Genomic DNA, 118,652 nt, shown 5'->3' with positions numbered 1-118,652 from the left:
CATTGTGAAACGCAGTGAATGGGTTAATGGGACTGTGGTGCGTCACTGTGATCCTAATCTATAGATCTGTATCAGCTATTTGTGTTTTGGTTATAGAAAAACGGTATGTTGTTACCTCATTCTCCAATCAGGAATCAAGTTATCAATCCGTCTCCGTCTCGCTGCACGCATTCAGGAAGCTGAAGAATGTTGAACACATTCATGTTTGGAAAATTCAAAAACATCTGGAAAACCCCCCTTTTTTTAAAGTCAGTGACATATCCCCTTTCATATGTTACTGTGCCATTTTGTGTCTTAAGCAACTTCTCCTTGAAGAACTAGCGTCTGAAATGTTCTCTCCAAAACAAAGAACAAAGCATAGGCTAAGTTAAGTATTTTTTGTACATTAACATTATCACAAAAAGTGAGAATTTTGTTGTGGTATCTTTACGGAAAGAAACACAACAACACAGTTTTAGTAAAAGTCTTAATTTTGTACATCCCAGTGGTTTCAGTCTCATGCTCTTTATGATCTAAGACTGGCATCATAGCTTTCACGTGCATCCACTCGCTGAATCTGTGCAACAGAGACAGCGGTAATTAAAAGGTCATTTATGCAACAGTAATTAAAGTGAGACAACAAAGGGGCCATAGAAACTCAACACAGAGGAACTGCTGTGAATATACAGTAGGTTACGGTATGAGCAGCACCCAAAATAACAATGCTTTCAATAGCTTACATCAATATTTTAACATCTGTTGATTTTATTTTTATTCTTTTTAAAGTGCAGTAAGATGAATATTTCATCTTGGTGCCTCATGCAATCTTCCTCTGTACTACACTGGGACGTCTCCTGAGGTCAAATATACTGGATAACAAATGAAATATGTTAAAATTATAAAATGAGTGTGATTTGTCAAAATAAAGTATAAAAAAGTCTCCAAAAATTGCAACTCTATTTGTATATTATATATATTTTTTATTCATACTTCCAATCTCTACTTCACATGAACCAGAAAGCCACTTTTATCTTCAGTCTCTATGAGGCAAAGTCATCAGCAAGTCAAAACCTACGCGCAGCGCAGGTTGGATTCTTTTGTCAGTGTGTGTGAGTGTGCGTGTGCATGTGTCTGTGTGTGTGTGTGTGTGTGTGTGTGTGCACACTGCAGATATACACAACATATACTTACAGTATATTCCATCTCATGTAGAAATTTCACTAACAGTCTCTCTGGAGATCAGAACATTTTCTAAAAAAACCCCAAAAACTGAACAAAACAAAAAAAACAACATACAGTAGAATTCTTTTTGAACAGAACTACACCAGTACATATTTTTTCAAGACACACTCGAAGAGGAGCGTTTGCTATGAGTTTGATCAGTGGTCATTTTCAGCAGGTTGTGTGTGCGATTCCAATCGTGGAGTGTTAACCGATGCCGTTAGCTATAATGCTGTGCTGTATGGGTGGCACCGATGTCTCGCCGGCTCTGTCACAAGCAAGGCAAATGCCAATTAATACAGTCAATGAAGCACACAATTCATTAGTTGTCAGTGACTAAACACGGTGGCATCCAGAACTCTCAGGTCACCTTGGGTCCACAGCTGAGCAGCAATAGCAATCATACAATCATTCGTGTAACGCAGACAACTGTGAAGACAGGTGTTACCTGTGAGTGGTTGTAGCTCAGATTACTTAAAGCCAAATTTGTTGGATTCAATAAGAAACAAGGGAATGATGAAGGTAAGCAAAGTATTTAATTTGCATAATTGTTACGATTGAAGAAATAAAATACAGCTTTGCTGTGACGGTTCTTTGGAGGCTCGAGTGAAGATCTAAATTGGACTGAGGAGGATGAGCGTTTTACCGCAGTTCATTATTAAAATGCGTCGGTCCATATAAACGATTTCATTCCAGTGTCCTAAGATTGAAATCAAGTCAATAAAACCAGAACTGGAGAGCACAACCAACTTAATCAAGTATTTACCATGTCTCATTCAAAACAGTATGAGAATGTTTGCCATTTTTAAAACCAAAAAACATAATTCAAGCATCTGGAAAAAAAAATTAAAAATCCATTTCATCATACACTTTGAAAAACAAACACTTTAAAGCATTTCAATCACACCTTCATATTTATATATGACATTTCTGTACCTTCACATACATAAAGCATAGCTTCAATATAATCTTTCAGTGTCATCAGGGTTGTAAAAGTGATTTCTATAAAACAGAAAACATTTCCACTCACATTCAGGTCTCAAGGTTCCCAAGTGTTATCATTACTCAGTGCCTTCTTCAAATGTAATATTCACACACACACACACACACACACACACACACACACACACACACACACACACACACACACACACACACACACACACACACACACACACACACACAGCAGGGGTCCAGTCCTGAAGCTTTTCTGCTGCTCTCATTAAGTCAGTCAGTAACACGCCATGCAGGCACAAAGTAAAGATACAATTCCCTCATACAAATCACTTATTTTGCCTTGCACTGAAATAGACAAGTAAGTGTGTCGGCCTCAGATTGGGCTTTGGGATGTGACATTGAAAGAGATTTGCATGTTGGATAGAATTACGCACAACTATTCTAATCGGGCATAAGTAATCTGTGGGCAATGACAAACCAGCAGGGTTAAAATCAAGCCGGACTTTCTCATGAGTTTGGAAGTTGTCGATGCCCAGTGTGATTGTCAAATTAACTAAAACAGAAAGTTTCCTCAGCCATGCAATCACTTCCAAACTAAACGGCTGCCATTTCTTCCTTTCATTCTTTACCTGAAAAAGGCCTTAAAGTGCTTCACTTTCACTCTCTCTTTTTTTTTTTTTTTTTTTTTTAAAACAATTTATTTATTTTTTCTTATTTGGAAGTGTTTTCATCACTAAAGTCTGTCAGCTATCAGTGGCCTCTGTTGACAAACTCTTAAGAGATGCTCTTTGCCGCACCAAACCCAGTTAAAACAACATGATAATTCGTGGAGTTACATTTCTACTTCTTTCTTTTGGTTCAATTGAGTTGCGTAAAGTTCATTTTCATGCTTCAAAGACAGACAGAGTATAATATGGGATGAAGTAGGTGCTTCTATAGGAATAGTTTGACAGTTTGGGAAAAACGCTTATTTGCTTTTTTGCCGAGAGTTATACGAGAAGATTAATACCACTCTAGCATATGCATGCTACATATAAAGCTACAGCTCGGAGATGGATAGCTTATCTTAAACAATGAAAACGGGAAACAGCTAGCCTGGCTGGTCTGGACCATAACTCAGCTGTTAGCTAAGCTAACTGGCGGCTAGACAGTAGAGCCAGGAGAAGGTTGGTTTAGCATGAAGACTGGAAACAGGAGGAAACCGCTTGCTTTGCTAAGCTAAGCTAAGCTAAGCTAAGCTAAGCTAATCGGCTTCTGGCTGTAGCTTCATATTTAGCGTATAGACATGAGAGTGGTATCAATCTTCACCTAACCTTGGCAAGGAAGTGAATTTGAAAACTTGAAAACTATTCCTTTCAGGAAAGAGTCGTCAAGCCACCAATGTGGTGATGGGAACAAAGAGTTGCTCATAGAGGGCAAATGAAGGGTTCATCTCCAAAATGTTATATATCCATTTACAAGAAAAAAATAATCAAGTTCATCTCAAAATTTAGGTGATCAATTCTGTCTCCTTCCTTTTGTAAACCGTGGATTTAAGCTACTTAGTATGTGTCAAACACTGACATGAATTGTCTAAGCAATCCATCATTTTGTAAAAGTAGGTGCGACTTTATCTTCAAATGCTGGATATGTCATTTTGGAACAAAACTCTTCAATTGTAAACGGTACCCTGGTGGGGCTAATGCAAGGCAGCATCCAAACGCATTAGCATTAAAAAAGGCAGTCTGGCTGCAGGAGCCAGAAAAGAAAAAATAAGAAACATACAAGTGTGGAATGGTAAAAATGTCACACTTTACACCAACACACTTGTGCACGCACGCATGCACTCACACACACACACACACACACACACACACTCTCTCGCACTCACACACACACGCGCGCGAATATAATCGCGCAAATGCAGAATCATACTTGCACACTCGACATGTCACAGACATATCTGGCATGCATTTTTAGAAGAAAACACTTTTTGTTAGAAATTCTTTAACTGGTCTAGAGCTCTGATAATTTCTTTATTTACATAAATTAACAATAAATATAGGTAATGTTTATATATTTTGAAATATATATATATTAAATAATGAAATATTCTTATATATTTCAAATATATTCTTAGAATTCTTTCTAATTTGAAATATTTTTAAAGAGATATAGTCACAGTTTAGTAATAAAACATGTAAGAACACAGATCTCCCTATTGGTCTGGCTGCAGCACCCCCTTTTTCAAAAATGATTGTGATCAAAGTCTGGCCTTTTTGTCCAGGCTGATACATTCTAACTCCATTAGAAGGATGAGGAACAATGCAATACAAGGTAGCTAACAATGTGGCTGGGGCAACTGATTAAATGAATTGTGTGTAAGTTTAAAAGTACTGGCTTAGGTCTCATCTGTCTTTAGATTCTACTTATAAATATTTCAACGCAACAGTCTGACAGGGAACCAGCCCTGACAGAGACCACACAGGCCAGGTTCAAACAAGGCAATAGGGACTTATCGGTGAAGCTGAGCTCCCAGCTGCAACACCTCTTTTCCTTTTTGGTTGTGGAAGGATTCTGTACTTTGATCACATGGAGGTTCACTAAAGGGACGCTGCAGCGCGGACCTCTAGAGGGACGATTGGTTTGGAACAGTCTAGAGAGTGTAGACAGCCATTAAGACTCGAAAGGACCGCCCTTTCTTCGACTCAATCTCTCCTCGTCTTCTGTTCTTCTTTTTTTTTTGTGACACACATAGACTTGAACTGGACCACATTAACACTGACTGAGGGGAGCTAGGTTGTCTAAATGCATGCAGTAGTTTTCCTCCTTCCTCTCTGCGACTCTCTGGTCGACATGGCTTACAGTAGGATGCACTTGGAAATAAGAGAGTAGAAGAAAACGGTTCATCCCACAGGTGTAGAGAAGGAGCACCTTCCCACAATGCCTCAGTGATGTTGGGGACACCTCAGTCCTGTGTGTGAAAGGGGCACTTTCTGTCCGTGATTTCCTCCTCCCAGGGGTTTCAACCTCTGTGCGCTGGAGACAAGGACTGCCCTCTTTGTGTCCATCAGACCAGCTCACCGTTGGTCTCGCTTCCCCCTCTGTCCTCTCTTTCTGTCTTGCTGCTGCCCCCATACTGGTTCACAAACAAAACCGGTCCTACAGTATATTGCACAGCATGCCCTCATGGCCTTGTTGGCGGTGTGTCAGTGATAGCGACTTCTCTTCTCCTCAGCCTCGGAGCTGTAGTCCCTTAAACCAATGCCTCGCTGGAGGTTCAATAACGAGTCTTTCATCTAAAGAAGAGTAATAAGAGTTAGCTGGTTTATCAACGACACTGACAATTTCTCTCTCTTCCTTTAAAATAATTAAATGAACAATTTTCCCATGGTGCTGCAGACTTTGTTACCATTGGGCAACTATTGGAAGTGGTGGTCATTCATTTGTGGATGCAAGGTAGGAAGCTTATTCAGTGGCTTCCCTAAAGTTAATTTCTATACAGGTTATATTCAATCATTGGCTGCTTTTGAAAACGTAGCATCAGGTCAGCATATATGCAAAAGATTCCTGGAATTTGTCTCAGATATGGAATTAAAATCCACTCATGCTCTCCAGGGTGGAGACGCTCCTACCTGAGCTTGACTGATATACTGTATATATATATATATATATATATATATATATATATTTTTATTATTAGCTCTTGATGACATACCTCCATCATTTGAAAACTCTGGGATCCTCAAGGAATAACTTCAAGGGGTTGCAAAAATGACTCTCATTCATGGTGCTATTTCATTGATTTTTATGATTCTTGAGGATAACCAGAAGAGTCTACACAATGTTGTATCATAGCGAGACTTTTCAAGCACAATGGACTTAAATGGTAGGAAAAAAAAAAATCAGCAACCTCAAAAATGAACAGTAAATGTTTTTGCCGTCTCAGAATCTCAGCTTCTTTCTAGACTCACTATTTTGCATATAAATTCCATTATATTGCACTAGTTTCTCAACTGAATGTAGTGGCAATGGTCCAATAGACTAATATACGTGATTCTCTTTTCAACCTCTGCTTTTACTATGTGTAACAGCCTTTGTATGGCGTGAGATTCCATGTGCCATATATCCAGTAGTTCAAGTTTACTGGCTCACCGGCGCCCTCTCTCAGTGGTGGATGTAACAACTTTTTCAGTGCCAAACTGGTCCTACTGTATACAGTATCATGAAACAGTGCACTTGGCAAAAAGGCTAAAATAACCTGTTGTGTCACTGTATGACTGACCAGTAAATACAGTATGTTCTGTTTCTAGTCACCCATTACCCTACTCAAAAGCAGCCACTCTCTGGGAGTTGGTTTACTATTTAACATCACATCACAGTTCTGACAGGATTTTGAAAGTGTGTCTTTGTGTCCGAGTACCTGGTCTAGCAGCACAACCGACGACTTGATAATCTCCCTCCACTTCTGCAGCTCGGCGTCATGGAAACGCTGCTGCGCCTCCAGGAGCTGGGCCCACTCCATCTGTGTCTGAGGCAGTTTACTGGGAAACACACATGCACACACACATTAGCAACATCAGGGTGCAGCCACTCGAGCGTGACTTCCATTTGGAGGGACTTGCCAGCAAACAATTTGGTAAATTGTTTCAGTAGGCCCAGAGCTATTCAGGGGTAATTTTAGAAGCTCCATGTTTTCCTGTCACACACGTCAACGGCCATATGGATTTAGTTTAGTGTGTGTGTGTGTGTGTGTGTGTGTGTGTGTGTGTGTGTGTGCATATCTGTAACTGTATGTGTATAGTAGTGACTGCCTTTTGGGCAAACAGCCAAACAGACCTCCATTCAGTCTTATCGCTACAGCAAACGTTTTCTTTGTATTCTAAAATGCCCAAACTATAAATCAACCAGATTGTATCTCTTTGATAAATTAGTTCTGTATTAATGATGGGTTCTAAAATGTTAGCTTTGTGTGTTTGTGTGTGTGTGTACCTTTCATGAAGCCGCAGACCTTGCCAGGTTGTTAAGGACTGTGCGGAGTACTCCAGCATCCACAGCTTGTAGAAGAGCATCATGTTGAGGAACACCAGCAGGACCAGGCTGAAGGAGGGCAAGAAGGAAAACTAATGAGTCCTCCCCTTTGCATTGTGATTCATTCATGGTGCCTTTAAGTAGCTCGTCTGTACATGGCAATGACAATCTATGCTGGGAATACTTTTCAACATATTCATCTGGCTATGCTGGCTAATCACATTATGTACCTTAGACAGATCCTATGGATGGCAATGAGAGGAGAGGAGAGAGAGGTTACACTCAAGACACCAACAATGAGATATTTAGAAGAAAACAAAAGTTGAACTGTAAATCAGACAAAAAACAGAGCACAGAGCTTACTGGAGGAAAAAAAAGATGAAATCATGAAACGTGACTCAGAGAGAACTCTGTTTTAACATATGTGAGATGAGCATGTGTTGGATGTATTTGCATCCCTGTGGCCAGAGAAACGAGCATCCCAGGGATCGTGCGTGTGTTTTTTTGAGTTGCGTACACAAAGCTGATGATGAGCAGCAATTTGGAGACGCTGTACAGAGCAAGGCCTCCTGGCAGGTGATGGTGTTCTGGACTCTGGTGTCTGGTTTGCGTGGAGCCGGCCACTTGTTTGATCCTCTGAATCACTTCCTCATCCGTCGGCGTGGTAACGGGGCTGAGCGCCTCGTCCAGATGCTGGCTGCGCATGTGAGGGAGGGGTCTCTTCTTCCGCCTCACCGTGGAGTTTTTCACCGCTTTGGCCTTCGGAGACAGCTGGTGGGACTCGGTCAGTAAGTCCTCCAGCTTGGACAGCTCCAACTCTGAGAGGGAAGAAGACAGCTGTTACACCTAGGTTGATTCACTTTGAGAGTGCTTGACCTGTTGAAAACATTTACATACTACATCTTTGTGAGGTATAGTTTAGTTTATTATCCTCATTCCCATTTTCTCTCTCTTTAATAATAGCCCAAACAACTTTCAATGTGTGATACAAAACATACAACAAATTATCAGAGCAGACAAACAAACAACACTCAGGTTTACCTAGATGGCGGAAGTTCTCTTCGAGTCCGCTCCAGAAGTTTTTCTCGATGAAGCCTTTCACCAGCCCCCACGGCTGCTTCCTGTAGCGCAGCTCTGTCGATACCCTGAGAGGCAGACAGAAACGCATTCATACACATGGATGGACTCTTTCAATCAGGTATGAAACTGGAATTGTAAATATTAGATTGAGTAAAATCAAAAGTTAAGTTGTCACTAAGAATTGAACATAACGCGACGTCTCGTTCGAGCGTCTTACTCACCGTAACCGACACTTGTTCTTGGCCACCCTGGTGAGCATGTAGCGGTTGAGGGTGTAGAAGTAATCGTGGTAGGGCACGTCATGCGTGATGACCTCAGCGTCGATGATGTAACACTCACTTTCCTGGCTGGCTTTGTACAGAGTCTGATCAAAAGAAAGGAAACATGGTTTGATTGATTGTCATTCTGAAAGCCGTCTCAAACTCGAGTATGAAAAATAAGCGACGTTTCTGAGATGCAAGAGTTGACCGTACCTGTGTCTCTGTGACTGTGGCCGTTTTGGGGGCCAGGGGGTTGGACAGCGAGATGGTGTACATGATCTCTCTCGTCTGGTTCCCAGCCTCCTCTTTCTTCCACGGGTGGTACACCACATCTAAACAGCAACGCGATGAGAGAGATAATTAGCGATGCCTGCAGTGACCGCATTTTTTGGGTCTGCCTTTACTCCAGAGAGATCAGGGGTCGGGCGTAGAAGCATCAGAAACACTCACCTGAGAATCGCCTCTGATCCATGAAGTCACTCATGAACTCCGACTCTGTGAAGAGGATCCCGTAGAGCTTGTCCACACTCAACTTGTAGATCTCATTGATGTGCTGCCTGCCATTCAGATCCTCATGAAAGGCCTGCACTTCACCTGTGTGTCCAAGATGAGATGGCAAATCAATTCAGAGGTGTCTTCACAAGTCTGTTCTCAAATCTTGTTACGTCATCGACATCATCATACTGTTATGAGAGGTAAAAATCAGTAAAAGAGTTTCCACTAGATTATGCATTCATGTCTGATCTGTGCAGTTACCCTCGTCGTGTGTTTCCGAGGAGTCACTGAGCTCAGTCGGGATGTCTTCGTTGTCGTTGAAGTCCAGAGACGGTGAGGGGACAGGACCACCAGGCCCGCTGGTATCAATGTTCCTCTCTTCCACCAAAAGGGGCAGCGCAAGCAGCTCGCCGTCCGGTAGGCAGTCTGCATACTCTTCTGCTGGGAGGTCAAACTGGAGAAAAGAAGAACATGAGCATCAATCACATCAATAATGTTTCCCTGTCAAGGAAATGTCCTATAGTTCTTCTGACGTGTTGCAGTTGATTCAACATGTATTAATGGATATGTGTGTGTGTGTGTGTAACTTACAGTGATGGGTGCGTCATGGTTGCCTGGGCTGGGCATGGTGCTGTTTGGAACCATCTTCTTATGTATGGGAGGAGGGCTCCCCTCAGGCTTGGCGTCAGCGCTGCTCTTAGACAAGTTGTCATTGTTGATCTCATTCTCTTCGTTGGGAATCTCTTCACTGAACCTGAAGGGGACCAAAGACCAGCGAAGGGAGGGAACTTCGCTCAGTTATACTCATCTCATCTCACACTGTGAATGAGGTTCTTGTAAAACCTGTGTTAAGCAGGGTTTGGCTAACACAGTTGATATTAGGATGTTTGGACACTCACAGCACAGTTGGCTTTGTATACTTGTGTGCATATGAATCTGTGTTCAAATTAAATATTTTTTTGAACTAGTCTATACGTGTGAGGAACAAGTAAAAACGACCTACACTTCCCTTTACTAATAGCTATGTAGACAGTTCTCTCTCGTTAACAAAGTCACAATCCCTTCAGGGCCATCTCGTTTGACCTCAGTTCAGCCTTTGAAGTAAATCTTTCCTCTCACACTGAGTTCACCCGGGTTCCGTCCAATCGCTCAGCTCACATACAGAGCCCACGTTTCGTCAAAGGCGAGTCGACAGTAAAACTTCAGACACTGTGAGTGCTCTGTGTATACCAAATAGAGTCAAACCACGGCTCTCTATTTATTTCACCTCGTGAATCCACTTCAGACATTGAAGGGAAAACTGAAATGACGGAAGAGACGGAGCAGGGAAAGGATCTGTAAAGCCTTCAGAAGAATGCAGTGTTTGATGTGTTGCATCTTTTGCAGCTTTAAAGTTAAAATCAAATGCTATAAATTGCGGTATGAATTAGCAGAGAAGCTCAGAAGGATGTTAAATGTTGTTTCTCAGTTGAGAGAGAGCTGCAGAGAGTGTACATGCTTGTATGCGACTGAGCGTGCGAGTGTTGCTTCTTACAGCTCGTATTGGGCTCTCTTAACTCATTTGTAATTTGGGGCAATTAGGTAATTGACTGAAAGGTGTTTGCAATGTAGTAACCGTGGTAACTGATGATGCAGCATCAATAGACTCACCCCATGGTGTTGAAGTCATCATCAGGGGGAACATAGTCCTCATCGTCGCTCGTTAGGCCCAGCTCGTTGCCATAGCACTGATGAACAAAGTGCCACAGTTCTTTGGGGCACAGAGGCTGCAAGAGGCAACAGCATATCAAAGTGAGAAGAAGAACAATTATGAACATTAACTCTCTCTAATATGAACAGGATCACAAACTAGCGGATCAGATTCATGCTCACCTTGTCCAGCAGCGCATTCTGCCACAGTCTGAACATCATCATGTAAGTCCTGTCCCTGGCTCCAAAGGAGCTGAAAAAGTGCTGTGGAACATATATTGTAATTATGTAAGAGTCTGGTGAGCACTTGAATGAAATAAACCGTCTATTCCAGATGACTTTAATTCCTGGCAGTGGTGTTGGGCATTAATATCTTGCCAACCGCTCTCCAGTATCCGCCGTTAACGGCCAAACTTTGTACCTCAAGACTTCCCAACTGTCTCTTTAGGCGAAGATGATTATACTTAAAACATATTTACTGCTACCGCTCAGGTGTAGCATCATTATTTTCTCATACAAGCACCTGTTTTTAGTCGTTCTGTGTTGTTTACCTTCTCATTGTCCGTGCAGACCTGGATGGCATTGGGAATGAGGCGGGCAGTCTTCTCTTTTGTCATTGAGCAGATGTCCTTTAGCCGCACTGTCAGCTACACACACACACACACACACACACACACACACACACACACACACACACACACACACACACACACACACACACACACACACATACACACACACACACACACACACACAAAAATGCACACAATTAGACATTCACACAGACACATTATAGTTCCAGGTGTGACCCAATACTGCCAGTATAAGAAGCATGGGAATGCACAGAGGTCCTGAGCATTAACCAGCATACCAGCGTTTCCCAGCGGAAGATGTTGCTATAGAAACAGATCCAGTTCTCGGAGAGGTAGAGTCGTCCCTGCAGGAGGATGTCCCGTTGAAGAGCACAGGAGTAGTCTGCAGCATGATCAGAAAAAATTATAAAAAAATACCACCACATTCTTAAGTTTGATGCAAAATTACATCACTAAAACAGAAAATTGCTCAATAACAGATATTAGAACATGCTGATGTCCAATCAGATTCATTGAATCAGAGTCACAAAGAATCCTCACTGCAGAGCACTTCAGCATTCCCCTTGTGTGTGTGTGTGTGTGTGTGTGTGTGTGTGTGTGTGTGTGTGTGTGTGTCTTATTTTATTAGCTGTGAAATCATCACGACCAAATCATGAAGCTCAACTCATAAACCATGAGCTCAGTTTTACCCTAGAGTTGTATGATTCAAAGAATTTCAGACAATCACTGTATTCATTAGAGTTGGGAAAATCATGCAAGAACTCATCAACAACACTTGTGATATTATTATTGTTCATGGCAGAGCAGCTTCGACTGCTGGAGAAGTTCATTACCAGATTAGAAGTTCCTCTAAAATAAGTAGAGGAGGTGTTCAGTACTTGGAATGTCCAAGTTTGTGTCTCCTCTCTGCTTTGTAAGGATTAATCATGTTCTTAATGACTAATAACTTAGCAGCACCCTAAGACTAGCGTCACACTTACCCACAATGAGTCTCTCTGTGTCAGGGAGCTGCTTGAAGAGTTTCCTAAAGTCCTCATTGCGCTGCTTGTATGTCGGGCTCAGCACCTGCAGTGAGAGGCGGAGTCAGACAAACAACCACCATGCACGTATGCTTCTAAAACTCCAATGCTCTTCATGCTCTCTGACTCTCGCTCACTCACAAGAGTAGTATCCGTCGCACAGACCACCCCCCCCCCCCCCCCCCGAGTTAATCGTTTCCGTGAGCATGTGAGATAACCTCGTAAAACCGCCCACAGGTTTGATCGGGATGTCTGGTTTACTCTCTTCATACCATGGATTTCGCTCTGTGGGTGGCTTTGACAGGCTCTGGAAATGGATGTGTAGTGAAAGGCAAGCACAGGTATGTGGCCTGAACGGGCATCTTGCCGATACTCAATAACAAAGCGCAATTCCAAAAACATCAGCCCGCTGCAGATCATTCAATACACATGCTGCCACGACTATGAGCGATTGCAATATGAGTCACATTCTCAGAATTGCATTATTGTGTCTGACAATGAGGCTTTTGTCTAATGACAAGGGGCAGGACAACTGATGGAACCTCAAATTAAAATGTGCATAGTGGTTTGAATAACCTGGTCATGAACAAAAAGGGTTTCAGCACTGGGGAAAAAAACCTCCCATTCAACATGATCACACTTTTCTTTGCTTGGCTTCGGCCGACTTGATTATTTTCAGAGAGAGCCTGTGATGAATGAATTCTCCAAATGTGTGCCAAAATGAGGGCTCTCTGTCTCTGCCAGATGCTTTCCTTCAACAAGAAAGCAGGAAACAATAGCTGCCAATACGGTAACAAGATGTATGCCGAAACAAAAGAAAAACTCTCCTCTCTCTCTTTGAAAAAAACCCATCTTGTTCACATTAAAAAATCAGACATGTGCCTTTCTTGCAAAAAAAAAACACATTAGGAATACTGAAACACTGTTTGGGAGTATCAGTTTCTACTTCAATTCACCTTTGAGAAAAGTGTGGCGATGAGAAACTCTGCTCTGTAAACGCGTGAGGGACTTCTCTGAAAAACACTTAATAATTGATTGGAATTTAACGTAAACAACATCATGTTGATGTTTTATAAAACCGTCATCCATGACCAAAAACAGCCAAACCACACCTATGCTGTTGACATCAGGTCAAACACACGCAGTAACCTCGATGAACACTCCAAACAACAGGCCTCTATGAGCTCTGGGAGAATTCAAATAGCTATGAGTCATAACCAAACCAGTTGTTTTCTTTAGTAGTAGGAAAATACCACAGAATGCTTTCAGCAGCATACAATAAAAAGTGCTACAAAGCCTTATAACTGACCCCTCTCTTGTGACTTTACGTCGCCCAAAAAGAGCTCAATAAGTCTGCCCAAATGCTCCTTGTGGTTTTTCCGCTTACAAGCGGAGGTCAACTTACAGCAGGGATCTCCTCAGTGTCCCACTCAGGGTCCTGGAGGTCGGAGGCAGCCCAGCCCCACTCCCAACCCCACTCCCCTCTAGCTGGACCCTGCAAGAGCCACCCTGCCAACGCCTCATCCAGCTCCAGCACGGCCTCCCAGTCTGACATCGTACAATCCTCATCCAATTCCATATTCACCGCCCCAGATCCGGTTTGGTGCCTGGATGGCAGCGTATTTTCCAAAACGGGGGCCCAGTGGGCTCTTCTGACGTCGGAGGACTTGTCACTTGCAGTGGGCTTGGTAAATAAGAGCAGACAGAGCTCGAGATTCCAGGCGTTAGCAAGCTGCAGTATCCGCCCCCTGTTTTGGGTGCTGCTCCCTTTCAGTGTTGAGCGGTGGACACGGCACACTCCAGCCACATGATCCTTGTCTCTCTCTGTCGTTCTCTGGCTCTCTCTCTCTCTCTCTCTCTCTTGCTCTTCCTTTCACACACAGGGAGAGGAGTTACGGCCGTTGCCCTCTAGTAACCCCGGCCAACAAGTCCTTTATTATCATGCCAGTAGCTTTTTTCTTTTTTCCAGCTTACTCCTCTTGGTAAGTGTGTGAGCAGAGTGTGTGTTTGCGGGATGCTTTCCAGGTCCGAGTGCCTTGTAATTACCCAGTTTTACGAGCAGGAAAGAATGAAGCGACTTTGTTTGTATTAGCCCAAAGTAAAGATGTAGCTGGGAAGAAAGAGGCCAAAAGGAAAGAAAACAGGACTGAATAAAAGAGAGAAATGAACGCTTCCAGTTCCTGAAGCATGCGCTGAGTCCTTCTTGCTGTCCGTCCAAGTGATTAAGTTACAGAGAACAGATGTGAGCATAACCTCCAGTTACCTCCGTCTGCAAAATAACACCATCAATCTTGACAGGGTCTGCACTGGTTTGCAGTCCAGAGCTTACATAGCAGGGTGAAGTGGCCCGACCGACATACTTGTAAATATTTCTTTGTTTATCCATTTCATGCGATCATTCAGTTCATGTGAGAATAGCTGCTGGAATCCAAACTAAAAAGGTATAAAAAAAGGACAGATCGGTGCTGTTTTGATGGTATTGAAGGTCTGACACGTCCCCCTCCTTTCTCCCCGCCTTGGTATTGGGGTCATTCGTGTGCTTGTGATACTTGATCACCCTCTGTTACTCTTAGCAGGCTCGAAAGATGCAGAGCTTGCAGTTCTTATTTTAGCAGTGCTTAAAAAACAATCGGTGTGCACGTCCTCCCACTATTCTTAACTGAACATATTTCAAGGGTCAAGAAGGTGGGCATTGTGATGGAGGTCCCAGCAGCAATAACAACAAAAAAAAAAATAGATGTTACTCCAGCTTTTATTTCATTGACTCCTGTTGGATGAAGCCAATGTGTAGCCCACATATGAGCGCTGGAATTCAGCCACGACTTCCACCTTTCTTCTTCTGCAGTTTATTTCCCAGGCCTTGCGTTAACCAGTCACTGAGGAGATGCAGGAAAAATAATCTTCAGCAGTGGGCCTCTTGGAAAACAGTGCTGGTCATTCACGCACAGCTCTTTAAAAAAAATGAAGAAAGAAAACGCCTTCCCCCGGTTCAGAATGCCTTTACATCATGTGGATGACATTTCGGCAAAATGAGGGTTCATTACTTGTGCCGTCCGTGCTGACAGAAGTCCTTTATTTCCTGCTCAATCCGTTCATTTTCTCCAATAAATCAAGCAAAGAAAGAGGCCATTGTGACCGACGCAGCCCCCAGTGTTTAGGTGACAGTGTGAGGCGTGGGATGAGGTGAGACTGCAGATACGCAGTGTTTATGGATTTGGTTAACTATTAACAGTGTACAAACATTAGGAGATGGAAGAGACTGGCACTGTACAGCAGGGTGGGGTTTTAGTGTTTTGAGGGGGATGGGGGCTCGAGGTGTGTGAGTCTATCCTGTTAATAACACTCCCATCCTATTAATGCGGTGGTTTTTCCACTTGAAAGGCAAGGTACATGGGCGCGTATCGATCTGAGTGGAGCAATGTGAAAGGCCTGACGTACAAATTCAATTCACTCACTGTCGAAAGTTCTAATCTCGCAGCGCCACTGTTTGTCAAGTGTTTTCCCTTTTGTTGCTAACTTCCCGGAGTCAGCTGATACGGTTGCTAGGAAAGCACTGCGACAAACTCGTGTAGATGCAAAGCGAATGATCGGGCGCTATCAGAGGGCTGTGGGAGAAAGATGGCCACTGTGCGTATCTCTAACAGGCTCAGAACTCACATTAGGACGGATGGGTTTTTGTAATCACTGTGGATTCAGTGCCATGGGAGGTCATCATTGCCATGTAGAGGTGCACATACACACATGCGCACGCCTTCCTACATGCAGGTGCATGATGGGTACAACAGCCACACATACAGTCACAGCCAACTGATTTAAAGGTACCGATTGGACACTCTATTGATTGAGTAAGGACGAGTGAACAAGATGTCAGGAACACAGCCCTACTGAGATTCACCACCGTGAATACATTGTGATGGAAGATTCACACTGCAAAAAAATAATCACATCCATCTGTACAAGACATGTTGTCTTATGTTCAGCTTTAGAGTGAAATACTCTAAAGCTGACATACTAGTTGGTATTTTTGTTGTTTTAAAGGATAAGTCTGGTGTTGCTCTATATTTTTCTTACTGTCAAGAACTCCCATTGAAAGACCAAAATCAATGATGCTTTGGTCCGTCTCTTGATCTTTCATCCTACTCTATTAATGGAACCCAGCCATAAGCCCACTGGCTCCAACTGAAGACATACATCTTCATAAGTAGGCCGCACATTCACTTGTATAAAGGCTAAGTACATTTCTAAAACAGCTGGGCACTGTAGTTTTGAGCAAATGTTACTCAAAAAGATGCAAACAGTGGATTTTTCGGGGACTATTTTCAGTTGCGGATTAATACACAGACTGCACTTGTGAGCATTTCCGGGAGCAGGGTGGGGTATGTGGGATTGAGTCAAGATAAGCGGCAGCGCCCATGTGCATGGTAGTGAGGGTAAAGTCACACAGGGCAACAGAGTGGCTCACTAGTTTTTTGGACACCATCAGAGATCTATGCCATGGAGGAATAAACTATTTCAGGTGTTTTACTACACACACACAATACTTGTGAGCAGGATAAACTCATTTCTGGTTTTGGTCTTTTCATGGGACTTGTTGATAATAAAACATATGATATCACCAGATTTATCCGTTAAGAAAAAAAAGATTTGGGGACTTAATGGTAGGCGATGTCAGTTGTGGGTATACAAAAAGGGGGATTTGCAGTCTCGCAGTGTATTTGAGGACAAGAGCAGGTGGTCCTGGTACCTTGTACACTTGATGTATACTGTGCTGGTTGCCAGCTGACAGTAAATATTTGCATCCGTTAGTCAGAGCAACGTCAACTCTAGCTTGTTACTTGTGATGCCCCTTTCTAGGTAGCGGGTCAGTAGAGGAAATGTGAGTGGCTCAAATTAGCTGGGTGCATGACAGAAGTTCTTAAAGTGTCTGGACGTTTTGGACCAAGCCTCTTTTCATCTCAACAGCAGTTCTCCATTTTAGTTATCTGCAGGAAGGTCCCTGCATCTTCTGTTGACTGTCAAACCCGAGTCTAAATGTCCTAGTGTCCACGGTTATTTTTTTAGGACATGAACACATAAACAGAAGTCGGGCAGAAGGGAAACATGCCACGACTAATAGCACCATGCTCCATTCCCCTGTTGCTCAAAGGCATTCGAAGCTCGTCCAGAGGCCCATGACGGTTTGTTGATTCGTTTAGTACAGTGAGAAACTCAGTGGGCTTGTTACCACCTGTTGCGTACCAGAATTAGAAGTTAAGAGTGGTGACAGGCCTTTGATCACCATCTAAGGGATTGGCGAAACACAAATCCAGAACGCATATTGTCAATGCAAATTTGGTGAATTAGATCAGACCACTAGAAGAAAATCACGTTGTAATTGAAACGATAGTGCTTTAGTTGGACAATTATTTAATACGTGTCTAGTTCAACATGTCTAATCACCTCCTCCAAGGTGTGGCTTTGCTATTAGGTGGTAACAACACTGATTAAAGTCAATGGAATGAGAGACAGGCAAGAGGGATGTCATCATTCCAGCGGTCTGACAACCAAGATACAGAGCGCGAGAGAAAGAAAGTTATTCCGGGTTGCACAAGAATACAAGTCATGCTTACTCTCAAGATGTGTTGTCTTTCATGCTGGGGAGAAAGGGGAAGAGTGTACACACAGGGAATAAATAAAAAAAACAACTAAGAAATAAATAAAACAACATAAAATGGGAAAAAAGTCCAATAAACACACTTCAGGAGAAAGTGGGGTTTGACACTGAGTGGCGTCAAAGTCCAACACTCTCGTTCTTGCTCCCTCTGTGGGCTTAACTAACACAACAGGCAGCTTTTCGATGTAAAAGTTGGTTGAACATAATCATTCAGGGGTTGTTCAGCAACTCAACCACAACTATTCTGGAGCCAGAAATAGAGCGAGCACGCCATCTTGTGGTGCAAAATAAAACCGCAGCACCCTGGCTTTGTTGTCTCTAAAGAAACTTTGGTAAAACTATGCTGCAGTCTTCCCGTTCCCTGGATTCCCTGCATCAGAAAGAGCCACCTGTTGCCCTTTTAAGCCCTTGCTATTAATCCCCGCCTGGAGGACCAGCAACCCACACTAATAATCCGGTGCTCCAGTAAACAAGGTCAAGGATGACAACTTTCATCTCGTAAGCAGCACCTGCCACTGAAAACAACTCGAGGAGACTTCCAGGAGTCATCCGCATGACGTGAACTCACACCAGCACACATATACATCCATAAAAGACTTCACATATGTTGATAATGATAATAAAAACAAGGTCTGACTTACGTTGTACCAGCTTTGGCTCTTCTGCGGAGAGAGAGAGAGAGAGAGAGAGAGAGAGAGAGATAAAGAGAGAGAGAGAGAAAGAGAGACAGGTATATTTAACTGTGTGAAATGTGCACATGCTGCAGCAGGGTTTTGGGCTCATACAGACATACAGAGGGTGAAATATGATCGACCTGATAGTAACAAGTTACGGCAGGCCGTGAAGCTGAAACTGTACCTCACACTCTTTCCTGCCAGGAATTACAGAATGTTATCAACACTATTTAAAAAAAGCCAAAGAGCGACTGTTCATATTAACTGTGCTTGATTTTGAACCTCAAAGTGCTGAGGTTGATGCAGGGTGAAATTCTCTTTCAGTTCGCTCACCTTGCCACTAAAAATAAAGCTGATATTTACAGAATGTTCTTTGAATTAAACATTTATTGATTGATCAAATACAGGATACTTTCAAAATAAAAGCATTTCTGAGGAAAAGTTGCGTCCTGTTTTGGCAGAACTGAAAGTAATTTCACTCAAAACATATAATGCATTAGTACATTAGATATATTGTTAAAATATAAAAAAATTTAAAAATCTATTTTATTTAACAGTCATGTGCTACAATATGTCCATCTCTGTCTTAACAAAAATCACCTATAATTTATCCAAAAGTTGTTCCATCAAAGATTGAAACTATCCCAAGAATATTCTAGGAATCTGATATTTGAATGTTGTTAAACGTTTTACAACCAGCTGATTTAATTCTTCATGAACAACCAATTGATTCTGTTGCAGGTTCCGTAACAGCAGAGGGCAGCAGAGATGTATCTTAACCATGACTATGACGTTACAACATTTTCCAGCAACATAAACACTCTTTCCGTTCCAACAGCCTGAGAGCAAAAGTCTCAGGGGGGAAACATGCAGGTGATCATTCAGATGGTGAAAGAAGGAAGAGGGTATTCAGGGGGAGAAGAGGGAAGAGAGAAGGTAGAAAAGTGATATCCAGTGTCTGATTCCAGGAGTACAATAACTAAAAGCACCACATTTTAAGTAAAATCAAAAAAAAAAGAAAAAATGAGCAGGCAACATAATCTAACTGTCCTATTTTGAGAGCTTTTCATGAGTTATACACTTTCCTAGCAAGACCACTATTAAACATTACTGCAATTTTGTGAAGTCGATTATAGCGATTATCATAATATAACTGAGGATTGAGTGAGGATGTGTTTGACTCAACGGCTACATGTAGCAGAGTTCATCGTACATTTATTTTTCAAGAGCCCTGAACACATTCAATTCCTCTTTTGTGCCGAGGGCCGTCTGAGTGTCTGACAGGGTCTGCTGGTTATCTGGTGTGTGCGGGGTAAGCGGGCAGTGAGCTGCAGTAGCAGGCCTGGCTGTGACGATAGCTGGGCTAATGTGGGCTAATCTGATTTGAAGGTGACAGAGACACGAGAGAAGAATTACTCTGAGACCACTGTCTGGATAAGTTGTGTGTGTGTGTGTGTGTGTGTGTGTGTGTGTGTGTGTGCCATTGTCTTTGACGTGGTGTGGCTGCACGCTAGTGCGTTTGTGAGATTTATGACAGCATTGTTTAGACGGAGAGAGACTATTTATTGTGACTGTATCTGTGGGGGGGAGAGAGAGAGAGAGAGAGGGGGGGAGAGAGAGAGGGGAGAGAGAGAGAGAGCGAGAGACACAGAGAGAGAGAGAGAGAGAGAGAGAGCGAGAAAGAGAGAGCGAAAGAGAGAGAGAGAGAGAGAAAGAGCTAAAGAGAGCGAGAAAGAGAGAGAGAGAGGGGAGAGAGAGAGAGAGCGAGAGACACAGAGAGAGAGAGAGCGAGAGAGAGAGAGAGCGAAAGAGAGAGAGAGAGAGAGAGAGAGAGAGAGAGAGAGAGAGAGAAAGAGCTAAAGAGAGCGAGAGAGAGAGAGAGAGAGAGAGAGAGAGAGAGAGAGAGAGAGACTATCCAACAGTTGAATAGATTAGTTCTGGGACTCCTCTGTGATTTACAGTGGTTTGGGTCTGTCTGAACTATATCACTTGGTTTAAATGTCATCACATATGGGGCTGTGAAATACAAAAATGGGATGTAGAGCTTCAAAAGAAGTAGCGTCTTTGTTTTGGACATTTGTCACATCTAAATTGTCTCTGCCACGATGGCAAGCAGGCCCTATAAAACAGTGCAAGTGACGGTTTTAAACCCCACCGACCAGGGTGGCATCAGTTTTTATATTGAAATAAGACTGGGAGTTCCAGATTACAACAGGCTTTAAATAAAGCAGAATCTTCACTATGAAGACATTTTGGAATAAATTATATTTCACACAGCTCACAAATCACTGTCCTTCCACATTAATTCAGGGGATGGAAAGCATGGGAAAGGACACGAGGGACTGAAACCATCAAAGGGGATCCTGCAGTCGCACAGCTACAGAGGATGTGGGGGGGGGGGGGCCGGGGGATTTAATGGGGGCCAGCAGGGATTGTCAATGGGTCAAATGAAAACAAGAAGAAATGCTTACTTTAATCAGGTTTAGTCTGTCATACTGAAAGAAAATTAAAAGAGAAAACAAAACGTTAACCAAAGCAGTGAGCAACATGATCACAGAAAGGAATAGGAAATGAGAAAGAAGATGCTGCGGTCCAATGGGTTTGTGGCTAAAAGCAACTCTGAAGTACACGACTGCCATTACCACGCGATAGTTTCAGAGGTCTGACGTCGCTACTAAATCTGACTCTCCACCTAGATTGCATGTTCCATGAGAAGCCTGAGTGATTATTGCTGAGCCAACATAACTATTGTCGTCACAGAGGCATGGAACCCCTTTCACTGAATGCACGCTTGTATTTGGATTGCATTAGGGTTAGGGTGATCAACCTCACGTTGCTAGGACGACCTCACGCCATGTCTGGGGTCATGTGACCGCTGCTGACCACAGAGGCTGACGTGGGGGGGGGGGTTGGACCGTGGCACAGAAATGAAAAGGGATGTAATCAATTGGGATACGGGTGTGTGTGTGTGTGTGTGTGTGTGAGAGAGTGTGTGAGTGTGTGTGTTGTATTTATTGTCTCTTCGGGTTTCTCATTTCGGCCTGTGTCGATAAAATGAGACCCTATATACTGAATCCCTATATACTCTGCAATATATTTAATGAGCAAAAAAATAAAAATAAATAAATAACGGGATGAGGTCTGACAAGTAGCAAATCTAATGGATGAAGCAACAACATGGGTGATGCACTGAAAACGTGGCACCAGCCTGCGTCCATGGACAGGAAGGGGGGGGGGGGGGGGGGTTGTTTTTGGGCCTGTGGTGCGAGAAGAAGGAGGGATGCTCTCATTATAGGGCGGCTCAAATGGTCCTGGAGCTCTGGACTGGGATGCTGGGTGCCGAGTTTATCCCTCCGAAGCCTGGCCGTTACACAGCATGACGGATGTGAAGCTCTCATTACCAAAATGTTAACGACGGGATAAGTTTGTAAAGAGAGGGACAGGGCACAATCCAAAGTGGAAAAGGGAAGAGGGAAAGAGAGAGGAACTTAGACAATTATTTGCAGTATTGTTTATTAGTTATTTGCGCCAAAAATCTCAACAATAAGGCCCCATTTCTCCATCAAAAATTATTTTTTTTATTCTTTTATTTATCTGAATTGCAAAAAAAAGAGCATATCCTGATCCTGACTATATTCACATACAGTCCGCTAAGCTTAACACAAATATCTGAAATCGGTATTAGGAATTTGCTACATTGCATATCACCAGAAGGGAAGAGAAAGGACAGGAAAGAAGAGGAGAGGGAGTGAGTGGGGCTGTGTGGGGTTGACTGTTTTCAGAAATGTCCATCTGCTATGATTGTGGGTGCAGATGGGGCTTGTAACGGTTGCACAGGAACAAGCTGGGTTCAGGGTGAAGCGTTGCAAACGGGGGTTTGGACATTTCCACAGAGCAGCTCACAAGACAGGAGGTGGGGCAGAGGGAGGGTGGGCACAGAGATATTTGAGGAACAGAAAAAAGAGTAATGCTTACTTTGGAAAGTCGCTTGTGAGACTAGCATGCAATCAGGAGAAGAACAAAGAAAAATCAGAAAGAAGAATGAAAAGAAAAAGAAATCAACCGCAAGAAGAAAACAGCTGAAAGTACCAACAGAAGAGCTGGACAGTCATTATCAGATGGCACACATTTTCATATGGCATGTAGCAGTAGCAACAGAAAGAGAGAGAGAGAGCAAGAGAGAGGGAGAGAGAGAGAGAGAGAGGGGGAGAGAGAGAGAGAGAGAGAGAGAGAGAGCGAGAGAGAAGGCGTGCACACTGTGTTGTGGAGACAAAAAAATTATCAAAGAAAAAGAGACAAAAACAACAAGTGATTCAAAACAGCAGAGACAGATGAGACGGTACATGTAGACGCACGTGACATGGCTTACTTCTAACATTTTGCTGAGCGTACAAAACATTAGAGCCACATGCTCCTTCTGTGAAACAACCTGCGAGATTCAATCCATCACTGAGTTCAGTTGTGAAGGGGGGAGATGCAGATGAGGGGGGAGGACGGCAAATACAAACACCTGCACTCTTCTGTTTTTCACCTCTTTCTCTCTGCGTCTATCGTTTCAATCAGAGCTTGGGACGTCAACAGATACGAGGGCTCTATTCCTGTTCTTAAGTCTTTAGTCTGAAAAGCATCAATCAATGCTGCCTGTGTTCAGTAACCAGGAAACCCTTACAACAAAGCAAGCCTTCAACTTGCTGTTACCGGATGGGTTCATACATATTTTCCTCTGCAAGTCTGCCTTAAAACAATACTTACATTCCCATTATGCATAATAGAAGAGTTTATGTTTGCTGTAATCATTCCTGGCCTTCAAGAGATCCTTTCCTAATGCACTTTCAATGTAGTGAAGGGGGAAAAAAAAGATCTAAATGGACTGTTGAATAGTCCCCCATCACTTACATTAGGTTCAAATGAAGAAATGATCTCTTCATGGTCAGTATTAGTCGGAGGATAAAAGATACAGCGCAAAACCCGTTTCATTGTTCATACGTGGAACCTACTAGTTTTAAGACAGACTTGAACAAATTGTGAACCTGTCCGTTAAACCCAAACACACCATACTTGTCAACTGAATATTTGGCAGAACTTATTTATTGAATGTCCAAACACACTTAGACTCGGGAGAAAAATGCTAAAGGGTTTGAAACATCACACCTGTGCTATCATGACCTGTCTATGCTTCAAGTGTTGTTGTGGAAATCTGTTCACATCCATCTAACAGATAAACAACCTAAAAGGGTCCACAACAAAACTAGCTCTACTGAGGCAACAAATACACAAGTACTTTAGGAAGTATACGGTGTGAAGCACATGGTTTTTAGTTAGTATGTCAGCAAGTTTTTTATAAGCCAAGATCAACTAACTCAACTAAAAACAACTCCTTTAAATCACAGCTTTAGAAGAGGAGAGAGTAAAAGATTAGGGAGTATGTGGGATGTCAAAATGAAAGGCTGGAATGGAGTGGAGGTGTGCAATCTCTCCTGAGGAGGGAGAGTGATAGTTGCAGCTCACTAGTTACATATCAGTGTGTACAAGTCAATAACCAATCAGATCGCTCTCAATATTAATGAAAACACACAGAGGAATTCACAAATGTATTTTGTGATTTATATATGAATGAGTCTGACCCCAAAAATGTGCTTCAATGCACACATAAAGAGTCATCAATTATATATTAATGTAAAGAAATCCAATTCTAATGCACACACATTTATTGTTTTAAATGAATGTAATAGAAATCCACAAATATATGTAGTTAAAAGGATTTGAAAATGTAATCAAAACCATATTTGGATGTTGTACTAAATACAATTTGATATTTATATACAAACTGTTGAACTTTTATTTAACAAATACAAAAAAAACATGTATTTGTGGATATTTATTACATTTAGTTAAACAAAAATATGTGTGTGTGCATTAGAAGCATACTTGAGAATCTTAGACAAAAATACGTGGATTTTGTTTACATTTATATATAATGACGACTGTTTTTTCCGTGCATTGAAAAACGTTTTTGTGGAGACAATCATTTATATACGAATCACAAATTGTGAATCCTTCTGTGTGCATGCATTCATATTAAGAGTGATCTGACCCCATAGTGTGTCGCTACACTGGTAAAATAAAGGTGGGCCGACTCTGACGTGTTCATGCCGTCACAGTTTATGAATGAATGCACATGTGACAGCCAGAGTTGTCACATCATCTCCAGTATCATAAAGTCACTACGATCTCTACAAAATCCAGACAAGCACTCAGCTAATAACCTTATTTCACTATTGTCTATCTGATGTGACATGTCATAGTAAACATGCTGTGTTACTGTTTCATATGCACGCTCATATTCATGGTTTCCTATTACTTCAAAGTGAATGTAACACGTTCTTTAACAAACAAATACTGGTGAGAGTCTGAGGGTCAAGTATTAGCATTTGATGTTGAAGTGTACTGCGCAAACTACACTGGGCAGAGCAAGCAGTAAAAAGCTGTTTTTATAAATCAAATATGTCAGCGTATTCATCACATTAACAAGTATGAGGAGTCCTAATGTGTGCTGTTTATGCCTTTGGTCAGAGATAACTCATAGTTTCAAAGAAGTGATTTAAGCCCTTATCTGGACCGGTTTAACTTTAATCCACGTGTGTGAAAATTGGCTCCTTGTGTCCAACAGTGAAGCCGTTCACAACCTCTACTCTGTGAAAATGTTAAGAACAGCTTTGTGAGGCTGTTTGTGAAACACGTACCGAGGAAATGTGTCAAACCAGGTAAACAGGAGCATCTCCTGGTCGCTCACCTTTGAGTTCTTCCCCCCGCTTCTTGCCGACTGCAGCGAGTATGTTCTCTGGACGACCTGCTCGGGCGTGGAGGGGGATTTGTCAGAGGAGTGGTCTGAACCCTTCTCCACCATGTTCTCACCCTCCTGGCTCTGTGGTGTGGGAGAGCGCGAGCGTTTACGCAGGACTGGTGAGCAGGCGGGTGTGCTCTTGTTTGAGTTACTGGCAGTGCTGAAAGAGGAGAGACAGAAAGAGGGATGAGAAAATCAGGAAATCACACAAATACTCCTTGAATGTGTCAATGTAAACGCCACCATCAGTTTAGAGATCAGTGTGGACAGCAGCACAGCACATCCTCTATTCCTCATGGTGACATCATGTGAGGCTTAACGGGCTTGAAGCACCATGTGCTAACCTGGCTAATGACGGCTAAGCTTATACGAGAAGCAAACGACAACATCAACAGCAGTAGCGACGGGAAACGCATTTTCTCACTGATGTCACACTTCAAAAGTGTTGAGCCCATCGCCAATTTAATTAAGATACGTAGAGGCTTGAAAAAAAAGTCTCAACATCGACGTTTATTTATACGAGGCCTTAAAAAAAAAATTAAGGATGATTTCCCTTAAAGATTGAACTGTTTCCATGGCTGCAGAAATGCCCCTTGGGAGGACATGACAAGGATCAAATGATCAGAGATACGATGCCAACCACTCTGCCTATTAAAGTGGTCCCGAAACACATAATTATATTATCTCAAACTGAGCTGCATGCTGACTTTCACATGGGGATTTGCTTTTATTCATCCACTAACAGCTCTCCAGTCGAGTGGAGGGACTGTTGTCTCGAGACAGGTAGTCCCTTTCCTTCCATCGTACGTTGCTATCAGGTAGCCTCTGTGATCCAGCACTAGACACCCTCTTTTCTTACACACACACACACACACACACACACACACACACACACACACACACACACACACACACACACACACACACACACACACACACACACACACACACACACACACACACACACACACACACACACACACATCAATGGCTCAGCAAGAAGCCTCCTCCTCACAATGACAGAAGCGAACAAAAGGCCCTGAAAGTGATCTGAGTGGCGGCGCGCCCGCCAGGCACAGTTACTTGACATGGCGTTATGCAAGCCATTACGTCACTGCCAGCCAATGGCCGCTGTTAGTGCCCATGAATTACTGATCTACTGTTACATTCGGGACTGCGGTGCAGCTAAGAGCACTGCATCATAGTGGCCGGCGTTGACAGCTCCTGTCTGACTGTCAGGGTCTGCTGTACCAGTGGCTGGTTGACTTTAAAAGGCAAGGACAACAAAGAGCCTTCACATCTGTTTAATGCATCGGGATAGATAATGCACGCCTGGTGTATTACGGCACCTCTGACATCGATTTATATGATTCCCAATGGCTGCTGTTCAGTGGATGATCATGTTGACTGCTGATTAGTCCCTACTGACCTGATTAGGAGTACAGTTTCAGGGAAATCTCCCTTTGAAAGACGTTTGTTGTTGAACATTAATTATTTGAAGTAGACATCTACTGCTGCCACAGCTCAGTGAATGGCAGGTGATTGCCGGATGATTCAAATTGTAACCTCAAGGTTCTTATTCTGCCTTTAACATTGTTTTCATCTAAAAAAAAATCTCTGGTTTATCTGGTTTATCAGGAGGTGTACGTCATCCATCAGGGCGTGAAGTCTGAGTACAAATGTTCACTACGGCGGTAGAAAGCAGAGTACATCGATATTCAGAATGCATGATAATCTTTGTCTGAGGCAGCAGACTGCCTGGGTCACACACACACACACACACACACACACACACACACACACACACACACACACACACACACACACACACACACACACAAGCAAGTACATATGCAAGTTGTTGTAGATGGTGCTTGTAAAAAATTTCCAATATCCTGCACCTTTCATGGGTTTGACAAATGAACCAGGGTTTCCCCATCAAATAATTTAACCGTTGGTGATCAATCAATTAATCGTTAATAGATGCTGTCCTAAACAACATCCACATGAAGCATTAAATATGTGGCGTTTGTTGTGTGAAATACTACCTGGGCCTGTTCCTCGAAGGTTAATGTTTAATTTCACAAGCGTATTATTTTATTTTTTTATGATGTAAGCAGAGGCGGTGGCTTCCTCAATCAGAAAACACTGCTGGGAAACCCTACTAATGGCTGTTTCCATAGCAACACGTATGATAGAGACCTGGAACTAAGTTGGAGCGCTTTAAAATCTATACATATAAAAACCATACATATAAGGGACGTTCTTTAAATGAATAAACCAGTTTCATTGATATTCCCTTCAGTGCACAATAAAAAAAACATGATTTGTGACAATTAAAAAAAATCTTTGAGATATCTTGTTTGAGTGATATTCCCTGAAGGGCAACAAAAATTAATACATTTGGAAAATAATAAAAAAAACAGATATCTGTTTTTGCCAATTCACTTTTCACTGATCTTTGGAAACATGCACACTAAGAGAGGTACATAAACTCAAACTAAATCAAGCCACAAAGAATACTGTCTGCACTGCGACTCACGTTATCAGGGTCTTACCTGCTGATTTGACACAGTGGAGCAGGGCAGTAGGGTGGGTGTGGTGCGAGTGTATTTTGGAGACTTTAAATTTGACCGTACTGATGTGGGACAAAAGGTGTTTTGTCAGTAACAATCGAGCAGAACAATTCCTCCACTTTGTCTTTGGCTATAATGTGAATGACTTATCTTCAGCTGTCATCTGTACGTAGCACAAAGTAAGAGAGGGAGTCATGGCCACATCTACCTGTCAGGCACTGACCGGTAGAAGCCCTCCGGTTCCGTTCGTCTAACATCACTGAACCATTTCTTACACCCGGCCACAGTTCTCCTCGATCAGAGCAACACGTCAATAAAATGTGCATCTCCTCTGAGGATGATTTCATTATTATATGCTGTGGGCTTCCTATTATTATTGTATATTTGCTTGTGGTCATTCTGAATATCTTGTTCAACATCATCCGCTTACTCTTGGGAGCAGCTTTTTGGCCTGTTCTGTTCTCGTCCATCTAAAGTGAATGAAGTACTAAAAAGCACATACTAGGGGGGGATATTTTGTGTGGTTCTTTTTTGTGTGTGTGTGTGTGTGTGTGCATTTTTCACAAGTGTAACAGGCACAGATAGCATGCCAGTGAAAATGCCCAGGATATGAATCAGAATGGGAACGTAAAGTAGTCATTTTATTTAGGAGTGAAACCAGGTACAACACTAACCAGACTATCCTGCACCAGTTGGGTCAAACAGCTATATTTATTGCTACTACCTGATTGGGAGTTGAATACTGATGATGTGGTAATTAGGCTCAAAGCTGATCATCAGTAAGTGTCTGCATGTTGTTGACAATTGGCACTGTTTACCAGGAAAGGTAGAGCCTAACAAGAGGATCACCATTTCTCACTGTCCCAAATCAAGGTAGGAGTAAAAATACAACAGATGGAAGTATCAATAATATATTACTAAAACTATTATGGATTCCAGCTTTAAGAAATGAGCAGCAAAGGATCTATTTAGAGGATACTGCCTTTGCATTGGAACTCGTTGGATCCCAGAGCGAATGGATAAGGTCTTCCACAACCGCCCATCCATCCCGAGAGCGGACCGCCCACCAATGATCCGGCGCTAATGGCGTCATTGACAGACACATTTGGCAGATAACAGACATAATGGACACACGGTGTTCCCAAATGTCACGTAACTGCATCCACCACCACTGCATGTTCTCCTGCAAACAAGCGTACGAGACATATCCAGGTTTGGGTGATCCTGTCTCAGTTGGCACACACACACATTCACGCTCCCTCACACACTGTCGGTCGGGGTGAAGAGGTGCTAGGAGGGGTTGAGGTTTAGTGTGAGGTTAAGTTCAAGCCCCATTAAGTCATTAATTACACAACTAAAGAGCTAAAGTCTTTCAAAGTACTCTTACGTGTCCACAGAGGTTTAACCAGTGGCTTGGCCTCTTCTGGAAAAAGGGCTTCGGGTTGAACAAAATATTAGATACATAAAAAATAATAGCTATAATGAGGTAACTAAAGCTCTTTAAAGGTTGCCTGAGATTAAAAAAAAACGTGATTGTGTAACAAAGCCTAGATAAAAAAAATAAAACAGAGGATCATCACTCAGTACTTTCCCTCCGCTCAGAAAGAGACAGTTTGTTTTTTTGATACAGGAACCTCCACTTGTTGTTTTGAAGAGACGAGGAATTCACTGATCACCTCGCCTTTCCAGAGACACAGCAGTAAACAATGGCAACGCGGCTCCATCATCAGCATGTGAATGACTAAGCCCGATATATCTGTCATTCACACACCACTTTGCTCTTTGAACCAGAATGGTGGTGTGGATAGAGCGAACATGCAGCTGATGCTGGGCTGCAGAGGAGCAGACAAAAGCTTCCATCGCTGACGCTTTGTTCGGAACTGCTACGTGAAACAGAACACTGAGGGTTTGACATGATGCTCGGGGAATTACATGGAAAAGCACAATGAGTTCTTCAGCTGTGGAATAATAGACACAGCTGTTCACAGCTGTATTACTTCTAAACATATGACATTCTATCATGAAGGCTGTCTTGGAGTGTAACGATGAAAAACAACAACAGGACTCTAAATCAATTTAAAAAGGCTTACTGGAATCAAAGTGACGAAACCAAGCATGAGTGCTTCACTTATGAAAACTGCTGTTTTCAGCACCACTCACATGAGCTTTTTGGTTGCATTGATTAAGTGATCCGAACGCCGTGGTCTACATTTACCTTCAATGGCTCACTGCAGCGAGAGCGCTGACAAACAATTTAACAATTAAAAAGACATATCTCTCCGAGCACCGCCCACGCATTTACAAAGCTCAAACAAAACTAAGCTTAGGATGAATATCGCTATAGCAACAGTGAACAGAGAGAGTGGTTTAAATATTCAGAGTGTGCGACTAAATATACTTCACCAGCTCTGCCGGTTAGAGATGCTGTCTGAGCGGGAAATAGAGCAGGGAGGCAGCGTGACAGACATTATGGCCCATCGCGACGTTTTTGCACTTTTCATGATTGATTTCTGGACTTATCTCTACTGTGAGATCCATAACTATAATTTATGAATATTAGGATCCTATAATACCTTTCTGCAGCTGTCTGCAATATTTCTTTTGTTAATTTGTACATGCAATACATTTTGCTTAACTAAATTAAGGCCACATTGATTGAAGTTGTTATAACAAATTCTATGAATAATAATAAATACATAGTTAAAGAAAACTTGATATTGCATATTCCAGAATACTAATAATGCTTTGTGGTATATAGCAGTATATAGCTAGAAAACTATTTAACAGAGAAGCTCCTTGTTACTCAGTGTTGTAATTCAGTAAAATGAAAATGAATGTTAAAATGCAGTTATTGACAATAAATCAAAGCTTATTTTGATCCAAACTAACTGCATCTTGCATTTTAACATCCTACTTGATTATTAAAAGACTAAAATTTTAAGATTTTGCTCAGCACAGTATGTTATCTGCATTATGTGTGAGAGGGATTCGTCCCTGAGGCTCAAGCACAGAAGTCATCAGCATTTCAGAGCTCTGCACAGACAGACAGACAGACAGACAGACTTCAAGGTGTTGATCAGACAAGACCCCGACATGTCACTCAAAGTAGGTCAAGTTGTTACATATGGAGTGAAACAAAAAATAAAAGAGAAACAAGCATGCTGCTTGCACCACTTTGTTACAGTCTTTTCTTTAAATAAGCTCTAAAGCTCTAAATCCAACCGGCTCAAGCTGTCCGATCGTTCAGCTTCACAATAGAACAGAGTTCCGGGCCTTTCTGAGCGCCCCCGCTTGTTTTCACAGTTTTGCTGACCCTGGAAAATACCCATCTGGCAGCGGCCCTTCAGCTCCGCTGTGTTTGAAAAGACGAGTGAGGAACACCGCGCTCACCAGCAACCACTGCGCATGCACACACAGAAGCATGCATGTACGCCCATGTGTTGCAAAAATACATGTGGCAACATCACACATCTAATCTACCAAATACGACACACTCAATCACCTCCACATTTAAACGCACCCAAGAGCCGCACAAGTTAGATAACCAAACCCATCTTACCCCACCCATCCCCTCTCTCTGTTACTAACACACACACACACACACACACACACACACACACACACACACACACACACACACACAGTGTACGTGCACCACAGAGCCCGCCATACCCCTGGTGAAAGACACAGTCCCTCAACACCTCGCCGTAGCAGCCCTCAAGGCAGTGGCAGCCCTCGTTGGCCACCGTCACGCACTCAAACACCACCATGTCCTCGTAGGCAGCCCCAAGTAATGAGCTGTTCATCCAGCGGATCATCCCGACAACGGCGCGCTGCACTTTCCTTTCTCTCTCAGTGGATGAAAGGTAGCGGGACAGATAAACGGAGAGAGACAGAAGGGGAGAGAAGAGATGGAAGAGGCAGGCAGGGAGATTTTCTTTTTCGCAGGCTTAGGGCCACTGATCTTCCCCGGCCAGCTCTGATCTCCTAATAACCAGCTTACAATCGCCCTTAACACCACCTGCCAAAGCGGAGGCATTGGTGGTCCGGGCTTCCTTTCTAAACGATACATGTTGATCTCGCCAAGCAGGGATGCTAATCATTATGCAGGCTCCATGTACGTCCGTATGAATGCAGCCAGGTAAGCAGGCTGTTGTTCCCAGCACTAACCTGGTCGTAGCCATGTAGAGAGCTGCTCCGCAGCGATCAGCCCTTTTCAAATGGAGTCATTCAAGCAGCGGGAGCCGTGGATGAGGCATAGGAGAAAGGAGATGGAGGAGGAGGAGGAGGAGGAGGAGGAGGGGGGGGGGGGGGGGGGGAGAGAGGAGAGAGGGATGAGGGATATAGGTAAGGAGGGTGAACGAGTTCTGGAGCATGCCGGGAGGAAAAAGGAGGAGGAAGCAGACGCAGCCAAGGGAGATAAAAAAAAGAATGTATTTCCCCGGCAGACGGTGAGAACAGTTTCTCTCTCTGGAGAGAGGGCTCCGTCTTTTTTCTTCCTCTTCCTATCGTTCACTCTTCTTCTCCTTTGTCTAATTGAGGCCGATAAGCTTCTTCTCTCTCCAGCAGCCTGCACTTTTCCATTCCCCCCTTTTTCTTCCGTTGGACCATCAGCGCTATTAATGCATCCGCTAGAATCCAAGCAAGGCTCTCCTCTCTGCTCCCTGTTTCATGGAATTTCACGGCTACAGACTGACAATAGTTATGAAGAATGTGCAAGCGGATAGAAAGAGATAGAGAGAGTGTGTGTGTGTGTGTGTGTGTGTGTGGGGGGGGGGGGGGGGGGGCACAACAAATGAGGAAAGAGATGGCTTTCACTTTGCATTCCACCTCTACTTGGTGCTGGTGCACTGAGCCTGCTGCTCCCTCAATTATTCATGTGTTTCATGAATGGACGGGCTGACATCACCGCCATTCAGGTCACTTTACATCCATAGCTCCCTCTAAATCACACAATAAGCTAGAGTGGGGTTTCTGGTAAACACAGATCATGGTTTCACATAGATGCAGAGCGGCACTCGCTTTCCTTTGAAAATCAATTAGAAGTCTATAATCAGCTAAAGTAAAAGCGAAGGACAACCTTCTTAGTGTTGGAGACATGCGAGTGTGACGTACTTAACAATATTTTCAATGTGGCAATGCATTGCCTACAGGGTGTCAAGAAATGGGTTCTCTCTAAATTCAAATATTGCAAAGCTTTGTTGTATCTTGTTATCTAAACCTGATATTCTATAGCAGTTCAACTTGGCCTTTTTGCACCGAAGACATTTTGTAGTGCCACAGAAGGAAGAGCACATGTGTAAATAATAAAATCAATGATGGCTGCATTCCATTTAGCTGCTTCAGTTTCAGGGTTCTGGTTTTGTGCCTGCTGGCTCAATCCCAAACAAATCAGGTTTCCATCCAAATGTAGCGCAACGTTTAACCACACGTCCAGAAAATGTGCACTTTGTTGCACATTGTTTTTATCGATACATCAACTTTTCCTCCTCAGCCAAACTTTGCACCCTGTTTCTTTTTTTTTTATGCCATGCTTTAATATAAGAAAGCTGAGTACCATTTGGAACATTATATTAGTCTTCGGGTGTATTGGTACAGGGTGTGTCCTCTTTTATACATAATGTGATAGTATATGTACATAATGTAAATGTTCAGTATTAACTTTCTTGGTTGATTCAGTAATCTAAAGCCTATAAGGAAGTTGAATGAGGCCTATTTTCAAACATACACACAAGTCAATCAGCTCTTGCAAAAAGAGAATGGTCACCCATACACTGAAAGGCTTTATCCACATGGCTGCAACTTGGTGTCCAACAAGTGTTTCAGTGCATTAAACACTCACTGCTAACTAACTGTGCACTCAGGAAACACACTTCTTATCAAACGATGCTACAGTACTATTTACACGTTAACTATCACGCAAACTGTATCACTAAAATAAATAAATAAGGGAGGTGATGTTAAGGGGACCCATTCACACGTTCATACATAAAGATGACCACAGTCACCTCTGGATCTCTATTAAGAAGCAAACGGAGCCCTGAGCTGTGCTGCTGGAAAGACTTGACCCCGGGGCTGCAGCAATGCTGGCGGCCTCTGTGGGAGCGCCGAGCGGAGCCGTGCTGTGGAACAAAGGGAGCTGGTCCACTGAGCCGGACCACTGTGTGCTCAGATAAGCCCGCCCGGCCTCGCACCAACAACTGACCTACTTAGAGGGACCTCTGCTCTCTTTGTTGTTGCGCCCAGGGGACACGCAGATGGTCAAATTGACCACACACACACACACACTCAGAGAAATGGTACGTAATGAACTTTGCTGTTGATTCACTCATAGTATTCACTCATGACTGACAGACTTGACAGGCTTGAGCAGTTTCAATTTCCCCTCCGATTCATTCTGGTGTAAAGCCGAACACCCCCCCCCCAATGTTAAACACTCCAACTAATTTCTCCATCTTTTTGAGAGGAAAGGCGTGCTGTTTACCGAGTTGTCACGGCAACATCAAACGCGGTGACGCCTGGCTGGGTCGGAAATGTCTGTCAAGACCGACTGCGTCTCGGCCGTGCAGTTGCCATGACAGCCCGTCAAGCCATTCATGTGCACTGCTACTTGAAGTGTTCCCGACTAGAGGGAGAACGAGAGAGCTGTAGGAAGGTGTGTGTTTGTGTGTGTAAAGGGGTGATGCTGCAGCATAAAGCATTAACACACGCCATTAGTTATCGACAAAGACCCGGAGTTTAAGGGCACTTTGCTGTGAACATGTTCGGAGTGAAAGGAGCCATCGGCGGGTCCCTGACAGCTGATGTCTCCATTTCGCTCGGGAAGATAGTTTGAAAGATCCCGACACAAACTTTTTGAGTTGATAGCTGTGTGTCAGTATCGTTCAAAAACAATCAAATACGGAGCAAAACCACTTTATGTCATTACCTTTCCTAAAAACTATTTAAAACCAATCCCACAAGCATAATTTAAGCATTTAGTCCAGGCTTAATTAAGCTGCCTAATTATCCTCAACAATTTTTGGGTTCTCATTGAAACTGTGACCTACTGTACCTCTGGGTCCAAGAGCCTGTTTTAAAAGCAGCTATAATTAAACATCACCGATTTAAATTCAAACGGCACCACTCGGCCCTGTGAGGTAATTCAAGGATTCAGTGGAGATGTCAGGGACAGGAGGGGATAGGAAACTGGCAACCGGATTAAGCCCCCATGGGCCACGTCGTCCCAGCGGGACGGGCGCAGCCGCTGCCATCTGCAGGGGATACATAGGCGGAAGGAAGCAGGCCGGGGGGACGAAGAGCGGTAGGCAGAGAGAAGGTGAGGGATGGGGAGAAAGAGAGTGTGTGTGTGTGTGTGTGTGTGTGTGTGTGTGATCGTTGTGTAATGGTAACAATGTGAAGTGCAGAGCTGTATACCTGAATATAATAAAAAAAAATGTGCATGAAGAAAAGTTTCTGAACATGCTTTTGGTTTTCTTTCTAAATAGTGCAGTGTTCGTTCAAAACGAGCCTGTTCGGAAGGAGCCCATTGTTCGGCCTCCGGAATATCATCTGGAGAAACGCTTGTCCAAACAACTTCACACTAGTCGCTGCAGTTCCTGAAGAACAGACATACAAACAGACCCTCCTTCCATTTTAGTTAGTTAGATATAAGTTGGTGAAAGAACAGATTGAATTCCCACCATCACCATCATCACAGTTTTTATTAGAGGCAACCTACCCTGTACTATATTCTACAGTGAATTTCCAGCGGTTTAGCATCTTAACAAAGCCCTGTACTTCCTAAATATCTAAATTTGAATTTAAGCTGGTTTTGTATACTTACCTAAAATGCATAAATGAATGACTGATCCACCTTCTCTGGACGCAAGATCAGAAACTCCACCATTTTTAGATTTCTGTCATCTCTGATCTTTTTAGTCTCTACCAGAATGTTTGCCACATAGGACGCTTTGATGCTTTCAAGTTCTATGCATCACCTCCACATCTTTCCTTGTGTCTGTGTGTGAGATATACAGAAACTATTTCTGTTTGATAAAAAGTTTCATCTTTAAGTCTCTGTATGGGCTTCATTTGTGCACTTAATATCACCAATAAACACAGTGTTGACAGTGTGAAGGAATTCAACCTTTTCTTTTACATCATTTCAATTCCCTGTCTAGCAGGTGTGTATTACATAACACTTAGTTTTACATCTACTATACAAATAGCTTTTACATATACTGGCCATTCTCACTATTTCCTGATGTTATGCAGACAAAAACATTGTTGATTAATCAAATGATAAAGGAAAGAATCTGCAGATTAATTGATAAAGAGAATAATTATTAGTTGCAGCCTTATTTAAGAAATGGCATACATTTACAAGTTATTTGTTAGGAACTAAAAGGGAGAAGTTCATTCCCAGCTCTTATGATGTCACATTTAGTGGTCTGTGCAGGTACAATGATTAAGTTTGGGTTCCTCAAGTGTTGTGGGCAGAGAGCGAAGAAAAACAAATAATTAATATATCAAATGAAAACAATTACTTCTATGTACACATAAACACAAGTTTATAAGACATGAGGGAGGGAAGCAGGTTCTGGTTGTGCTTTTAAAAAGCTTCATTGAAAATGACCTCATTTTTTGGACAAGCTATATTTGAGAAACCATTGTATGGAACGCAAACGTGAAGCCTTTTCAGCAGACGTCCATCAGGGAGGGGTACACATGATAGAATGACTGATACTCTAAAAGTAACCTGGAAGCAAATGCACCCGTCATAATATTAAGATTAATGCAACCAGCCTCCCGTCTCCTTGTTAATGCCAACACAAAATACCACTTTAGACACAAATCCTTTCTCATTAAGTGCTATGCAAGCGAAGCAAAAATTTATCCAACGACTTTATCAATCATTGAAAACCAATCACTGCATCATCAATCATATTCCCTCACAGCCCAAAGATAGAAAAAAAAAAGAAAAAAAAAAGCCGGTTGTATTGGGAGCAGGCAGAAGAGTGTGCCGGGGAATAGAGCATAATCAGCGATGACAAATGGCTTGTGGGAAGGATGCAGTATAAAAAAAAGGGGAAAAGGGGACAGGGGCAGAGAGAGAGAGAGTGTTAATATGCTGTGGCCAGAAGGGAAACAATTCTGCGGTTTCTCTTCACTGCAGGGCCCCTGCTGTGAACTCGGAAGTCCATTGGGGGCCAGTCTGATGGTGCAGTGCTTTATCTGTAAGGCTGCTGTTGGTCCCAAGCCTCCCAGTACATTCCTAACAAACTCTTAGGTGTGGGCAATAATGTTTTCCGAGCAAGTAGAACTAGTTTTGCTGAAGCGAAGGGGCTTAATCATGACTTCTGATTACCATTTTAAATCTAGGAGGAGCAGCTGATCGACCAGCAGCTCACCTACGGTTAACGCAGCAGAACCTCTCCCTCTCTAATACTTCACATATTGAAATGATCCTTCTTGGTGCAGAGGCCTGGGAGCTACAATTTTCAAGTCAGTTTTAAAATAGCCCAGAGAGACACGAGTGGCTCGGCACTGGATAGTACACGCCCGGGGGGGGGGGGGGGGTGGCGTGCATGTGCGTATGTGAGGATCTGAAGCATCCGTGAATATGTTGGTGGATGTTGCAAGTTTCCAAAAGTCTTTGATGTTCTGTTTGTCTGCATGACAGCATGCATGAGCTAAAAAGCTGCAGTCTAAAAAAGGGACGTAAAAGCAGAAATCGCAGACGGAAGGCTACTCCACAGAGCTCCGGCAAAGACATTAAGCAGAGAAAACACGACAGTCGCCTGCTCTGACTGGCAACGATCGATACGTTCAAGGAGCTGATCAATTGACCAGACGACTCGGGGGTAAAGATACACACGGCCGTTTATGTATGCGAGTCGGCCCTCGCTCTGTCCGACTGTCAGGCAGCAACAACAGGCTTGTCCACGGTGCCACGTGCAGAGAGTGAGCTCCGGCTCAAGCTTGCTGTCTGTGCCTTCGCTGTTGCTACAGCTGCTGCTGTTGGCTGTGTGTGCACATCTGTGTGCAGATTTTTTTGCGTGTGCAGATTTAAGTCACACCAAATGTCGTATCGAGAGCAAACATCCCCACATCGGGGCCGCTGCCAAATCCTGAGCAATCTCGCACGCAGACGCACACACTCCCTTTCTCTCTTCTTATCTCTGCCTGGTCTTCTGACAAGTAATGCTGCAAAAATACCCTCCCCCCCCCCCCCCACCCTGGCTCTCAATCACAGCATGCAATGTGACAAACAAACAAAAACTCTTTGACACTCGCTTCACCTGACATCAACTTTCAGCACATCATGAGATTCTTTCTTATCACTATGACAAATAATTCTTTTACACTCCCGTCGTTTCCATCGGATCACAATGATCATCTCAACTATTCTATATTGGCTTTCATTTCATGCAATTTCAGTACATGTTAAGATAACGTCTGAGTAATATGCCTCAAAAACCCAATAAATATTAACGGCAAAGCATGATGCAAAAATCAGAGCTTCATCCTAATCTTTAGGTGTCTCATTTGAAATACTTTTGCACTAATAAAAACAGTTCAATCGAGTACCTGGAGAGCGCCACACCAGCGCGGGTAAATCACTGCATCCTGTGTAGATAAATAAGCTGCTTTATCAGGTCGCAGCTACTGGTTTATAACACAGGACAACAAGTGCACTGATTGAGGTATTGAGTGATGGGATGACTTTACAAGGGGAACCGATACCCATCACTTCTTCCTTTATTGACTTTTTCCCCCTTCAAGGTGGACTGAAACATTTTGAAAACTTCCTTTTACAAACACATTCTTGATTTAATGAGAAAAAGCATATTAAGACACTTTTTGGGATGCATCCTATTGGATAAAGTAAAGCTACATACGTTTGTGCTGTTATATAACATGATACATGACAACGTGGCATGCAAACTATACCCAGCCAGCTAGCCAGACAGTTTCATCTCCGGGTAGAAGAGACTATGGAATGCTAACAGATGGCTGATCAGTGGTAAAGTAACCTGTGTGTATGTACCAAACAGGAAGACACATACAGTATGCACTCTATCTAATTAATCTCATGAAGCCCTCAGAGGAAATGTTCAAAGCTACAGTCGACACAGTCTGAAGTAAAAAAAACAAAAAAAACGACGAATCAAGTAATAGATTTGAGTGGTATAGAAAAGCCGAGCCGAGAGGAGAGAGGGTTGTAAATGATAGAAGGACACAGATAAATATAGAGTGGGAAAAAAAAGAGGTCCTATAGGGAAAAGAAGAGATCCTCATGAAAGTGAGAAGGAAGGAAGCGGGACGCACGTTGCCGAAACTGCTCCCCCTCTGGGTTTTTTTCTCTCCTGCAGTGCTCTGTAATTCGCCCCTAAAAATATCAGGCAAGAGGAGGAGGAGGAGCATAAACAAACACAGGGGGAGGAGAGGATGGAAGAAGGGACGGCGGAAAAAGTGCACACACTGTGGCGAAACAGGTTGAAAAGAAAAAGCGAGAGCAGGGCCACCTGGATGTGGATCCGTTGGTCCCTGTGAGACACCGAGGGGAACGGGGGGGGGGGGGGGGGGGACAAGCGAGGAGGACAGCGACAGTGAGGAGCGGGGGAAGACGGAGGGAGCATGTGCCTGCTCTTTTGCAGGCAGCCACGTGAGCGCCTCTCCTCAGCTGCTCTGCTCACACTGAGCCCGCCAGAGGGGAGCAGAGCAGGGTCGCCACAGCGGGAAAAAAAAGAAAGAGAAAAAACACACTCTGGTGCACTGGATACACACACTCTGGTCACAGTTTAGTGGGGTCCTAAACTAGCCCTTGTTACTTTCTGATACATATTTCCTGTAGATTTACATAACCATGTAGAAATGCACCTGACAGACAAACATAAGTATATCCCATGTGCCCTCTTTAAAAAGCACAGATATATTTGACAGTGCATCCGGCCTTGTGAACAGTTGTCTCAGAGTGACATATAGACGATTCAGCCACATAACACCAGAAAATAGTCACAGACATCCGGCACCTGGCCGGGTTGTGCTTTGCATACACGACAGCTGTACAGCTGCTATACAGAAAAAAAAAAAAACTGGATTACATTTCAAATACACAATCGCACACACAAAGAGAAAAACCTCCGCTCTCTGTTCAGCCTTACCAGGCGAGCTTGAAGCCTTTCATTAGTACAGCGAGGAGTGTCTGACGTCCATAGCGTGTTGTGGGCACTGGGCTGCCCGTTCACACCGCCGCATGCTGACTGACAGCCTGCCAAAGCCTCACCTCCCATACACAGAGATGCACGGAGGGCACGAAGGGAGCAGTGGCCGCAGAGACGGATGAACGGTCGGGCACCAAAGTCTGGAAGGACGATCCTCGGCTTTGCCCACCTTTCTGCTACATTCCGTCGCTTGTGCCGAGGTGCCGCAGTGCTGAGCACTTGTGCCAGAAATTCACACCTCCCTGAGGTTCTTCAGTTTTTTCCCAAAACAGAAGGAGGTGACCTGCTCCGCAGCATTCAATGCACAACCGCAGCACGCAGCAGATGGGCTAGCGACTGCAGATGAATGCCAACATGGCCGGTCGCGCTCCCTTTCTAACTCTGTGTCTTTTCTATCATGCTCTGCCTCTGTCCCCCCCTCTCACAGCGTCCGCTCGCTCAAACTCTCTCTGTCTCTCCCTCGGTCTCCGCTGCGGATGAAAGCTGCACTTGCTGTGCTCATAGTGAGCAGGCGCAGGCTCTCTACCCTCCCCCTCCGTCCCTCCTGTTCTCTTCCCTTCTCTTCCCTAGATGGCTCCCTTTCTCTGTTTCTCTCCAATATAAGCCTTCCTGGCCCAGTGTGGAGGATTCAAGCATGCAGGATAGTAGCCTCTGGCCATAACATCCCCTGGGCAATGACCACCACCCCCACCTCCACTCTCCACGCTATGTATGAGAAGGGTATTAAGTGTGTGGGGGGGACCTGCTGCATTTCTTTCCTCTTGTATTGGACTCCGGCCCTGATCAGTGTCAGCAGCTAACCCTGTTAATCTCTTAAAGCATGGAGAGCACTGGGGTACTCCCCATGTTTATAGCCGCGCGCTGTGTACCTGCTCTGCATACATGATGAATCAGATGGACATCATGGTGACTCAGCTTGCTTAGTTGACTACTGAATGTTTTATCACTGCAATAACCTGAGTTTAAATCCGAACCGAGGCCTTTTGTAAGTCATCTTTATTCGTCCCATTGACCGACACAGCAGTGCCAGTCAAGCTCTGGATTAACAGCGATGCTCTGCATGTCAACAGTTAGAACTGTGGTGTCTTTAGTTTCATGCTTTCCAAAACCCAGAACACAAGAGCAAACGCGTTGGGAAGGGATTGATCTGTGTGCTTATCCGTTTGAATGTGAGCCGCAAATGTTTGCATGCACAGCTAACTAGTTTACAGACAGTAGTACGTTAATTGCGTTAATTCCAAGCTAGCTGACTATGTTATTTATTGGAGTTACAGGTTATGTAAAATATTACCTTGCCAGAAATAAGAGTAACAATAGCAACTCTGTCTCTTTGGTTTGTGGAAGTTTATACTCCAAACCTGACAAACATAGCGTTATGTTTTCCTAACTTTTTGCCTTCAGATTCAATTCCTAGCATCATATCAAACAGTTTTCAACCTACTCATGGGACTTCTAGCTTTAGAATTAGCATATGCAAGCCAGCTACAGCTGATAACATCTGCTGGTGGCAGTTGTCATGTCAGTTGACAAAGTCCAAGGCTAGAAATGAGAGGAACACTTTGTTTAACTAGTTACTTTTCATTTGGAGCGGTGAATCTGCAACCCTTATCATTGTCGACAGCATTATGTGCTGTGTGAGAACGGACAGCTTGTCAGTGATGTATACAAAAATACTAATAACAATGAGAAACACCATGTAAAACCATCTCAAATGTGTAATGGATTAACCTTTTATGGTGTTGCAGTAAGTACACCACCAGTAAACAGTCCACTTTATGCGTGCGCATAAATCTTCCACATGCTACCCACACAAATTAAATATTTTCTTCAATATGGAGACCTGCACCTGCATAGGAATTTCCATCCCCCTATACCAGTCCCTGTAAATAAATTATGTAAATTATGCATTGTAGGGATGTATGAGTCTTTCCTTTAATGATCCACTTTAATAATTAAAGAGGCTGCTTTCAGTAATTGTAAACATTTCCACGTGCGCAGTAATGTCACAACGGCAAATATCGTGGGACAATTAAGCAGCAAAAATAACTGCAGTTATAAACTTGACAGAGGAAAGATAACTAAACGTTAATCTTCTGAAATAATATTAAAAAAAAAAAAGTTATGCTGCTGTTCCTCGAGCGGAAATAAGCTCAGCATCTGTACCCTCAGCAAAAAAAGCAAGTTCTACATAACCAGGGTACGTTTCCGTTAACAACTGAGCGATCCTACGACAGGTGGTTATTGAACATATCAATCTGGAGCGTGTTAACATATTAACGCAGCCACACATGGGATCGAATTCTACAAAGGCTTCTGAAGGAGCATCGGCAGGAGAACCGTGTTTGTTTGGGTTGTGAGTTTAAATAACACGTCCTTCTCCAGAATCACAGACTCAGCCTCTCTTCCCTTGACCGCCTCAGGCCACAGGGGTCAGAGAGCAACCGAGCGTTCACTTTAATAGAAGCTGTCATCAAAAGGAAATGACCACAGGCACTGGGTCAGGAGGCAGCACATTCTTCCTGTTTAATCCTTTTAAAGCCCTGCACATTACAAATTACACCTCATTAAGGATGGCTAACACTGTGGCTGATACAAACCACTCTCCACCATCAGAACTGACATTCTGGTTGACCTGCCCAGAAATAGACACAGACACAGACACACACACACACACACACACACACACCCCGACACACACACACACACACACACACACACACACACACACACACACACACACACACACACACACACCCACGCTTTAATGATTTGATATCATTAGTTTCGTGACGAGTAAAGCACGTAGTAATGTGTTTTGAGTATAGCATAATATAAAGTGGTTATTATCGTTATTGAGCTTAGCCTGCTGAGTCACTGAGCTTCATTCATTCATTCAACCTGCTTTTTTTTTTTTTCAGATGTCGATGATGCCAGGAGAGAGTGAGTGCATGAATGACTTGGAGGCAAGCAACTAAAAAAAAAAAGATAATGGCAGGCAGATGATGCAGTTGCACTTGGGCTCTTGGTCTGGGAGGACAAGCGTTCCCGTCTCAGACCGCGGGTCCCGCGCCAGCTTCAGGACGTGCTCAGAGCTGAGATCAGTACACTTAACTTTGGTGATGTGTACAGTGACATACGCTTGCGTATTGCATCCATTTTTTTAATCATAACTTTGTGAATGTCTTAGTTGGCATTGGTCCACTATTCAAAAGTTAATACAATACAACATCTCTGCACCTTTTTTTCTTTTCTTTTGCATATTTGCACATGTGCATCTCGGGCTGTAGATGGCTCCAGAAGACTTTTATTATGAAAAACCCTTAGAGGGAAGAGGATCAGCGAGTGAGTCTTTCATTCTGCACCATGGAACAGGCAAGAGCAGTCAGGATGACACGCTCTCTCTCCCTGTGTGTTATTTGCCAGAATTGTTTCTCCCCATTGCAGATGTAAAGGTAAGACTGCAGGGAGAGACACGTGAGGAGAGGGACAAGAGGCAAAGCTCTGAGAGCTCTAATCCCCTCCCAGGTCAAGTAGTGAGTGATGGAGCCTGAGCTTCAGTCAAGCAAGAGGACGGAAAGTCATCTCACACATCTGGTGCCCACCTTGTCATGGCTTGCGAACGTCACAGAAAACAATACCCATACCCATAGACAGACGCAGAGTTCAGGCAGTATGATGTCACCTGCTCCCCCCCCCCCCCCCCCCGACTGCTGAGAATTTATGTAATGGACGAGCGGTTCATCTCGACCCCGGCGCTTCCTCTACTAATGTGGCTGATGCACTGAGGAGCATGCATTGTTAATATCCATCCCTGTTATTTTATAAAAAGAATGCATCAAAGCAACCAGAGGGGTCAATGTGACATTTCATTACTTCCGCATCTCCAAAAAAAAAAATACTGTTACACAACATGAGCGTATTGTATACTGTGGCTGTATCTATCAAAAGCAATTATTGATAAATAAATGTGTTATACATTAGAGGAGACATTGGCCTGTTATGTCCAATAATGCAACAGGAGGTTGTTTACCTCAGCTTTAACACAGAGGCTTAGTTAATTTAATTTCAACCCATTAGGAAGATGATGTCAGCATAACGCAAATAATACCAAGCCTGATTATTGAAAGATGGACTTTATACATCAGGCCATACTTTTGGTTCCATTCGAGTGTTTTTGGGGCCTTTGAAGCCTGTCCTGCCGTGTTTTGTGTCATCTTTCTTGCCGTGTGTGATTGTAGTTTGACTCTTGGTTAGCACACTGTCCAGCCTGCTGAGAAGAAGCGTCTACAGAGGGGTGCTGAATGGACAGCTCCTCTAGAGAAGAGTCGACCGCTGGATCGGAGACGTGTTCCTCTCACTGACGCCCCCTGCTGGCCAGACAGCAGCTGAGTTCTGCTAAAGTAAAACACCTGTCACGATCAAATAATAAAACAAAGGTGTCTCCACTGGCATCAGGCTAAAACAGGAATTGATTTACTTTCATGTAAAAGTAAATTGATTTACACTCAATTTCCCTGAATACATGTTTGATGTTCCCTTTATGGGAAGGTTTCTAAAATAAATGCAACGAATAGAGGTTCCAACTCATATTTCATTGACTGAGTTACACCTTAACAGATAGTTAACTATTAGTCAGCAAACCAGCTGTCATGGGATTTCAGCATTAGCTTCTTTTTTAACATTCCTTGAACCCTAATCTGGCCCAGAGACTTTTTAATTTAACTCTAAGAATAGCATTGGCAGATAATCTGGATTAATCCCTCTACACTGCTTTGTGGGATTGGATGGCGGGGTGATTTTGACTCTCCATTTGCCTGGTGGGCGTTCCTTTCCCTGTAACACACTATGGATTACGCTTGGACCGCTTTCCTACTCATGTCGCCCAAACCCCCATAGATTGATCTCTACTATCTGATCAGAGAGGGAAAGGGGTGACCGCGTGACTGGATGGCTGCTTGTTTATTGTTGAACTGAACACGTCGGTCAATCTGAGCGCTCGAGGCCACAGTGTGCATTTGTTTTTTGATGTTTGTGAATGAGAAGAAGGTGTGGATTCAAAACAGACGGCGTAGTAGTAAAGGTTTACATGACCGATCAACGGAGTCACAGGGAACAGATGAGAATAAGGTTAAACAGATGCAAACATGGGACAGAAATGCACAACAGAAAGCGGCTCAGTAGGAAGCCCGAGTCAATTTAATATGATGCAGAAAACAAAGCAGCAGCAGACATCCCACTGAGGACAGAACAGACACTTTGCAGACAGCCAACATTGACTAAAACATAAAAGCCCAGAGAGGGAGGGTGAACGGCAGAACGATGGCAGTGAGGAAGAACGGCAGTATACGTTCGATTGCAAAAAAATAAATAAAAGAACATCACTGCGAATGATAGATATCATGTTTAATATCAGGTCAACCCAAAAAGTGATGAAGTGAAATACAGATGGCCTTCTGCAAGGCTGTCACGTGCCCCATGAATAAAAGAACAAAGCACGGCACATGCTGACATTAAAGCACTCATTTAAAAAAGCCTTCCATTTCCTGTTTCTGCTGCAGCAAGCAGGATGAAAATAGGCCGAGGTTTCTTTTTCAACAAACCCCAAACACACGCACACACACACACACACACACACACACACACACACACACACACACACACACAATTATTAAACAAAGCGGAGCAAGAGAGAGGAGAAGAGGTGGTGGAAAATGGAGTTTGGGATTATCTCTATTAAACTAAACAATGGGTTTAGGCTTGACAGAGAATAGACGTCACTGATGAAAATAAAGTCAGTGAGTAACTCCGCCCACCCCTATGCATAGCGATGCACCATTATGAAACGGCCCACAACCGACCGACCGACATCTGGGTCGGCCAGATGTGACCAATCCACCAATCTGTTCTTTGTAACTGTCATCATACAATTTCTGGGATTCCAGTTGCATTTAGCCACAGCACCACTTGTGCATCATAACTTTTTTTTTTTAACTCAGACTCAGCCAGCAGTTATTATTCTATCACTTAAACTGCATTTTTGTTACACTGATCTGCTCTGTTCATTTGATGCAGTGGGTTACTATCACTACACAAATATGAACTCATAGCTTCTGCTAGAAGTCACCTTAAAGGAGCAGTGTGTAGGATCTAGTGCCATCTAGTGGTGAGGTAACAGATTGAAACCGACTGGATACTCCTCCACTCACCGCTCCCTTTCCAAGTGTGTCGGAGAACTACAGTAACGTGAAAAGGTTAGAATGCCCTCTCAAGAGCCATCTATGAACAAACGTGTTTTTGAAGTAACACCAGTGTCTGTTGACCAAGTACTACTGAAAAATGATGAAGCCCAAAAACTGACAGTTCTTGTCAGAGATTATTGAACAAGTACAACAATAAATAGAACTGTTACAGCAACATAATTAAAGGGACAGGTCCAAAATGTTTATTTGACTGTTTAAATGTCATTAAAGAACCTTATAATTATGAATAAGATTCGACACTAACAATAACCCCGTCACTGTGTTTGTGTTATCAGTGTTCAAATGACAAATTAAGATTCATGAGAAGTTGAGCAACATTAATAAATTGATCAGTACAGTATATCTCTATTGGCAACCAGCAAAAAGACACAACACGTCTTTGTATATTTCTTCAGCATGAACTGTAGCTATTATGCAGTACATCAATAAGTCATCACATTCATAACCCTGAGCTCCTCAAATACACAGTCGCTCTGTTCAGAAAGATGATGTCACGACACAGAGAGATCGGGTTCTGCTGATCTCCCCAGATCTAGTCCACATTCAGTAGTGGAGGGAACATTTTAGCTGCTGCTGTATCACTGCACTGCTGACACTCTTGTCTAGGGACAGAAAGAAGAGTCACTTGGAGGAAGCTCTTTAACCGTAAATATTTAAAATGCATTAGGGCTTTTTAGTCATATTTTTGTACAATTTAAGTTTAACGGAAAAAAAGAGAAAAATCTATATTAAAACCTTCGTATCACTAAATTGGATCTTTAGGAGATTCCTGTGCTGTTTTTTTTTCCTCATTTCATCATCGACATCATTGTTCGTAATTACATAACTACCCAACGGCAGCTCAGTCGTCACACAATTATGGAATAGCTCCACATGACCTCATAATCAGTGAGCAAGAAGATACTGTGGTGTGGAAAGCCAACGTGGTCAGACGCGCTGTCGCTGAGGGGCTGTTCACTGTTCGTAAAACTCAAACACAAACACAAACCGCCGCGGGTGAAAGAATAACCCCATCTGTGTCCCAGTGCTCTGTCCTCAGAGAAACCTTTGTTTAACCTTTATTTAAACAGACAAGTTGATTAAAAACACAGCAGCTGCATGGATGACACGCTCTAAATTAAGTCCATGTTCATCCCGTACCAGTTCGACTTTTTTGACACTGACATACACTCACTTTTGAGCTCTGGAGCAAAGACAAATGCTTGAAGGCATAGCTTGAGGAAAGATATATATATCTATATCTATATAGATATAGATATATATATTAAAGGACTCTGCCTGTAGAGTCGTGATGGGATAAGGGATTGGGGTGGAGAGATATTGACTGACCCCTCCCAGACAATCCTTCCATCTAGTCATTCAGGGCTGTTGCCACAGAGACAACCCTGCCATCGTTTTAACCGGGAGCGGTCCAGCCTGCTGCTTCAGGGCCACATGTGGACCTTGCCTGATGTTTTCAGTCAGAAATACAGAAAGGGAAAACACAATGCTAAGCCACACGGAGGCTGCGCGCACACACACAGACACGCCGACTTTACATTTGCTTACCACTGCTATGCCGCTATCGCCCAAAAGGCCTTCAAGGACGGCACTTGAGCTATTTCGAGCTTCACAAATGATCACCGTCATTCATGGTGACAAAGCAACAATCACCCAGCAAGGCCTCAGCCTTTCAAAACGCCTCAACTTTGCAGGGATTGAATCTGCAAAGCTAATGCCATGAATCACAACCAAGACCCACTGCTTTTTCCGCATCAAGCCTTCACGGTGGATGGAAACCTAAAACCCTGGATAACATCAACAAGGTCAAATATTGCAGAGAGGGAAATTGTTCTCTCAGATAACAGCAAAGTTCTGTCTTACAAAACCCCTAAATCCAAAAGATAGTATTCAAGTGTATCATATTTACCAACCTGGCACTAACAGGACACAAATGCACAACTTTGGAACAGATCTTTAGTAGTCATACTAAATATAGTCATAAAATAGCATGGCCAGTGACTAAAATGCTGTGGGACTGGTTGATTGATTTTCTGTCACGAAGATTTAAAAGGATGCATAAACCTCTGAACTGGACACTTCTCAGAATCCACCACCACCACACTAACGTGCCTTTGAGTAAGAGACTGAAAAAGATTTATATATTTTATGGATTCCTTGCAGGAAGTCTCTCCATTCTCAAACCAACAAGTCACATCTGTCAGAGGGAAGCATAAGTTAATATGAAACATGTCTAAAGCATTTTTGATCAACTGCTCCATTTCCAGCCACACACCATACTTTTCTCAGTCATGTTTTACAGCCACTCACAGTGGCCCTCTTACTGTCCAGCCAAGACAAAGTTGATGTGAATACTCCAAGTTCAAACAATGCAGACACACCTTTCAGTCTCTTCCATGATACTACTTTTGTTTTGTGGTAGTCCTCGCACATTATTAATACACAAATGAACACAAGTAACTCAATGATGTCTCAAAATGCAAGAACTGTCAATGAAATGCCTTTCTCTGTGTCACTCATCTGTACTTTGAAAACAGAAGCACGCTCCTAAAACCCTTGAAACACTGAAATGTAATATGAGAGGACTGTTTCTACAGACATATTCTACAATAGCAATAAGTCTACAGACATATTGATATTGAGAAAATGATTTTGAAAGTGTATGTTTAAGTAATAAACAACAGTAAAAAGACAACAAAATAATATAATCCAATTCAATGTTTAAGAGGTACTCCAGCAATATAATATTACAGTTTAAATAATTTGGAGGACTCACTAGATATGTGAAAGTTTAAAATCCATTCGATGGAGTCCAAGAAAATCGGACTTTTCGTCCCAAGTATGTGCCAAGCTTCAAAAATATCTTTCATTTCCCATAATGCAACTAGGTAGTGGAGAACGTGTGCGTCTTTCAAATTCCAAAAATCCAGTTTGTAACACAGGCTTTTATGTAATACATGTGTCATCTATGGGCCGATCATCACGACATCGTCAGGGTTATTTTCTCAGACATGACGAAGCTCCTCCAGGGCAACAGAAGACAATATATGACTGTTTTCACAGGCTCAGTAGAACTCCTCCGAACTAGTGATCTAATCCTGTGAAATCGGTGGCGTGCCCATTTATTGAAGACTTTTACAGTTTCTCTACAGTCTTGCCCTTCGCAGCAATGCAGTGAGTAGTCATATTTTAGCCACAACCTGGCCATATTGGAATCAAAAGGACTACAGTGTCCCAACCTCTAACCCTGCGGTGCTCCTGCAGAGGACAACGCTGACAATGTCTCAGTAAATGTTGCTACAGCAGTTTTGTTCCTGGATCTCACACACTGTGAAATCTGAGGACCAGAAGAACTAGTCGTAGATGCAGTTATGGGATGTATATAAAGTATGCCACAATGAAACAGCTCCCTCTTTTGGTATATGCAAGTGTGACATTCTACGACGAGATAATCACATGACTTGAAGACTGAGAACATAGGTTAATTAAAAGAAAAGGGGGAGAATATACAGATATAGAATACACATTCATTATCTTTGAAGCGGCCATATAATGTTAATGCTCATGTGTGGAGTGTCTTTTGCTTGGTGAGTCATATCCTACCTTTGGGGTTTCCATATCAGTTTCTTCCACTTCTTTTGCTTGGCCTATCAGTGAGGGTAGAGAAGAGTGAATGAGAGGTTTTGGTAGAGTAGCTTTTCTTTTTCATGACGTGATTGTCCTGATGGCAGTTGGCGCAATAGTTTAAAATTCACTGATATTGATGTCTCACGTCTGCTACAGTTTCCAGAAGTCCCTAGACTAAATAAACAGAAAACTGTCTCTGGTCTTCACAAAAGGTAAGGAACCCGTTATTTTTGCGTTTCCTGGTAAGAAAACAAAACACACTTTACTTTCAAGAGGACCAGAAACCACCTCGGTACGCTGATTTGGCGAGCGCTCGAGTTCAAATGGCGAGCCCTGAGCGTGGTCGTAAATATAAGCTCTGACATTTACTTTTAGTCTTATTGCAATCCAGACGATTTAAAGCAAACGAGAATTGTTTCCGTCTAACATTTCACACAAAAGAACATGCGTGCGCATTTTGTGTGTCTTTGTGCGCGCGCGTATTAAAGTAAAGCAATGTGTTATTGGGCTTGCAGAGTGCTGTCGCTGCTGTGACTCAATACAGAGCGCCCACATGTACCATGAATCACTGTGATCAGAGGCCCTCAACCACTCCTCCATCTATTCAATCAATTCATTTCTGCTGTGGCACCTGATAATACATTTGCCTCTCCAGTCAAAGCAATTTCTTCCCACTCCTTTACCCCTGACCGAGCTTCCCAGCACCTATTGAGAAGTTCCCTTCGGCTGTGCAACAACAACCACAGATCTTATGCCTGTCAGTGAGGGAGTGAAGTTTAACATTTTCTCAATGAGAGGAAATGTATTAACTGAGGAATTTCCTTTTTGAGATCAAACACCCAAGCATTAACATTTTTAGCCAAATGCTGTGTTGCTGCTTGATAGACTCACAATAAATGCACAGTGGATGTTGAAAATGTTGGCTGTGAGTGCCTGTTCTCTTACAAACGTAGGAAGCAGAGGAACAGAAGAAGCCCTGAGTTAGAACACTCCATGGCCCCTGTTGTAAAACAGCTAGAGGGGAAATCAATCATGTCTGCTACGGTGGAAGGCAATGCAGAGGAGACAGATTACACCGCTGATTAATGAAACCAGAAAAACGGACCTCCCATTAAAGACGGATATGTTTCAGGACGGCAATCTGCCACGAAGAACTGAATTTGACAGTTGATGTCTTTAGAGTTTAGCGTTAATCCTCCACAGCTCTGCATTGTGTTATTAATTTTAACAAGACAGATTGATCTCCACCTACAAAATATCTAAATGTCTTCCCTGTGGATATGCATCTGGAGAAGAGTGCCTATTTGCAGATTAAATGTTGGCCTGCTGGGGCAGAGATGTATACATTTAGCATGATCAGCTGGATTGATTTGCTGATGAACATATGTGAATTACAGCGCGAATCACCGGAGGCCCTGTGATTAGTCAGCGGTAAAGTCCTGTTGGATGCAGACACACGGCCCACTTCAGATTGACACAGGGGGAGCTAGATGTGCATTACGACTGGCTCTACCCTGCTCCGTATAGTCTCCTCACCATTGCCCACATACTGTTACTATTTTGAGTGGTACAATGGATTGAATGAACTCCAGCTTCACTACCTCACAGACCACAAATTCCCCATGCAACCAATACTACATTAATTAAGACAGTGCATTAAGTGGGCTTAATGACGAATGGATTGGTATCAATTTGAGCTCCAACTGAGGACGGAAACGCGCAGATTTGTTTCAAAAAGACAAAACGCGGGTCTAAATTTAGTTTAGTTCATGCCATTAAATGACATATGTGCATGACATATCTCCCGTAACTCTCCAGTGAGGCAGATGTCCACCTAGCATGAAAACAAGACCTTTCACAACAAGCAGTGAGTGGCTGTGCCAGTGACAGACAGACAAGCTACTTAATGAATCACCTACAGTGAGGGACGTCAACAGCTGGCCCAAAATACAGGCTGTGATATGATAAAGACTCCGGTTCAGACTTGTGAAAATATTATTGGAAGTTTTTTAGAGGACATTTTTTTGGGAAACGGAGAATGGCTTGAAGACTCCCTTTTGAAATAGTTCTAATCAACCCATGCCAAAACTTTAGAGTCTGCAGACAAAGAACCATATGTTCTGTTTTTATCTAAAATCCTGCATCTAAAGCAGCATCCCTTCATTTATTTGATTACTTCGAAATAATGTTTAATCACCTCAACACTGTCAGAAAAATTATAATAATCAACCTTAAATGAAACTCACATTTTAGAGCTATAAATAGGAAAGCCCACAGATTGTCACACAATGTGTGTTTTAATTCAGTGGTTACATGGACAGTGTTGTCAGAGGCGTTCATCTCACTGACCATCAGCACAAGAGACTGGACCAGAGTTAAGTTCATTTTCTTTTGGTTTTAAATGATGTAAAATTGACTTGTATAGACAGACAAATGTTGATAACAAAGAAAAAAATAGATACACATTATGGCTGACTGTATGAATGACGTGCCACTATTAGAATCACCATTTTAAAAAAGGTGAGTCCATTTTATGGAACGAATCTGACACAGACTCTTAAGCCAGCAATCTCTCTCTTTTTTTTTTTTTTTTTTTTTCTTTTTCCCACAGAAGCAAATTAGCTATTTTTTTTTCTGGTCTCATAATAGAAATAATGAATCAAAGTGTGCTTGAGCTACTAGCACTTCCCTCGCTTCTTAATGACTATCATTCGTGATTCATGACAGGGCTGCAGAGATAGTTATGCGAGTGTAACACAGTAATGCCTGCCAGGAGTATTCATCACAGAGTGGTAACCTAAAGCAGCTCTAGGACTGCCCCGCATCCCCATCGACAGGCACAGTAAATCTAACCAAATTGCCCCTAATGGACCTGGGGAGCAGAGATCACAGCGGAGATTTAGGAGGCCTTGAAGCCAGCCGGAAAATCCCTTCTACTCAAAACGTGTGTGTGTGTGTGTGGGGGGTGTATATTGCAGGGAACACTGACATAAGGTGATTTCTTCCACCACGCCCTGCATTCATCAGGTTAAGGTTTTATATTAATACTTTCTGACACATTTCTTCTATTTGAAGGAATTGCTGGAGAAATGAAAAGCTGACAGAGAATATTTGTAACACTGAATTTGCAGAGCCAGTCAGAAACTAACATAAAACCTGCCGTACCTACAAGAATAAATATATGGAACACTCATAGAGTCACAGCTTTATGTATTGAATGTATGAAACAGCTAAACATGCACCTTTACATTATTCTTGTTGTAAAAGGCTTGTTGAATTTCTTAGACAAGTCAGAATAATGTACTTGGTATTCAAAAGTCTGCTGTGGACGGAGAGAAAGCGGGTGCATTTTGGCAGCAAAGGTCAAACAGAAAAGGGTACAGCTGCAGAACAATAGCAGGGTTGTTCAAGTCATGTGATTTGGGCAGTGGAAACTACATCAGCACTTAATTCAGTGGATTATCACAGAGCGGTTGTCAGAGAGTCAATTCTGGATTACATAGTACGTATAGTAGTACAGGTGAAAATAAACCAGGGTGGGGTTTCTTTTAACTGTGCAAATCAGATTTCAGATGTTAAGATGTGCCTGTATTTAAATCTTTGGAATCTATTTTATCTCTTGTATAAAAATGTAAATCTTGACATTGTTATTGTAACTGTTTTTTTTCAAATATCAAAAGGTCTGCCATGAATAACACATTCATTTCACTTAGATTTCATGCATCTCATCCGTTATGCATGTCCGCTAATGTGCTGAAACTCAAGACCACAGAATAAGAAAGTGCCACGGCTAAAAGAAAGGTAACAGAAATCAGACCTGACCTTATGTTTGTGCATGGTGAACAGGCAGACACCATCCTGGCCTCTCTCCTGGCTCTCATGGCCTCTCTTCAACCTCTGTCCCGCTGTTTCCTTGTCAGATTGTCATTTGTCCGGCATGCTTTGTCATCATCGCCAAGCCTCATAAAATCCCCCTTGTCCTCCTCTCTTATGCGGCACATCCAAAATCAATCAGGGGAAAAGTAATGTCACCGGCTCAGTAACTGAAAGTTGCAAACAGAGGTGATACAGATAACACTTGTTAAGCTAGAACGCCTGTTCAAGAAGCCGCAGGATGTCCAGACTGACTGAACGCCGCTACCCTGACACCAACATATCAAAACCAGTGTTCTCCTCCTTGCCCACAATTCCTCACAGCTGTTATCAAACCGCCGTCTCCCCCCCACCCCCCCCCACCCCCCCCATATATCAAAAACACAGTGACTTTCAATTTTCCGTCCAGGTGGTTCGCAGCCTCGCTTCCTACCGCATCTCCTCACATCTGCTTCGCTGAGCCATAGATGAGCAGTTGTACGAGGGAGGATGGGTCAGGGATGCGAGCTCTCTGATTGGCCGACGGGCCATGGTGTGTGTGTGGGAAGGTCCCTTTGGTAGGCTCCGTGCGAGCGCCTATGCTCGATAAGGGTGGTCCTTCACCTCCTTTCCTCCTCTCCCTGCTTTATCAGCCTCCCTCCCCTGCTTTGCTCCCCCTCACTTTCTCCGTCTCTCCTCCTCCTCCTCCGTCTGCGCTACAAGCTGCACGCATGCACTCGCGGTGCTCGACCACAGCGCCGCGGCGACGTCTTTTGTGAGGAGCACAATCAGTGATGCGGTGGCTGCACGCGCACAAACGCACACATGAATATGGAGAAGGGATCGCAACTACGTCATGAATACATAGCATCTTGCAGACATAACTACCCCGCAGAGCCCATGACCCAAATTCAGCAAAAAAAAACAAAACACACTTGCATCATTGTCAGCATCATAATAACCATTTGGATGCATCTTGTTTGCAGCTGAAGCTTGACAGGTGTGAAACTACGGGCATCATTAGGGAGGATTGCCAAGAGGAATCAGATATCTCCAAAAAAAAGAAAGAGAATAAGATGAGACCAAAAACAACAATGCAGCAGATGTATCCATGTCAGGCCAATAAAGAGAAATGAATGAAGAATATTTGATGAAGAGATTAGCACCGAACTGACAACAAAAGTAAAGAAAAATAAATACACTATTACAGGAAGTATACTAGATTAGAACAATTATGAGGACAATTTTTTGACGATTTTAGTGAAGTTTCTGACCTGGATGATAATTAAACATGTTATCTCGGCTTGGGTGAATTATGCTCGACTGTACGGATTTATCATTTCCGTTTTTTGAAAGTCATTGGGAACGAGAAACCTGTTCCACCCCGTCTATTTGTGAGTATCATTTTCTCAATATGTTGGATCCTTGCTTTTCTGAGGCTCATGCACAAAGTAAAGAGGAAGATCGGATTATGCTGACCTCCATCACTGGAAGCAAATGTCTCAAACCACAGACGATGATCGATAAATCGGCAATTGAGACGGCGGAAGAGCAACGCGGACATCAGAACAAAGGCAGAAAAGGCATCTAGTAAAGCGCGGGACTGTTTAGGAGAACCTCAGCAGCAGCTCGATACCCATCATAAAGACAAGATCAGCTACTGTCACATTATTTGACTTAGCAGCCACTTATTTTATCAGCAATAGAATACATCAGAGCTTCTGTCTGCCTTGCAGACACACCGACAACAACTGACTCCAACTCTTCTTAACATGCAAACTGCAGAGTTTCCAAATGCACTTCCACTTTGTCCAGCCAAAGGGCTTTTTAGCATGCATTATTTAAAGTTAGCTTTATACCAAACTAACTATCGATCTCATGCATTTTCTGTGACTCATGACCACTTAAGAAATACCTGCAGTGGGGTTTCATGTATTATCAAAATTATAAAATGTGACAGGAATTCATATGGGATTCATACATCTTAAATGTAATTTTCCTTGGCTAAAAGGCCGCACTACAGTTTCAGTTCATCTGCAAGGCCATCATATCAGCTAATTAAACAACATTTTTCTATAATATGGAAGATGGTGTGCTCACTATTGAGTGACTGTATGAGGCTGACGGGTATTCATGCTGCTTAATTCATCGAAAAAAAGAGCTCTGCTCACTGTTAGAAAAGGAGCTGGGCTTCAGCTGAGTCCTCGCACTCCAAAAAGAAGCAGTTCCATGTTCAGTCCAGTTAGTTTCAGCCATACCAAGCCTGAAACATGAAAGTGTACCTTCACCCCTTAGTCTGAGTTTAAGTCCACTGCATAGTTTTAAAAAATGCAAAAAAGTGGGCAAGGGGCTGAGAGATGAAACCACGGCCACTGACGAAAGCCTCGACGCAGCGTTGACAAATATGACAGAACGGTTTACAGCCAGCTACAGAGGCTTGGGAAGTATAGCGTTGATGCATGGGGCACTGAATTTGATGGATTTACTGTTTATCAGACCACAAATTAGACAAGAATCACAACCCCTCCGCCTCGCTCCTTGCCAATGGGAGACTACTTTGTCAGGAGGAGGGCGGCACCAGCTGACATCTCGACTGCAGCAACTCAAATTCAGCCAGCGCGTACCCAAACGTGTCGGCCTCCAGATCTGCCGTTGGCTCTCCTCCCGGCTCGATTTCTGTAACCAGCCAGGCGCTGAACGAGCTGTGCTGTGACTGTAATGATAGTATGCTGTTATTTCATGATGTAGATTAGTCCCAGTAACCTCTGCCTCTGAATTGGCCTTGCAAGATTAGGACTGATTTAAAAAACAGTAGATGGTGTTTTCAACCATGAAAAAAATAAAAAGGTCAATATCATCACCAGCATTGATGTGTTTCATCAAAGTTTAGGCTTAAAAAATACCCTTTTCCAATTTGATTACACCTGGTTGGTCTAACTCACACCACCCTCTAATGGAAGCTTTAACTGTCACCCAGAAGGGCGCTCTTGTTTCTGCTATGAGGAGAACTGGAGGAAAAAACACTCTACAGACAATTTTGCTTGCAGTTGCACCTGGTCTGAACAGTGCAGGGAATAACTTCCACAGTTTGTAAAGGTGAAAGTCAGCAATATATGTGGGCATTAGCATTCTTAAAAAACTGCTCTGAATATTAATTTGTGTCGGATTTGTTTTTTCTACTATTGAAAAATCCATAATCTGTGAATATGCAGATATTATTCATTTTAGACACAAGATGTCTCCTAGTTTGCTGAATAGACCGTTCACATGTCACACTTGTAGAAGTTACACACTGGTCAGTGATTTGCTTCCAAGTTGTAACGTCACAAAAATCATACTTTAAGATACACGTTTTAGATGCCAATGACTCTGATGAATGACGCAGATGAATGTGAAAACAGAGTGTCAAACTCCAGTTAAACGTCATTCTGCGTGGTGAAGGTCAAACAGCTATGAGAAGTAACAAAAATCAGAACGCATGAGTGGACGGGGACTAACAAATATTGCAAGATTTGTACCCCAACAATTCTACAAAAAGAAACATCATTTCATCTAATCGCTGACTTTCTGCACATACGTATCACACTCAACATTAGGATAAAGCTGTATCTGCAAAGTCATTTCAACTAGAGACTGAAACAACTGGAGTTTAAACATTGCCTTTCCTCTCAATTTCCATTTACGTTGCACGGCTACTGACTCGAAAGCTGATGTACACGGCCAACACAAACTGTGTTGTGTGTAGTGCAGAGACTCCTAGTGGTTTGAACCTGCCCCGGTCTGATAGTCACCCATCTCGCATGACTGACCACTCAAAGCATACCAAACCAGACACACACATACCAGAGCTCTAACACACACAAATGCACCAAAATAACATTGTCCACTCAGCTCAGAAAATGTGCCAAATGAACACCGCTTCTCCCGCCTGATCACTGCATGCATGGTATGGTATACCACACACACACACACACGCACACGCACGCACGCACACACACACACACACACACACACACACACACACACACACACACACACACACACACACACACACACACACACACACACACACACACACGCACACAAAAAATCAAAGAGCTTCTGTAGTTATGGCCTCATGAATATAACTTCTGATGGCAAAACGTTTTTTCTTTTACAAAATGCACAATATATAATCAGTGCTGGGATACCACCAGACATAATTTTTAAAAACATGCAAACACAGAATTAATAAATGTAGATATCAAACTAACCTTTATTTTATATATAAAAAAACAACCTGACAGTATAATGTACCAGTCACAAAGGAGGAGATGTAAATAAATTCAACAGGTATTGTCCCAATTTAGATTAGATTACATGTATTTGAAACCCAGCACTGGAAAAGACGTCCTAAATGTTTTGTAAATTCAGAGTATGAACTGTGATACTAAATCAACGCATATTCAAGTCCTCCTCCGCCACGTTAAGCATAGAAGACCAGCTATTTAGAAAATCCTCTTCCAACATTTCCCCTGTGGTGCACCACAGGACTAAACACATCACCTATCACTCACCTTTCCAGCTTGTGCCTTGAACCCCTTTGCCAAGGCACAGTGTCCCTAGTGACAGCAGTGCCTTCACACCCTGAAGGATACAGTGAGCGAGCCCACGGTGTGTGTCCACAGTGCTGACCTGCCACCGGCCGGCTAGCTAAAAAGCTCCACAATGGTGTCCAACTCACAAAAGCCCCGTTTGTGTCTGGTGCTGTTTGTCCAATAAAAGCAAACAATGGCATTCCGTGGCTTGCAACTGTATTCACTGCAGGCCTCTCCGAATGTAAAGCGCATTCAGACACCTTGGTCGGCGGACAAAGCCTCAAATCTGTGTCACATGCGGGGTGGGCGGGCCGGGGCAAATGGGGTGACAGCGAGGCCGGCCCCGCTGTATCTCTGCCCCGCGATGAGCGCTCACACAGCAGCCGCTGCGCGCTCACGCTCCGAAAGTAAAGGAAGAGGATTCAGAGACATGACTTACCTGATTTTGTCCGCTGCACTGTCAGACCTGCAGAGGAAAAGGGAGGAGAGGGAATTCAGTCATGGGTCACTGACTCCACTGATCTGAGTTCTGCTTTAGGTCACACCACATCACCACTTTGAATATCGGCAACGATAGTAATAATATAAATATATATAATCTTTTTTTTTTTACTGGGTATTACTTTATTTACCATTTTAAGCAGTATCTTAACCATGAATAAATGGATTATAACACATAATATATTAATTAGGAGATCATTTTAAGCAGATATTAATACATGTTTTATCTTTATTATTGCCACTCTTCCTATCAAGCATTCATTATTGGTATATAAATAGTATTTTCATAAGAATTATCCAACCCAGTTGAAATCATGAATACTGATATAATCAGTTTTAAATTCATACTTATGAATCAACAGTTAATACATTCTTAATAATGCACTGTATCATTATGTAAGAATATGTTATAAAGTGCATTCATTAACCAGCTCATAATCCAGTTATGGGTGACAGAAGAAATTGTAGTCATTGGCAAATACACAGACATTCCCTCATATTGTAGCAGTTTTTCTGCTATTACACCTGCTAATATACTGCTCCATTCTTTGAGCTCCCACTATTTCAGATTATTCAGATATCAGGAGACTACAGTTCCTTAAAAGCATCAAGTAATTGCATCATCATCATTATATCAGTAATTCTCCAGTTAAACAAAAGATAAAACAGAAATAATTGTAATTTCAGTGCTCAGTCAATGTTAAAGACCACAAACCAAGTCTTGATATAATCATGGACTTACACCTAAACTTCAATAGAAACATTTAAAGCAGCTGCAGCTGATCCAGAACACTGCTAATAAACTTCTCAGTAAGTGGATCACATCACTCTAGTACTCAGATCTTTACGCTGGGTCCTGTTTGTCATATAGTTGGAAAAAAAAAGAAGTAAATACTGCTGTTGGTTTATGAAGCACTGAATGATTTATGGCCAAAGTACTTTTCTGATCTGCTGCTCCATTTTGAACTGCCAGCTTCCGGAGAGGCAGCGTTCACTTTTTATGACCTGCATTATGTGGAACAAACTCCAAGAAAACTTGTGATTTGCTGCAACTCTCAGTCCTGTTAAATCATATAATATGTATTCATAGTTAGCACTGCATTGTTGCCGCACTGTAAATAATAGTCTGTATTATTGTATTTTATCTTACTTTTTATCTAACTTTTATTTTACTCCTTTGAAATCCTATTTATGCGTGTCTTTTCTGTCTTCTTAAATCGCCTTGTGTTTCATTCATATCTTGTCTAAGATATTATCTAGTGTCACTCTATAGTAGTTAGATAAATATATACTCTACGCTGCCATGGCATGTCTCCGTGTGTAATCCTGATTCATAACTCACAATCATGTGCTGCGTCATCTTCACTGATGAGTCATATTTCACTGTCTTAGCAAAGTCATACTGTCACATTACATAACTATCTGCAGCTCTAGTGGAGTTAAACTTGGCAGAAGCATCAGATGCGAAAAACACGACAACGACGGCAAAGGAGCAAACTTGTCCTCATGTCATCACCCGAAATCCACCAGCCTCTCTCCCTGAACCAAACCGCGGATGAGCTGATGAGCTGATAATCTGGCAAAAGCAGCTAAAAAAGAAAAATCACAGCTAGTGGTACACATTAGCCGGCAGCCTGCCGTCACCCCCCCCCCCCCCCAGAGAATGCAGCTGCACAAATCACACTGAGCAAACTGCAGCACACAAGACACACAGAAACAGACGCAGTGAGAAGCAGAAACAAGACCGAGACGGACATGGAGACAAGCAAGAGTTGTGGAGAGGCAGCGGTGCAGCCTCCGGGCAGAGATGCGGCTGCTTTTACCTGCAGAGGAGACATGACATTCCGTGCCCTCTAAAGCCGGCTACAGAACGCTGCTCTCCCTGCAGCTGCTGCAGACGCCCGTCACAAGCTATCACCAGCACAGCAAAGAGAAGAGCAGCGAGAAATCCCATAGGTTTGACAGGTACTGTTCCTAAATCGAGCGAGTGGCGATGCCGAGCGCAAAAAAAAAAAGAAAAAAAGAAAAGAGTGCGCGGGAGGGAGAGCCAGAGAGAGGAGAGCGAGGGGAAGAGTGCGGGACGGAGAGAAAGAGTGGAGGTGTAGTGAACAGGAATACAGAGCTCATGGCAGCTAAGTGGGTGGTTATTACGAGGCTAGACGAAGAGGATTCCTACGCAGCTTCTCTTTTCATCAGAGCATGCCTACGACACTTTTTTTTGATAAAGTAGGTATTCCTGCAGCATTAACATCCAGGATGACAAAATCAGCAGCAGCTGCAGCCTCATTTCTGTGCAGCCAGTAACTATGTAACCCAGTTTAGAACCCATCAGCAATCAGTCAGGGGGCAAGAGGCTACATATTCTGAATTGTTTCACAAGAAGCCAGTTTACGAGCTAATTTTTAATCAAACAATAAGCTAAATCATCATCAGACGATAGCTGGTGGGTTCGGAGATTGCATTTAGGTCAATGGGTTCCACCTCTTTTTCTCTTTTCACGGACTGTCCACCTGCGTTCAACCGAAGCCTGCTCTAACCTGATAGGTTAATACTGCTCAGACTACGAACCAGAACACTTCTCACACCAAAATGTTGTCCCGTTGCTGACAAAATCTGCATATGAATGCAGAATCTGTTCATAGAAATTACTTTTTAACCACATATATATTTTGCAGATGCTAAAAAAAGCTAATTTTGCGTCAACAAAAGTATGAGATTAGAGAAACAGAAGAAATCTTGGTGTATTTCTGTATTTTCTTGCCTTGAGTTCTTTTGTAAGAATACTGTGCTTATCTGATGTAGTGCTACAGACCAAGAGCAGATGAAAGGTGTTACATTTGGCTGAGGTTTGGTGAACGGGTTGTCCTTAGTCCAACAATCTGTTTAAAGTAATCTGGGACCATTCAATAACCATCTTGCTAGAAAAGGAACCCAAAAGACAGAAACTAATCAAAGACCACCAACCCTGAAAAATGGGTTGCAGGACACACAAGAACAAAGACTCGATGAGTGCAATGTACTTTTCACTTCTCTACTCTTCATACTGCGTTTCATAACTGTATTTCAGACCGAAAACACAATACAAAAAGTTCAGTAATGCTACTTTCCTGTCGCATTGTCGGGCAAAAAAAACGCTCGTTGAGTTTCATCCTGGCTGCATGGCTTTACTTCAGGTACACACACCCACACCTGTCTTGCCTGTCTTCCAACTCAAACTGAGCTATGGGGAAATTACTGTAGGCGTAGTTACACATGGGCACTATTATATGCCTATTATGGGCAGGTACCTGGAAAAAGAACTGTTCATTCACCCTCTGTTTTTTTTTGGAGTCCTCATTAAAGTCACTGACGTTACTCCATGTGCACAGACTAACACTTTTCCAAAAACAATCACGTCAGCTAGTTAGAGGCTTGAATTTGTAGTGTGAAGGAAAATAAAGTAGATCTAAATTAAAAGCCACAATGAAACTATGTATCAGTGCACCAGTATGACGGAAGTGCCCCCTAGTGGGGAATGCATGCAAGAACTATGGTGATGTGACCAGAAATTAGGGAATACGTTGACATTTTGAGTTGATTATTCATCCCAGCAGCATGAATCTACCTGTGAACAGGTTGACAAGATAGACACAGAAAAAACTGAACTGCATGTACCCTGGCCTTGAATTTACTGTGATATAGCTGTACAAAATAAGAGAAGATGAACAGTTTCAACAAATGCTGTTTATCTCCAGCATCCAGTTTACAGAATGACCACGGTAAAATCCGGTTTCCTGGATTTAATCCCCTGATTTAGATTTTTAGTGACAGTTAAAATAGTGAGAATCTCTTGTAAGAATGAGGCCCATACAGAGACCATACACACACACACACACACACACACACACACACGCACACACACATATTGCTCACCTCTCCTCTCGGATTAATGGAACCAAGAAGCGAGTGCCGTCATCTTCATGGCTGCTCTGCTGACTGCTCTGCTGGCTGCTCTGCTGGCTGCTGCATGGCACATGACAGAAACGTGTGGCTGTCAATCATTACAGCCGGAGCAATCTCACGAATCAGAGCTTTCCATTAGTTACTATGTTAACTGCAAAGAGACATTTGGACACTGCAAACCAGAAATACAAGGGCGAAAAAACATGAAGAAAAGAAAACATGGCATTAATAAACCGTATTTCCTGAACTCAGTTAATTTTTGACATTACATGTATCTGTCCCCTGCAGGGCAAAGACTTCAGATTCTGTCATGAATGAACACTGGGCCTAACATCAGCTGTTCAAGATCCTGCAAATCAAGTATTACACACACAATAGTCAAATACACTGTATATGGCAACTTGTTCTGTTTGGATAAACACTGTTCATGTACATATCCAGTAATAACACTAGAGGGGGCTATATGACATACGCTAAGAAAAAGATAAAGCTTAATATTATTATTATATAAGAATCATTAACAGATAAAAAAGCATGAGTTGTTGGGAGGTACCTGACTGTCACTACTTTCCATTAAAAAGCACATGCAGCAGTTCAAGTTATTTGTTATCCAGTTACTTTCTCATTTCATTGTCAAAAGGTCAACGTTTAAGATGCATAAGAAAAAAAGAAAAAGAGAGATTATTTATTTTAAGAATCTTCTGTCATTCTGTCCACACTTTGACATTTAAGAATAAAGCCAGTCTTTTGGGAAAAGTCTTTATTAATTCACTCTAACTCTGCAGAAGCAACGCTCCACACACGGTGGGAGGGGAAACGAAGAATGTACGAAAAAGCTGAATTTGAAGGTTAAGATACTTTTGATGTAGATGCACGCTGGAAATAGTTTTCCAATCATTATATAAGCAATTACCCATCATTTAAACTTCTAAAAATGCAGTTTTTCCTTATTTTGGTGTGGCATTAAACACATTTTTTAAAGTAAGTATAATACTAATTTTATTGTCAAAATGAAGCATTGTGTCTTTAAGTAAAAGTCAGCTTTAAAAAGCATTTTAGACTGTAAATGAGTAGTGTGGAGTGAAATATAGCACCATATTTCAAATGGAGCATCCAGAACCGTCGGTGCATTTGTGATGGATACATTATGGAACTGATACTTTATGTTGACAGAGCCAAGCTACGATCAGTGGAGTCATTCAGAAAGAGTCAACATCACTTGAGCTCCACTCCCTCATAGCTCAGCTCGTGCCTCTTCTGCAGCAGGTGCAGTGCGTCTCTCAGAGGGGACGACAGATGTGCCGTAAAAGCAGATGCGTTTGTTCAGGGTTTATGCGTGAGTGTTCATGAGTGCATCATTTTCCTTTAGTGCATGTCCTTTTGAAATCAAGAGGACAAAGCGGACATGGCATGGGCCTCCGATGAATTAATCATTACTCTTACACAATTGCTTGAAACTCGCACTTTGAACGTGACAGCAAGGAGGCGCAACAAAATACAGTGAATTCTAAGACAGAGCTGCAATCCACAGTATACAGTAAAACCACAGGATCATGCATTATTTGTTTCTTTTTCTTCCCCAATACAGAATGCACAACACAGCTGCTCTGTGCTCACAGAATGCAACACACTTATTTGAGATGAAGTATGATCCAAATCTGAATCATACTGCATCTTCTCATCATCTTAGCCGCATGGTCTTTAAACAGTCAGCTGTCATTGGTGTTAATGTGTTGGGAGTTGTAAGAACGTCTTGTCCTTACTGTAGTTTCAAATACATTAAGAAGCAGTAACATTGTCAAGAGTTATCTTATGCAACGTTTATTTTTAATGTGATGGATGGAACCTCGTCACTCGCTCTCATCCATGCTGACACTGGGAGAATTGCTAACATTGCACAGATGTTTTGTTTTAATTCACTTTCTGCACAACCTGGAAGTTCAATCGCTGAAAGATTCTGAACTAAGGAAGCTATTCAAGTTCATCTCCATCATCTTACTGCTGCAGGGCGGAAGCAGCTTGAAGAGCTGCTGGACTTATTGCTATTTCTTCAAATGGATTTCTTGTTTTCTTAAGTTGCTTTGTGTGAGGTTGTGCGTCTGAAATATTGAAATGCTGGGATGAGGTGGAGGCAGTGAAGCCTGGTGAAAGATACTGCCTCACCTCCTCAAAATAGCCCTGCTACTATCAGCCCGCAGAACAGCAAAACTCCACTGGTTCTAGACTCCCAATCTTACATACACACACATCCTACACATCACAGAAAGTAAAACAGAAACAAGGCTGGAATAACAAGATTAAGATGCTAGAGTGGCAAATCAACAGTGATGTCTGCCGGACAAAGAAGGATTTACTGACCAGACACCAGGCTCCACTTTGAGCTCAGGGCAGAAACGGTGATATATCCTCAGGATTGGACACTCCATCGCAAAAGCTTTACAAAGTTAAACCAATCTGGGCGGAAAATAGCACAGCGTTTTATCTCAATGAAGTAAAGTGGAAGCTGAACTTCTAGTCATTTACTTAATACCGTTTAATAATTACTGTAGATCTAAAATAAAACAAAGTGAATACTTACAATTCAATGGCTTCCATGAGCAGAACACCTTTGCTCATTGTTCAGAATCCTCCAGATATGAACAGACCACAAGCTTCTGATTGAATTTAAAAGCTCTGCCATGTTTGTATATTAACTTGGTTATGTCATGAACCCTGATTTGATACTTAAGAGTCAAAGTGCTAGACAGCCATGTATGTCATCCTTGCTGGAAGCTGTCCAGTGTCCAGTCAACAAAAAAATTGCAAGATATTCAAAATATATCATCTAGTATTTACTAAACATATGTCAATAGTGATGTTCCGATACCATTTCTCTGCCTTTCTGATACTTGTACTTGCATATCGGGCGATTTCTGTAACTTTTGACAATCTGACATAAACAATCAACATATAGGATTAGAAGTTATTTATAATTTATATATATAACTTAATGTCTTTTTTAGAGCAGAAACAATAATGTTTACAACAGCAAAGTCACTATATAAAGTACATCTCACTGGAAACAAATCTAACATGTCAATTAAATTAATAACATTCCTGAGTGACGTTTATTTATGATAATAATCAATAATGAAGAGCTCAGACCTCAGTCAGTATCTGCTTTGCCTCAGCCAGCAGAGCAGTTTAAAGAACACACTGAGATAAACAGTAAACTACAGACTGACAGCTTCTGTTTTGGCTACATTTGTTATTCTCTTGCTTATTCTATTTCATACCATTTTAGCTTATTTAGCATTATGTCAGGCACTTTAAATTGCTGTTGAGGTGCAACATAAATAAACTTGCCTTGCTGTGCATTGCTGCAGGTGCTCTCACGCCCAACTTCATCAGTGAACATCCTCCCGTTTACTCATGCTCACAGATAACCATGCCCCACATTCTGCACGGCCTTCACACCGGAGCCAATGGGCGTTCACGAGGTGCCTCGACTAAATCAGGTAGCCAGAAGCTGCTATTTCTTATTTCTTACATTAAATATTTAGTTGTCAAAAAAACTGCCCACAAGGCAACATTAACAAATGAATGGAGGCGACAGTGTGGATTAACTAAGTGTGAGAACATGGTGAACAGCAGCACACTGTGCCCTCGCAGCTTAGCATGACAAAACCTATATCAATAATTAAGTGAAGATTAACATTAAGATCAGGATTATTCATGTCACTCCCACACACTGCTTTAAGCCTGTAGATTTTTTTCATACATACAGCTAGTAACAAGCCGCAAACTGAGGAGGCGCCATGTCGTCTTAACGCCACAGCGTGGTATTAAACGCTTGTTAGACCCGTGTTGGGCTGGATAACGACAGTATTTCGCACTCGGTGATACTGTCAGGGGTTGTGCACTCATCCCTCTGGAGAGATGTTTTCTTCCATTCAGCTAAAGATAACACATTGCAAATAAAAATGACATTGGTTGAAATCTTCAGTTTTTTGGCATAGCATACTGTACAAGTACGTTTGTTCCATCTCACTTTGTGTCTTTCCACGATTTTAATTACAGTCAATTGAAAGTATTGTGTAATTATTTATAATACCTTTTGTCTACTACCCTTCGATCTGCACATGCTCATTACCTCCGCCAAGGTTCGGCTGGTTTGTTTTTCTGTTTGTCAGCGGGATTAGGACAAAACTCCTGGCCAGATCTCCATGAATCTTGGTGGAAGGGTGTGGCACGGGCCAAGGAAGAACCCACTGAAGCGGATCTTAATGGGGCCGATAAACCAAAGTTTACAGCAGCCACGCACCTATCAGCTGTGCGCTCGAGATCAGACTTGAGACGTAACGACTTAAAAATGGGTGAGTGGTACTTGCCATCTTCAGACGTTGGTTCATTTTAAACAGAAAACACGTTTTATATTGTGACATTTACTGGAAATGACATACAATACAGCCAACAACAAGTGGGAAACTTTAAAAGTTATTCCCCTCCAGCCAGCTGCCACCTTATTTAGGTAATTGTAGCTCGCAGCCACCAGACACGGTGCCAGGGATATAATATGCAATATTTGAAGAGCAAATATTCAAACAACATTTTTGATAGGGTATGGCTAGGAGGAGGTCTGCGCTCTCTGAGTGCCCCTTTTAGTTTCACATGTTTAAATGAGGAAGGTTAAGCTACTCTGAAAGGGACTTTCTGAACCCCCATGACCTTTCCTCTATAGTGCCACCATCACATACCGTCTCTCAGGTGTCAGTGTATCTCACATAGAAAGAGACCTATTGATTTTGTAAAGCCCTCGACCTTTCCTCTAGTCCTGCTGTCGGGACAACCTTTTAAGTTTCAGATGGTCTTACATTTTCACCTGAGCCATTTGTTTCAAACACACACACTATCTACCGTGTGTGTATTTATGCTCCCAAGAAGAAGCAACCTGTTACCTTTGGTGACCCCAGGGCAGAGGTCTGCAGTCAGCTGAATCCATTCTGGAGTGAACAATCTTTGCCATTAATCTAGGAGCTGAAATGTGCCAATTATACATTTCTTCTTAACCTAAATCTAAGTTAGGCTCTCGAACCCTCACATGCATTGATCTGACCTTCCCTGATCCATATGTAAAAAACAAGATTAGAGCCCAACAATTAAAAAAACAAAGATTAAGCCATCCTAAATTTAGAAAACCGATTAGCTGGCCTTCCTATGTCAGTACAAAAGTTAACCTGGTCACACTAGACTTACTACAAAACAGCTGAGTCATAAAAAACACATGTTAAAACACCAGTGAGTAGAAAAAGACGCAGGGGAACGCACGCTAAAAAGATCACTGCTGACTTGTGACAACAGTGTTACAAAGAGAAAAGACCCAGGACAACTTCAATCCATCCATTTACAAGAACACAGAGCGGATGGCATTTTGTTTAGCTACATTAATCATTTTTTAAAAACGTGTGTTGCTTCAGATAAAATGAAAAATCTTATAAAAGCACTTGAAAAATCAACACTGCAACTATCTCTCGTATTAAAAGTGTGTGGTCATCAAGCTACATGCTGTTAATCAAGCATCAATCTCTGAAAGGTGAAAAGAAACCTCAAGCGACACACAAGTCTAAACGTACAACAACTTAACCCTCTTTCAATTAGTGATACAACACATTAGTGCACGTAGCACGGAGCCTTGAAGCAGCATGGAGGTTTTAGGGGACAAGTGGGGAGGAAAGGGGAACGAGGAGAGGGGTGAGTAGGGAGGGCCCATACCAACCTGCTCTCACTGCCTTGCTCCTTCTTCTGTCGAACCTTCAGCCACTTCCTCAGCAGGAAACGCTTGCGTCGCGGCGAGGCACTGGGCGTGGAGCAGCTCGACCAGGACGAGAGAGCGTCCTCATCGCTGGACGGCGTGATCTCAATGGAAGGCAGCTGGAGGTACTCCTTGGAGCCCGAACGGGCCTTGAGGTGACCGACGGTTAGCCGCCCCTTTTCGAGCTCCCTCTCGCTGGGCACGTTCCTCATGCGCCGCATCTTGAAGCGCTTGCGCCGCAGCGTCGGGGTGGAAGAGCTGGATCGCATGGAGCCGTCCGACACCGCGTTGCGCCCTCCGTCCGAATACGACGGAGCATCCTTTGGGACGCTCACCTGAAGCGAAGGGGGTCTAAGAGTGTCACTCATGGTCCTGACTGGCTTTCTAAAGTGCAAAAACACTTTGAGATTCTTGGTTACAAGAACTGCGAATGCTGCAGTTCTGCAGCTTAAAGGGCTGTTAGCTACAGAAAACTTGAGGTTTCGTGCTGAAGAGATGAGGCACAATTTAGATCCTTGACAATCTTTGGTGTACCTCACACTGCCCCCCCCCCCAGCTCTGCTTGTTTATTTTAAATCCCTCTCCACATGCCAGCCAATGGATTGAAAGACTGGCTGAGAAGTCCTGATAGCAGATATCTGGGGCCTGACCGAGTCCTTCTGCTGCTCCTCAGCTGTTGGTTGATATGCATCGGCTCAGTGGCTGGCTGACGGACTGAAGAGCAGTCTTGTGGCAGTAAACTCAGTCTCTCAGGCTGGGAAGAAGAGGGCTGGATTAGATAACAAAGGGGCCTTCTGTTCTGAGAGCAGCAGATGAAACATGTATAAGGTCCGTCAGTGAGTGTAACACAACTCCTTTGCTGGTCCTCCCCAGGGACAGGCAGGCCAAGTTACACACACATCTCATTGGCTCTGCTACTGTCCAAAGCTGCCAACGCTGTTACCTCAGCTGCTACTGCTAACGCTAAAGAGTAAGGCACCAACTGTTAGCCCTTGAATATTGGTGCTGATGTTGTGCAAAGGCCGGGACGGTTGTCTGTTGTCACTTTGGGCTCATTTTGAAGTTGCTGCAGCAGAGGAAGACACGGCCGGCCCGGGTTGTGCCCATGCTGGAGGGTGAGGTCCGTCTTACGGCGCGTCGCCGTCTCCACGCGGTTAATGCCTACAGGTTAGAGGGAGGTGATAGGACGGCAAGGTACAAGGCAAGGCTGAGGGTGATGATGACGTTAAGCAGCCACACACACACACACACACACACACACACACACACACACACACACACACACACACACACACACACACACACACACACACACACACACACACACAGAGAGCCAAATGCCACAAGAACCAATCACAGGAAACAAGCAGCACATCTGATGGGATGCACAAACAAACTCATGCTCACATGACCTATTTCTGATCTACTTAACTTGCTGTGCCTACTCATCACCATGCACCGGCCAAAGTTCCACAACCCCTAACACCTTCATCAGAGACCTTTAATTAAACATTGTCGAAATACCTCAAAACAAAACCAGAGATAACAGACAACCTCTATATGTCACAGCCACTGAACACAAGAGATATCAGAGTTGAGTGGGAGTCGATAGTAAACACCACCATCTGCGTTCTTCTACAAGCCTACGCTATTGGAGTCACTAGAATAATTGCTCTGCACAAACGATTTCTCAGCTGAGCATCTAGGAGATGACAAACATATAGCAGTTACATATAACGTTTAAATGCCAACTGAGATAGAAAATACAGAATATTATACACCCTAATAGTACCACTTGCTACTGCTAAAAGTAAGAATTTGTATCTATTTCCCAATCAAATAAATCAATTAAAGCTAAGAAATAAAATGTCCACAAAGTTGAGATGCGTTTTTCTAAATCAGGCCAAAAAGTTTCTCCGGGATGTCACATTTTAAAGTAGTAAACACAAACATTTAAAATGTGTCCTAGTTTATTTCCTGTTGCAGTGCAAAGCAACGATATATGTGCGTTGCGGTGCGTGTGAATGACTTCAGCTGACGAGAAGTCAACATGAACCCAGTAGGTTGCCTAGCAATGCAATTCCGCTGAAACTGTCTATAGATTTGGAAGATCATAAATGTGGATGTGGCTGATGTGTAGCTGGAATCTGATCAAACATTGTCTCTACTGTAAATCTAAGCGTTGTGCTGCTCTCACTCAAGAGGAAAACTCAACCGTGTGATAATCTAGCCTGGAGGGAGTGAAAGCATGAACAAGCCTTTTCTTAAATGGGACAAGTGAGAAAAGGCCAGCTCTTAAGTTTATCCAAGAGACTTAGTGGAAGTGGGATATGACGAAGATACTGTAAGGCCAAGACAAAAAAAAAAAAACGGTTTTGGGAGAGGGGTTTACAGCTACAGCCAAGCAGCTTAAGTGATTATAAAACTAATATCTTGCATCTCGAATCTTAGTCTTTCAAAAATAGATTTCAAGAGCTGCTGAAATACAATAAGACAAATTACTTTCAATGTCAAGAAATAAATTGAGTGTCATGTGATGTAACACAATATATAAACTATGATTGTGGCCAACAGACAGATACAACTAACAGTAATGTACTATTATGTCAACACATACTGTGCTCTGGCTAGAAGATCAATGCAGAACAGGACTACAACATAAGTCATTCTAACATTGAGGTCAACAAGCACCAACTCTGAACACTGACCTTAATGCAGCTATCAAAATATCAGCGTAGATATGGAGCATTGTAGAACCAATGCTATGGTACAGATAGAGGCATGACTGAGACTGCTAGGCTACTGCTAGAAGTCATTTGGAGATGGGCCTTTATTTAGCCCAGCAATAACTGCAAATACAATAGATGTACTTGTCAGATAAATGTCTTGAACTAGAATCAGCTACGAGGGGCAGATTATTCCGTTTCCACCACCCATTTTGAGGCACTGTAGATAAAACTGTAAATGCAAACACTGCTATCAGTGTAATAAGAGATAGCCAGCCAAATATTAAGGGTTCACTTTGGGTCTCGCCAGCACGGATTCATTCGCAAATATTTGACTAAAAAGCAATTGGACTGTTTAAAGGTCAGAGCTTAAAAAAGCACAGGCACAGGAAAACTGTGCACTTCACTGTGCAGATTCCCCATTCCTGGTAAAATAGAACCTTTCAAATTCTAACTTAAGAGAGAGATTTGCTGGTTTTATTATGTTTTTTTTAATCGCACTTTAGTGCGAAAACGGAACATTTGTCAACAATTTTTAAATTAGTAAGGTCTAAAACGTCCAGAAGTTAATATTCTACCCGATTACTACTTGACATACCTGCATATGTGAATATTCACACACACAGACACTCTGACCCGGAGGCTGAGCGTGGAGGTGGGGAAACGTCATGCATTAATTATGGCAAGACAACGTTTCCTGTTACAGTTTCACACGTTCTAGTAGCCTCAGGTCGTTCTCTGGCATCGCACCGGCACAACCCGCATGAGCGGGTGATGTCATGGCTGAGCATATGGGCATGAGGGTTCAGTAAAAGCGTGTCGTTTCAAGCCACTGCCATGATTTGTATGTGTTGATTTTTTGTAGATTAGTCATGTATTAGTCTCAAGCTGGAGAGCGTGTTGTTGCACCTGTGCAGTGGAAGTGCACTATAAAAAAATATATATATAAAAAAATAGAGTGCACAGCGGGAAGGACCCTGATGGTCTAGCCAACTTGTGCACTTTGCTACGGACAGATGGACCCACCAGGGAGACGCTTTGCTTTTACAGCTGAGACGGGGATCACAGTTTTCCATCACCGTGATGGCCACGCAACAATCATGCGATTGCTCGCCTTTCACGCGTCATTACCGACCGTTATAAAGTTCCCGCTCTATTGTTGCCCGAGTCCCTATTCTTAGCGCCGCGTCCCTGTCGGCACAATGTCAAAGAGCGTGGGTAGATTACAGAGGCATGCTGATGCTGATTAAACCAACGCTCACCAAAATACACGCTGCATAAAGTGCTCAAAGGAATTTTGTACAGGGGCATTGGAGGACTGGGACATCTATGGTGGATAAAGTATGAACTATAACAATCCTCACCAATTATGTAAGTACCGGTTTACATACAGGATAATTACATTACATTTACATTACATTACAGTCATTTAGCAGACGCTTTTATCCAAAGCGACTTACAATTCAGTATCTATTTACACACCGTAGACGCAGCTACGGGAGCAAGTTTGGGGTTAAGCGTCTTGCTCAAGGACACAGTGACATAGCAGAGCAGGAACCGGGGATCCAACCGCCAACCCTCTGATTGAAAGGTGGCCCTGCTCTCCACTTAGCCACGGTCACCAAGCCGTGCTAAACTAAAGTGTAATAAACACATACTCACTCCTTGGCAGATGAACGTATTTAGAAACTATATGCAGAAAATGATGGAGAGAGAGAGAGAGAGAGAGAGAGAGAGAGAGAGAGAGAGAGAGAGAGAGAGAGAGAGAGAGAGAGCTAGGCTGAAATAAAGGGCACGACATATATGACGGAGAAGCAAAAGGTATTGTGACTAAGTCCACTCTATTAATACAAACGTTTTATACCAACAAGAGAAGTTTTGAAATTCACATTAATTATGTTCATTACATATTATTATGTGTTTTACGGCAACACATGCAAGACAGAATGTAAGAAACCGAGTAAAATGTGATGTGGGTAAAAAGGGATGAAATGAGGAGACAAATAAGAAATAATATTATTTCCACATTAAATATTTACACCCTGTCTCTACGTAATGTCTTTCTCGCAGGCATGACACTATTGATGTGCCACAATGTGGAGTCCATGCTAAACAACCTGCTCCCCAGATTAAACCTGATCACTGAGCGATTACTCATTCATGTAGCGGTGCATCATGCAACACACCGGGGTGTGAAGCCATGTTGAGATATGGAACCCTGCTCACACAACATGCTGCACTCCTTCATACCGTTTCCCTTTCCTGCGCTACAGTATACATGCCACCAGCGCTCCAGTCACACTGGCATCTGTCTGCACACTGACTCGCTGTGAAGACGAATGAAGGAACACGGTGTACTGCAAATAAACTGCAGTGAAAACAGGCAACTCTCTTTCTTAGAGGAGCCCAACTTAAGCAGACTGCAAGATTATTTTCAGTCATTTATTACTTACGTCTACTTAAGTCCCAGCGACAAAGTTACAAAGAACACGCTAAGGAGACTTTCCCTCAAGGCTTCCAGGCAAATTTGGGGATTTTTCACGAGGCTTCATATACGAACTTTAACATACAATTACTTATTCGGATGGTCTTAATGAGGGCTGGCAGGCAATCCAATGTCCCGCAGTTCTCATCACATAAAGGGCTGCCTCCTCCTACTCGTTGGTCCACGTCTATAGAGACTTGCTGTACTGATCAAAACCCCAGCTTTCATCTCTTATTTAGACACCCTGCCTTCTAAAAATAGCCTTGTTACACTATGGAAACAGGCACAGCGCTTTGGTGAAGTACAACACAGCGTGTAGTATTATGAGCTGCAAAGACCCATATTAGCCGATTATGAATCAGAACTGTGATGAAAGGGAGCCGAGATAAACAGAATTAACTGATTCCAAAAAAATTCCTTTGCTTTCAAAATGATTGCATTTTCAATGAGGGTATTGGGGGTTCTGCGATTGAATGGTGCTGATCAGAAATGTCACATCCTCATTGAAACATTCAGTAGGTTCACTAATTGGTAAACTGGTACACAAACCAGGCTGTATGGATTCCCAGGGGATGTTTTTCAAAGGAAAGTCAAAGTAAGAAAAAGAGCACCAACTGAGGGTAAAGGAGAACAACATCAAATGAACCAGTAAACTAAAGAAGTATAGGAATGTACGGATATATTTTAGGGCAGTTCATGTTGGGAGATTACATGGGGGAAAGCAGCAACTTGTGCAGTGTTTAATTAGTATCAACCCTAACGAGCCTTAGAAGAAAAGTGCCATGATGCCATAAACAAAAAGAGTCAAAGAGGAATCAAATTAGCCTCCATGAGTCCACAATGGCTGGATTCTGCTTTCAAGGCACCAAACATGAAGCCAGTTCATGCTTCTTAACCGCGTTTCAGCATAGATGACTGCGAGATTTGTCTGAATTATGTCTGATTGGTTCTCTTAGGTTTCAGTTTTATGACTGTAATTAGCAGCCATTAAGCGATGGTAGTTAATGAAGTGGTGACAAGACACTCTTTTTTGGACCTGTCATGCTATACTGCCTCTCAAATATGGTGTTGCTAATATGAGTGATGTGTTTATGTGGCAGTAGGTTTCCATCTGGCTGCACAAACACGGCACTAATCGTGTACAAAAGGCACAAAACTCTCCAAATATAATTACATCAATAGAGTAAGATTAAAACCTTGAAAATAGAACAAAACAAAAACAATGGCTCCAGCAGCTCTAACAATCCTCTCCCATCTGAGGGTGTGAGACTGTGCCAATTTTTAGATCCATGCTCACAACTCATTTTCACAGCTTTAACTTCTCATAGCTGGCTCTTCAACTCACAATCACAGGAACTGCACTGTTTGCTGACCAACCTTATTTTGTGTTGTTTATGAATGAATGAATGAATGCAGTGTAGAGACAAATCAATAAATATTGCCTAAGGCTTTTTACAGTACCCTCTTTTTCAGTAACAACACCGAGATGAAACGGAGCCTTCAACAAGTTGTTTGTCAAACGTCTAAACCAAGGAAACCCATGTCGAGACCACAGAGAATGCTCAACAGGAAAAAAGCTCAGCCCACATTCTCTGGAACTGCCGTAGAAAAAACCTATAGCACAGTCATTTCAATAGACTGCCATAGACGTATGGATTGGCACTGTTTCTAATAAAAAGGAAAGTAATTACAGGTTGCAAGGCGGCCTAGATGATGAGTTTAGAATGCACTCTGAGAAGTCTATGATCAGTAATAAAGCCTGAAAGGCAGGAAAATAATCAATACGACAACATGCAACATAATCCACAAGTGACGACAACAGGGTTGTGAAGTGTGCAAATGTCCAAAAAACAACAACAACAACAACTAAAATCAAACTGAAGAATCACATCCTTTAACTCAATCTATAAAACGACTGTATTTACAGAACCAGCGAGGTGAAAACAACTGTGAGCAACCGCACCGTCTGTTCACCAACTGCCATTTCCTGTGGGGTTCAGAGGCATTTTCCCAGGCCTGACGGCCGCAAACAGCTGAGAGGAGAAGGGCTGCCGGAAACCGGGAGAGATGAGACTGTGAGATGCATTCAAAGTAATCTCATTCAGAGAGAAAAAGAGAAAAAGAGAAAAAGAGAAAGAGAGAAAGAGAGAGAGAGAGAGAGAGAGAGAGAGAGAGAGACACAAACAGTGAAGAGAAGTGACTGCTCTCATTGGGAGCACGTTGTTGTGTTTCTGAGAGTTAGCTACAGGCCCTTCCACAGCAACTACATCTCCAGAGCAGCAACACAGTCAAACGTTTCTTGAATCTAGATGTGCAAAAAAAACTCCCACATGGTTTTTTGAGACGCTGCGGTAATTGTTTTGGTTAAGAAATGACACCTACTGTAACCGTTTCCTAACACACACACACACACACACACACACACACACACACACACACACACACACACACACACACACACACACACACTGTTGGGAAGGTGTATTTCTAAATGTGTCAAGTAGTATGTGCGCTATAAACGACACGGTTGTTAAAAGGATTCTAATTGTTTGAGCTAAGCTACGATAAACAACCCCCAGGGATAGAAGCTGGACGTTGAACAGAAGGATCTTCTCATTTCAGTTTGGTTGAAATGGCAATCAAGTGCATTTTCCAAAAAAAACTGGCCATTTAATATGGATATTTTGAAAGTTTCTCTTTTAGCTTCAAGTGTCACATGCTCTGTATGAGAGAGGAAAAGGTCAGCGATAATACAAAAATCAGGTTATCATGTCTCACAAAGTAAATCACAGAAACGCACACACTGAATCATGGTCCTGCTGGGACACATGGGGAAACACTGCAGGTTCTGCTTGAGCGCCCCTGAGAAGTTTTTCTCGACACCTGTCTGCGCACGGACATGTCCTCTTAAACAGCTGGACAGCAGTCACATTACAGGACCAGTCAACCAAGAGTCCAAGTCTGGTACAGTCACCACCACACACCTCATGTCACGATACCTCTGAATTCATCAGGACAGGTAGATCTATTAACCAATAAAGCTAATTCACGGTAGTTGTGAAAGTTGTTTTGTGGTTGTTTTTTTTTGTTTTTTACAGCCAATTTTGTAATTACCTACTGAATGAAATTCAGTGCTGCTGTAATCGGCTCTCGGCTATTATTACCTTAAAAATAAACTAGCAGCTCCTAAATCTGCATCCAGGACCACCAGCGGCTCCAGAGGGTGCATCATCAGATCCCCAGCAATAATGAGATTATTCCAAATGTCACTTAAAGGCCAACTTCCTTAGCTCAAAGTAAAGTATGCAAGAATATTTGGGAAGAACTCTTACGACCAGAGGATTGTTACAGCAGTAATAGAAACAAGCACAAAAACAACACCCATTTAACTTTAAATTCTTGCTAAAAACAAAAACTCATCTCGAGAGAAAACAGGAAACATGCTTTGATGTGAGGTTCTTGTGTGTTTTCACTCTCCGTTGCATTTACTGTCTGGGTAACTCCTTTTTCTCTTTTGACAGATTTTTGGCTCAGAGACTTGCGTGAGTCTACTTCAACAAAGTCAGGAACAAATGAAGCACACTGCATACTTTGAGGACCAAACCGTAACATAATGTAATAAAACGCTAGAATAGAAAAGAGTACACTTCCACAAAGCATTTTATAACAACTTACAGAACGTGCACCGACCATTTCCAGTTGAAACTTTTTACTGAACACATTACAGGCAAGTGAGTGTTGCTACCAATGTCAAGGTTAAAGTGTGGAACAAGTAGGATCACTGTTGGACTGGTGGCTTATGTGCATCAGGTTGGGGCCCAGTGCACACAGTAAGAACATAGATTCCTGTTTCAGCTCTTGACAGTTTTCTGCATACAGAACTTGGAAGTTAGTAAGGAAAAATAAGAAAACACTAAATAAATCCAGAACTCATAACAATGCAAATAGACTACACATGAAACAGAAAATAGTCATTTGAGAATAACCGCTAATTTAAACCTAAATGGACTTAACAGGCAGCCAGGAGGAGGTGGGGATCGAACCTCCGACCCTCCACCATGTTTAAAGGCGCTGGGAACCCCTGCGCCACAGAGCAGGTGCAAACAAAGCACGCGCTGGTTTGAACAATCGTTCTTTGACAGACGTGTTTATATAAAGGCTTAATAGAGAACACGTTAGGTGATGCACAAACAGCAGCATCTGTCTGAGACAGACAGTAGGAACTGGACGGAAATCAGTCCCACTGTGCGCTCAGCTCCCTACAGTTTGATGAATTGTGGATATTTGTCGCGAGCTGAGTTTTCGTGTGTTTATTAAACAGCTCGCGAAGTTATGGTCGTTTCGGGTCGCAAATGCAAAACAGGTATCGACAAAAGTAACAACCGTAAGGTCCAACAAACCTCAGAAAAAACCCCGGTAAAAGTCTGACGACTGTTGCATCAGGTGCGTTTTATTTACCTTCGATTCGACCTCGCCAACTTCCACAAACTTGTCCGTCCACCCGACTCAGACACCGGCGAGGAGTACCTTCATATGCGGAACTCATCCATGGTGACAGGTTGAATACATCCGTCGGTTCCTCCGCTTGACGAACTCAAATCAGTGCGTGTTGGAGGCGGAGACCCGCAGCCCCGTTACTTCACGCATGAGAGCCGCAGAGAGCAGACCACTGAGCGGTGACCTATCAGTGTCTGACCACACACCACCAATGACCTCCCTCCTTTTAACCTCTTAGTGGCCCGAGTGCTCAGCGACATCGACCTGCTTCTGAATACTCCTATGATTTATTTCACGGTGTTATTATTCATAAGGTGTAGCAGGCCCGTCTAGGTAGCATATTAAATATCTCTTCAGGGGAATTCATTTACCAGAGGAAATAAAACACTGGTAAGGACTACATGAAAACCTTTTATCAGATGCTTCTGTTATTCAGTTAACATATATTTAAAAGTTGGACAAAAGTAGATATGTGCCATTTACTCTCCATCAAATGATATCTCAGGGTCTGCGATAAGAAAACATTAGGATTCCTCTGATTTACAGTGACCTGACTTATTTAACAGAGCATGTTGGCCATCAGAGCTGATGGATTAAAGAGATTTGCTGAATTTACAGTGGAAAAGTATGAGCAAATAAAAGACAATTTGTGGCTCACTGACACGGCAACCCCCCCCACAAAAAAACCCTTTAATGTCAAAGTGAAAACATCTTTGCAAATCGATCTGAATTATTAATATAAAATACTAAATGCATGTTTATATATTTGCAAAAAGCTCCACCATGAAGACAAAGGATCACTGAGAGCAACTCTGTGAAACGGTGATGCGGTTAAACAATAAAACATGAAAGCTTCCATGAAGGGGGATTACAGGCACTGCACAAGGGATTTTTAATTACTAAAAAAGAAACACATTCAGACAGTAAAGCACTACAAGTAAAGCACGCTGCAGTGTCTGTATACAGTGGCTGGCAGGCAGCAGAGAGAAAGTCACCAGCAGGGTGCACACTCACTTAGAGTTTTACCTGAAAAACCACCAGACTTCACCAGGAACCCACCAGTTTTAAAAGACGGCACAAGTCTGTGTCACAGAAAATGAAGCCTGACCCGGGCCAGTCTGTCTGTCGGCGTGCGATTAAACTGTGCGTCTGTGTATTTCCACCCCTCCCTCTCAAGAGTGTGACTTTTTCTGGGGCCTTGTGCGCGGCGCATGTAAAAGCCTGTTGTCTGGCAGAAACAACTCAACTCTGGGATTCTACGGACGGCTCGAACAATGTCTCTATTGACGAGAAAGTGACAGAAAGAAAGAGAGAGCACAAATAAGAAAAGGCAGACAGTCCGACTGATGAGACAGAGACAGATCTGCAGTTATTATCTGATTACAAGCAACATCATTCACTGTCACAAAAACACTTCTTATGAGAGACATAATTCTTCTGAGAAGGCTGACTGAAGCATCTAGAGCTGAAATCTGTCAATTCACTTCAGATACATTTTTATCTTACAGTGCATTTGTTGGGCAGGGATTTAAATACAACTACAAGTGGCCTGGGATTTCCGGAACAGTGCTACTTTTCCATGCAGACTAATTATACAGTTCATCCAATGTTTGTTTTATAATATAATTATAATTTAAACTTATATCTCATCAAAAACATGGCTTCTGATTGACTTCCATTAGTCGGCTCTCCTGCGGCTACAAAAATGAGTTCACGTCATTCCTTCTGAATCACGTTTTGTCTTTTTAATTGTTCTACACCAGGAACTTCAAAAGTTCAAGTCCTTTATTTGTCCCAAAGGGGCAATTGGTACAGTAGTAATAAAAACAACAACAACACAGGACAAGACAGAGAAAACTACCACACATGATAAAAGCACATTAAATACATTATTTATATATGATTGGAAAAAGAAGAAAGAAAGGAGAAACAGGCATGGGTCGGAATGTGCTGATGCTACCTGTATTTTATAGAGTTGAGCAATGAAATGGAAATGAAAATGGTATTAAAAAAAATATATATGTACACCTGTTAGTTTTGGCTAATGGTTGTCGGAGGCGGGAACCAGCAGACAAGAACTTAAATTCTAAGTGCAGGGGGGTGGGTACTGTCAGATGTAATGGATTCTGCCTTCTATAACAACTGTTTGTTCTACAGTTCAGATTGTTTTTTCTGCTGAGTACCAATAATTTTGCTGCTGACTTTTAAAGAGTTGTTTTCTGTTTGAGGTTGAGAGATACAGCATCATCAGGGATCTGTCAACCTCATCTTGGCTAGCTTCCTCAGACAAAAAAAAAAAAGACTCAGCATATCTCTATTCCCATCCAAGGCCATCTAATCATGAATAATGATTCACGAATACATTCGTCTGTTAGTTACAGTGTTTGCAGGAGTATGAGTAGTAAGATCTGTTTCTGCATCAAACAACTGTGAAACAAACATATCTCCCAGGATTCTATAACATAAGGGAAAAAGTTTCTTAACTATCTACGGAAAATGAGTATTTGATGTTTTTTAGCATTTGGACTGTTGATAAAATGAACCTGAAGCTAGCCACACTACCTGCTGTGCCTGGCATGTACAGAACTTTCTGCAACTCACAATTAAATGTATCACATTATAATTAACCTTGTCTGACTTTACACTCGTCAGTGATGACGCACAGTGATGACTATGCACAAGTGTGAGAAATCTGGATTTACTGCTCATGCTTGAGCAAACTGCAGAGTTTGCTTGAATGATATATATATGAACTCATAGATGTATTTAATAAGACATGTCATGTTCATGGGTCATACTTGTATTTTGGGCTTCCATTACAACATGTTTAGATGCTTTAATGTTCTAAAAACATTATTTTTCTCATACGGTCCGTCTGTTATTCACCCTCTGTCTGAGAGGCTCCTTTAATAGCGCCTGTCTCTTTAAGCCCCCCCCCCCCCAAAAAGGCCAGCTTGCTCTCATGCTTGCAAGAAAAAAATATGGCAAACCTTTGCAAAGGTAGTTCTCAAGCCGTGGGTGGTATATTCTAAGTAGACAATTGAGTACAGACTCTTGACAGTGTGCCTGGTACTTGCTGCGCATCCCCCCGTCTCAGCTTTCTGTTTGGATAAAGTTATATTTTTATTTAGAAAAAAACCCAGCCTTGATCTAGGTTCCCTGTTGAGACCTTCTGAATCTTTTATTTTGAAAAACTGGGTCCATCTATTTCTTGTTAACATACAGTGAGAGTTGAGGTATTATATTTTGGAAAAACAAGCCTAATCCTGAGCGATATTATACAAAGGGGGGGGGGCTCATCAATCTAAACAACAAAGGCAAAAAAAACTAGGATTTGTATCAAACTGCACTAATTAGCTCATCTAAATCAGCTAATTCCAGCAGCAATCAAAGGTTGCCGTGGTGATTGGGGCACCATGAGGAGTGGCACACAACAACTTAAGACAGTTTGACAGTTGATTCTGTACAAAACTCCCAATCAAAGCTTCTCAGTCGAAAAACACAAGTCCCATTCCCAAATATAGTTTGTCATGACCTGTCCACATTAAGATAAGTTTACTCATGCCCTGACAGCAATCAAGTCCCCAGGAACAGCATCTAGTGGCCTAACTGCACAATTACAAGTCCTTCAAATGATGCTCAAAAAGACTTTTCCCCATAGACCTGCATTGTGAAAGAGACGTCTGTAAACCAGCGCTTTGTTTTAGGGACATCAACTACCAGGTGTGAACAACCCAGAACCTGACTCAGTTGTCCCTGAGAGATTGAGGTAGAAAAAGGAAAAATGTGTAATGCCACAGAAAAAGATGGCGTTATGGAGAACATCTGAAGCAGTTCAGGAGAAAGTAAGCCTGTACAGTAATTAGCTGGGCGCTTTTTCTTTTACTGCACGATTGGCTGGACGTTTCAGCCACCATAAAACCTGCTGGCATTGCTGTGGTTGGCTACGAGTCATCAAGCTGTTATAAATTATGCAAGTGATGCTATTTTCTATAATGTGTCTGCCTGTATGACAAACGTTTGTTGACTACATATTCGATAGGTAGGGGTCCGTCCTGTGAACCAAGCTCACAAGCTGCCACCCAATGAGCAGCTGGAGAACATTCTAAACGTCTCTATATGTGCTGGAAACAGGTTCGTAACCCAATGTCTAAGGTAGTTTAGGCGCTGTCATTACTGACCCATCAAGCTGTCTCAGATTGACAGCACTGGTAACAACAGCAAGCGACAAGGAAAGACAAGCAGGGCTATCACGCACTTCACAAAATTGCTGCATAAAGCTATTCTGCTCTGTACGATTTAATACTGTTATGAGTCTGTGATGTTGCAGGAAAAAAGAACGTGAGAAAAGAAGGGGAAAAGAAAAACAGAGAAGGAGAAGGAGAGGGACAAACAATGGATGAGTCTGCAGACTTTGCACCAGTCTTGGTGAAGTAACTGCAGCCTGCTCCACCACCACATTCATCTCCAGCCGCCTGTGGCAGCTCCAGAAGAATGGAGAGAGAGAGAGAGAGAGAGAGAGAGAGAGAGAGAGAGAGAGAGAGAGAGAGAGAGAGAGAGAGAGAGAGAGAGAGAGAGAGGAATCTGTAGTTGTTATTATCCACTCCCCCTCGTCCCCGCACGGATTCATGAAAAGACTCTTTCATATACATTTTGTGTACAAGACATGAGGTAATAAATATACAGAACAGGCGTGGGGCGGATACAATTTGGCTTGGTTTCCACGGAAACAACAGGAAGACGGTGGCTCACTGCTATATTTAACTTCAGATTATGAAAGTTTGTTCACTGGTGGTGCATCTATTGTTTATAAACTCTTCTTGTTTGCAAAGGAGTTTCATTTTGTAGAACTGCTGTAAAAGATACTAATCGCTGGTTTCATTTTAAACACCATATTGGAGGAAAATATTGTTGATTTTTACTCCATGAATAATGTTGATATCATCCTCCAAAGTGTCAAAGCCGGCTGTGCTTCCCCCAGAGCTATATATATATATATATATATATATATATATATATATATATATATATATATATATATATATATATATATATATATAAATAAACCTGCACACACATGATGACCACATGTGTATTATTAACACTAGTATGATGTTGCAGTGAGGAAATTATAAGCAGCTACCTCTACGATAACTATGAGGGTTACGGGCTCATAAAGTGAATTCTTTTTCACCCAGTCTGTCAGAATAAAGTCTCATTAGCTACAGAATCTGAAGAGCCCCTGTCATGTGGCAGTCTATGAATATGATTGGGTCAAAAAGAAGTTTATCTTTAATGTTCGTCAAGGAAAGTGAAATCTTTTGTCTGTCTGATAATATAGAAAAGAATCACCTTGAAGGCTAAAGCGGCACTGATGAGTCACTTAAACGTAGCTAAATGTGTACAAAGCATCTGTTCACATTGCTCAGATAAATGTGTCTGTACTTTGTCTTTCAGCTTATTTAAACGATGTCTTTAATTTCTAAATCCAGAAACTTAAAGAAAGACGGCTAATGTTTGTGCACATTGTTTCAGAGAGATGATCTTTGAACTAGTGTTGTATACGATTGCACTATATTGTGCTTTACTCATGGCAGAGACTTGATTGCTGATGTTGCAGTTCCAACTGGTTACCATTAGATGTTACTATAGTGTCTGTACTTCATGGATTTCTGGACCCTGCAAACGTTACCCACTATCAATGTTAGTATTTCAAGTTGTACTACCATATGCTACTCATCTACTGGCATTAATACCAGACTCACACCACTGACAAAATGATTTCTGTCTGCTAAAATTCCTAGAATTGTGTTCATGTTTTGGGGATATCCTGCTTATAGACAAACAGTATGTGTATGAGCGGTGAGGGTGCTACAGTAGAGAGAAGAGAGGCACACAGTAGAGTCGGTGAACTACAGTGCTGACTCAGCAGAGACAGCGGGGGTCCTGATGATGAAGTATTTCAATTTAACATATGACCATGTACAACATGTCAAATCTAGGCAGTATATCATTTGACAAATGGCCCTAACACAGAGGACTCAGATTATTAATTTGCTTCTTTAACATGCAATAATAGCTACATTGGCCTGTCAGGTTGTCAAATTAACTATATGAGCAGCTCACAAAATAAAGTGTTGACTCTAGCAGGAGACGATGGAGTTTAATTTAGTTTTACGCAAGCTATTAAAGAAGTGATGCATTGTTCTTTGCTGCATTTTAACTTTGCATATTATGTGGTATTAAGTAAGGAATATATTTTTAACATTTTTTGGTTAACAGGTGATTTTTAGTTGGCATTCCAGTGCTGCTCCACAGCAGACTGAAGGAAATAATTCTGACAACACAAGCGTGCTATTGATTTATTACACAAAATAACGTACTTGAAGTCACCTAGACGGTTGTCTGCATGGGTACAGCCATGAATTATTAATATAGTTACAAGCAAAATTGAAATTTCTTATTCAGAGCACTGACATGAAGGTAACGTCTTCATGTTGTATTCGTAGTAGCCTTGGTTTTAAATGAGGGATTTACGTGTGGCACTGGTGAGTGAAGAGGAAACAAATACAGTTAGATGGTTTGTTTTGGCAGACAATTAACAGTAGTGAGGGTATTTAGCATTTTAGCAAAAAAAAGTTTAGCAAAAATATTGACCCCAACAGTATGTGATGCGATATGCTTATGTTAATAGGACAAGTCAAACTGAGTGTTGTTACTGTAATTATTTCAACAAAAGAATGACCTGGCAACCCACAGTCCTGCTGCAAATATTTAGAGAAACTATAAATTTCACATTTCTATGCAAATCTGTAGAATGGAATGTTTTTTCATCGATCTTTAAAATCAACATCTCATCAACTTCCTGTTTTTCATGCTGCCAGAGTAGCCGAACATACGCAAATACAATACACAAAACATATGCAAATTGTTTCACTAACGAGGCTCCCGAACAAAGTCAACAAAGCGAGGACAAACTGTAATTCATTCCCATCCAGTTGTGATGACGCTAGTGATGAGAACTGAATAAAGGAGCATAGTGCTATCTTCAAAGACTGATGCTCGTCTGTCTCCATGTCTTATTCCTCTACGCAGTGCACTGCTGATCATAAATCCCAGAGATTATGACAAAATGACATTTGGACTTTATGACTTCCCACCGTTATGGATGAACCAGCTGTGAGTCACTGTGTAACAAAGTGAATTATACCTTTTTGTATTGTTTTTTTCCACTCGGTGACAAAGCATCGTGTGCTGGTTTGATAGTGCGTCTAACATCCAGACCAAACGTCATCGCACGCCACCACAGCACAGAGAAATGTCTCTATAAACAGAAGTTAAAATAGGGGCTTTAAATCTACACTCTACTGTTGGGATGTTGGCCGATAGCAGCAGAGGGATGCTGCTCAGGGAGCGCCGCTGCTTATTGTTGGATGAAGCTCGCCGCCAACTAACTCAATTGTTGGCTTTTTTCAGGATTTCAGCTCTTTAGTCTCTTTTGAAAAGCTCTTGGCAACAATCCTCCGGTCCTTTTCAGGGAATGAATACGCTGAACGTTTCTTATTGTAGCAGAATGACTAACAGTGTGCACACAGAAGCAGACTGTTATCTCCACAAACACTTTGACAATATTCTTTGATAAAGTGCGATGCAGGCATCGGAGAGAAAAATCACACTCCCAGAGACATGTGAAGCGGCTCGATATGTCACTGCGGCTGTGTGTATTTTGCACATTATGCAGATGAGATTTACAGTTACAAGTGCAGGCTGAGTAGAGTGATGATCTACACCTTCAGCAGCAGTCCTACCATAGATTTGAACCGTTAGACACATTCACAACCTGACCTATTATAAATTGAAAAGATCCATGGAGGGAGCACTAACTGTAGAGAAACCTGACAGCGGCTGAGACGGGGGACTATAAAGAGTCACTGGGCAATTAAAGTCAGCTGGCAGACAGAAGCTGGAGTTGTTTCTGTTATCAGAGAAGAGGGTGTCTTTGAATTGTTGGGGACTAGAGGCTGGTTCGTTATCTATACAGTTGGGGCTACTTCAGCACAGATAATGAGCCTCAGGTTCTTCTAAATGTGTCTACACTCCTAAGCTAAGTTCTTTTGTGGTCATTACAATGAATGTAAATAGCAGACAACACATTAGGGACATCCCACTGATGGTCATTTTCAGCCCATTTGGCTTAATCTACACGGTTGATCATTTGTACAGTCTCTCCAGAAGAATATTTAGCTGTTCATTTACAGAATCTGGATTTTTGCAATTACTGATTGCCTGTTAATTCTGGTAATTATTGATTATAATATGGAAGAATTATATAAAAGGTTGAACATTAATTCATTGTTGTGAAATGTCAGTGTAGCTCTAGGTTGTGTCCCATGAGCTCCCTCAGCAGTTGCAATAGACAGTGATGTTTTTTTCTGAGCTCTTGAAGGACTTTTTGTCATGTTGGCCTGCAAGCTGAACCTTTGACAATTTGAATTTGATTTTTTAATGTGAACCTTTCTACCTCAGCTTTTGGGCCACCATTAGACAAAAAGTCCTTAGAGTGAGCCGATAAAATTAACATCTACATTCCATGAAGTCCATCCGCTGATGAAGATAATGAGATACAATCAAAAGCTCCAGAACACCCTACAAATAGATGTAGCGTGTGGTGACACGATTTTTTCTCAACTGCTGTTACAAAGTAAAGAATGAACTTTGAATCTCAAATTACCTACAATTACCTTATTTGATTCTCTAATTAAAGCCTACAGCCAGTGCCATTGACAACTCAGCATGAACTTCTTCAAGTTGAAGGTACGAAAAGTGAAAGTAAATTGCCAGTCCGCTGGGTAACGAGGCATACTTTCTCTTGCGTCACCTCTTATAATAAAGTATGCAATTATCAATATCCTTACGGAAACTTCTCCCTCAAGTGTGGACCTTTCACTGTGTCGCAAAGGAGAACATTTTGCATCGTTTAATTACAAGCAGCATCATTTCAGCAGGGTTCAGAGATAACTAAGTTAGGGTTATTTGCTTTGAATGAGATCTTCTGCAATAACTCAGGATATGAAAGAACAATGAAGAACAAAGTCAACGACTTATTGTTTGTTTAGCACAGCAGGTCTTCTAATTTCAACGATAGAAAAAGCTTATATGAGTAGAAAAGCTGTAATATAAGTTTGTTCTCTTAGCATTTAGAATACATTTCTACATTTGGGACAGACTGTTTGGAGCTGTATCATAAAATCACAGTGTGCCATTACCAATATAATTAAAAAAAAATGGAAATTATCTATTTTTCATTATATGAGAGAAACTCAAGAATGCAAAAGTTAAGTTGCTATTTCAGATCGAGGTTCGACACCATGAGGCTGTTATTTATAAGCAAGCTGAAACTTTCAGTGTTAAGTGATTAAGCAGCCACCGTCAAGAGGGTGTAGCCATCTGGAAACAGCTACAAGTAGGTATTAGGGCTTGGGAAAAAACAGGTAATGCAGCTGTAGCGGAAGAAAATGTAGAATATATTCAGCTTCTCTCTGAGGACCACAGCATCAATTGATCAATAGTAGTGAATGGAGAAAGGTGTTACTTTGTGACAGTAATGGATTTGTTCAATTTTGCCTGAATCAATATGCAGCCGTGTGGTTATACAATAAAATCCTAATGTGTTAAATTAAAAAACAAATCTCCGACTTACCTCGCCAAATACTGCCTCCAATTAGATATTGATTTATGAGACGAAAACACACAGAAAGTCAATAGGTTGCATTACCCTTCCATAACAGCACTGTACAGATGGAAGCACCTTGGGGTTCAGCATATAAACACATTTGAGTACGAGTCAACAGGTGTCACAGCCCCAGACTCCAGGAAACAGGGGATTCATGTAATTTCCTTCTCGAAAGACTCTCAAAGCAGTTCTTATCAATAAACTCTGTGGTGTGTCATCTGCAAGCCAGAACCCATTTATTACATGAGATTCATGTTTGTCACAATTACTGTACCTCCTGAGTGTCCACTGAGACCAGCTCTAATATGTGGAGTACAAAATTGCAATAATGTTAGAAATGAGTCTTGCCGATCTAAATGCTGTTGCAAATTAGCAGAACAGACAAAGGAAAAAAAACATTTTGCATGCAAGATAATTGTCATTTGAACAATGCAAGTAAATTACTGTATGAGACAAATCTTCCAAAACATATTTGTAATGCAAACTGCTACATCTCTAGTAGTATCTTTTTGAAGAGGACACCTCAGAATAACAGACTGTGACGATCAGTGACAGCTCGACAAATGGAGGGGAGTGTCCTTAAAATGTCCAGACTATAAATGTACTGATGATACAAAAGATATTTTTCAGCACCACTTAGCATGGTCTCTGTCCACATGAATCTGCCATCAAAGAAACTAAATTGGGTTTTTGAGACTGTTGAGGAAAAAAAAAGCTGCATGGATTGTTGTCAACAAATGTTAATTAACCTGAAAAAAAAGAAAAAAAAAAGAAACCCACCATTTACTACAGCAAACGTGCTGAAATGTGTTTTTCTGCAGTGTTTAAGAGACACCCAGCTAAAGATCGGTGTTTTAAATACAAAGCACTCATCTCTAATGGCTGTAATGGTAGCTGTGAAAGGCTAATTGTTTGCTCATTTGTGGGAACCAAGGCTGAAGTCAGTGTGGAGTAATGGCAGTTAAAACGGACACCATTAGTGAAAAGCTCTCACATAAAAAAGTATTAAAATGCAGTGCAGCTCAAAACAAAAACTGTGTTAAAATCACAACGTTTCTTTTTGTATTGCATCAGAAGGCCCTTCAGCTCTTCAAAATATGACTGAAGTGAGAATGTACTACAGAAAAACATCAAGCCTACTCCCATTTCAGTTTGTGTGCTGCTCCTTTGATCTGTCATGTCGAAATGAATTAATAAATGACTGAATCAACAGCTACATATGGCTCAGTTTTAGTCTCTGTGATAAACATTGATTGAATCCTTTTTGAAGAGGTCACGGTTCTTTCAAATCACCAACAGAGGCCTCCTCCTTGAATCAGAAGAAATAATCATCTCCCTTTCTTCCCAAAGAGAATGAAATTGGGAAATCCATCCACTCAATTAATCTGGCAGTTTCCACATAAAAGGAGACTTCTCATATTTTAGCGCGTATGATAACAGCCTGCTGTACACACGAAATTCATCCATACAAATCAGTCAGCATAATAACTGCTCCTCATGACAGAATGGAAATGAAATGACTGCTTCACTTTGATCTCCAGGAGGAAAACGCATGGTTTTGCAAAGTTAGCTTGAAGACATGGGAACCTATCCGGAGGGCATATATGGGGGTTTATAGGAGTTTACAAGGTCTGGAGCTGGATCTGCCTACATGACAAAATAATGTTGCACCTTAAACATTGTTCCCATAACACGTTTTTATTTATATTCCCAAAACAAATGATCTTATGAATTGTGCTGTGAGATAAATAGATACTTCCAACATACAGCGTACATAGATTAAAACAGGTACCTATCATCTGGATGCATAGTATATGATTAAATAGAATAAAATAGACATGTTGAACAGTTATCATTATTAGCAGAAAATGACTCAGTGGTCTAAAAGCAGGACTTCTGCTGTGGGAGTGTGACAGCTGAGCAGATGCAGCATTAAACGCCACACAGATGGACTGACTGAGCTTGTTTGGGCTACAACAGGAAGTTATCCAGCCCACATCCCTCAGTCTCTCTACATCCACACACACACACACACATGCTGCAGCAAGGGCCGGTGCGGTCGGGAGTTGAATTATCAACACTTTATGATAACTAGATTCTTTTCCTCTGTCAGAAAGATTCAGGGCCCGACAAATAATATTCCCAGCTAAAGCCCCGGAAGCCCAATCCAGGACATATGGAAACATATCAAAGCAAAATGACTTACTGTAATACAACTTGAGACTTTTCATAGAAAGAAAAGACACCTTACAACATTGTGCAATACTGAAAAGTATGATAAAGACCTTTTTCGCACATTTCTTTGTCCATTTTACTTTTTACCTTTTCAGTATTTGATGTTTTGTGTCGCTTGCATGTTGACCAACATCAAACACATACTGTGCTGTATCAGCATTACAACACTGAGACGCGACCAAAATGTTGAACAATTTTGAATAAAAAAACAAATGAATTTAAATTTAAAATTAAACTGCGGACCTGCTTCCTGACCCAAAGTGATGATTTATCCATTTCTGTTGTAGCCAGTGTGCCAAATAAGGATGATTTTTAATGAACAGTGTCATAACTCCATATGGCTAAACAAAGGGATTCTGTGGCCTATTTCATTAAATCTGTGACGTGTGTGTGTGTGTGTGTGTGTGTGTGTGTGTGTGTGTGTGTGTGTGTGTGTGTGTGTGACAGCCCTGGGCCTGTGTCAGCTGTGTTGCTGGTAGTCTTGACTGTCTTGCAGGTAGCTGGGAAGGGATGTGCTCCCAGGTTCTGTAAAGACTCCCCTCTGACTCAGTCTGTGCTACATTTTGCGTTTCTTTTCTGCTCTCAAACATTCTCATCCTCTCACCTGCATGTGAATTTACAGTTATGCACACCCCAGTGCTTTTATGTATTCCGGTTTATTTTTGTGCCCATTATTTCCTAAAAGCAAGGCGCGATCCTCGTGAGCTGAGATCTACAACGCGATGTCATTAGCTCTCGTGATGCAGATCCAAATTTGTTTGTGATGAAACAAATAGCTCCCGGTTTACAATGACTGCAATTCAGAATCAATGGTTTAATCAGAAACCGTTTCCTGCAAAGGTTAACAAGTTTAAAAATGCAAGCTGGAGTCCTGGGCAAGGAAGTGATTAAGTGGAACACGTCAACAAATGAGCTATTTAAATTAATCAATTACACCTGTGCTTTACAGCCCACTTAAACGATTAAAAATGAGGGCTCAATACAATTATTGAGCCCATGACACTAATCAAAATGGAGGAGCAGCTAGAGACAACAATTACAGTTAACAGTCTTGAGGGTCATCAAAGATCCACTAACACAAAGAAGTAAGTTGAAGAATCTTCTGGCCAAATCAATCACAAAGAAGAAGAAAGAAGAAGACAGACCAGTCGAACTAGACGAAGAAAAAAAAAAATTAACAAGGTTCAGGCAGAGAGAGGAACGTTTGCTGTCAGTGGTATTCCTGAGGGACTGGATTCTGGTGCTGAGGAGGTGAACGCTCACAGACAGGAGGCCTTGCAGCTGCACCTTCTGTGGTGATGAAGCATCTGATGCTCACTATGTTTGAGTCAATTTCAAAACAAAGCCATTTAAATGGCAGCTTTATCTCCTTTATATTTCACCTATGACATTCAGAGTATTGATGAACAAAGCCAGACAACATGCTAGCATCCACGGTCTGGCAGCAAATAAAAGAGGGACGTCAGACAGTGACCTCTGTGCGGTTGATGAACGCTGCCCAACATGTCGAACAGAGAAGAGAAGGAGTGACTCTCTTGTGAGAAGCAAAAGGCTAAAAATAGTAAAAGCTGCGTTTGTGGAACGAATGTACTGCACACAGGTGCATCGAATCTTTCTACGCTTCTTATAGGTTTGAGTGATTTGAATTATTTGCCATTGATTTTTAGGTTCCCTGTGATTTATTACTGTTTTGTGCTTTTTTAGGACACATACTTTAATTTTCCTTGGTGATATGGTCATGGGGTAATTAACCATTCTATCTCAGTAGCCTACATGTTAGAGTAATCAATCTTTTAAGTGTAAAGGAGAAATGATTACACCAACAGAATCCCCAAAGTAAACGAGAGAAATTTCAATGTCATGAAAACAACAGGACTAAGGGTCTACAGCGACAGCAGCTCTGGGAGGCTGTTCTTAGACACAACAGTGCTTTGAGCTAAATGCTAACGTCTGCATGCTAACATGCTGCGTAGCAGGCATTATGTTTACCATGTTCACCAGCTTTGTTTATCACGTTAGCATGCTGATTTGCTAATTAGTACTAAATACAATGTCCAGCCTATAATGATTTTAAATGTCATTTATTTGGTCACAAACCATTTTGTAATTTTTAACTGATGAAAAGTCAGTTACCACAGTTCATCCTGAGGGGGACCGAACAAAATTCATGTGAATCCATCCAATAGTTATTTCACTCACAGCCACAAACATAAAATTCATTCAACAAAGTCATTAGGATTCATCCTCTGACGAACATGAACGTCTGAACAAAGACATTTAATCTATAAACTCCTGATTAACAGTTGTCTGCAGCCTCTCTGTCTTGCCTCTGGACCTCATCTCACTCCTCCTCTTCCTCTCCTAACTCCTTCTTGCACTCTGAATTACCATTTCCCTTTATCTGGCACTGAAACGTGCCACTACAAACAGCCGTTGTGTAACACTGGCCTGCCATTCGTACTGTTGATTCCACTTTCGGGGCTGTAGAGGAAAGATCCTCCCTTCAGCGTACCAAATGTCCACTCCACAACTGACATGTTGTGTTTTTGTGTGTGTTTGTGTGTGTGTGTGTGTGTGTGTGTGTGTTAAATCAGCATGCAAAAGCATGTTGTATTATGTTAAACACACAGAGAGAGGCAGGCATTAGTGGGAAATGATTCTGCTACCAGGTGCAATCTGAATGAACACCCTACTTCTAAATTGCTGTTGTTAAAGGGGAGAGGACAGCTCTGAGACAGCAGTAAGCTAAATTATAAAAACGTTCTTCTCTCATACCAGCATCGTGATGACAGCTGCTAATTATAGCAGGTGATGTGCCAACCCTGTGGTTTTCGTTTCCGTCTCATCCGCTCTCTTGTGCGACATGTAGGAAGTTTATTTTTGCTTGCTAGTTGTACGTTAATTTCCCAGAGGTAAAGTAAGCGATTTCCTTGAATTAGCTCAATGATCATCGGATGTTATAATTTCTGTTCAACTCGATGAGGAACTTAAAAGTACAGAGCAGCAGAGCTGAACTAATATGTTTTATAATATCCAGAACACTGATAACAGCAAAAAAAACAACGCACCTGTGCATGGACCTTGGACATAAAACTTTTTCTTGTGATTATAGGTCACACAAGGTCCCATTCTTTATGTCAATCAATTCAAGTAACTTTTTGTCAAATGTTGTGGCTCATACATACCAAAAATAAGATTTATAGAAAGGACATCCACTGGCAAAGGGTAGCAGAATTTGTCTTCCTCTTCATTTTTCCACTTTCTACTTTAAATCAAGGAGTGTTTTTAATCCCTGCATCACAACTGATCTGAAATGTCGCAATATAATTTTCTCTTTCAAAAAAGGCATATTCTACTGTAGCTTAATTTACGATCCACTGCATTCACTCAACTTCAGAATAAATATATATAAAATATATATATAAAAATAAATATAAAATATTTTTTTAATAAAATAAATCTACTTCCACAACAAGACACAAAAGTCTGTATCGGATCAAAGCAGAGAACTGCAAGCCTTTGTTACTTCTAATTTCAATTTAAAGACTTAACTTCTTCCATAATGTGCATGATGCTGATGCAGTGATATTAAAATAGCCTTCATACATGTTTAGTCATCAAATAGTCGAGTAAAACACTGAACCATTCAAGTAACTCATAATATTCATGCAGCTAAATGCACACCGTACAAATCGCTAAGTTATTAATCATGTGGAAAGAGCTGACTGATTAAATCGTGGACTCAGCATGTCCCCACAACTCAAGTCACTCTGGCTTATGGTAACACCTGTTAATACCAGTCAAACATGTGAACTATGCTAACCCTCCAAGTGATATTTTATTAGGACGCGAGCGGGTGATTAGTCAGGGAATGCTAATAAAGAGTGTTTATTAGCACGGAGATTACAAAGGGGTACAGTTTCAACACAGGCCACTCGAGTGGGATTTATATAAATCACACTATACCATTTTATGTGAAGGGAAAGGCTTTGGAGCTAAGCGCTTATAGTACGTCTGACCTAAATTAACACAAATATTCTTACTGGAAAGTAACACAGAAAGGAGTCAATGTGTGCTCTGCAGATGGCAGATGGTGTCAAGATAATGATAATGCAGCAGCTCACAGTAAGGTGGTTAGGAGAGTGGGCCAAAAGAGATAACAATAATTTAGAGGCAAGAATAGAAAATGGGGCTATGTTCAACATCAAATAACCTCTGTTAAAGAAACAGAAGAGGCAGCTCAAAGAGTCGTACAAGGTGACTGAATAATAGTATAGAGCAGTGGTATGAAAAGATAATGTGCAACAATGCAGGAATGACTTTAACATTGCACTTAGTGAATAAATCATTTACTCACCGGGAGCAATGGAGGGCAATGCCATGCATATTTAGTATATTTTATTCCCTCGTTTAACGTTGATCTTCGAATTTTGCTTCTAAATAAAGGGTGTGAGGAAAATTGGATTTATAAGAAAACTAAAATAAAATGTGAAAGAAACAAAGAAAACGTTAAAATAAGTAAGCATCTGGCAGTTCGTCAGAGTCACGGATTAATTTTAGAATTAAAAAAAGAGAAAACGAAATGTAAAAAAAGACAACTTTCTGTGCACACTGTCCACTGCAAGGCTGACCTCACACAGTACTGAACCTCCATCTTCCTCACAGATATCTCAATCGAGGCCGAGGTTGGTTACAGTACGGCACTACAGAGACTACAAATCACCTGCTTTGTCAATTTATCTGGGAGACAGGAAGCCACAGCATCCTTAATACGTAGCTAATGGTGTGAGTTTCAGTATTGGCACTAGAGAGCAGGAGAGTGACCCTGGGAACCCAACATCAATCTTCATTATGAGCAGGGTCAGTGACGGCTAAAAATAAACACAAACTGACAGTCGCAGAATACCAGTTTGAACTGTGCACCTGCAGACACCTCCGTACAAAAAGGGGGAAGTTATAGATTGTTGATCAAACGTGTGAATCATAATACGCTGCGCAAGATAATGGAGAGAAGATCACAAAGTTTAAACATCATAACAAGGCTGTCATGATAAAATATGTGGCTGTCTGGGCTTAAACTGCTGCCTTCCTGCATTGCGTTAAGCACAGAGCAGTCTTACATCTGATGTGATTGAACAGTGCCTGACATCTGGGCTGCCATGTCTGCTAAATATTTAATTAGCTCAAGGTATAGTATTTCTAGAACACATGAATGCTGAGGGTCTCACTGCTGTATGACTCATATGACTCTATTATTAGCTGGTGTATATCAGTGAAGTAGAAAAAACAGAATTATGACCATACAACCTATTTGTGTTCTTGGCTCATGTACTATTCATCTTCTTTTTTATTAAAATATTCAAAGTCACTCTAGAAACAAAAACATCTTTTAGAGGTCAGACATGCATCCTAAACCTTATTTCAGAATATGGTTCATAATTTGTTACATTTTTCAAATGGCTCGCACAACACTTACTGGCGTGCAGTGCAGTGCAGTGTGGTGTCAGGAATTTGTAGGTCTTGCCATTTCAGATTAGTTCAATTTTGTTGAGGAATGCAGCTGCAGTCTGGGCAGAGATAATCTGTCCCTGATCTTGCCAAATCATCTGTGATTTAAAGATGCACATATCAAAAGAGTACGTTTTTGTCATATGGCTTTAAAGCTGAAAGGATTCACATAGGCGGTGTTTGTGCTTCTTATTTAGTTACTTCTGAGGCCTCAATCCCTTGAGACTCACTAGTTAGAATTTATAGATCCCATTTGGAATTTGCATTTCCACTTCATGGATTTAGTTGACACTACATGTTTGCAGGTGGAGAATCATTCTCCTGCATGAGGGCATTACGATAGGATACAGTTGTACAACACACACAGTACAAAACTGTGATGGAGCTTGAACCTGTGGACTTAAGTGAAGTCTCATTGTGTCAGTATGAGAACATCGGTTTATAGGGATTTAATCACCCACCATAAAGCAAACTATCAGTGCGCAAAAAAAGCTAAATATTTGCAGCCTCAAATGCAACAAAAGTGTTCTGTACCTTAATTCCTTCTATCATGGGTTGGTAACAACAGAACAAATACATTTCTTCAATCCAGTAGTTCACTATGTATGTGGCTGTATTTCAATAGTACATTTGTGCTTTTAAAAGCTTTGGCTATTCATTTAAAGTGTCGCACTGTTTCTAATAAATGAAATAAGACAACAGTCGATGTTGTAGTCTCAGGATTTGTCTGTATATCAACCTCATGCTGAGAGCAGACAGAGGACAGGAGACAGACTCTGTGTGTGTGTGTGTGTGTGTGTGTGTGTGTGTGTGTGTGTGTGTGTGTGTGTGTGTGTGTGTGTGTGTGTGAGCGAGAGAGAAACTGTGTGATTGGGAGAGGGCCGTTGAGAGAGACGGTGAGTGAATTATTACACAGGGACCAAGCTTGGTTACTCGGCTATTGTTTCTGATGCAAACTTCCCTACATTCAAAAATCTCAGGTCTTCACTTGATATTACGGAGACTGCCATCTATTTTTCTAAGGAAATTAAACAATACATTTCCAACAGGGTTGGCTGCTCTAGAGAAGCTAGCACATTGTGTTGAGAGCATGGGTTTTAAAAGAAAGGCTGGCGAATGGCCAACGAGTCATCTGATGTTAATCCTGAGTGAGAAAGAGCACACAAGTGGAACTAAATCTAAATATCTCTGGTACTGTATGTACTTTGAGGTTTTCAAGTCATTTCTAAATTGTTAATTGCTCTTTTGTATGCAAGAGACTATTTGTAATTTGATATTCTATATATCTATATATCTTATTACTACAATGCACTTGTTTAGATGTGTTTTGCTTAGATCCTTTTGTATGTTGAAAGCTTGATAAAGTGCTTCACAATACAATTGTTAGGTAGGAGTGCAGTCATTCTTGCGACCTGAAAGGAGACTCTACACCATTTGCCTTTTTCTACAACAAGAACCAGACAAATCCCCGACTCTCCAATCGTTGCGCCAGAAATGCCTGACCTGCAACGCTCCACACCCCAGCCTAACTCCACCTCCAGGGACAGAGTCTATTATTTCCAACACTGCACCTGCCTCTGTTGCAACTTGTGCCACCACGATGTGTAAGTCAGCTACAGCCAGTCGAGGCACAGGGAAAAGCAACATCGGTTAGATTTACGGTGAGTGGGGGGGGGGGGGGGGGGGGGGAGCTGGCTGGCTATAAAAATAATAAAAAATAAATAAATAAATAAATACAAGGTGCAGGTGGGTGCAGACACAGGAGAAAAAAGTGCCGGTAGCAGGGCGCTGCCCTTCATTGTGGACCTCAGGTTACACAGGCATACAGCATATGAAGGTCAGACATTGTACAAAAGCAAGCCACCACTGATAAACACAGTTGATAAACAGTTCCACCAACTAAGTCTTGTTAAAGAACTCCACTCTGGCCGGCCGCTGATGAGGTGGTGATTGAGCCACAGTACTCCCTGTCCTCTCTTCTCTATCGGCACTGTCTGAGGACTAAAGATTCCAGACATACTTGCGTGCACTTTGAGTAGCCACATTCATTTTGCACATTCATTCAAAAAAACACATTCAAGGCAAACAGTGCTGCAGAATGAATGCATGGGCATGCAGCTTTTTTTTTTTCTTTCTTTGGGCTGAAAGCTGGGGGAGAGGAGCTGGCGTACGTTACCTCAGTGAGTGGAGCGAGGGCTGGTCGCTGGGTGGGAGTCAAAGATCATTCTGCCGGTGCCATCTGTCAAGCAGGTCGGGTACAAAGGAAGTAGGAGCAGGTGTCCCTCTCCCTTCTTCCTGTGCGCCTCTCTCGCTTCACAACAAAGTCCCCGAGTCACATTAGAGGAGAGAGCGCTGCTCCACAAGCCGGGGGAATCCTCCGTCAAGACTGAAGCCAGTTTAAATCCCCCCCTGAGAAGATGGGAGAATGCACCTCCCTTTTCTCGGGTAATCGCGACTCGCTCCTGCCACTGCACAAAACCCCCTCTCTCTCTCTCTTTCCCTCTCTCTCTCTCTCTCTCCGTTTCTTCTGCCTCCTTCTCTGCTCTCCTCCTCTCTCCTCTCCGATCCCGCTCCACTTGTACACTCGCCTGCTCGCTCACTCACTCACTCACTCACTCAGGCATGCACTCTTATCCACTGTGGCTCAGGCAATCACACACACACACACACACACACACACACACACACACACACACACACAGATTATACTGTACACACAAACATAATGCAAATAACACACACACACACAAACAAACGTACAACTGTCTGCTTCTTCACAGAGTATGTCCGTAGAATATAGTTGGTTACTTCCTGATCCACAATGGAATGTGTGTTTCTGTGTTTTGTTCCTGCCATGGATATATTCTCAAATGTATCATAATATGAGGGTCAGATGTAACCTCATTTGGCTATGAAAAGTACTTGGTTCCTTTTAGCGCTGAAATGAAACTGGATTGCATTCATCCTTGAGTCACACATTCAACCCGGAGCAATGTGTGTGGAGGGATTCAGACAGAACGGAGGATGCCTCTGCTGTGATGTAAAAATGGACATAATGAATAAAACAAATCTTTCGGAGTGAGTCAGAGACCAGTGCAACACAGTAAGATTTCCCTTCCTAATCCCATTCCCCGTGATCACTTAAACGGGCTTCACTGTACGTGCGTGCGCGCCCTTGTGCACAAAGCCACCGTACGCACCATTGGATGCTCTCTAGAGGTGTTCTATTTTGAGCCTTCGGTTGTAAGGCACAACGGAAGAAAGAGGACAGGCAAGGCGCTATTATGAGAATCCCCCCTAAAACTACAACCCCCTTCCCCCTTGTGACCACCACCTCCCCATCTCTCTCCCCACGTTGAAAATCTCCATGCTTTAAGGGGATCGCAGCAGGACAGCAGGAGGGAGGCAGGCACCGAGTTGTCTCTGGGATATAAATCATGCTGGAGTGACCTGAACCGTTTGCAGGTCGAGGGGGGGGAGGGTCCAGCATCGAGCAGCAGGCTTGGGGACTGGAACAATCACTTGAGATGTTTTCTTCTTCTCTGAAACAAGCTTTTCAAAGAACTAAAAAAAAAACAAACACACACACACACAAATGTGGATCTATGTCCACACATGAAAAGACAACCAATCAAAGATTAAACGATATGTAGATAACATCCAACAGAGTAAGCAAGCACAGTTGCAATAATTAAACTTCTGACATGTACGTAAAACCAGCCCCAAAAGGCTGTAATCAAATAAGCCCTGACATCCTTTCAATAATAAAAAAACAAAAACACGTACAGTACAATTCATTGTGATTAAAAAGTAAAAGCATGGCAGCTCTAATCTGTAGATTAACTCAGGGTTTAAAAACTCTACACACAGAGATGAAAGTCCCTCTGCCTGCAGTCTTATTGCCAACAGGCAGCTGGAGACCGATAAACATGCACATCACATTCCCCTCTTTCCTTATAAGAAAAGCCTTCAAAAGCAGCTGTTTTTGCTGTGCAGTGCAGTAGTTGAACACAGAAAACTGTATCAGGAAAGACAAACAAGTCTTAGCTATATGTTTTACTCAAACAGCTAAATCGATCCATGTTTACCTGGTTGAAATTGAATGTTTAATTATTAAATGCTATTGTGAGCTCTTTTAGCTTGTAAAACTACAGCTATCAGAATTGCAATCATATTTTTTCATTAATAGAATTCGTCGGACCAAGATTGTAAATCCACCTGTACAGATGTGCAACCACTGTACAAAACCCACAGGGCATGGAGGGCATGAGCAACGTTGTTGCTAAGGAATATCTCTGAAAGAGGAAACAAAGATGTTTTCCTCCCGTCTTTATTGTTAATAATAAATTCATGTTATTAAAGTGAGCCGAGGGCAAACTTTTCCCACACAGCTAATTAGAGAAAACGCCAAGGAGCAATGTGCCATGTTAGTACTGAAACTCGTTACATGCTGCAGTCGTGTGTTACTGTATAGGCTTCATTAAGTGTTATTATTGAATCCAAAGTTATTAATGTGACCTTTAACACTGGAACCACGTTGAAGGTCACTGCTTCACTTGTATGCCGAGAGCTAATCATAAAACGATGGAAAAAGACGAGTAACATTTGTTATTTTATTATAATTACACTGTCAAATGTAAAACTTTATGGCTTTTGCAAGATTAATCAAGAGTATTCACAAAACATTTATATCATTTACAAGTATTATATTGTATTGTGTAGCCTACGCCAACACACCCGAGAGCAAGTTAGACTGTCGAGATTTTTGGTAAAGGCGGATGGAGCATCTCAGGAGGATTATGTGTCTTGAATAAGATTTCATCAGCAAAGACAGACACATCTTCAAAATCAATTAGCAGCATTAACCTACAATCAATCACTTCTCTCGTCTCTACAGGTACCACCCACCGTCAATCCTAGCATCGCAATAGTTACAAGTTAAGTTCCTGTTGCAGTGTTCGAAGAGGTCTCTATGCAGAAATCTCTGACGGCTGTGAGGTCAGACTGACTGGTACATGCAGATCTTTTCTTGATGCAGGGTCATTAGTTACATCTGCTGGTATCCACTCTGTCCCCACAATAATGAGTCTGTTCACCCTCTTAAATACCTTTTTTTTTTCGAGCCTTCCCCTGGCCTGTTACATTTAGTGTAGAAGGAAATGCATGTTACAGCACCAAGCCATCCTGACCATCAAGCAAAATGTCAGTTTGACCCAACTCTGTTGTGTGACGGATGCTTCATGGTGAAGATACACAAACACATCAGCATCTTTCTCGTCTCAATGTTTCCGCTTGATAACAATACAACAGCACTTCCACGTTTTATTGCATTAGCACAAACATATCCGTCTTCTACCATCTGTCATGCTTTTATGACAAAATCTCAGTTTGAAGTTGAAATTACCCAAATTAGAAATCACAGAGGATAATAAGTATTAATGCAGAACAGATGTCAAAAGGTCTCCTGTGGAGTTTATATTGTGATCTAGAATGAGCCGTGGCCATCGAATGGATCAGTATGGATTTAAGACAGTTTGATGGTTCAATATCAGCGTGAAAACACAGCGACTCGACAAACGTCGGGCATCGGGAACGAAAACGGGGGTTCTGCGTAACAATTGATTGTTCTAACCGGTGCAGTGTATCGTGGCGCTACACGCCTCACGATGCCCAAACAAAAAGACTAGCGTGTTATAATTTGTTGCCTTTTCTCGCCAAATATGACAAAGTCCACAACAAGTTGCGTGACGTTGACCAATAGGAGCTCAGAAAGCTCTTCTGCACTCAACTGTAAAGACGGCGTAGCGACAGAGGAATGGTGTTGTTGGTGCTGCTAGTTGGAACTGTAAAACAGCAACTCATTTCTTAGACTCAGTTTCATTACATTTGTTTGTTTCTATTTTTTTTTTTTTACTGGAAGTTGGTCTCTTGGAACTTCATTCCGATGACATCGCACAGGTCGGGAAATATGGCAAGCTATGATTGGTCAGGAGCAAACATGTGGTCCGTCACATCTATTGACCAAGTCGTGCCAAAACCGTATGATTCTCTAACTTCCTCATCTGATACGGTGGACATCTGAAGTCAATCAAATCTGATCATTTCTCTACTGATCTCTACTGCGTGTTGTCCACCTCAGTCTGTTTGTGTTGCAGTGCTGCATTTAACGGTGAAAATTGTGTGAGCTTCTCCTTTTTAGCCGGTCGCTCAGGGTAATATAACTGCTACTGCCCATGCGGTAGATTTTAAGCATACTTAACTGATTTGGTATTAATAGCGAAAAACATCATGAACTTGCAGGCACATTTTAAAGCAAAATATCTTGTCTAGCAGTGATCACTACTTTGGTACTTTGCAGTATGAGAGTGAGACCATGAATGCACTGTTAGCAGATGGCTCCTCTCCTTGCTTCCCCACTGGGTAATGACAGAGGGTTTTAGTCTAGCGAGCACCAGCTCTTTGAGGAGAAAAGGTAAACATCGAAATCAGCAATTGTTAGTTCCACTTAATACCCAAGATGTCTCAGACGTATGTTTAAGATCACCAATGCCAACGTAATTGTAGTGGAGACAATGACAGGAATACGATACCACCGACACTGCCAAAGATGCCACTTAGCTTTTATTGCTTAACCCTGTAAAGTCTGACACATCATATAATATTCAGAGAATTCAGATTTTTTGATATTGAAGTGTTTATTGGACCTTTAGTCAAAAAAAATAAAAAATATATTTTTTTTGTATTTACATATATGATATTTTTTTTGTATCACATTTGATACATCAGGCATATTTGTCAATTTATTGATCACAACAATGTTTATTTTAGAAACAATAACTAATGATTTTCATTGCCTTTGGAACATTAGGAACATTTCAGTTGGTTTGGTTCTTATTTTTTCCCAAACAGCAACCTTTTACAACCTGTTTGTTTCGCCTCGTGGCAGGAAAAGCACAGTTTCTGTCCTTTTTCAGGCAAAGATGGACTTTACATTTCCCACAGTAGACATGGGAGAAGTGATTGCCTGTGCATTGCTTGCATCTGATTGTTTACTCTGAATTTCTTTTTTTTAAATTAATTAATTAATGAATTAACAATATAAAAAAAGGTTATGATAGCCAAGGATTTTCTTTTTTATACATAAAAAACATACATTTTCACTCAATTTAGCTTACTACCTTTAATTACTTTAATTAATTGACCAAAATAATGTATTTGGCATTGTGATATGGCATAATTCAGAGTGCAAAATGAAATACAATACAAAAATTTACAGGTGAATTATTACCTTATAAACCTGCTGTATCGTATTTGATACCAGTGTTTTCAACATGATTTTACTGTAAAATAAGGAACGAAATATGAAGTAATTATAATTTGCTTCAATACAGTAAATAGTCATATTGAAATATTAGTAACACTATAAATGTTATTCTTACCGTAACTGTTTCAAAATTAGCAACGATTTCCCTGCCGAAAACGAAAAAGTCACTTCGTGACGGCTGCCATTTTGGAAATGGAATTTAAATGCCTGCTACTGCCTGCAATGCATGGAAACTCCACCAGATGGTAGCAGACATGTATAGGATTGTATACAACAGTTTTTTCAGGAAAGTATTGCTCATGTTAATTACGTAGAGGTCTCTGAAACTCACGTATCAAATATGATACAAATGGCGCTACATTTACTGTTACATGTAGAGGTGTGGGATCAACGCTGTGCTATATTTTAACACCACAGTTACATCACTGTTAGTGAAAGTCTGATCACTGTATCAAAGACTGTATATTTACATTTGGATTCATGACTATTTAATAAAATAACATTTAATCAAATTACAACTTGAAATGTAAAAGGGGTCACACATACATGAACACAGTTCTAAAGCTTTTTTAGCTTGCCGTTTTGATTTTTGATTACTGGCACAGTTTCAGCCACACCACTCTGATCTCTGGGGATGGGTCGTTAGGATTTTATCAAAACTCCTCATCGCTTCGGTCCTTTATCAATGTTCTTATCAGTTCTTTTTCCTTACTAAATAATTGCTTTTTAAAATTACATTAAAAAAAGAATGAATTCAGAACAGGATATATATAAATATAACAGTAAAGTCACAATATAAACTCAATAAAATCTCACTGGAAATCATTGTTATATGTCAATAAATGATATTAATATAATATTCCTGAGTGAAGGTAGATATTCACTCTGTCCTCTGTTCTCTCTCTGCTGATGTGGTTCTTCTACCTGCAGTTAGAGGGAGGAGGGGCTGCTTTGTCTCAGCCCACAGATACGTTTAGAAGAATTTGAAGATTTATGGTAAACTAAGCTGAACAGTTAGACTACATTGATGGCTTTTGTTTAAAAAAAAAAAAAAAGTGCTATTAGCTGAGCTATTGTGCAGAGCTTGTGTAAAACATAGCGGGGAAGGATGAGAGACTGCTGACAGAGCAGATTGACAGATCACTTTATTGATTCAGTATTGGCCTGTTTGTGTTTTGTGTGAGTTTGGTGAGTGCAGATCCACCAAAGTCACACAATAACACAAACTAACCGATCGAGGCTGGGGTAGTCCAGCCCCTCATATTCTGTGAGGTAAAAATGAACTCTTTTTATTTTTGGTGGCTTTGGCGAGCGCAAGGATGGACACAACAGCCCCAGTTCACCCGTCAGAAACGGGTGTCTCATGGCAAAGTAAATTGGCGAAAATATTCAAAAAATAGCATACATTAAAACTGATGTTGATTTTTTTGGTTTTTAATGTGGCGACTTTCCTAAAGGCGGCTAAAATACATTTCGTGAGGTCCTCGTCCGCAGCAGTACTTTGCTTCGATCCAGTGCGGTAACTCTCGTCTGCTTCTCCAAGCCGGGAGCTTGCCTGTCGTCATCTGTTGGTAATAATACAGCGCCTACGGATAAGTACCTCATGCAACCCCACTTCAAAAGACCCAAACTATGCCTTTAACATTTTAAGACTCCGCACTAAAGTAAACGCCTTGCTCAGTTCTCATAAACGAGCCAATATTCATCCTCACTGATTCAATAGAACCGAGTGACAAATGTGACATCTCTCCATTTTAATACCCTCATTCAACAACACAATTGAACGGCTCCAGCACTGCGGATAGTGTTCAACATAACCTCTCTCTCTCTCTCTCTTCAAAGCAATAGCAAGAGGATAATTACAGAAGAGAGGTGAGGGAGACACTGTACAAGTCATGGCACAAAGGAAGATATTGTTACAGAGTGACACTTTATTCCACCCTCTCTTCTCTTTGTCGCCATGTGGGGGAAAAAAACAACTATATGATACACGTAAGAAGGATTAATAAAATGGGTCTCACTGAGGATAAAATAATGTGCTTGATGCCTGTATTATATCACACAAACTGGTATTAGGTATTAATATAATAAGGTAGAGAATGAGCTAAATCCTCTGTGTGGATGAATGGTGTTTGATTACAGAGGAGCCATTAGCAGGCTTAAGTACACTAAATAATAATGTAGGTGTCCCAGACTATTGTTGGAGAGAAAAGTGGGGGAGAGCAATATGCACAGAGGGAAAAGATATGTTTGTTTTTGTGTGTGCGTGAGTGTGTGTGTTTATGTTCCACAGATGTATTGTCTGTCAAATAACCAGATTGCATAATCAAACTGGAGGCTCAACTGTGTGGTAAAGGAAATTCTGTACACATAATGCAACGACGTGTGTGCAAGAAAAAGGAATTGTTAGTGGGTAAATGTCATCGTGGCTTTTGAATAACAGCTGTTTTATAAGACTGAGAAACACAAGGCCTCAAAAAGGAATAGTTTGACATTTTGGGACATACGCTCATCAGCTTTCTCTTAGCTTGAAGAGAAGTTCAATACCATTCTGGTACCTGTCTGTTAAATATGAGCCAGCACTCAGTTAGCTTAGCGTAGCACAACGAATGAAAAACATTTCTGAGACGAGTAGCTTTCCTGGAGTTTCTACAATGAACTAGTCAGGCACAACCACCCGTAAAATATATAAACATACTATATATAACATTTTAAATAGAGAGCTTTAGAGAGTGGTATTTATGTTGTCAGCTCAGCTGATGAAGTATATATTTAAAATCAGGATAGATGAAGAAAGTGTTCATTGCAGTATGCTATACACACTTGTACTTTAGTATAGTATTCCTTGGGGATATGTCAAATCCATCATATGATAATGCCAATTGCTTCGTTCATTATTTACACACATATTGTAGGATGAACACAATAGAACCAATAACTGTGAAACAACAGCATTGTTATATTATAGCTCCAGTGTGATAACCCGTCCTGTCTTTAATATTGTAATGTCCAGCAGTGTGTGTGCAAACAGATTCTGAACCGTAAGACCAGTTACCAACTGCAGCATTACTTTATATTACGTTCGCACCACAATAGCCAGAGAGCTGTGCACAAGAGAACAATACGGGTCGTTCATCAATATTTCATATGGTTTTGAGGAGCATCGGTTGATCCAGAGAAATGTGATTGTGACTTGAGAGTCATAATCACTGACATTCTCATAGCGCTTTGCCGAAATGATGGGCTCATTAAGTGTGAACATATTTTCCGCTGCCCGCTCCACACATAGCTGCTGAAAACAAGGCTGGAGTTGCAATTCGTGGCCAGCTAAATACAACTCACTTCCTGTCACGTCTTGTCCTTGATTCCCACTAATAATCCAAAACAACGAAGCAGCTCACAGAGAGAGTCTCTCCACTCATAGTCCCTGACATGTCTGTTCCCCGTTAGTGCCGTTAAAAAGCTTAACCTTGGGTTCTGCTTCATGAAACGGTCGGTGTGAGCCACTCTGGTTGTGCTCCAGCGATGCCCTGAGTATCAGAGGTGTCAGGGACTTGTTTGGCATTACTGTTTCCGATGCGGCTGCAACATCATTTAACTTTTCTGACGGTCTTGGTCGGACCCTGACCTGACATTTTTTGGATAACCTGAAGGGTAACCAGCCCTCGCCCTGAAATAACTTCAACCTTTTCATTTATCTTAAGAATTCTCAAGATTTAAACTTTGCTGAGGCTGCTTGTCTGTGCATAAATGATTTCTTATCAAGAGTAATACTATTGTGCCACCATGTGGACAGTGATCTACACCACATTGAGAGATGTGAAAACTAATGAATAGTGAAAATAGAATATGACTACTTTAAAAATATGGGATGCAGGTGAGGTTTGAATAATTTTTGTGATGCTGGTTGAACAGAGAAATGATGAGCAGCGTATTGATAGGCAACAGATATCCAGACTGTTCAGGATAGAGTGAGCATTAACCGTGTGTGTAATCAACTTCCTGGAAGAAGTCCAAGATAACGGTTGTCTAAATGGAGGCAGTGAGAAAATTATTTTTAGGAACCTGTAGCACTTAAAATGTAAGTGTGTGGTAGAAGGAGGTCTTTGGGACTTTTACTGTTTTTATTTCTTTTACCTAATGTTTTGTGCTTTTGAAATATGTTGGTGTTAATGCCCAAATATTCCACTGAGGGATAATAAAGACTTTACTGTATTCTAAAACATGAAGTGAAGATTAGCAACATGACTTTAGCACATTACCACATTAGACCCCATAGCATACAGCATAACTCTGGCAAATTAGCTTTGCATGTTGAATTTATTTTTCTTTTTTAATGTCATACAAGATAAAAACATTACAGTATCCTAAGAACAATTACATGGAATTACTTTGGAGCACAGGTGCATCTTTACAAGCGTTAAGGTACCTGCTAAAAGAGCGTGATTGCGTTTGTTCACTGTTCTCACTAATTAGACGTGATCCTAGTTTTTATTGGTCTATAATTAATCTGGCTCTTCAGTCAGAGGAAAGGAAATTACTTTGGAGGGCTTTACTGAGCCACGGCCCGGGGGACTCACCCTGTTTTATCTTTGGACTGCTCGGGTATGGAGATTGGAAGGTGGAGACTAAATCAATTTCCCTGCGTTGGCTCATTAGCTGGGGCCCTTGGGTGAGTCAGCCTCCGCGGTGATGCCCTTGGAGGAACAGAGCCAAGTCCCTTGTAGACGGCCTTGTGGAGCCAGGAAGTGAGAAGCTGCGAAATGTATACACATGGTATTAAGACACACAGTATTGACATGATGTCTTGCTGATATAAAAACACAGCAAATTACTATGAGGTTATCCTTTCTTCATATTTACATGTAACCATTTGTTTATTACATTTGTACAGATCCTCTTTAAATTAATGACAATATGGTGCAAAGCTGTCAATTGTCTTTTAAGACTCCCTATGTCTGACTGCTGCTAAATACAGAATGATAGTTTTCTTAATATATATATATATATATAAAACATATATATATAAAACATATATATATATATATATATATATATATATATATATATATATATATATATATATATATATATATATATGTTGTCTCAATGTCTTTTCTATTTTTGCACTTTATTATCTGTATTCACTTTACATGTTGGACTGGAGAGAAACGTTTTTTCAACTCCTCTGTATGTTCGGTACAGTGTAGAATTGACAATAAAGCTGACTTTTGACTTTGACTTGTTTTTCCATCACTGCCAATTTCTGCACAAAACACACAGTTTGAGTTCAGAGTCAAATAAAGGTCATTACATGGTGTGCTGTAGGCAAAGGATATGATTTATCACATACTGTCAGTATCTACACCATATAGTGTATACAAAACCATCATTATCAATGTGTCACATCTTTAAACAATTATCCAACCAGCTCCACCAACCAACAAAAGGTACACAATTACCCAGTTCTTACTCTGACATATGGCATAACATTGATGTAAACTTGTGTCTTATGATCCAATAAACAGCTCAGTTTTATAATCTCTCAGGCTGCAGTTTGTTATCAGGTCTGCCAGTTCAACACCAACAGAATGCAGTGAATTTGAGCAGGATTATGGTTTTTGTTGCTTGGATTATCTGAATCTAATTACCTTGCAGAGGAGCTTAACTGACTGCAGCCTATCTGCTCAGATGCGGAATCCTCGGGAAATTGATAATTTATGGACCAAGCTGACCAACAAAACAATTATTATTTGACTGAAATGAACTTTTAATGAGTTGAAGTCACAGACAAGTGAGGGTTCACTGCTGTGAAACTACAGCACACATCTGTTTGAGGGACATGAATAGTAAAGATGACTTTAAAATGATTCTGTGTGTTAAATTTGACCGAAGAGTCAGGGGATATTACAAATATATTCAACACTGGCTTTTCCAAGCGACGTCAGAAAGAGTTTCACATTCTTTTTTTAGACCTTATTTTTTTCTACATCTCCAGGCAGTAAAAACAAAAACAGATCTAGAGGGCTAGAACCGGCAAGCAAAGGTCAAAGGGCAGGCAGGTGGTCATAAAAACAGAAACACACTAAAGGAAAGGACGCATATTACGGTTATTGAGCCTATAATTATTAGAATTTGAGTTCAAATAAAATGGTTGCTAATTGACTGGTTCCAATTTATTTTATTTCATTCTGTATCTTTTTCAAACAGCCCAGTTGAATAGGATCTGTAAAATGAAATGCATTTGAGTATTGGCTGTGCACACGAGGGATGCAGCAATAACCTCATAGCCTTTGTATAAAATATGAGCAAACACAATTACACTCCTTTTAACACCAAATTCTATCTGCATTGGCGCGATCCTTAGCAGCAACATATGAATGGTCGGGGATGTGTTACAGTATCCGGCCTACCAGATGGACTATTTGCTCTAAGTGGGAAATTAAATCTCCCGTGTCAAATATCAAATGGTTGCTACAGTAAAAGAGCCCCAAGGTAAAGCAAGCGACTTCTCACTGAAATGATGAAATATTTGCAGGAGTTTCGAAAGGGCATTTTATTAGGAGTCCGCAATGTTCTCACTGTAAGTGGAGTTTGGAATAAAATAAAAATGTGCTTTCTCAAGCTTCCCAGCAGGTTTCACAGCGCGGAGACTTGAGGCCCCACCCAGCTCTGTGGCACGCAAATGAGTACCATTAAGATAAGAAGCACAGAACTCTTCCACTATACGCATGAACCCAAATATGCTGCGACAGAAAACCTGCTTTGCCTAAGATACTTATGAAAGTAAACCATTTTAATGAGAAGGTAGGTAGACAACAGCTTTTCCCCCCGTTATCTCTATTGTCAACAATCACCCTTTTAATAGTTTTTGTTTTTCTTGCCAAAATAGACCTCGGTGGACAAGCCTGTTTCTTAAACCCAGGTTTAAAAAGCATACGTCCTGGCTGTGATCCCAGCCATGTTTGTGGATTATCAGAGAGAGCTGCTGCACACGATTTCATAGGGATGAAAAAAAAGAAAAAAAGAAAAATCAATTCGTCCCGACCAAGGCTAGGATCTACCCCCATTTACCAGTCACAGCATTGACTGGTTCCTCATTAGTACCCTTACACACACACACACACACACACACACACACACACACACACACACACACACACACACACACACACACACACACACACACACACACACACAGCGTCCATGTAGTGCGCTGTGACATCAGCTGCAAAGCTCAAACTGACACAGTTCAATAACATAAACCCCTCAGGCCCCATATCACACACAGTCTAATGACAAATGTCCTTGTTTCCATATCCTTCTATGGCACATGAAGTACAGGCAAGCACTTCAGAGGAAGGGTCAAAGCAAAGCCTATAGCCACAAGGGGCAGACACATTTACTGTTAAATGTCGGCCATTGATCGACAGTACCTGCTGGCGGCTCCATTTCCTCCCAATTAGAGTGACTGCTATGTACTATGAAGCCGTCTTTTTTTAAAGTTTGCTCTAACCCATGTTTCCTTCAGCTAAATGTCTAACACTCTGTTTAAACACTTTCTGCATCCGTTCACTGAAAAAAAAAAATGTGTGTGTGTGTGTGTGTGTGTGTGTGTGTGTGTGTGTGTGTGTGTGTGTGTGTGTGTGTGTGTGTGTGTGTGTGTGCGCACTGCCACCATCCTTCCAATCCACCAGCCACCGAATTTGGTTTGAATCATGACACTTTTAAAAAAATCTATTTCTGGGCCAGGTCTCAGCAGATCCTAGCCCTTTCTGCCTCACTAGACTGCATCCTCTCAGCGCAGTCTGAAAAAGGAGCCGCCAGCAAATCCCCGACCGTGTCGGGCTCCCCTGACTGTGCCGGATGCAGGATGTGCGTCACCTCACCATAGCCCGGTCCATCAGCACGGGCCATGTGATACCTGTGAGCTGACTGAATTTCAAGGAAACAAAAAAAAAAAATGACCGGCCCTGAATGAGGAGTAACAAGCGCAGTAAGAGAGGCGCTGACACTGATGATGACAGGAGGATTTCTAACCATGGCACAATCGTTGCACACTGTGACACTAGCTTCCTGGATATTGTTGGTAAGAAAAGCTATAAAACAATCGCACAGCCGGATTGACAGGCCAGGATGTGATTCCAACCCTTAATTCTCCACCTTTCCGCATAAATAGGCCTATTAGAACAACTCTGACAGAAGCCAGAAATACTACAATCTGGACTCAAACTCCAGATAAACACATTCACAACAGTTCTTTTATATCAATATATTGTTGAACAGGAACAGAAAAAGTTATCATACTATCTGATACTTTACAGAACCCCTTCAGCGGTCTAATTTGTCCTCTCTCACCGTCCCTGTCCTCAGTATCCCAGACAGGTAAAGCATGACATCATCAGTTGGCAGCAGTGGCTGTTAATTCTGTTGATTGGAAATGAGTAGGTGACGAAGCAAAAACATCCATTCTCATCCATCCGGGGCGATGCCAGCCCAGGAGAAGTGTTATGGGCTGGGGTGGACCAGATGAATTCTTTATTAGTGCTTCCCTAAGAGCAATTTAATCAACTGGCAGTAAAATTCCCGCTGACCGGACCACGGCATGCACCAAAAGAGCAGAAGAAGTTATGGGTTTTCTAAAATAAACCCACGCAAGAAGTTGAATCGACAAAAACTTACATAACATGAGTCTTGTTAGCCGTCACATTATCATGCGATATGTGAATCCCATCATTTGGTCAGTGACGGCAGACAGATTTGCAGGCAATGCAAAAAAAACAAATCATTCAGTGATGAATAATGTAATGGGTTTATAAATAGCCCACAGCAGGAAAGAGAAGCGATGGAGCCAAAAAAACGTCAGGGCAGCAGTGACATTTTTAAACTGCTATACTGCAACAGAGAATGCCAGAGGGACTGGCACCGCAATTATACGAAACCTAAATTTACATTCACACGAGACGAGCTTTGGCACCTGACAAGTGACAACTGTACGAACTATTCAGTGGAGCTGCCAGTGTCCATCAGCTCATAATTTCACAGGCAATTGATCGGCTTTTTCAGAAAGGAAGGAGGATAAACTTAACATTAAATTGGCCCCTAGAATGCCCCAAAATTGCCAGGGTGGAGACTTTCTTTGAACAATGTTCAGCAGTCTGCACTGCTTCTAGCGATCGTCGAAGTTGAGACACACACACACAAAATGTTTTTGATTTCTTTCCCTGGTAACATGATTCCTAATATGAGAATAAAGCAACACGGAAGCAGCTCCTTAGACTAGAAAGTACCCTCGAGATTTTAAAGCCCAGGGTGGGCGTATGTCATACAAAATTTGGCATATTTCAACACTTTTGATTTAATCTGATCACAATGCAGAAGAAACTTTTTTTTCTTTCCCCCAGCCCAAAAGCTGTCTTTACAAGCCACATCATTAAACGGATGCCCCTTAGTGCTCTAACACCATCACTGAGCTGTGTAATCTGGCTCCGACACTGTTGGCACGGCATCATTTCTGCCCCGAGAACCACAAGATAGATTCGTGACATTGGAGGCGCTGATAACTGTTCAACAGAGGGAGAGATGGACACCTAATCAGCGTACCACCGCGGCTGCTAACAGCCAGTTTTCATATTAGACAACAGCCCAATTAGATCCCAACTGTCCCAGGTGTCAGGTGCCGTACAGCAACAGGCTGGGATGTCTGCAGTTTTCACAGCAACGTCTCACAGTCACGTTGTAGCATCTCGCATTAGTCAAATTCCTTTTGACCTTAAACCCAGCCGTTTTCTGGATGTACAAACACACGGAAGAAAACTACAATAACACACATCTTACTACGGCAGAAATATTATATATACACTGGTCTATTTCGATGTTTAATATACATTAATGTAAAGTACTCATTTAGTGGATACACTAACAGGAAAATGGAAAACTATGAATCACATTATGATAATTTACGTGATGGCATTTACATGGCCTCTTTGTCATGTTCCCAGTGTTAACACTGCTCATACACAAAAATGACAGCTTTTCTCAAAATAACAGCGTACTGCATCACTACCACAGCCTATGTTTATATCTCTGTAGCCTTCTGTTTTTCCTGTAGGCCGTTTCTACAGTAATGCTGCACAGGTATAACAGAATTTAATCGAAAAATATATACATTTTATAGAGTTACTTTATAGGTTTTATTAAAGCACTCACACGAGACCTTTAGCTAACGATGGCTCAGGTACACCAAAAAAAGTCCCAACGAGCACAATGGAGCCAGGAACTAGCTCACCTAAATGAAGAGCAATGCTATCATATACACCTGAGCTTTTTCTGTTATGCCACGTCACAATGTTTTGCTGTATTTTAATTTCCCACAATAACACAGTTACTGTCATCAAGGCAATAAGACACAGCTGGTGAAAACAAGCTGTGGCTGCTTTTGGACCCACTGAACAATCTCCTCAGGTTTAGGAAACAGAGCTGCTTGGTTAGGTTTGGGGAAAGATCATGGTTTGAGTTCAACTAAACCCTTGTATGGCAGAAAGCACTGCAGGCTCACTTCTCCCGTGTGCTCTGGGTCTCCGGCAACTCCTGACACAATACATCTTGGTCTTTATAACTTTCCCAATGTTTGTATCACCACCAGCTGACGTTAGCTGCCAAAGGGCTGTTTGCTGCCCAGCAAGTAGCATAGTTGTTTATCAGAGATTATTTGCTACTTTGTTACCATCTGTCTCCATTGCGCCACTTTATTCAAAGCCCTGAGTTTGCACTCTTAAAGTGGATTTTCTTTGGTTTATTTTTCATTACACTGCTGTAGCTGTAGCTGTAGCGTATTCCTACATTTAACCCTTTCACCATCACCCTCACAGTAATGACCTGGGGCATTCACAAATGCCTCTTACTTGTGTCGTTTTCTGTGGCTGCAGGGAGAGCCTGTCCTCCCACGTTGGTGGTGTCCATGCTGGAAGGGCCGGAAGGCGATGCTCCTGAACGACCCGTCCTCCGCCGGCTCCTCCAGCCTGAGCTGAGGGATGAGATGCCCAAAGGCCATGTCCTCTGTTCCAGGTGTGCGCGCGCCGTCAACGACGTAGCTAACTTTCTCACTGTCGGTCCTCAGAGCGGGGGTGGAGGGGCACTACTTCTGTGAGACTCACTAGGCTGCACTGCTGTCATTGACCTGCAGTAGGAGCGTCTCTGTATCTGCTCTGCTGGCTGCGAGGCGTAGCGAGGTGGACCTGCCTCGTGTCCAAAGTGGAGTCTGGGGACCCGCAGGTGTCCTAGAGAGAGTGAGAGCCCAGTGAAGTGAGACAATTGTTTCACTCACGTTGTGCCTCACTAGTCATAAGAACAATGTTTATGACTATAACATATTTTTTAAATCACTTTTTTTCCTTTGTTTTTATTTCCTATACAGGAACTTTCAGAAACTGAAATGTTCAAATATATATGAGACCATTTTCAAGCAGAGGAAGTACAAATAAAGATTGTCTGAGAGTATTTGTTTGCCTGCTTATAATAAGTATTATTCAATGTGTCAAGCACAAGCATCAGAGATGTACTAAGTGCACCCCGTCTCAGACAGCATTCAATGATTAGTCTTCATAAACATGTCAAAGTAATTGTTGTCCTCTAGGATATGAAATGCATTCATACAAAAATCTATATGCAGATGTAAGTATTATTTAAATTTTTTATTTAACCTATAGGCTACTTGCCGGAGTAATAGTAAAAACGGGAGTTATGCACAGCTCCGAGTCTGAAGGTGAAATCCTCAGCTGAGTGGTTCTCCTCTGCAGAGCATAGAATTATGAATCTCCTTTGTCTAATTTAGCCCACAGTTAATTTTACTTGCTTGCTCCATTAAAAGATATGGTATCATTAATTGCCTCATTTTTCAATTAGATGGACTAATAGCTTTCCGAATTAAGATTCTAGTTTACTAAATTGATATTGATGCATCTTGCTGTCCGTGTTTAACAAAGAATGAATTATTGAATATTAGGAAACCTTGCTGGCGTCGTATCTGTATCTTGTGAAGCTAGCCTGCAGACATTTTTTGACAGAGCACCTTAAAAAGGTGATTCATCCTGTACTCGGCAGCTTGTCATGAAGCACATCACAATGGTTCTTGCAGCAATTGTTGCAGCAATTGTTTTTCCTGAGTTATAAAGGTCAGATAATCAGAACTTTAAATAAATGCTGATTTATCGGAGGTGTCATGGGTGCATTAATCATAATCGGGCTTGTCAGGCAGAACAGTATCAGGTATTTAGTTTACAATTTAGTCTCCACATATGGATCATTTCTCCACAGTCCATCTATTCGCGAAGACAACTCAAGTTTTTAAAGTGGAATAGCAGTGGCGGGCGAGTGTCAAAAATAGCATGCTATTAACCTCCCTATCTAAATTCATGGCAGCTCTATAATTAGTGTAGTTGTACAGAGAGTGAACATGCTGCAGATGTGGGTCACAGTGCAATATTCATTACCCAGAGATAATCAGTGTGAAGACACACAAAGCACTGGTAAAAGTCCACAGTGCTGTTCAAGCAGATTGACAATGCGGGAAGCCAGTTCATTGCCATCAGTGGTGTGCTGAAATACTGTGCTTTTACACTATCCTTACACTTTTACACTATCCTTACAGGTGATAAGCTCTCAGATGGATGAAACACATGGATAAAGGTTTTTTTACTTTTTTAAATTAAAACAGGAACAGCAACATGAGAGGGCAACAGAACACTTTTGCTGCACTCCTATTCATACACTTAGTGCACATGTAAGGCTCCACCAGAGGGAGCTATAAGCAAAGCCACTCATGTACAGTACTAGCAATATTACTGTTATGCTCCTCCACTGAGCCAACAGGACAACTGTGCACCGTGGCTACATACACGGACAACTTCTCCTTAACAGACCATGTTCACGGTCAGATTAGGTTATAGTTTCCTGTGGGGAGCCAGGAAATGAGATCTGGTGATTAGTGATAAGGTCAATGTCCAAGAAAGAGGAAATACTATCCAGGCCTCACACACTTAGATCATAAAAAGATGATACAAACACAGCTGAACTCCTGGATAGTCATGTTCCAGAATGTGCCGTCAGCTCCCCATTTCGTTTAAATAGGTTACACATGAGATTTGTGGTGAACTGATCTCAACTGATGGTGTATGATGTGTGACTTATGATTTCTCTCATCTCATTAAGAGCCTATCGGCGTCACAGATAACGCAAGAGCTATCCCCAATCAACACCAGGGGGTGCAATTATATAAGTGACTTCAATTACGAGGGCCTTGTGTGGCAATCTCCGAGTATTTACTTTGCAGATTATAGAGGGAGACCAAGAGCAAAATACGATTTGGTATTAATTAGGCTACGAAGCTTGCTCAGAGCGAAAAAATGTCTTATCTGTGCGATGCCATATTCTGTCACTTTTGTGTTTGGGCTAATTAGAGAGTAAGTGTCCGTGTTAATCCATAATTGTGACACATCACGCTATTAGATGATTTGCAACACCATGTGATGTGTCCTAAATTGGCACAACAAATTGTGTAAATAACACATATTATCTAGAAGACTGGAAGTCACTTTCTTGGGTTTTCTGATGGTCCGAGCTGCAACCAAGCGACGTCGACGCGAAATATGCGCGCACTGGTAGGTGTGTCTGTGTGTGTGAAATTGTGTGCGCGGGCATGGCCGGTGAGACGGGTTTGTGACAGTGGCATCACACATGGCTAATCATGTGAAACAATGTGCACAGAGGCATGGAGCAGAGGAGGGGAGAAATGTGATCTGGCCTCAAAAATGTGATCGTGCTTCATATGGATGCTGCGTTTTGAAAATATGGAAATTTAGCAAGCAAACAGATGTCGAAGAACGCGCTGGTAATTGTACTATCCCCCATGGCTCGTCTCTCGTGTTTCTTTTACTCGTTCAACCCACTTTTGTGACTACTTGTCATACCTTTTGTGTGCGTCCTTGAAGTAAAGATAAAGTGGCATCCTGTCTCTTTCACCAGGGTTGACACTGACACTCCATCTTGGCAGTTCAATACATTGTCAACATGAGAAGAACTTTTCAGAGGGTGGAGGTAAATGTCAGTCAATAAGTGGCTGACAGGTCAATAGATATCGCTGACCTTGTTGCAGCCGGCTCGAGTGGCACGTTGAAAGGCTGGAGATGGAGAGAGACTGTTGAGGAGGAAGGAGAAGGAGGAGCCCCCTAAGCCTGCATCCTCAGCTGCTATAAGACCGCTGGCCAGCATGGGCTTAGTTATACTGCTGTATAGAAGGGGAAGTCCATATCTGTAACACATTAAATGCCCAAACCAGTGTCGTTGAATGTTAAAGCCTTGTATTGCGGAAAGGGAACTGGATGGTGCTATATTTATTCCAATGAAAGTAGCTTACCAGGTGCAGATGCACAAAACATTCATCCGGTTTCCGAGGTTTTTTTGGCCCGTGAATGACATGAAATGAATATCTTTGTATAACCATTCTAACAATACTCTAACATGTCTACAGCCTCTGTCCTCGGGTACAGCAGTGCTTTGAGCCAAATGCTCAAACAGTAGCATTGTGGAATTTCAGTTGTTTCCAGGTTTTCCAAGTATTTGACAAATTAATATTTTGATCTGTTGATGGCACTAGAAGAAAAGTCAGAGGATCACCAAAGATAATTCAGTTCATCCTGAAGGGAACATGAATGACATGTAATTTCATCCATCTAACAGTTATAGACAAGTCCTTCAAAACCATGAGTGTCAACCTTATGGTGCTGCTGTCAAGGTTGAGATATTCTCAGGATGAAGTGAAATATTTGACCTGGGGTGACACGACCGGAAAAGTCAGGTGATGACGAAAGTTACTATAGGATTCATCATCTGGGGATCATGAAAGTTGGTACAAAATGTCATGGCAATCCATTCAGTAATTGTTCAAGTATGTCAGGTATTTTCAGGTCAACTCACGTTGACTGAATTAGTTATTACCTAAATATGTATGTACATATGTACATTTCAGAGTAAAGAGTATGAAAAGAGGCTCTGATTTATACATCTGTCCCACTCAGGTTAAATATATGAAGTTGTTCTTGTTCTGTATCTACTCTTTTCAGAGAGGCCAAACTCCAAATCAAGATGCCACAAGACCAGTTAAGTTGTCATTGAATATTTTATTTGCAAATGAAAGAGTAATAACTCAGAAGTCGTAAAAATATACATTTTTTTACTTGTGATATTTACATGGATTGTTTTCATCAAACGAACAAACAAAACAAAAAAAAATCTGTACTGTTTTATAAAACCAAAGAGAAGCCACGGCAGAAAAACGG

The 118,652-nt window shown here is 41.9% G+C and overlaps 2 protein-coding genes across 16 annotated transcripts in view; both read right to left on the bottom strand.

Annotated features, from left to right (window-relative positions):
* Positions 1 to 938: 938 nt before the first annotated feature.
* gramd1bb (GRAM domain containing 1Bb) lies at positions 939 to 98,552 on the bottom strand. 15 transcript variants are annotated; one of them, XM_068707824.1, is made up of 21 exons: positions 98,170 to 98,552; positions 68,774 to 69,970; positions 62,989 to 63,078; positions 59,015 to 59,041; positions 25,424 to 25,634; positions 18,598 to 18,618; positions 12,265 to 12,349; positions 11,563 to 11,666; positions 11,243 to 11,338; positions 10,875 to 10,955; positions 10,653 to 10,768; positions 9,594 to 9,756; positions 9,264 to 9,456; positions 8,958 to 9,101; positions 8,721 to 8,839; positions 8,469 to 8,611; positions 8,209 to 8,312; positions 7,685 to 7,985; positions 7,129 to 7,236; positions 6,560 to 6,680; positions 939 to 5,435 (listed from the first exon to the last, which is right to left on the bottom strand). In XM_068707824.1, the coding sequence occupies exons 2-21, from the start codon at positions 69,175 to 69,177 to the stop codon at positions 5,346 to 5,348; spliced, it is 2,721 nt and encodes a 906-aa protein (XP_068563925.1). In that variant the 5' UTR covers positions 69,178 to 69,970; positions 98,170 to 98,552; the 3' UTR covers positions 939 to 5,345. The 15 variants fall into 15 exon arrangements, with proteins under 15 accessions (XP_068563925.1, XP_068563905.1, XP_068563826.1 ...); XM_068707804.1 differs by lacking the exons at positions 68,774 to 69,970; positions 98,170 to 98,552 and adding exons at positions 17,913 to 17,936; positions 21,102 to 21,125 and having other exon boundaries at positions 62,989 to 63,057; XM_068707725.1 differs by lacking the exons at positions 62,989 to 63,078; positions 68,774 to 69,970; positions 98,170 to 98,552 and adding exons at positions 17,913 to 17,936; positions 21,102 to 21,125; positions 60,900 to 60,920.
* Positions 98,553 to 118,442: 19,890 nt separating this feature from the next.
* Positions 118,443 to 118,652, bottom strand: part of clmpb (CXADR like membrane protein b) — a 65,135-nt gene continuing 64,925 nt past the window's right edge. Inside the window, exon 7 of the mRNA XM_068707682.1 lies at positions 118,443 to 118,652. This exon is cut by the window's right edge and continues 5,303 nt beyond it. The gene's annotated coding sequence lies outside the window, so the exon portion shown is untranslated.

The sequence above is a fragment of the Cebidichthys violaceus genome, unplaced genomic scaffold (assembly GCF_023349555.1).
Source record: "Cebidichthys violaceus isolate CVI_PGR_0920_01 unplaced genomic scaffold, fCebVio1.0.p SCAF_1, whole genome shotgun sequence".
Lineage (NCBI taxonomy): Eukaryota > Metazoa > Chordata > Actinopteri > Perciformes > Stichaeidae > Cebidichthys > Cebidichthys violaceus.
Note: the sequence above shows the minus strand (reverse complement) of the source record. Positions and strands in the feature narration are given on the sequence as shown.

Excerpts from the sequence above, each read along its gene's own strand:
- gramd1bb (XM_068707824.1), bottom strand. The coding sequence starts at position 69,177 with ATGAGTGACACTCTTAGACCCCCTTCGCTTCAGGTGAGCGTCCCAAAG. Across the intron at positions 25,635-59,014 it reads AGTGCAGCGGACAAAATCAG|CACTGCCAGTAACTCAAACA; the intron begins GTAAGTCATGTC and ends CTCCTCTTTCAG. Across the intron at positions 9,102-9,263 it reads CTCGGAAACACACGACGAGG|GTGAAGTGCAGGCCTTTCAT; the intron begins GTAACTGCACAG and ends TTGGACACACAG.